Genomic DNA, 128,440 nt, shown 5'->3' with positions numbered 1-128,440 from the left:
ACATTTTGGGATGTTTTATTTGAAGTAGTTGAATATTGGAATGTGTTTGGAAATGCACTTGGAAATTATTGGTATGTAATTTTAAAATCCCCCAAAATATATATCCAACATGTGAACTTAATTTCATGAGCTGAAATTAAAGAACCCAGGAATGTTCCATACGTACAAAGCTTAGTTCAAGTGTTCACATTTGTTGACATCCATGTTTGATCATTTCTCCTTTGCCAAGCTACTCCATCACCCTGGCAGGTGTGGCAAATCAAGAAGCTGATTAAAATGCATGATCATAACACAGGTGGACTTGTGATGGGCCCAAAAGGCCACTCTTATATAAGCAGTTGTCACAAGACCACAGATGTCTAAATTGAGGGAGTGTGCAGAATTTTGCTAATTTTACTACCATAAACTGCTGCACATTTTTGAGAACTGGGCATTGTCTAACTGGCCTCACAACTGCAGACCACGAGTAACTATACCAGCCCGGGACCTTAACATCCAGCTTCTTCACCTGTAGGATCATCGGAGACCAGTGTTACAGGACTTAAATTCCTCTGTTTTAATACCCAATTAAAATCAAACACTCTGTCAATAAGGATATGTAAATATGTAGATTATGTTTTTCAATTGACTGATTTCCTTATGAACTGTAACTTAGTAAAATTTGTTCAGTGTCTATACTCCCATGCAGTTGAACCCTGGTCTGTTTGGTATTTGTAAATATTTTCAAATAGGCTATAGGAAATTATTTGAAATGTTTCCAATGTAGTTTTGGGCCACATTTGAAAAATGCTGAAGTATTTCAGGTAACTTTGAAATAAGCAGTTATTTGGGTCCGGGATGGAACTTCTGATTTTAACATGAAACCACTTAAGCAGGTTTCCTCATGATGCACTTCTCTGCATTTGAATGTCATTATAGATTTGGCATCTCTTTACCGTTAATTGTCCAGTATTAACCTTAAATTGTTCAACACTTTATACCAGTTGAGGTTTTGTCCAGACCATTGCATTCCTTTGGCTTTGGCAAATACTCGTGTATCAGCATGGAAGAGTTCCTGAGCATCTCTTGCGAGTGCTTTACAGTCTTGGTGTAGCTGCCATTTTGTACCCCAAGAGGGCGGAAGAGGTTTACAGGCTCTGCATCACTAAATACAGCAGGGAGTCCAATCTCACTTGGAACCAGAGGCTTTCCAATAAAGCTGTGAAGCAACTTCCTGCCCTGAAGGCTATTTTCTAGGAAGTGCAATGCATCACGTAACCTGCTAGCCAAGTGTTCAGGGTACCAGTCAGAAGGCTCTTTACTCAAAAGCAAGTGAATTAACACTGTTTTGAAGTGATGATCTGTAAGGATACTTCTGCCTGTGAGGCCCGTTTGCTTTTTGTGAAGGAACACTACAATTCCAAGGCAGTGAATGTGGCAGGAGTTTTCAGGCAGGTGATTGGCCAGGTACTTCAGGAAGTGGTCCTCGTAAGTGGTCAATGAGAGCCTCCAGTATGTGTCCAAGGAGTTGTTCGTGAGTTGGGGTGGAAGGAGAAATGGTGAAATAAGCTTCAGTGTCTTTGAGTTTCACTACGGGAGCCATATCAAGGTTATCACCTTCCCTGATCTGAATCGAACCATCAGAGCTCCTGGGGCGTCTATGTTGCGAAATGTCAGCTCAAATTCGTACTTGTGGGATATCTGTCTCTGGAACCATTTGGTAAACTGGGTTTTGGCCAGGTAAGGGGTGTGTTTGAGCAAAGAGCGCTATCCAATACATCAGTGACTTTTACCACTTTGACTTTCTCATTGTCACAACACAGCAGGCATAGCATATCATCATCTCCTATGGCAGCTGTGCGACACGGGCAGCCATTTTGGTTCACACCACCATCCACCATTTTGACTCTACCAGCAAAACCAGGATTTATTAAGCTCTAGTTTTATTTATGGTAATGCACCTTACCACAGGTACATTTCAGACCTGTTTCCTTCCTATCGATTTTGGTTAAAACACAAAGTAGAAACCCATTGTATTTGTTCAGAATATTCAAGCACCTATCATTGATTAAATCCAAACTCCTTTAGAACATTTAACCTGTTGCGACGAGCAATCCCGTATCCGGGATCCTATTTATAGCCTCAAGCTCATTACCATAACGCAACGTCAACTATTCATGAAAATCGCACAGCCCCTCCATTTCAGGTGGCATATCATCAATAGCCTGGTTACACCAGAGTTGAAACTGGAAACTGTATGGCTCTAATGGAGCAATGGGGACTATGATGTCACACACAAGGAACTGATCCTGCCCTCCACCACAAAGTCTTCAATTACCATGCCAACCTCCACATCACTCATGCTCCTCATGGCTTCTAATAGGTCATTAGCAAACCCTCCACAAACTCAGTCACCTCCAGCTCTCATTGGGTGAGACTTTGACACATTTGTCATAAAAAACGGTTGAGTGTATCACAGTCCGATAGCGGAACTTCAGCCGAGAGGTTTTTCAGGACAGAGATGTCTTCCATATCCTCCTGAATTATCTCTCCTGGATTGTGGTTCTTCTGTAAATGTCTTCTGAAGAATGTAATGGAGAAATGAACAAAAGAGATGAGGGAGCATGTGTTCCATAGGTACCAGGTGTAGTCGCTCTCGAGTCTATGATATTATTGACATGCTCCTACTGCTGGTCATCCTTTGATGATTCGCTGAGAATCGGTGTCTCTTCCTGGTTTGTGTTATATTGTTCTGTGAGATCTTGCTGGTCGTCTGACTTTCTGAGGTTAGGTGGTACTTTTACTTCCTGATGTGTGTTAGACGGCTGGTCTGTGAGATGCTCTTGCTGGTTCCCTGATGATGTACTGAAGATGGGTGGCACCTCCTGCTCTGCTTCCCTGGTCTGTTTTTGATTGCAGTTCGCCGACCTGAGATTCTTCCTGACGCTCTGGTGATGTCTGTTGGTCACTATGGCAACTACCACTCTGGACCTCTTGTGGCCAATGTTGATTGACATTCTCCTTGTCCAAGTGGTACAGCTTCTTGTCATTGTGAGATGCCTCTGTGTCCGAAGCAGGCTGCTCTTGGCCGTTTCCTTGTGAAAGGTTTATTGATAGCCTGAGTTCAATGGTAGACTGTTCCTTGTCCTCTGGTGAGAGGTTTTGCTCTGTCTTAGGTACATCTTGGTGTACTTGTGAAAGCTTATGGTCAATGTGAGATCCCTCCTCTTTCTTTCATCTTTCTGCTCTTTGTTCTCTTGAGAATGTTTCTGTTCGATAAGAGTCTCTTCCAAGCCCTTTTGATAATGGTTTTGGTCGATTTGAAAGACCTGCTGCACTTCAAGTTGTAAGGGTTTTGGTCGATGGGCCCTTCCTTTTGGGTTACCAGTGGTGACACTTCCTGTTCCAGCTTTGCCCTCTCCCTCAGCAGCCAATCTTCATGCTCCTGCATGCCCATTATGTGATCATCCTGCTCCTGAACCTGTCCTGTTCTGTCCTCTCTGGGGATGGGATACAGTAGACTAACTGCCAGCACAAACACCCAAGAATGGTATCTTGCATCCTTAACGTTGTCTCTGTGAAGTAGAATAAGACATATGAAAAATGTCAGTTTCTATTCTATGGTATCATGTTGATATATATCTATTTCCCATCCTTCTCATTCAAAACGCACGTGAAGTCCAAATGAGAACGTACAGTATGATAAATTATACCAAACTTTCGATGGCTGCATCAGTGTGCACAATGAAATCAAAGGTGCAGGTAGTTTCTGTGAAATTCTGATTTAGCAGAAATCCATAACGATGTATCCTATCAGTTGAAGAACGACAATGCTAAGCATAAAGAACAGTGAGTGGATGAGAGACCGAAATGGGGACTTCCTTGTTGGCTCAAAAGCATCTAACTTTTGATAAATTCACACAAAACAGCATTATTTCGCAATCAAAATAAAAGTTGCAATAATAACACTGACCTGACTGGAATAAGTAGTCTAGTTGTACATTTAGTTGTACTCGGCAATGGTCGTTATGGATGTACCGTTGTTAAGGGATTTATATTAATAATGACTAAATTATGTATACATTTAAATCAGAACTCTAACTAAACAGAATACTACTATGTTACTGTATGGATGTATGAATCTTATTATAATCATAATACTGAATGTAATGTGTGTAGTTTTCGTAAAGAATTAGAAGGACTTTCTGTTCCTTGTTGAAATGAATGGAGCTATCGTCATACTGGCTTGAATGCTGTGTTCCTTACAGGACATCCTGTCTCTACCCAGGGATGGGAGAGACTTTGGGCTAGTAGTAGATTGTTTAACAGGTGGCAGACAATGTGGGAAGGCTTGTGAACTATATTACCATTGTATCGGAGAGAAGGAGGAGCAGCATTCAAAACGCTATGATGAAATGAGATGTGTATAAACCAATGTACATTGTATAATATTCAGTACTCTCGAGAATAAACGCTATTGATTGATTTTGAGACTGGTCTCTGTCTATTTTATACAAATAAGTTTCTAGCAAATTCTTAGAAATGGGCAGAGTGTTTTAATTGAATTGGTTGATGAACATATAGGAATGAAATTCCTTTAACAATTTGGTCCTTCGAGAGCCAGATCTAAATACCTGTCCCTGTCATCTGAAGGCAATAAGTCGAGAACCGTGCACGGGCGGGCCGTGGTCCCGTATAACAAAGTCCTGTCCCCTGACATTGGGGCTCTATAACAGGCCGGTGTACACCCCAGACCGACAGGGACTGTGACTAGATCCAACGAACAGTGCTTTTCCCAGTCGGCTACAAGGTCAGTAGCCTATATTCTCGATTCTAGGGGGAATGATTTCAGTTATCTTTGATTTGATGTTCTCAAATGTTTAGAATTGATCAATAATAGGAGCTTTGCTATTCCAAACAGATCCATTGGGTTTTGTATGACCGATATACACTGGCAGGTCCGCGATGACCTGAGGTAAGTTGCGCTACCATAAATAAAACTAAACTTAATCATGAGAGGCATATTCACCCGAGATTAAGCTGGGATACTAAAATAGGTGTTGATAGATAGTATGGTCGTGTTGTACAAATAGGACAGCCATTAATTCAAAAGACATACCTAATATAAAATCCTAACCTAAGTAGTCTATCTGTATACTAGGAGCAGCGAGGATTTATTAAACATGGCTAGTAAATCCTCCAAGGAGGTCCCGGAATGGACGGGAGATCAGGGTTATATGGAGCAGAAAGACAGAAGGAACATTGATTTATGTTTAAAATGGAGGAAAAATTATGATTTTGATGGGCATCTGGATGTTGAAAAGCTAGAATTGCTTATTAAACAAATAAGGTTTGTGGGTTTGGGTTTGTGGGGTTTGTGGGGTTTGTGGAGACAAATAGGGTTTGTGGAGACAAGGCAGATAAACAACGGGCAGAGGGGCTAGACACAGCGAGGGTATGGTTAGCCGAGGCGAGGAAGAGAGCTGAGGGAGAAAAGAAAAAGGAAGATGTAAGTTGCAAACAACAGAGAGCAATAACTCCCACGGCTCCTCTGGAGGTCTCTCCTAAGCCTAAATTGTACCCAATCCTGATAGATCAGGCTTGGAGAGAGAATCCCGATGATGAAATCGTGGTGGTGAGGCAACGGCAGCCAGGGCTTCCCATCCCACCCCCACCACTCCCATATGGGGAACCTCCTGGAGCCGAGGGAGGGGTAGAGCAGGAGGAGAAAAGGATAGGGCTAGTTACCCTAGGGAAAGTCAGGAAAGATTTAACCGAACTAGGACAGGATTCAGCAATCTTATTGAGAAAGTCAAGAAAAGTGGATAGAGACAGTCAGAAGAAAGGGGGAGATAGATGCTTTAACTGTAAAAAAAATGGGTCATGTTGCTAGAGATTGTGAGGCTCAGTGTAAACACTGCAATAAAATAGGTCATACTCACCGAGACTGTAAACATAGAGAACAAGTTGAGTCAAAGCATCTGGGGTAATTCTAGACTAGCATAAAGGAGGCCTTAAGGGGAAGGGACCTAAGAGAGGAGGGAAAAATTGGACAGGATCAGACGATACAAAAGGTTTCAATTGCAATGAGACAGGACATTTCGCCCGGGAGTGTAATGCTCCCTGTAAACATTGTGACCGAGTAGGGCACTAAGGGGAAGGTCAGGCGTGACAATCGGGAGAGAAAGAGAAAGGCAGAGACAAGGAGAGAGAGAGTAAGGAGAATCATCACCGGAGAGATGCCTTGACCTTTAAGTTAGGGCTATTGTTTGGGAATTGTCTCGGTGCCGGAATTTGTGACGACAGACAATTATAATAACAGGGTTGTTGGCGGGCAGGCTCCGTCAATCCGATAGTGATGATGGTTCAGTGGTTAAATAGCTGCCTTCCAAGCTTGAGACCCAAGTTCACTTCCTGGTAAATGCTTTGACTAAAATATGAGTTTTTGATTGTAATTAAACTGTTTGTATGTTTTGCCTGGAAAGATACGGTCGCTAGTGTTTGTATGAGATATAAACTGAAAGTTTTAATAGCTTGTTCGGTTCAAATTGATAGAAGGGATAAATTGAACTCTCTTAATAGATTGTTTAGGTTCAATTGAAAGACCCATCCATTCTAAATAATAGCGGTACGATGTCGATGGAATATGTTGTCTTGCCTAAATGGTCTGCTCGAATAACGTATTGGGAATGGAGTCGTATTTAAAATGCTGAACCATAGACATGTTTACAGTTACTTAAATCTAATGAATTCTAAATAGTGACGAAGAGATAACTACTATAGAGTTGTGCGTTGAATGCACAATAACGTTACTCAAATTGATTTGACCGTTGTTCAGGTGTACTCTTCTCTGTACTTCTGGCAGTACAATTTTGATTGAGAGATGTTGATTGATGTTGTAAGTTCTATTCAAGATCCAACATTTGTGATTAATTGGGTGTGGCTTATTGCACCCATACTACTGCTTCTGCAGTCAGCCAACAATGATTTGCAATTCGTTGAAAGTTGCTGTGGCCTGGGCACGGCCTGAGCGCCTGTTGCTGACATCACTCACAATGCACTTTAGCAGCCAGGCAATGAGGTTGTGACTGAGGGTGACAGAGACAATTGTTTGTGTCATTTAGAGGGAAAATGCGTGCATTATAGCTTTGAGTCACTTTTCAAAAGTTGCTAAAAGTTCCTAATACATTTTTAAAAGTAGCTGAATATCGTCAGGGTAGTCTGAAAAGCTGCTAAAACTAGCAACAAAATTGCTAGGTGGCCATCACTGATTGGTGGCGTACACTGGGCTATATTTGGCTATAAGAGAGGGAGGTCTGAATAGTTGTATGATAAAAGTTTTTTTTTAAATTGATTTTGGTTTGATTGTTCAGATAACACCAGTGAAATTAAACAGGAGGTTAAGGTATACTAACATTAGAATCTGTTTTCATTGTGGGGAACAATGAAAGGTCCGCAAAGTGGATTGCAGGCTGAGTTCATTTATGTTAAAGTGACAGTGTACGTTTATCACAGTTGTGTGTGTCTAAGGGCAGGTATTCCTATCAAGCATTTTTGGGGAGACTATTTGGAGAAAGACTGAATGAGTTACATGAAACTTTGAGGAAATTTAAAACAAATAATTTGAGGGAGTACAATAGTATTATCATAATTATTAGGTTTTGTTTGTAGTAAACGTTTGGGTTTAAGGGGATTTCCATGTTTCCCAGAGACAAGATATCTTAAAGGGGTACACTCACATATGAAATATGACTGTAAAAGGGTGGTATAACCTTTGACCTCTATCATGGCTTTCCCTTGTCGTCTGATCAGCCTCAGGGAAGGGCCATTTGGATAATGAATTTGTGGTCATTTGTGATACTGGTTTTAAGGTAAATTAATTATAATGGAGTTTATAGCTCCTGGGCATAATTATAGTTTGAACCACAGAGGAGAAAGTGGAATTAAGGCAGGTCAAATTATGGGGAGCGGGGAATAAACTCTAGTGAGGAAGAGGAAGAGGTTCAGGATTCTGTTTTAAACATTGTCTGTGAAGGTTTCGAATTGGCTACTATTGATTTAGTATTACAACAGGAACAGAAATCATATTTATCATCGATAATAAATGGGGGAGGATATGGTCCTTTGAGGTTTGGACAGGACATGGTTTAAGCCAATAGGGCAGGAAAATACATGATAAAAAAGTGATCTTATAAGCATTAAAATTATTTATGAAAATAAATAAGTTGCAGTTCTTAGGGATGGTAAATCACTGTAGATAAGGTATCCCACACTATGCAACATATATTAAATTATTGATGTGACTGATTTGAAGGTTAACCCATGTTATTGTCAGATAAAATACAGTGGATTCCCGAAGGAGAGATTTCATTAGCACAGAAAAGAGATATGATATGTTTAGCATCCATTTTGGCTTTATTTGACCATTAGAAGATTTCTATTTAAATAGTAGAAAGTGGACAGGGATATATGACATCTGTGGTGATTCACCACCAGAAAATACTGGACTCTAATCCTGCTAAGATCTGATTTCTTGCTTTGAACTTGTCTGGCACCCCCCTAGAACAGCTTCCAGCTGGTAGAAGAGAGAGAAGGAGTGCTCCGTTAGGATCTTTTGACAATAGAGTTTACATTGATAGCATTGGTGTTCTAGGGGGGGTGCCAGACGAGTTCAAAGCAAGAAATCAGATCTTAGCAGGATTAGAGTATTTTCTGGTGGTCCACTCTCAATAAGAATGTGGACTGGATCAATTATATATATTATAATCAACAGCGCTTCATCAATTACTGTACATATATTATCCGTTGGCGGTAAAGTATTTGAATATGCACAAAAGGGGAGATACATAAATAATGAGTGTGCTTTTAAATGGAGTAATCCCTCCCAAAATTTTCAAACATTTTCTATAATTGTTCATTCACTTTGGAAATGTGGAGTAGATTGTGTACATTGGTAGGATAAAATCCTATGTAATATAATTTTAAACATTTTTCGGCAGTAAAATCTGTAGACTTTGACTTGTAAGGGAGAATGGTTCAACTTGTCACAGGTGTGACAATGAGCCTCCATTGATTATTATGCATGCTTCTACCCTGCTAATTGAATGATTGATCCTGTAATTGGTGCTGGAGAGGATGGCTGCTGTTTCATGGGCTCTTAACCAACCATGCTATTTTTTTCTCTCGCATTTTTCGTAACTTATTTTGTACATAATGTTGCTGCTACCGTCTCTTATGACCGAAAAGAGCTTCTGGAAATCAGAACAGCGATTACTCACCTTGAACTGGGTGAAGAAATTCTCTTTAATGAGTCGGACGAAAGCGATTTACTCCAGACACGCAAACAGGCCCTCATCCCCATCATTCGCACGAGGAAGAGAAGGTAAAGATATTGCGGAAAGAGATAGGGGTGCCTTGTGAGGATGGCTAATCTGCCCTTGCCATCCGTAGTACTGGAAAATAAATTGGATGAGCTAAAAGCACGTATATCCTAGCATCGGGACATTTAATAACTGGGATATCTTATGTTTCACCGAGTCGTGGCTGAACGACAGGCATGAATAGAAGAGTATCTCATGATAAGCTGTAGACCACACTATCTACCTAGAGAGTTTTTATCTGTATTTTTCATAGCTGTCTATATACCACTACAGATCGATGTTGGCACTAAGACTGCACTCAATGAGCTGTATACCACCATAAGCAAACAGGAAAACGCTCATCCAGAAGTGGCGCTCCTAGTGGCCGGAGACTTTAATGCAGGGAAACTTAAATCTGTTTTACCTCATTTCTATCAACATGTTAAATGTACAACCAGAGGGAAAAGAACTCTAGACCACCTTTACTCCACACACAGAAACACGTACAAAGCACTCCCTCACCCCCCATTTGGCAAATCACCCTATCACTCTCATGATTATTTCTCCCCCTTTTCAGGGGAGTAACATTTTTGAAGGCTCCGCTGAGATTGCTGCTCAGATGTTCAGTTTCCACATCCTGGTCGCTGAATTCCGAGCCAGCTAAATCCCCACATAACAACTCGGGCAGGCTGCAGTGAGGAAAGTGTTGCTGTTCGAGGGGAGCTGGAAGTTGGTGGTTAAGTACGTGTCAACTGAGGCCATTGATCGACCATCAGAGACCATCTAATTCAGAGACAACTCCTGCACAGTAAAAGTTCCTCCTGTTCTGTCAACATGACAACCGCCTTGGAAGAACTACAGGAAGAGGTAGTAGGAGAATTGCACACCCGACTAAAGACAAGTTACTAGAGATATGTGATTTCCTTGACATATCAGGCGAACAGAGAAGAGATATTCAAGACAAAACCCCATATCATTGATGAATCACATTATGATGTTCCTTGAAAGAGAGGAAGTTGCAGAGTTAGAAGATGGCGGAATGTCGGAATTGTTGCTACTTAAAGACAAAATGACAGAGATGATCAGTGGCATAGATCAGCCCCAACCCCATGCCAATCTTCAGGGGAGCATGCCGCTCTCACCCAATGCACAGCCCAGCTCATACTGGCACACAGAGTTTAACATTTCTGGTCAGATAGGTGAACCGGGCCAGAAAGAAAAACAGATTTTTTTTCCATCCTTGCCCATCAGATCGAGAATGGACTTAACTTGAGGTAGAAATAGTAGACGCAGTAGTCAGGGCTATTTCTCCAGGCTCACAGCTACGCAGCTACTTGGAAGGTAAACCCCAGCTAACTCTTCCCACACTTAGATGTATCCTGCGTTCCCACTTCCAAGAGAAGAGTGCAACAGAGCTTTACAAACAGCTAGCTCCAGAAGCACAGTATAGCAAGGAGACCCCTCAAAGCTTCCTTATGCGCGTCTTAGATTTGAGGCAGAAAGTACTGTTTGCATCCCAGGAGTCAGAATCAGGGGTTAAGTATGACCCTGCTCTAGTCCAGCGCATGTGTTTACACACAGTCCTTATAGGTCTCCAGAGTGACAGTATCAGGATAGACATGCAGCCTCTCCTGCTAGATAGCGAAACATCAGATGAGGTTTTGCTAGAGAAGCTTAACATTGCTTGTGCTAATGAGATAGAATGATGAAACAAAAAGCGGTTTAATGCCCCACAGCCTGCTACAACTATAAGTGTAGTCCAGTTAGAAGATACGCCATCTGCAAAGTGTCCTGTGAAGGAAGCCAAAGCTAAGATCCCCGCAGAACTGTTAACAGAGTTAGCTGAACGTAAGACAGGTGTAGCTTCTTTAAAAGGTCTCAGTGCAGAGATTGCTCAGATTAAGGAGACATTACAGCAGCCTATGTTTCAGTCACAGCCTTGTGCCTATGCCCCACCCTCAGTTAGGAGGCCAGATAGGGACCATCAAGGGAAGCCCCTTTAAACGGGAAAGGGTTACCGCTGAGGGACGAGTGTTAAACGTAGCTAACAAAAAGTCCCAGAAATGTGCAAATTCACTGTATACAGCGATAACAACCCGTTCAGCTACATTCTGTCTACTGCAAAACTGAACGCAACCACTTCCAGGTGGGTTGCAGACTTGGCTGATTTCCACTTTACAATAAAGTACAGGCCAGGCAGAAAGAACGGTGATGCAGTTGCTTTGTCAAGGATGCCACTGGATGTAGAGTCACTGATGAGAGAATGTTCTGAGGAGCTTCCACCAGACACCATTGCCGCCACGACTCAAGCAGTTGAGGTACAGAAAGAGGCTCTTGTACCTTGGTCACTTTCAGCTGCATCTATGTCAGTATCAGCTGAAGGTGAGACAACCCCTGCAACAACCAGATCGATCCCAAAAGATGGGATAAGAGAAGCACAAGAATCTGATCCTGTCATCTGTCCTGTGCTCAATTTCAAACTGTCTGGTTCCAAACCGCCAGTTAAAGAGCAAAAGGAATCCAGTCCAAAGACAAAATGCCTATTCAGAGAATGGGACAAATTGACAATAGACAGTGATTGCATTCTGTACAGAATCACTACAGCCCGCAAGCAGTTAGTTCTACCAGAGCAGTACAAAGGTAAAGTGATGGAAGAGTTGCACAATAACATGGGACACCAAGGTACTGACCGCACTGTATCACTAGTACGTGACCGCTTCTTCTGGCCATATATGCAATCTTACATTGAGCACTATGTTTACTAAAACTTGTAGCTGTGTCAAGCAGAAAAAGCCAGCCCATGAAACAAGAGCTCCTCTGACAAACATTGTGACAACACAGCCATTTGAACTGGTATGAAAAGACTTCCTTCATCTCGACAGATGCAAAGGGGGATTTGAGTACATCCTCGTAATTGTTGATCATTTTACACGTTTCACTCAAGCCTACGCCACCACATCAAAGTCAGGTAAAACTGCTGCAAATCTCATCTTCAATGACTTTGCCCTGAAGTTTGGGTTCCCGTCTCGCATCCACCATGACCAAGGGGGAGAATTTGAAAATCAGTTGTTCCATCAGTTATTAAAGAAACTCAGTGGCATGGCGGGGTCCAGAACAACACCCTATCACCCGATGGGAAACGGTCAAGTGGAACGCATGAACAGAACATTGTTGCAAATGTTAAAGACACTAATTGAGACACAAAAGTCTAATTGGAAGGAGTCTCTGAACAAACTGGTTTATGCCTATAACTGCACCCGTTGCAAAGTGACTGGCTATTCACCATTTTATCTTCTGTTTGGGAGATCACCCAGGCTTCCAGTTGATATGCTGTTTGGATTGTGCACAGAGGCAGGTTCCAGTAACCAGCGAGACTACGTGGAGAACTGGAAAAGAGGGATGGAAGAAGCATACGCCATTGCAAATGAAAATGCTCAGAAAGCCACTGAAAGAAGTAAGAAATACTATGACACTAAAGTTAGGAGTTCAGTGCTACAGCCTGGCGAGCGAGTTCTGATTAAAAACCTGACACCAAGAGGAGGACCAGGCAAACTCCTTAACTATTGGGAAGATACAATTCACACAGTAGTGAGACAAATGGGTTCAGACCTGCCGATTTATGAATTGAGACCAGAAAAGGGTAGGGGACGCTCCAGGGTCCTGCACAGAAACCTGCTCATGTCCTGTGACCACTTACCTTTGAGACACAACCAGAAAGGACCAAAGTGGACAAAAGTCAGAAAACGAGGAGACATCAGCCTGCATCACAGCCTCTAGATTCTGATGAAGACAGCGGGGATGAATATGACCTTCATTATGAGCCGCTACAGGTTCCCACATCTCCTACAGTACCTGAGGAGAGGAATGCTGAACCAGCGAGAGAGTGGGAACACATGCCCCCAACAGTGAAACAGACAGTTGCAGTGCCAGTCCCTGATACGCTACCAGCACAGCCTCTTGTTGAAAAGCAGCTGGAGGAGACAACAACAGTTAAAGACCTGCCTGCTATGAGGTTATGCACTATATCCCATTACCATATATATGATTGAACATTATCTGCTGTTGGCTTGTGTCAATGTATGTATGCAACATAGCTGACTTGAAACATTGTTAACAGTTTCAGGGCCATGGGCCTGATAACTGCCTGTTCAGGGGCAGAACAACAGAATTGTACCTTGTCAGCTCGGGGGTTTGAACTTGCAACCTTCCGGTTACTAGTCCAACGCTGTCCTACCCTGCCGCCCCATGATGGAAAAATACAGAAGACAGAACCTGTGCAATGAGTTGGGGGGGGCGCATTCAGAGCGTGGGGTTGCAGAACAAGCGGTCTTTTGTTAGATAACAGGAGCCAGGTGCGAGATAACGGTATCGAGCATGAGCGCATGGATGTTTTTCACAGCAACAGTTACATCAACAGAAGCCCCAAGAGGCGGGGACCCGCCTGAGCGCCTGCAATAGGCTGAGCAAGTTTAAACCACACCCAGCCTCTACTGTGATAGGCCAACAGACGGGTTGGAACTATGTCTATCACAGTATAAAGAATACTGTTTACATACATCCTGTCAGTTCTCTGTTTGCCCTGCGTGGTGGGACAGAGAGCCCGTATATACGAAAATTGCATTTATCACTTATTGCTTAGCTAATAAAAAATACATAGTATACAATCGGTGACTCATTGTCATATTTATCCTGATACCAGATTCGAATTGACGCAACTCTAACACTGCTGAGGAGATGAACTTGCCTGATGAAAATTTGCCTGATGATCATCCACCAAGGGCCTTTCCTTCATTAACTGATGCTGCTGAACCTGAGGAACCAGCCTACCAGCTGCCACAAAGAGAGAGACACCCTCCAAGACCTCCATCACCTATGATCAGCTTGGTATCCCTTCCTGCTACAGTATCCAGCCACAGTTGTTCCCTGTCTACTCTGCACCAGGACTGGTTCCATGGCTGCCATCACTACAGCAATGTTACTTTCAGCCACTTTACATGTATGGGCTTCAGCAAACATGAGGCTACAGAGTTGACATGTTTGACCATGGACTACTGACTGATTTCCCAGACTGTCACAAGAGACAATTTGCAGACTATTCATATAGATCATTAAAATGTATGGAATGTTGATCAATAGTATGAGAAAAGACTGCTTATGTTATACAGCTGGTCAACATATATGGACTGTGAATATAACTTGTTAGTTATATTTGAACTGTGGCCCTTGACCTCTGCTCAAGTACTACCGTACAGAAGAGGATTTTCAAGGTCCAGTGCATACAGACTGTTGAAGAAGACAATGTTGGTAATGTTGGGACATTTATTTTGTCGGGGAGAGTGTGACAGGTTAAAGGAAATACGCTCATCCATAAGTGGCGCTCCTAGTGGCCGGGGACTTTAATGTAGGGAAAATTAAATCCGTTTTACCTCATTTCTCTCAACATGTTAAACGTGCAACCAGAGGGAAAAGAACTCTAGACCACCTTTACTCCACACACAGAAACACGTACAAAGCACTCCCTCGCCCCCCATTTGGCAAATCTGACAATCATTCTAAATTAAAGCAGGAAGCACCAGTGACTCGGTCAAAAAAAAAGTGGTCAGATGAAGCAGATGCTAAGCTACAGGACTGTTTTGCTAGCACAGACTGGAATATGTTCCGGGATTCTTCCGATGACATTGAGGAGTACACCACATCAGTCACCGGCTTCATCAATAAGTGAATCGATGACGTAGTCCCCACAGTGACCGTACGTACATACACCAATCAGAAGCGATGGATTACAGGCAACAGCCACACTGAGCTAAAGGGTAGAGCTGCCGCTTTCGAGTAGCGGTACTCTAACCTGGAAGTTAAGATTTCATGGTGAAACATCTCGCTCCTTGTTCTCTCTGTGACGCAACATTGTATCTGTCCCATTATGGTGTCTGTGAGAGCACGGGCAGCAACATTGAGGCCATCTCATCTCCATTTTGAAGTAGCCCATTTTCTTATTCTACTACTTCTTTGAGTTGGTCAACAAACTGAAAGGGTGCATACTGCCACCTGAAGTGTATTATTTGAAAAGGTATAAAACCAAGGTTGGTGATTTACTGCTACCAACAGTTGGGTCGATCCACAAAATGAGTGCCTTTTGCTTCTCTTTGATATTTTAAGTAGGGTCAAAATTGTGCACCGATATTGCATTTTAAAAGCCTGTTATATTAATTGAAGTGCCCTTAAATATATACCACATGGATTATTCAATAAGCAGATTTTTAATATGAATAATGCCTTGCTAAAGTGCCAAAATGACTAATTTTGACATGTGACTGCACACCCTCTGACTTCTATGGAAGATTTTAACCCTACTTAATACCAACATTTCCCCAAGAGTCCACCATCATTGTAAAGCCCTAGTTATTTTATTGCTTTGTTATTTTTCTGCTTTGACAAAATCATTTCTGAAGATTATTAGTTTAATGTGATTAATTTGCGTCTGTCCCTAATTTTAAGGTCAACTCTGAACTGAGCTCTCGTTTTCATGTGGTGAAACAATTTATTTAAAAAAAAGTATTTCAGAAGAAATATTTAACAACTTATAGTCAAACTATAGTATTAAAGCAGGTGGGCTGGTTCTACTCTTTTGGCCCATTTTGTGGTGAAAATGTCAGTGGGTCAAATGTAACGTCAACCCTGTTACCCATAGATAGACAGGCTAGAAAGGTTTCAACAATTAAACCTTTTATTGTGAATCTTACTTTCAATTGCCCCTCCCTGTTGAACATAATAAACGTTCATTCCCCGTCAGAAGGCGATTTATATCTGCTTTAAAATGAAACTGTGATCATATAACTTTTGAAAAACTGGGCCCTGGTGACTGCTGATTGGTTGATTCTGCTACTGATTAAAGTCATCACCAGGTGTTGCAATTACTTGGGTGCTGTAGCTAGTATATAAAACACACAAGCAAATGGTGGTTCTCTCATACACCTTTTTACTGCTCTGGATTATTGAGAGAGATTTGGTGGTGAATGGCAAGATGGTGGTGAAATTGATGCTTTTGCTCATGAGTTACTACTCTGCTTATGGTTTGCCAGGTAAGGGCTTCCCTTTAGCTGTTGATGATGGGAATGACACTGAGTTTGTGTGGGACGAGATGTTGAGGTTTGATGACAACTCTGAACCCAAGGTCAGATCTCGTTCCCAAATCGTGGCCACTCCCATGTTGGAGCATTCTCATAAACCAGACTATCTGAAGCTACCAGAATACATCCCTATTCGTGCTTCTGAGGACCAAGCGAATGTCTTCAAGCCTGAAGGGAAGTTCAGGCCGCTGCCACTCTCAGTCAAGCACATCCTGCTGCCCACCGCCTCTCCACCCACCACTCCTCCAGTTCACTCTAAGAAGGTTGAGGTCCTGTGCCACCTCGACAGGATTTATGTGAGAATCAGAAAGGACGCCTTCACCAACCCCGACGCCTGCAAGTACCTCAAACTCCACAAATGCAAAGTCAACCAATCCACCGCGGAACACTACTACATGCTCTACAACATCAAAAGCTGTAGCTTCCATAGAAAGGTTGGCTACCAATGCCATCAGAAATACAATCCCCTGTCACTCAGACATCAAATGTATGCCCTGAGTGATCCAGTCAAATTGCAATGGTCTGAAGGGATTATATTTCCATGGCTGTAATGATTGAGTATGTTCAGATGTATTGGTGGTTTTTAGAGTTGTTTCTCCTATTCCAGTGTACCGCTGACTATATTTCCTACTCCAACGTGCTGAAGTACGAGCCAGAGGCCATAGGCGGTATTGTGAGGGAGTTGCCATTCTCTGTTCACATCGAATGCCGCTACAATCGGTGAACCACCACTTCATCATGATTTCACATTTGGTGGCTACGTTCCAATGTCCACATTAGCATATCCTATACATGGCTCCATACTAGGTAGTATGCTAGTCTGGATACTATTTGAGTGTCTGACTGCACTAATGGCCATTTTCTACAGGATCCACCACTCTTACAAGTTTGGCTTTCATCCTCGTTTGGCGGGAAAAGTCTTCAAGGCCCTTAGATCCAAGGTTGGCGTCACCCTCACATCTTATGATGGTGAGTTGACTTGACAGATGTCACCTAAATCTGAATGCACTTGCAGTATTGTTTTCTATTAAAGAACCTTAACTCTATCCTTTCTCTTCAGAATCATGGAACAAGCTCACTGGAAATACAACCTATATCATTGGACAACCAATGTACTTTGAGGCCAAAGTTCCCACTATTTCTTTGCATCGGCGGGTGTATATTAACAACTGTTATGTGACTGCTAGCCCCAACTCCACTCTCAAATACACTGTGGTCGACAACTATGGGTAAAACTACTTTGTTACAGAACTACAATTTATCTTGGCCTGGTTTTGTTTTGTTCATGGTAGTTAATTTATTGCTTGTTAATTGGCTAGATTCCACAGCTGGGCAGTTTTACACAGGCAGCCTAATTCTATTTTGTCCACTAATTGCTTGAAAGACCAATCACATCAAGTCTTTAAACGTATCTGATTGGTCAAATTGACATTTGATGTGGGAGTACAGAGCTTAGCATGTCTCCCAAGGCTAAAGAAATTTTGGTTTGGGAAAATGGATTATTTTCAAGAGTCCGGTAATTGGTTAAGGGAAGAGGATTGGAGGGAAAGAGGTTGGGTTTGAATTTGACTCTAGCAATAACAGGGAAAGGGGTAGGTCGAGGAAGACTGTCAAGTTGAAAGTGGGCCAGATGCCAGTTTGAGTTATGGAGGTGAAATTGAAGGGGTAAAGGTTTGTGATGCTGGACATGGTTATGATGATGATGCATTTTGGTCCAGTGGGACTGAGATTTTTGAAGAGGATGGAACCAGGTCTTTTGGCTGATCCAGGGGTGGAAAAGAGGGTGTGCTTTTGAGTCGGTGGACTGGACTTGTTTGTTTAGCTCAGAGGGAGCAGTTAACTAGTATAGTCTTGCTTTGCGCACCATTTGAAGGGAGTGATTTCTGGGGTGGCGCAATGGAAGTTGAAGATTCCTGTCAAGTTTGGTGCGACGCAGACCCAGTGGCGACAGTGTCACTGTCAGCCCTTTTGATTTGAGTCAGTCTTTACCTGACAAGATCATGTTAGGATGTATCAGTTATCCTGTTGGAGCTTTTGTGGTGAATCCACTGCTCTGTTTCAGCTGCAACATTTATGGTCATGTCACAATGTGTAGGAGGGAGATTCCAAAATGTGGATGTGTAGAAGGGCATGGGATAGAGGGTTGTGTAGTTTCGTTGGATAAAGTGGTCGACTGTAGGGTGCACATGTTGCTGGGGATCAGAAGTGTCCGGTGGCTAGTCAGAGAAGTGCTGAGGGAGGGTAGTACAGAATGGGTCAAGGGTGAGCAATTCTGAGGATTCCTGTGACTGGGATGTCTGACAGCACAGAGGGATAGGCCAATGACTGACATGTATGCTTCAGTAAGGTACAGAGGACAAGCACAGCGTGTGTAGCATGGTAGTGTCCTGTCCTCTCAGCCCATTGGCCTGGGGAAGGATCAGATGAGGTTAAAGTAGGGTAATATTCAGTGTATTTTTGGTTCCCATTTTGTATCAGTGTCATGGGCCTATAATTCAGTTGGGGGTGGTAATGCAATATATGGGATGCCAAGTGTTAAACCTCAACCAAGAGAGAAATCAGAACGGTCTGCCTGTGTAAACAGCCCTAGTGTCTTTTGTAACTCAGTCCCTAGTTTACAAGGCGAGCATAAGAACCAGCGAGTGAACCTTGTCCCAAATTGGAGTGTTAAGTACACGACCTTCTCTTCACTAGATGCATGGTGGATGGCAAGAATACTGTCCAGTCAAAGTTCCTGTCACACACAACCAACAATGCTTTGAGGTTCACTGTCGGAGCTTTCATCTTCCAGGGCCTGGACAATCAGGTCTGACTCGTGTGAATCTCCAAACAACTAATCATGATGGTTTGCTTCTTTAATACTATAGGCCTACAGTAATGCACCTTAAAGTACGTACATGTATTTTCTTCCAGAAACTCCACTTGCACTGTGAAATAACTACAGGGAATGTCACTCCAACTCCAAGTTTCAAATCCTGCAACTATGACACAAAGACTAAAAAGTAGGTTCACCTGAGTGATTGACTTGAGTTCTGAGGGACTCCTTGCTATGAGGGTTAACTAATATTTGTGATTGTCCTAGGTGGGTGGAACTGTGTGGTGAAGCTGCTGTTTGCTCATGCTGTGCCGGCTCTTGCCCTTCTCCTTCTCTACAACCCTCCGGTGAGCATATAGGCCCGGTTCATGACCAGTCTTGCCTCATTGTCACCAACCCTTTCATCTGAGCGCATTAGAGAATGGGGAATGGGAAGCCATTTTGAAGACTTAATGTGGGCTTTCATACCACCATTTTACATTATGGTTTGACTGTAATCTGTGGAAAATGCAATACTTATCTAATAACGCTCTCATAGCTCACGCACAAACTGTGACCAGTCATTTTACGACGATGGCCCATGACGACCATGCTAAGAATAAAACATGGAGCATGGAAACCTTCAATGATGGGGCGTACTGAAGGTACTCAGTCCCTCTGCTTAATTCTTAAGAATGTTTAATTCTTATGTTAATATATTATGAGCACAAATTTCTGAAAATAATAGCTTTCTCCCTCATTGTTTTAGCTGCTGTTGGGGGAGTTTGAGCAGTGGACCGTTCTTTTGATAAAATAAACTTTTTAAACTATCATGTGTATTGAGTTCCTTCAAAATGGCTGCAGAGGTACAGGCAGAACTAGGTTGAAATATTAAAGTTGATTACTTTAAGACATACATATTGGGGATGTTTTATTTGAAGTAGTAGTCACAAGACCACAGATGTCTAAATTGAGGGAGTGTGCAGAATTTTGTTAATTTTACTACCATAAACTGCTGCACATTTGAGAACTGGGCATTGTCTAACTGGCCTCACAACTGCAGACCATGAGTAACTATACCAGCCCGGGACCTTAACATCCAGCTTCTTCACCTGTAGGCTCATCGGAGACCAGTGTTATAGGAATTAAATTCCTGTTTTAATGCCCAATTAAAATCAAACACTCTGTCAATTCATAAGGATTTGTTTGACCCTTATTTGTATAAAATGGACAGAGCCCAGTCTTAAAGTCAACCAGCAGCTTTTATTCACTAGTACTCCCAGTACAAATTTTAACACAGGTTATAAACTGAAAATGTCATTAGTTTTAGTACCAGCCTGTGTCATCTCCGCTCTAGTACAATGGCTGTATGGTTCTCACATGTGTCTCCCTATTAAGATAATATATGACCGAGCCAAGGTCAGCTTGTGTAGATAAGCCTTCTAGCCAGTCTGGCTATGAGTTAATTAATTTCTACCATGGTACAGACAGTCATTGTTCTAATTCATATTTACACACATTCAGTACTAGGATTAAAAAGAAAATTCATACATATACCGTAACATAGTATTCTGATTAGTCAGTCCTGATTGAAATGTAAACATAATTAGTCATCATTGACAAAAATTCCCTCAACATATCCACCCTTTGATTAAATATTATACATCCAAACATGTAATTGTATTGTCAAATTAAAAAACCTATTTTGATTTTAATTAGAAATATTTGTCATCAAAACATCACCTAAACATAACCCACTACTTGCATTCGCACTGACTGTTTCTTAGGCCTACATCAGAATCATAACTCTTATCAGGATTTTCGTTACAATCTTCATAAAACAAGTTTAATATTGAAACAAGATACAACCTAACCTCCCTAAATATCAAACACAAGTTCCCCGCAAATGAAGGATCCAGATTCATCTACTTGTTCTGTAGACATGCATTCAGCACTCCACGGGTAAGAACCTGGAATCCCCTGGTACCTCACCATCTATTGTCATCGATTTCTCCAGAGTCCTGGAAATAAGGCCTCGTACACAGGGAATTAGACAACAGCCCCATCAAACTAAAACAGTCACACAGGTGAATGTAGCCCATAATACAGTGATCATAATATTTTTCCATTTTCCGAACGTACTATCAAACCAATTAGTCATAAGTATCCACCCCAGAGTTTTCTGCCAAACCGTGAGCCAGGGTGGTCAAACCAGCTGAGGCTTCGGTCACTGATTCGTCCGGAGCTGTGTTATTTGGGATGTAAACACAAACATGGTCCCGAAAATCACGCATACTCCTCCCTTTTCAGCCAATAACATATCTAATGCAATTCTATTCTGCCAAGCCATCAGGCTGGTTGCTTCAGTCTGTTCTGCAAAACCTTTAATAGCATCTCTGGTATAATTGATAAAGCGCTGTTGACTATAATAAATATAATTAATCCAGTCACCCTCCAGCTCTCATTGGGTGAGACTTTGACACATTTGTCATAAAAACGGTTGAGTGTATCACAGTCCGGTAGCGGAACTTCAGCCGAGAGGTTTTTGTCGACAGAGATGTCTTCCATATCCTCCTGAATTATCTCTCCTGGATGGTGGTTCTTCTGTAAACGTCTTCTGAAGAATGTAATGGAGAAATGAACAAAAGAGATGAGGGAGTATGTGTTCCATAGGTACCAGGTGTAGTCGCTCTCCGAGTCTATGATATTATTGACATGCTCCTACTGCTGGTCATCCTTTGATGATTCGCTGAGAATCGGTGTCTCTTCCTGGTTTGTGTTATATTGTTCTCTGAGATGTTGCTGGTCGTCTGACTTTCTGAGGTTAGGTGGTACTTTTACTTCCTGATGTGTGTTAGACGGCTGGTCTGTGAGATACTCTTGCTGGTTCCCCTCTGATGATGTACTGAAGATGGGTGGCACCTCCTGCTCTGCTTCCTGGTCTGTTTTAGATTGCTGCTGGTCGACCTGAGACTCTTCCTGACGCTCTGGTGATGTCTGTTGGTCACTATTGCAACTACCAGTCTGGACCTCTTGTGGCCACTGTTGATTGACATTCGTCATGTCCTTGTCCAAGTGGTACAGCTTCTTGTCATTGTGAAATGCCTCTGTGTCCGAAGCATGCTGCTCTTGGTCGTTTCCTTGTGAAAGGGTTAATGATAGCCTGAGGTCAATGGTAGACTGTTCCTTGTCCTCTGGTGAGAGGTTTTGCTCTTTCTTAGGTACATCTTGGTGTACTTGTGAAAGCTTATGGTCAATGTGAGATCCCTCCTCTTTCTCTTCATCTTTCTTCTCTTTGTTCTCTTCAGAATGTTTCTGTTCGATAAGAGTCTCTTCCAAGCCCTTTTTATAATGGTTCTGGTTGATTTGATAGACCTGTTTTACTTCAAGTTGTAAGGGTTTTGGTCGATGGGCCCTTCCTCTTGGGTTACCAGTGGTGACACTTCCTGTTCCAGCTTTGCCCTCTCCCTCAGCAGCCAATCTTCACGCTCCTGCATGCCCATTATGTGATCATCCTGCTCCTGAACCTGTCCTGTTCTGTCCTCTCTGGGGATGGGATACAGTAGACTAACTGCCAGCACAAACACCCAAAGAACGGTATCTTGCATCCTTAACATTGTCTCTGTGGAGTAGAATAAGACAAGGATTTACATTTTGCTATCTACACAACCTACTCCACATTTTCAAAGTGAATTACAGAACATTTTCCAAATAATTATACATGTATTTTTTTTAAACACCCCAAGCACATTTGGCAGCCATTACAGCTATGAATTGTTTTGAATAAGATTCTACCAACTTTAAACAACTCCTAGGGCAGCGTTTACCAAACTAGGGGTGCACGTTTTGGTTTTTGCCCTAGTGCTACCTAAACAGCTGCTTCAAATAATCAAAGCTTGATGATTAAATAGATTTTTTGAATCAGCTGTATAATGCTGAGACAAAATCCAAAATGTGCACCCCTTGGGGTCCCCAGGACCGAGTTTGGGAAAAGCTGTCTTAGGGCAACATTTATCCATTGTTTTGTCAAAATTGCTCAAGCTCAGTAAATTGAGTTGTAATTAATTGATGGACAGCAATATTCATACCGTGTCTCTGAAATGTAAGTCAGGACTGAGGCTGGAACACTCAACACCTCTTGGAAAGCTATTCTGGTGTGTCTTTTGCATAGAAAATTGTGTAATTGCCCCACTGAAAGATACAACTCTATCCCAGGGGTTTCAGAAGACTGAGATGTGTATTCCTCTAACTTTTTACCTGGGTTTTGCTCCTTTCATATTTCTTTTGATCCTGACAAACTCCCCAGCCCCTGCCGGTGGCAAGCATACACATAACATGATGCTGCCACCACAAAAATGTCAAATACAATGGCACACAGAGGCAGATCTGACTCGTTATCTCAATGTCAATGACATCAGCATGCTTTTATATCCTAGTGTCAACATTATTTTTATATACATATATTATCCGTTGACCGGTAAAGCATTTGAATATGCACAAAAGGGGAGATACATGAGTGTGCTTTTAAATGGAGTAATCCCTCCCAAAATGTGGAAAATGTTCTATAATTGTTCGTTCACTTTGGAAATGTGGAGTAGATTGTGTACATTGGTAGGATAAAATCCTATGTAATATAATTTAAAAATATATTTTGGCAGTAAACTCTGAAGACTTTGACTTGTAAGGGAGAATGGTTCAACTTGTCACAGGTGTGACAATGAGCCTCCATTGATTATTATGCATGCTTCTACCCTGCTAATTGAATGATTGATCCTGTAATTGGTGCTGGAGAGGATGGCTGCCGTTTCATGGGCTCTTAACCAAACATGCAATTTTTTTTTCTCACGCATTTTTCGTAACTTATTTTGTACATAATGTTGCTGCTACCGTCTCTTATGACCGAAAAGAGCTTCTAGAAACCAGAACAGCGATTACTCACCTTGAACTGGGTGAAGAATTTCTCTTTAATGAGTCGGACCAGAGGGATATACTCCAGACACGCAAACAGGCCCTCATCCCCATCATTCGCATGAGGAAGAGACGGCAAAGATATTGCGGAAAGAGAGAGGGGTGCCTTGTGAGGATGGCTAATCTGCCCTTGCCATCCGTAGTACTGGAAAATAAATTGGATGAGCTAAAAGCACGTATATCCTAGCATCTGGACATTTAATAACTGGGATATCTTATGTTTCACCGAGTCGTGGCTGAACGACGGCATGAATAGAAGAGTATCTCATGATAAGCTGTAGACCACACTATCTACCTAGAGAGTTTTCATCTGTATTTTTCATAGCTGTCTATATACCACTACAGATCGATGTTGGCACTAAGACCGCACTCAATGAGCTGTATACCACCATAAGCAAACAGGAAAATGCTCATCCAGAAGTGGCGCTCCTAGTGGCCGGGGACTTTAATGCAGGGAAACTTAAATCCGTTTTACCTCATTTCTATCAACATGTTAAATGTGCAACCAGAGGGAAAAGAACTCTAGACCACTTTTACTCCACACACAGAAACACGTACAAAGCACTCCCTCGCCCCCCATTTGGCAAATCTGACCATCATAATAATCTGTGGTCAGATGAAGCAGATGCTAAGCTACAGGACTGTTTTGCTAGCACAGACTGTGGAATATGTTCCGTGGTTCTTCCGATGGCATTGAGGAGTACACCACATCAGTCACCGGCTTCATCAATAAGTGCATCGATGACTTCGTTCCAACAGTGACTGTACGTACATACACCAACCAGAAGCGATGGATTACAGGCAACAGCCACACTGAGCTAAAGGGTAGAGCTGCCGCTTTCAAGTAGCGGTACTCTAACCTGGAAGTTAAGATTTTATGGTGAAACATCTCGCTCCTTGTTCTCTCTGTGACGCAACATTGTATCTGTCCCATTATGGTGTCTGTGAGAGTATGGGCAGCAACATTGAGGCCATCTCATCTCCATTTTGAAGAAGAAGAAGGGAACGCCTTCTCTGTGAAGTGTGCGATAACTCAATTCAATGTAAACAATGCCATTTTTAAAACTTTGGCAAAGGGTCACATCTACAAAACGTAGTGTACTCTGTTCGTAACTGATCATAGTTTTGGGAACAGAAGACTGTACTGAGATCAGGCTTTTCTTCAATGAGAAAATCAGCCAAATGTCGGCCCAGTTCCATCTCGCTCCATACTTTCCCACTTCCAGCCACTGGGCTTCCTCTCTGACGCAACATTGTATCTGTCCCATTATGGTGTCTGTGAGAGCATGGGCAGCAACATTGAGGCCATCTCATCTCCATTTTGAAGTAGCCCATTTTCTTATTCTACTACTTCTTTGAGTTGGTCAACAAACTGAAAGGGTGCATACTGCCACCTGGAGTGTATTGTTTGAAAAGGTATAAAACCAAGATTGGTGATTTACTGCTACCAACAGTTGGGTCGATCCACAAAATGAGTGCCTTTTGCTTCTCTTTGATATTTTAAGAAAGGTCAAAATTGTGCACCGATATTGCATTTTAAAAGCCTGTTATATTAATTGAAGTGCCCTTAAATATAGACCACATGGATTATTCAATAAACAGATTTTTAATATGAATAATGCCTTGCTAAAGTGCCAAAATGACTAATTTTGACATGTGACTGCACACCCTCTGACTTCTTTGGAAGATTTTAACCCTACTTAATACCAACATTTCTCCAAGAGTCCACCATCATTGTAAAGCCCTAGTTATTTTGTTGCTTTGTTATTTTTCTGCTTTGACAAAATCATTTCTGAAGATTATTAATTTAATGTGATTAATTTGCGTCTGTCCCTAATTTTAAGGTAAACTCTGAACTGAGCTCTTGTTTTCATGTAGTAAAACTATATTTATTTTAAAATATTTATTTCAGAAGAAACATTTAACAACTTATAGTCCAACTATAGTATAAAAGCAGGTGGGCTTAATCTTACTTTCAATTGCCCCTCCCTGTTGAACATAATAAACGTCTATTCCCCGTCAGAAGGCGATTTATATCTGCTTTAAAATGAAACTGTGATCATATAACTTTTGAAAAACTGGGCCTTGGTGACTGCTGATTGGTTGATTCTGCTACTGATTAAAGTCATCACCAGGTGTTGCAATTACTTGGGTGCTGTAGCTAGTATATAAAACACACAAGCAAATGGTGGTTCTCTCATACACCTTTTTACTGCTCTGGATTATTGAGAGAGATTTGGTGGTGAATGGCAAGATGGTGGTGAAATTGATGCTTTTGCTCATGAGTTACTACTCTGCTTATGGTTTGCCAGGTAAGGGCTTCCCTTTAGCTGTTGATGATGGGAATGACACTGAGTTTGTGTGGGACGAGATGTTGAGGTTTGATGACAACTCTGAACCCAAGGTCAGATCTCAAATTGTGGCCACTCCCATGTTGGAGCATTCTCATAAACCAGACTATCTGAAGCTACCAGAATACATCCCTATTCGTGCTTCTGAGGACCAAGCGAATGTCTTCAAGCCTGAAGGGAAGTTCAGGCCGCTGCCACTCTCAGTCAAGCACATCCTGCTGCCCACCGCCTCTCCACCCACCACTCCTCCAGTTCACTCTAAGAAGGTTGAGGTCCTGTGCCACCTCGACAGGATTTATGTGAGAATCAGAAAGGACGCCTTCACCAACCCCGACGCCTGCAAGTACCTCAAACTCCACAAATGCAAAGTCAACCAATCCACCGCGGAACACTACTACATGCTCTACAACATCAAAAGCTGTAGCTTCCATAGAAAGGTTGGCTACCAATGCCATCAGAAATACAATCCCCTGTCACTCAGACATCAAATGTATGCCCTGAGTGATCCAGTCAAATTGCAATGGTCTGAAGGGATTATATTTCCATGGCTGTAATGATTGAGTATGTTCAGATGTATTGGTGGTTTTTAGAGTTGTTTCTCCTATTCCAGTGTACCGCTGACTATATTTCCTACTCCAACGTGCTGAAGTACGAGCCAGAGGCCATAGGCGGTATTGTGAGGGAGTTGCCATTCTCTGTTCACATCGAATGCCGCTACAATCGGTGAACCACCACTTCATCATGATTTCACATTTGGTGGCTACGTTCCAATGTCCACATTAGCATATCCTATACATGGCTCCATACTAGGTAGTATGCTAGTCTGGATACTATTTGAGTGTCTGACTGCACTAATGGCCATTTTCTACAGGATCCACCACTCTTACAAGTTTGGCTTTCATCCTCGTTTGGCGGGAAAAGTCTTCAAGGCCCTTAGATCCAAGGTTGGCGTCACCCTCACATCTTATGATGGTGAGTTGACTTGACAGATGTCACCTAAATCTGAATGCACTTGCAGTATTGTTTTCTATTAAAGAACCTTAACTCTATCCTTTCTCTTCAGAATCATGGAACAAGCTCACTGGAAATACAACCTATATCATTGGACAACCAATGTACTTTGAGGCCAAAGTTCCCACTATTTCTTTGCATCGGCGGGTGTATATTAACAACTGTTATGTGACTGCTAGCCCCAACTCCACTCTCAAATACACTGTGGTCGACAACTATGGGTAAAACTACTTTGTTACAGAACTACAATTTATCTTGGCCTGGTTTTGTTTTGTTCATGGTAGTTAATTTCTTGCTTGTTAATTGGCTAGATTCCACAGCTGGGCAGTTTTACACAGGCAGCCTAATTCTATTTTGTCCACTAATTGCTTGAAAGACCAATCACATCAAGTCTAAACTTATCTGATTGGTCAAATTGACATTTGATGTGGGAGTACAGAGCTTAGCATGTCTCCCAAGGCTAAAGAAATTTTGGTTTGGGAAAATGGATTATTTTCAAGAGTCCGGTAATTGGTTAAGGGAAGAGGATTGGAGGGAAAGAGGTTGGGTTTGAATTTGACTAGCAATAACAGGGAAAGGGGTAGGTCGAGGAAGACTGTCAAGTTGAAAGTGGGCCAGATGCCAGTTTGAGTTATGGAGGTGAAATTGAAGGGGTAAAGGTTTGTGATGCTGGACATGGTTATGATGATGCATTTTGGTCCAGTGGGACTGAGATTTTTGAAGAGGATGGAACCAGGTCTTTTGGCTGATCCAGGGGTGGAAAAGAGGGTGTGCTTTTGAGTCGGTGGACTGGACTTGTTTGTTTAGCTCAGAGGGAGCAGTTAACTAGTATAGTCTTGCTTTGCGCACCATTTGAAGGGAGTGATTTCTGGGGTGGCGAAGTTTGGTGCGACGCAGACCCGCTGGCAACACGGTGTGTCACTGTCAGCCCTTTTGATTTGAGTCAGTCTTTACCTGACAAGATCATGTTAGGATGTATCAGTTATCCTGTTGGAGCTTTTGTGGTGAATCCACTGCTCTGTTTCAGCTGCAACATTTATGGTCATGTCACAATGTGTAGGAGGGAGATTCCAAAATGTGGATGTGTAGAAGGGCATGGGATAGAGGGTTGTGTAGTTTCGTTGGATAAAGTGGTCGACTGTAGGGTGCACATGTTGCTGGGGATCAGAAGTGTCCGGTGGCTAGTCAGAGTAGTGCTGAGGGAGGAAAGTAGAGAATGGGTCAAGGGTGAGCAATTCTGAGGATTCCTGTGACTGGGATGTCTGACAGCACAGAGGGATAGGCCAATGACTGACATGTATGCTTCAGTAAGGTACAGAGGACAAGCACAGCGTGTGTAGCATGGTAGTGTCCTGTCCTCTCAGCCCATTGGCCTGGGGAAGGATCAGATGAGGTTAAAGTAGGGTAATATTCAGTGTATTTTTGGTTCCCATTTTGTATCAGTGTCATGGGCCTATAATTCAGTTGGGGGTGGTAATGCAATATATGGGATGCCAAGTGTTAAACCTCAACCAAGAGAGAAATCAGAACGGTCTGCCTGTGTAAACAGCCCTAGTGTCTTTTGTAACTCAGTCCCTAGTTTACAAGGCGAGCATAAGAACCAGCGAGTGAACCTTGTCCCAAATTGGAGTGTTAAGTACACGACCTTCTCTTCACTAGATGCATGGTGGATGGCAAGAATACTGTCCAGTCAAAGTTCCTGTCACACACAACCAACAATGCTTTGAGGTTCACTGTCGGAGCTTTCATCTTCCAGGGCCTGGACAATCAGGTCTGACTCGTGTGAATCTCCAAACAACTAATCATGATGGTTTGCTTCTTTAATACTATAGGCCTACAGCAATGGACCTTAAAGAATGTACTTTTATTTTCTTCCAGAAACTCCACTTGCACTGTGAAATAACTACAGGGAATGTCACTCCAACTCCAAGTTTCAAATCCTGCAACTATGACACAAAGACTAAAAAGTAGGTTCACCTGAGTGATTGACTTGAGTTCTGAGGGACTCCTTGCTATGAGGGTTAACTAATATTTGTGATTGTCCTAGGTGGGTGGAACTGTGTGGTGAAGCTGCTGTTTGCTCATGCTGTGCCGGCTCTTGCCCTTCTCCATCTCTACAACCCTCCGGTGAGCATATAGGCCCGGTTCATGACCAGTCTTGCCTCATTGTCACCAACCCTTTCATCTGAGCGCATTAGAGAATGGGGAATGGGAAGCCATTTTGAAGACTTAATGTGGGCTTTCATACCACCATTTTACATTATGGTTTGACTGTAATCTGTGGAAAATGCAATACTTATCTAATAACGCTCTCATAGCTCACGCACAAACTGTGACCAGTCATTTTACGACGATGGCCCATGACGACCATGCTAAGAATAAAACATGGCGCATGGAAACCTTCAATGATGGGGCGTACTGAAGGTACTCAGTCCCTCTGCTTAATTCTTAAGAATGTTTAATTCTTATGTTAATATATTATGAGCACAAATTTCTGAAAATAATAGCTTTCTCCCTCATTGTTTTAGCTGCTGTTGGGGGAGTTTGAGCAGTGGACCGTTCTTTTGATAAAATAAACTTTTTAAACTATCATGTGTATTGAGTTCCTTCAAAATGGCTGCAGAGGTACAGGCAGAACTAGGTTTTTTATTTTTATTTCACCTTTATTTAACCAGGTAGGCCAGTTGAGAACAAGTTCTCATTTGCAACTGCGACCTGGCCAAGAAAGCATAGCAGTGTGAGCAGACAACACAGAGTTACACATGGAATTAACAAGTCAATAACACAGTAGAGAAAAAAAAGGGGTGTCTATATACAATGTGGGCAAAAGGCATGAGGAGGTAGGCGAATAATTACAGTTTTGCAGATTAACACTGGAGTGATAAATATCAGATGGTCATGTACAGGTAGAGATTGGTGTGCAAAAGAGCAAGTAAATAAATAAAAACAGTATGGGGATGAGGTAGGTGAAAATGGGTGGGCTATTTACCAATAGACTATGTACAGCAGCAGCGATTGGTTAGCTGCTCAGATAGCTGATGTTTGAAGTTGGTGAGGGAGATAAAAGTCTCCAACTTCAGCGATTTTTGCAATTCGTTCCAGTCACAGGCAGCAGAGTACTGGAACGAAAGGCGGCCAAATGAGGTTTTGGCTTTAGGGATGATCAGTGAGATACACCTGCTGGAGCGCGTGCTACGGATGGGTGTTGCCATCGTGACCAGTGAACTGAGATAAGGCGGAGCTTTACCTAGCATGGACTTGTAGATGACCTGGAGCCAGTGGGTCTGGCGACGAATATGTAACGAGGGCCAGCCGACTAGAGCATACAGGTCGCAGTGGTGGGTGGTATAAGGTGCTTTAGTGACAAAACGGATGGCACTGTGATAGACTGCATCCAGTTTGCTGAGTAGAGTGTTGGAAGCCATTTTGTAGATGACATGGCCGAAGTCGAGGATCGGAAGGATAGTCAGTTTTACTAGGGTAAGCTTGGCGGCGTGAGTGAAGGAGGCTTTGTTGCGGAATAGAAAGCCGACTCTTGATTTGATTTTCGATTGGAGATGTTTGATATGAGTCTGGAAGGAGAGTTTGCAGTCTAGCCAGACACCTAGGTACTTATAGATGTCCACATATTCAAGGTCGGAACCATCCAGGGTGGTGATGCTAGTCGGGCATGCGGGTGCAGGCAGCGATCGGTTGAAAAGCATGCATTTGGTTTTACTAGCGTTTAAGAGCAGTTGGAGGCCACGGAAGGAGTGTTGTATGGCATTGAAGCTTGTTTGGAGGTTAGATAGCACAGTGTCCAATGACGGGCCGAAAGTATATAGAATGGTGTCGTCTGCGTAGAGGTGGATCAGGGAATCGCCCGCAGCAAGAGCAACATCATTGATATATACAGAGAAAAGAGTCGGCCCGAGAATTGAACCCTGTGGCACCCCCATAGAGACTGCCAGAGGACAGGACAGCATGCCCTCCGATTTGACACACTGAACTCTGTCTGCAAAGTAATTGGTGAACCAGGCAAGGCAGTCATCCGAAAAACCGAGGCTACTGAGTCTGCCGATAAGAATATGGTGATTGACAGAGTCGAAAGCCTTGGCAAGGTCAATGAAGACGGCTGCACAGTACTGTCTTTTATCGATGGCGGTTATGATATCGTTTAGTACCTTGAGTGTTGCTGAGGTGCACCCGTGACCGGCTCGGAAACCAGATTGCACAGCGGAGAAGGTACGGTGGGATTCGAGATGGTCAGTGACCTGTTTGTTGACTTGGCTTTCGAAGACCTTAGATAGGCAGGGCAGGATGGATATAGGTCTGTAACAGTTTGGGTCCAGGGTGTCTCCCCTTTGAAGAGGGGGATGACTGTGGCAGCTTTCAATCCTTGGGGATCTCAGACGATATGAAAGAGAGGTTGAACAGGCTGGTAATAGGGGTTGCGACAATGGCGGCGGAAAGTTTCAGAAATAGGGGGTCCAGATTGTCAAGCCCAGCAGATTTGTACGGGTCCAGGTTTTGCAGCTCTTTCAGAACATCTGCTATCTGGATTTGGGTAAAGGAGAACCTGGAGAGGCTTGGGCGAGGAGCTGCCGGGGGCAGAGCTGTTGGCCGAGGTTGGAGTAGCCAGGCGGAAGGCATGGCCAGCCGTTGAGAAATGCTTATTGAAGTTTTCGATAATCATGGATTTATCGGTGGTGACCGTGTTACCTAGCCTCAGTGCAGTGGGCAGCTGGGAGGAGGTGCTCTTGTTCTCCATGGACTTCACAGTGTCCCAGAACTTTTTGGAGTTGGAGCTACAGGATGCAAACTTCTGCCTGAAGAAGCTGGCCTTAGCTTTCCTGACTGACTGCGTGTATTGGTTCCGGACTTCCCTGAACAGTTGCATATCCCGGGGACTATTCGATGCTATTGCAGTCCGCCACAGGATGTTTTTGTGCTGGTCGAGGGCAGTCAGGTCTGGGGTGAACCAAGGACTGTATCTGTTCTTAGTTCTGCATTTTTTGAACGGAGCATGCTTATCTAAAATGGTAAGGAAGTTACTTTTAAAGAATGACCAGGCATCCTCAACTGACGGGATGAGGTCAATGTCCTTCCAGGATACCCGAGCCAGGTCGATTAGAAAGGCCTGCTCACAGAAGTGTTTTAGGGAGCGTTTGACAGTGATGAGGGGTGGTCGTTTGACTGCGGCTCCGTAGCGGATACAGGCAATGAGGCAGTGATCGCTGAGATCCTGGTTGAAGACAGCGGAGGTGTATTTGGAGGGCCAGTTGGTCAGGATGACGTCTATGAGGGTGCCCTTGTTTACAGAGTTAGGGTTGTACCTGGTGGGTTCCTTGATGATTTGTGTGAGATTGAGGGCATCTAGCTTAGATTGTAGGACTGGCGGGGTGTTAAGCATATCCCAGTTTAGGTCACCTAACAGAACAAACTCTGAGGCTAGATGGGGGCGATCAATTCACAAATGGTGTCCAGGGCACAGCTGGGAGCTGAGGGGGTCGGTAGCAGGCGGCAACAGTGAGAGACTTATTTCTGGAGAGAGTAATTTTCAAAATTAGTAGTTCGAACTGTTTGGGTATGGACCTGGAAAGTATGACATTACTTTGCAGGCTATCTCTGCAGTAGACTGCAACTCCTCCCCCTTTAGCAGTTCTATCTTGACGGAAGATGTTATAGTTGGGTATGGAAATCTCTGAATTTTTGGTGGCCTTCCTGAGCCAGGATTCAGACACAGCAAGGACATCAGGGTTAGCAGAGTGTGCTAGAGCAGTGAGTAAAACAAACTTAGGGAGGAGGCTTCTGATGTTGACATGCATGAAACCAAGGCTTTTTCGATCACAGAAGTCAACAAATGAGGGTGCCTGGGGACATGCAGGGCCTGGGTTTACCTCCACATCACCCGCGGAACAGAGAAGGAGTAGTATGAGGGTGCGGCTAAAGGCTATCAAAACTGGTCGCCTAGAGCGTTGGGGACAGAGAATAAGAGGAGCAGGTTTCTGGGCATGGTAGAATATATTCAGGGCATAATGCGCAGACAGGGGTATGGTGGGGTGCGGGTACAGCGGGGGTAAGCCCAGGCACTGGGTGATGATGAGAGAGGTTGTGTCTCTGGACATGCTGGTTGTAATGGGTGAGGTCACCGCATGTGTGGGAGGTGGGACAAAGGAGTTATCAGGGGTATGAAGAGTAGAACTAGGGGCTCCATTGTGAACTAGAACAATGATAACTAACCTGAGCAACAGTATACAAGGCATATTGACATTTGAGAGAGACATACAGCGAGGCATACAGTAATCACAGGTGTTGAATTGGGAAAGCTAGCTTAAACAGTAGGTGAGACAACAGCTAATCAGCTAGCACAACAACAGCAGGTAAAATGGCGTTGACTAGGCAACGGGGCCGACAGATAAAACATAAACAAGCAGAATGGAGTACCGTGATTAATGGACAGTCCAGAGTGCATCAGCTATGTAGCCAAGAGATCAGTGTCCAGGGGGCAGCGGTGGATGGGGCAGGGAAGCTGGACTGGCGAGTGTTATCCAGGTTGAAAAGTTAACAATGACTAAATAGCTTGTAGCTAGTTAGCTGGTTAGCTTCTGGAGGTTCTTGAGTGTGTTCTAAAAATTAAAAATAATAGCGATTCCGTATCACATTGGGTGAGGCAGGTTTCCGGAAAGGTATAAACAGATTAAAAATCAAGAAGAGATAGAAAGTAAATATGGGTCCGGTGAGTGTTTGGGACGCGGCGATTCAGACGGTTAGCAGGCCTAGGCTAACAAGCTAACAGTTCGTAGGCCCGGGCTAGACAAGCTAGCAGTTAGCAGGCCTGTGCTAACAAGCTAACAGTTCGTAGGCCCGGGCTAGACAAGCTAGCAGTTAGCAGGCCTGTGCTAACAAGCTAACAGTTCGTAGGCCCGGGCTAAACAAGGTAGCAGTTAGCGGACCGGGGCTAGACAAGCTAGCAGTTAGCAGGCCGAGTTTAGCAAGCAGGGAGATAGCGAGGGCTAGAGAGTTGGCCTTTAGGGGACGTCGCGATGGGGTGAGTCTGTTTATTCCTCTTCATGCGGTGACATCGATAGACCGGTCGTGGGCCCGGGTAATGTAGCCCAGGAGTATGCTACGGTGGTAGTACAGGTGCGCTGGCCAGGCTAGCTTCACGCTAAGTGGGTGGAAGCGCTAGCCAGGAGTAATCATCCGGGGTTGCGGTTTAGCTAGATAGCTAGTTGTGAAGATCCAGCTGAAATGTTCCGTTTGCGGTGGGAATCCAGGGATGAATCCGGGGATGAAAAATAAATAGGTCCGTTATGCTCTGGTTAGAGTCGCGTTGTTCGAGCTGGCGAGAGCTTTCCGAGCTAAAGGTTAGCTTAGCTGAAGACCGCTAGCATAGCTGGTGGTTAGCCGGCTAGCTTCAGTTGAGGGGTTCCGGTTCCGAAGTAAATATAAATACTTTAGGAAAAATAGCTACATTGGGTGAGGTGGGTTGCAGGAGAGTATTTGGAAGTATTTGGAAGCTTAGGTTTAGCAAAATGTTTTTGAAGAAAAATATGTAAAAAACGAAAAATAGACGATATATACAAGGGACACGACGAGACAGGACGGCTTACTGCTACGCCATCTTGGCTTGAGGTTGAAATATTAAAATTGATTACTTTAAGACATACATTTTGGGGATGTTTTATTTGAAGTAGTTGAATATTGGAATGTGTTTGGAAATGCACTTGGAAATTATTGGTATGTAATTTTAAAATCCCCCAAAATATATATCCAACATGTGAACTTAATTTCATGAGCTGAAATTAAAGAACCCAGGAATGTTCCATACGTACAAAGCTTAGTTCAAGTGTTCACATTTGTTGACATCCATGTTTGATCATTTCTCCTTTGCCAAGCTACTCCATCACCCTGGCAGGTGTGGCAAATCAAGAAGCTGATTAAAATGCATGATCATAACACAGGTGGACCTTGTGATGGGCCCAAAAGGCCACTCTTATATAAGCAGTTGTCACAAGACCACAGATGTCTAAATTGAGGGAGTGTGCAGAATTTTGCTAATTTTACTACCATAAACTGCTGCACATTTTTGAGAACTGGGCATTGTCTAACTGGCCTCACAACTGCAGACCACGAGTAACTATACCAGCCCGGGACCTTAACATCCAGCTTCTTCACCTGTAGGATCATCGGAGACAAGTGTTACAGGACTTAAATTCCTCTGTTTTAATACCCAATTAAAATCAAACACTCTGTCAATAAGGATATGTAAATATGTAGATTATGTTTTTCAATTGACTGATTTCCTTATGAACTGTAACTTAGTAAAATTTGTTCAGTGTCTATACTCCCATGCAGTTGAACCCTGGTCTGTTTGGTATTTGTAAATATTTTCAAATAGGCTATAGGAAATTATTTGAAATGTTTCCAATGTAGTTTTGGGCCACATTTGAAAAATGCTGAAGTATTTCAGGTAACTTTGAAATAAGCAGTTATTTGGGTCCGGGTTGGAACTTCTGATTTTAACATGAAACCACTTAAGCAGGTTTCCTCATGATGCACTTCTCTGCATTTGAATGTCATTATAGATTTGGCATCTCTTTACCGTTAATTGTCCAGTATTAACCTTAAATTGTTCAACACTTTATACCAGTTGAGGTTTTGTCCAGACCATTGCATTCCTTTGGCTTTGGCAAATACTCGTGTATCAGCATGGAAGAGTTCCTGAGCATCTCTTGCGAGTGCTTTACAGTCTTGGTGTAGCTGCCATTTTGTACCCCAAGAGGGCGGAAGAGGTTTACAGGCTCTGCATCACTAAATACAGCAGGGAGTCCAATCTCACTTGGAACCAGAGGCTTTCCAATAAAGCTGTGAAGCAACTTCCTGCCCTGAAGGCTATTTTCTAGGAAGTGCAATGCATCACGTAACCTGCTAGCCAAGTGTTCAGGGTACCAGTCAGAAGGCTCTTTACTCAAAAGCAAGTGAATTAACACTGTTTTGAAGTGATGATCTGTAAGGATACTTCTGCCTGTGAGGCCCGTTTGCTTTTTGTGAAGGAACACTACAATTCCAAGGCAGTGAATGTGGCAGGAGTTTTCAGGCAGGTGATTGGCCAGGTACTTCAGGAAGTGGTCCTCGTAAGTGGTCAATGAGAGCCTCCAGTATGTGTCCAAGGAGTTGTTCGTAGTTGGGGTGGAAGGAGAAATGGTGAAATAAGCTTCAGTGTCTTTGAGTTTCACTACGGGAGCCATATCGAAGGTTATCACCTTCCCTGATCTGAATCGAACCATCAGAGCTCCTGGGGCGTCTATGTTGCGAAATGTCAGCTCAAATTCGTACTTGTGGGATATCTGTCTCTGGAACCATTTGGTAAACTGGGTTTTGGCCAGGTAAGGGGTGTGTTTTGAGCAAAGAGCGCTATCCAATACATCAGTGACTTTTACCACTTTGACTTTCTCATTGTCACAACACAGCAGGCATAGCATATCATCATCTCCTATGGCAGCTGTGCGACACGGGCAGCCATTTTGGTTCACACCACCATCCACCATTTTGACTCTACCAGCAAAACCAGGATTTATTAAGCTCTAGTTTATTTATGGTAATGCACCTTACCACAGGTACATTTCAGACCTGTTTCCTTCCTATCGATTTTGGTTAAAACACAAAGTAGAAACCCATTGTATTTGTTCAGAATATTCAAGCACCTATCATTGATTAAATCCAAACTCCTTTAGAACATTTAACCTGTTGCGACGAGCAATCCCGTATCCGGGATCCTATTTATAGCCTCAAGCTCATTACCATAACGCAACGTCAACTATTCATGAAAATCGCACAGCCCCTCCATTTCAGGTGGCATATCATCAATAGCCTGGTTACACCAGAGTTGAAACTGGAAACTGTATGGCTCTAATGGAGCAATGGGGACTATGATGTCACACACAAGGGAACTGATCCTGCCCTCCACCACAAAGTCTTCAATTACCATGCCAACCTCCACATCACTCATGCTCCTCATGGCTTCTAATAGGTCATTAGCAAACCCCTCCACAAACTCAGTCACCCTCCAGCTCTCATTGGGTGAGACTTTGACACATTTGTCATAAAAACGGTTGAGTGTATCACAGTCCGGTAGCGGAACTTCAGCCGAGAGGTTTTTCAGGACAGAGATGTCTTCCATATCCTCCTGAATTATCTCTCCTGGATTGTGGTTCTTCTGTAAATGTCTTCTGAAGAATGTAATGGAGAAATGAACAAAAGAGATGAGGGAGTATGTGTTCCATAGGTACCAGGTGTAGTCGCTCTCCGAGTCTATGATATTATTGACATGCTCCTACTGCTGGTCATCCTTTGATGATTCGCTGAGAATCGGTGTCTCTTCCTGGTTTGTGTTATATTGTTCTGTGAGATCTTGCTGGTCGTCTGACTTTCTGAGGTTAGGTGGTACTTTTACTTCCTGATGTGTGTTAGACGGCTGGTCTGTGAGATGCTCTTGCTGGTTCCCCTCTGATGATGTACTGAAGATGGGTGGCACCTCCTGCTCTGCTTCCTGGTCTGTTTTTGATTGCAGTTCGCCGACCTGAGATTCTTCCTGACGCTCTGGTGATGTCTGTTGGTCACTATGGCAACTACCACTCTGGACCTCTTGTGGCCAATGTTGATTGACATTCTCCTTGTCCAAGTGGTACAGCTTCTTGTCATTGTGAGATGCCTCTGTGTCCGAAGCAGGCTGCTCTTGGCCGTTTCCTTGTGAAAGGTTTATTGATAGCCTGAGTTCAATGGTAGACTGTTCCTTGTCCTCTGGTGAGAGGTTTTGCTCTGTCTTAGGTACATCTTGGTGTACTTGTGAAAGCTTATGGTCAATGTGAGATCCCTCCTCTTTCTCTTCATCTTTCTGCTCTTTGTTCTCTTGAGAATGTTTCTGTTCGATAAGAGTCTCTTCCAAGCCCTTTTGATAATGGTTTTGGTCGATTTGAAAGACCTGTTGCACTTCAAGTTGTAAGGGTTTTTGGTCGATGGGCCCTTCCTTTTGGGTTACCAGTGGTGACACTTCCTGTTCCAGCTTTGCCCTCTCCCTCAGCAGCCAATCTTCATGCTCCTGCATGCCCATTATGTGATCATCCTGCTCCTGAACCTGTCCTGTTCTGTCCTCTCTGGGGATGGGATACAGTAGACTAACTGCCAGCACAAACACCCGAAGAATGGTATCTTGCATCCTTAACGTTGTCTCTGTGAAGTAGAATAAGACATATGAAAAATGTCAGTTTCTATTCTATGGTATCATGTTGATATATATCTATTTCCCATCCTTCTCATTCAAAACGCACGTGAAGTCCAAATGAGAACGTACAGTATGATAAATTATACCAAACTTTCGATGGCTGCATCAGTGTGCACAATGAAATCAAAGGTGCAGGTAGTTTCTGTGAAATTCTGATTTAGCAGAAATCCATAACGATGTATCCTATCAGTTGAAGAACGACAATGCTAAGCATAAAGAACAGTGAGTGGATGAGAGACCGAAATGGGGACTTCCTTGTTGGCTCAAAAGCATCTAACTTTTGATAAATTCACACAAAACAGCATTATTTCGCAATCAAAATAAAAGTTGCAATAATAACACTGACCTGACTGGAATAAGTAGTCTAGTTGTACATTTAGTTGTACTCGGCAATGGTCGTTATGGATGTACCGTTGTTAAGGGATTTATATTAATAATGACTAAATTATGTATACATTTAAATCAGAACTCTAACTAAACAGAATACTACTATGTTACTGTATGGATGTATGAATCTTATTATAATCATAATACTGAATGTAATGTGTGTAGTTTTCGTAAAGAATTAGAAGGACTTTCTGTTCCTTGTTGGAAATGAATGGAGCTATCGTCATACTGGCTTGAATGCTGTGTTCCTTACAGGACATCCTGTCTCTACCCAGGGATGGGAGAGACTTTGGGCTAGTAGTAGATTGTTTAACAGGTGGCAGACAATGTGGGAAGGCTTGTGAACTATATTACCATTGTATCGGAGAGAAGGAGGAGCAGCATTCAAAACGCTATGATGAAATGAGATGTGTATAAACCAATGTACATTGTATAATATTCAGTACTCTCGAGAATAAACGCTATTGATTGATTTTGAGACTGGTCTCTGTCTATTTTATACAAATAAGTTTCTAGCAAATTCTTAGAAATGGGCAGAGTGTTTTAATTGAATTGGTTGATGAACATATAGGAATGAAATTCCTTTAACAATTTGGTCCTTCGAGAGCCAGATCTAAATATCTGTCCCTGTCATCTGAAGGCAATAAGTCGAGAACCGTGCACGGGCGGGCCGTGGTCCCGTATAACAAAGTCCTGTCCCCTGACATTGGGGCTCTATAACAGGCCGGTGTACACCCCAGACCGACAGGGACTGTGACTAGATCCAACGAACAGTGCTTTTCCCAGTCGGCTACAAGGTCAGTAGCCTATATTCTCGATTCTAGGGGGAATGATTTCAGTTATCTTTGATTTGATGTTCTCAAATGTTTAGAATTGATCAATAATAGGAGCTTTGCTATTCCAAACAGATCCATTGGGTTTTGTATGACCGATATACACTGGCAGGTCCGCGATGACCTGAGGTAAGTTGCGCTACCATAAATAAAACTAAACTTAATCATGAGAGGCATATTCACCCGAGATTAAGCTGGGATACTAAAATAGGTGTTGATAGATAGTATGGTCGTGTTGTACAAATAGGACAGCCATTAATTCAAAAGACATACCTAATATAAAATCAAAAGACATACCTAGTGGTAGATATAAAAATCGGTGAGGAATAAACCTAAAAGAAAGTAGTCTATCTGTAATACTGAAAGAAGTGTCAAAAAGGAGAGGGGAAACCTTTATTAAACATGGCTACTAAAAATCCTCCAAATAAGGAACTAGGTTTACGACCCCTGGGTATGGCTTATAGTTGTATAGGTAAGACCTCATCTTACAGGGTTATATGGAGAGACAGACAGAAGGAACATTGATTTAACTGTACTTAAAATGGAACATAGAAAGATTCACCTTTAATACAATAGATGGAACTAGGCATCTGATCATAGAAATACATACACATAGATTGAAAATACCATAGTTACTAGAATTGCTTATTAAACAAATAAGGTTTGTCAGGGTTTGGGTTTGTTTAAAATGGGGTTTATGATTTTGATGGGCATCTTGTTGAAAAGAGACAAAACAAATAAATAGGGTTTGTGGAGACAAGGCAGATAAACAACGGGCAGAGGGGCTAGACACAGCAAGGGTATGGTTAGCCGAGGCGAGGAAGAGAGCTGAGGGAGAAAAGAAAAAGGAAGATGTAAGTTGCAAACAACAGAGAGCAATAACTCCCACGGCTCCTCTGGAGGTCTCTCCTAAGCCTAAATTGTACCCAATCCTGATAGATCAGGCTTGGAGAGAGAATCCCGATGATGAAATCGTGGTGGTGAGGCAACAGCAGCCAGGGCTTCCCATCCCACCCCCACCACTCCCATATGGGGAACCTCCTGGAGCCGAGGGAGGGGTAGAGCAGGAGGAGAAAAGGATAGGGCTAGTTACCCTAGGGAAAGTCAGGAAAGATTTAACCGAACTAGGACAGGATTCAGCAATCTTATTGAGAAAGTCAAGAAAAGTGGATAGAGACAGTCAGAAGAAAGGGGGAGATAGATGCTTTAACTGTAAAAAAAACGGGTCATGTTGCTAGAGATTGTGAGGCTCAGTGTAAACACTGCAATAAAATAGGTCATACTCACCGAGACTGTAAACATAGAGAACAAGTTGAGTCAAAGCATCTGGGGTAATTCTAGACTAGCATAAAGGAGGCCTTAAGGGGAAGGGACCTAAGAGAGGAGGGAAAAATTGGACAGGATCAGACGATACAAAAGGTTTCAATTGCAATGAGACAGGACATTTCGCCCGGGAGTGTAATGCTCCCTGTAAACATTGTGACCGAGTAGGGCACTAAGGGAAGGTCAGGCGTGACAATCGGGAGAGAAAGAGAAAGGCAGAGACAAGGAGAGAGAGAGTAAGGAGAATCATCACCGGAGAGATGCCTTGACCTTTAAGTTAGGGCTATTGTTTGGGAATTGTCTCGGTGCCGGAATTTGTGACGACAGACAATTATAATAACAGGGTTGTTGGCGGGCAGGCTCCGTCAATCCGATAGTGATGATGGTTCAGTGGTTAAATAGCTGCCTTCCAAGCTTGAGACCCAAGTTCACTTCCTGGTAAATGCTTTGACTAAAATATGAGTTTTTGATTGTAATTAAACTGTTTGTATGTTTTGCCTGGAAAGATACGGTCGCTAGTGTTTGTATGAGATATAAACTGAAAGTTTTAATAGCTTGTTCGGTTCAAATTGATAGAAGGGATAAATTGAACTCTCTTAATAGATTGTTTAGGTTCAATTGAAAGACCCATCCATTCTAAATAATAGCGGTACGATGTCGATGGAATATGTTGTCTTGCCTAAATGGTCTGCTCGAATAACGTATTGGGAATGGAGTCGTATTTAAAATGCTGAACCATAGACATGTTTACAGTTACTTAAATCTAATGAATTCTAAATAGTGACGAAGAGATAACTACTATAGAGTTGTGCGTTGAATGCACAATAACGTTACTCAAATTGATTTGACCGTTGTTCAGGTGTACTCTTCTCTGTACTTCTGGCAGTACAATTTTGATTGAGAGATGTTGATTGATGTTGTAAGTTCTATTCAAGATCCAACATTTGTGATTAATTGGGTGTGGCTTATTGCACCCATACTACTGCTTCTGCAGTCAGCCAACAATGATTTGCAATTCGTTGAAAGTTGCTGTGGCCTGGGCACGGCCTGAGCGCCTGTTGCTGACATCACTCACAATGCACTTTAGCAGCCAGGCAATGAGGTTGTGACTGAGGGTGACAGAGACAATTGTTTGTGTCATTTAGAGGGAAAATGCGTGCATTATAGCTTTGAGTCACTTTTCAAAAGTTGCTAAAAGTTCCTAATACATTTTTAAAAGTAGCTGAATATCGTCAGGGTAGTCTGAAAAGCTGCTAAAACTAGCAACAAAATTGCTAGGTGGCCATCACTGATTGGTGGCGTACACTGGGCTATATTTGGCTATAAGAGAGGGAGGTCTGAATAGTTGTATGATAAAAGTTTTTTTTTTAAATTGATTTTGGTTTGATTGTTCAGATAACACCAGTGAAATTAAACAGGAGGTTAAGGTATACTAACATTAGAATCTGTTTTCATTGTGGGGAACAATGAAAGGTCCGCAAAGTGGATTGCAGGCTGAGTTCATTTATGTTAAAGTGACAGTGTACGTTTATCACAGTTGTGTGTGTCTAAGGGCAGGTATTCCTATCAAGCATTTTTGGGGAGACTATTTGGAGAAAGACTGAATGAGTTACATGAAACTTTGAGGAAATTTAAAACAAATAATTTGAGGGAGTACAATAGTATTATCATAATTATTAGGTTTTGTTTGTAGTAAACGTTTGGGTTTAAGGGGATTTCCATGTTTCCCAGAGACAAGATATCTTAAAGGGGTACACTCACATATGAAATATGACTGTAAAAGGGTGGTATAACCTTTGACCTCTATCATGGCTTTCCCTTGTCGTCTGATCAGCCTCAGGGAAGGGCCATTTGGATAATGAATTTGTGGTCATTTGTGATACTGGTTTTAAGGTAAATTAATTATAATGGAGTTTATAGCTCCTGGGCATAATTATAGTTTGAACCACAGAGGAGAAAGTGGAATTAAGGCAGGTCAAATTATGGGGAGCGGGGGAATAAACTCTAGTGAGGAAGAGGAAGAGGTTCAGGATTCTGTTTTAAACATTGTCTGTGAAGGTTTCGAATTGGCTACTATTGATTTAGTATTACAACAGGAACAGAAATCATATTTATCATCGATAATAAATGGGGGAGGATATGGTCCTTTGAGGTTTGGACAGGACATGGTTTAAGCCAATAGGGCAGGAAAATACATGATAAAAAAGTGATCTTATAAGCATTAAAATTATTTATGAAAATAAATAAGTTGCAGTTCTTAGGGATGGTAAATCACTGTAGATAAGGTATCCCACACTATGCAACATATATTAAATTATTGATGTGACTGATTTGAAGGTTAACCCATGTTATTGTCAGATAAAATACAGTGGATTCCCGAAGGAGAGATTTCATTAGCACAGAAAAGAGATATGATATGTTTAGCATCCATTTTGGCTTTATTTGACCATTAGAAGATTTCTATTTAAATAGTAGAAAGTGGACAGGGATATATGACATCTGTGGTGATTCACCACCAGAAAATACTGGACTCTAATCCTGCTAAGATCTGATTTCTTGCTTTGAACTTGTCTGGCACCCCCCTAGAACAGCTTCCAGCTGGTAGAAGAGAGAGAAGGAGTGCTCCGTTAGGATCTTTTGACAATAGAGTTTACATTGATAGCATTGGTGTTCTAGGGGGGGTGCCAGACGAGTTCAAAGCAAGAAATCAGATCTTAGCAGGATTAGAGTATTTTCTGGTGGTCCACTCTCAATAAGAATGTGGACTGGATCAATTATATATATTATAATCAACAGCGCTTCATCAATTACTGTACATATATTATCCGTTGGCGGTAAAGTATTTGAATATGCACAAAAGGGGAGATACATAAATAATGAGTGTGCTTTTAAATGGAGTAATCCCTCCCAAAATTTTCAAACATTTTCTATAATTGTTCATTCACTTTGGAAATGTGGAGTAGATTGTGTACATTGGTAGGATAAAATCCTATGTAATATAATTTTAAACATTTTTCGGCAGTAAAATCTGTAGACTTTGACTTGTAAGGGAGAATGGTTCAACTTGTCACAGGTGTGACAATGAGCCTCCATTGATTATTATGCATGCTTCTACCCTGCTAATTGAATGATTGATCCTGTAATTGGTGCTGGAGAGGATGGCTGCTGTTTCATGGGCTCTTAACCAACCATGCTATTTTTTCTCTCGCATTTTTCGTAACTTATTTTGTACATAATGTTGCTGCTACCGTCTCTTATGACCGAAAAGAGCTTCTGGAAATCAGAACAGCGATTACTCACCTTGAACTGGGTGAAGAAATTCTCTTTAATGAGTCGGACGAAAGCGATTTACTCCAGACACGCAAACAGGCCCTCATCCCCATCATTCGCACGAGGAAGAGAAGGTAAAGATATTGCGGAAAGAGATAGGGGTGCCTTGTGAGGATGGCTAATCTGCCCTTGCCATCCGTAGTACTGGAAAATAAATTGGATGAGCTAAAAGCACGTATATCCTAGCATCGGGACATTTAATAACTGGGATATCTTATGTTTCACCGAGTCGTGGCTGAACGACGGCATGAATAGAAGAGTATCTCATGATAAGCTGTAGACCACACTATCTACCTAGAGAGTTTTTATCTGTATTTTTCATAGCTGTCTATATACCACTACAGATCGATGTTGGCACTAAGACTGCACTCAATGAGCTGTATACCACCATAAGCAAACAGGAAAACGCTCATCCAGAAGTGGCGCTCCTAGTGGCCGGAGACTTTAATGCAGGGAAACTTAAATCTGTTTTACCTCATTTCTATCAACATGTTAAATGTACAACCAGAGGGAAAAGAACTCTAGACCACCTTTACTCCACACACAGAAACACGTACAAAGCACTCCCTCACCCCCCATTTGGCAAATCACCCTATCACTCTCATGATTATTTCTCCCCCTTTTCAGGGGAGTAACATTTTTGAAGGCTCCGCTGAGATTGCTGCTCAGATGTTCAGTTTCCACATCCTGGTCGCTGAATTCCGAGCCAGCTAAATCCCCACATAACAACTCGGGCAGGCTGCAGTGAGGAAAGTGTTGCTGTTCGAGGGGAGCTGGAAGTTGGTGGTTAAGTACGTGTCAACTGAGGCCATTGATCGACCATCAGAGACCATCTAATTCAGAGACAACTCCTGCACAGTAAAAGTTCCTCCTGTTCTGTCAACATGACAACCGCCTTGGAAGAACTACAGGAAGAGGTAGTAGGAGAATTGCACACCCGACTAAAGACAAGTTACTAGAGATATGTGATTTCCTTGACATATCAGGCGAACAGAGAAGAGATATTCAAGACAAAACCCCCATATCATTGATGAATCACATTATGATGTTCCTTGAAAGAGAGGAAGTTGCAGAGTTAGAAGATGGCGGAATGTCGGAATTGTTGCTACTTAAAGACAAAATGACAGAGATGATCAGTGGCATAGATCAGCCCCAACCCCATGCCAATCTTCAGGGGAGCATGCCGCTCTCACCCAATGCACAGCCCAGCTCATACTGGCACACAGAGTTTAACATTTCTGGTCAGATAGGTGAACCGGGCCAGAAAGAAAAACAGATTTTTTTTCCATCCTTGCCCATCAGATCGAGAATGGACTTAACCTGAGGTAGAAATAGTAGACGCAGTAGTCAGGGCTATTTCTCCAGGCTCACAGCTACGCAGCTACTTGGAAGGTAAACCCCAGCTAACTCTTCCCACACTTAGATGTATCCTGCGTTCCCACTTCCAAGAGAAGAGTGCAACAGAGCTTTACAAACAGCTAGCTCCAGAAGCACAGTATAGCAAGGAGACCCCTCAAAGCTTCCTTATGCGCGTCTTAGATTTGAGGCAGAAAGTACTGTTTGCATCCCAGGAGTCAGAATCAGGGGTTAAGTATGACCCTGCTCTAGTCCAGCGCATGTGTTTACACACAGTCCTTATAGGTCTCCAGAGTGACAGTATCAGGATAGACATGCAGCCTCTCCTGCTAGATAGCGAAACATCAGATGAGGTTTTGCTAGAGAAGCTTAACATTGCTTGTGCTAATGAGATAGAATGATGAAACAAAAAGCGGTTTAATGCCCCACAGCCTGCTACAACTATAAGTGTAGTCCAGTTAGAAGATACGCCATCTGCAAAGTGTCCTGTGAAGGAAGCCAAAGCTAAGATCCCCGCAGAACTGTTAACAGAGTTAGCTGAACGTAAGACAGGTGTAGCTTCTTTAAAAGGTCTCAGTGCAGAGATTGCTCAGATTAAGGAGACATTACAGCAGCCTATGTTTCAGTCACAGCCTTGTGCCTATGCCCCACCCTCAGTTAGGAGGCCAGATAGGGACCATCAAGGGAAGCCCCTTTAAACGGGAAAGGGTTACCGCTGAGGGACGAGTGTTAAACGTAGCTAACAAAAAGTCCCAGAAATGTGCAAATTCACTGTATACAGCGATAACAACCCGTTCAGCTACATTCTGTCTACTGCAAAACTGAACGCAACCACTTCCAGGTGGGTTGCAGACTTGGCTGATTTCCACTTTACAATAAAGTACAGGCCAGGCAGAAAGAACGGTGATGCAGTTGCTTTGTCAAGGATGCCACTGGATGTAGAGTCACTGATGAGAGAATGTTCTGAGGAGCTTCCACCAGACACCATTGCCGCCACGACTCAAGCAGTTGAGGTACAGAAAGAGGCTCTTGTACCTTGGTCACTTTCAGCTGCATCTATGTCAGTATCAGCTGAAGGTGAGACAACCCCTGCAACAACCAGATCGATCCCAAAAGATGGGATAAGAGAAGCACAAGAATCTGATCCTGTCATCTGTCCTGTGCTCAATTTCAAACTGTCTGGTTCCAAACCGCCAGTTAAAGAGCAAAAGGAATCCAGTCCAAAGACAAAATGCCTATTCAGAGAATGGGACAAATTGACAATAGACAGTGATTGCATTCTGTACAGAATCACTACAGCCCGCAAGCAGTTAGTTCTACCAGAGCAGTACAAAGGTAAAGTGATGGAAGAGTTGCACAATAACATGGGACACCAAGGTACTGACCGCACTGTATCACTAGTACGTGACCGCTTCTTCTGGCCATATATGCAATCTTACATTGAGCACTATGTTTACTAAAACTTGTAGCTGTGTCAAGCAGAAAAAGCCAGCCCATGAAACAAGAGCTCCTCTGACAAACATTGTGACAACACAGCCATTTGAACTGGTATGAAAAGACTTCCTTCATCTCGACAGATGCAAAGGGGGATTTGAGTACATCCTCGTAATTGTTGATCATTTTACACGTTTCACTCAAGCCTACGCCACCACATCAAAGTCAGGTAAAACTGCTGCAAATCTCATCTTCAATGACTTTGCCCTGAAGTTTGGGTTCCCGTCTCGCATCCACCATGACCAAGGGGAGAATTTGAAAATCAGTTGTTCCATCAGTTATTAAAGAAACTCAGTGGCATGGCGGGGTCCAGAACAACACCCTATCACCCGATGGGAAACGGTCAAGTGGAACGCATGAACAGAACATTGTTGCAAATGTTAAAGACACTAATTGAGACACAAAAGTCTAATTGGAAGGAGTCTCTGAACAAACTGGTTTATGCCTATAACTGCACCCGTTGCAAAGTGACTGGCTATTCACCATTTTATCTTCTGTTTGGGAGATCACCCAGGCTTCCAGTTGATATGCTGTTTGGATTGTGCACAGAGGCAGGTTCCAGTAACCAGCGAGACTACGTGGAGAACTGGAAAAGAGGGATGGAAGAAGCATACGCCATTGCAAATGAAAATGCTCAGAAAGCCACTGAAAGAAGTAAGAAATACTATGACACTAAAGTTAGGAGTTCAGTGCTACAGCCTGGCGAGCGAGTTCTGATTAAAAACCTGACACCAAGAGGAGGACCAGGCAAACTCCTTAACTATTGGGAAGATACAATTCACACAGTAGTGAGACAAATGGGTTCAGACCTGCCGATTTATGAATTGAGACCAGAAAAGGGTAGGGGACGCTCCAGGGTCCTGCACAGAAACCTGCTCATGTCCTGTGACCACTTACCTTTTGAGACACAACCAGAAAGGACCAAAGTGGACAAAAGTCAGAAAACGAGGAGACATCAGCCTGCATCACAGCCTCTAGATTCTGATGAAGACAGCGGGGATGAATATGACCTTCATTATGAGCCGCTACAGGTTCCCACATCTCCTACAGTACCTGAGGAGAGGAATGCTGAACCAGCGAGAGAGTGGGAACACATGCCCCCAACAGTGAAACAGACAGTTGCAGTGCCAGTCCCTGATACGCTACCAGCACAGCCTCTTGTTGAAAAGCAGCTGGAGGAGACAACAACAGTTAAAGACCTGCCTGCTATGAGGTTATGCACTATATCCCATTACCATATATATGATTGAACATTATCTGCTGTTGGCTTGTGTCAATGTATGTATGCAACATAGCTGACTTGAAACATTGTTAACAGTTTCAGGGCCATGGGCCTGATAACTGCCTGTTCAGGGGCAGAACAACAGAATTGTACCTTGTCAGCTCGGGGGTTTGAACTTGCAACCTTCCGGTTACTAGTCCAACGCTGTCCTACCCTGCCGCCCCATGATGGAAAAATACAGAAGACAGAACCTGTGCAATGAGTTGGGGGCGCATTCAGAGCGTGGGGTTGCAGAACAAGCGGTCTTTTGTTAGATAACAGGAGCCAGGTGCGAGATAACGGTATCGAGCATGAGCGCATGGATGTTTTTCACAGCAACAGTTACATCAACAGAAGCCCCAAGAGGCGGGGACCCGCCTGAGCGCCTGCAATAGGCTGAGCAAGTTTAAACCACACCCAGCCTCTACTGTGATAGGCCAACAGACGGGTTGGAACTATGTCTATCACAGTATAAAGAATACTGTTTACATACATCCTGTCAGTTCTCTGTTTGCCCTGCGTGGTGGGACAGAGAGCCCGTATATACGAAAATTGCATTTATCACTTATTGCTTAGCTAATAAAAAATACATAGTATACAATCGGTGACTCATTGTCATATTTATCCTGATACCAGATTCGAATTGACGCAACTCTAACACTGCTGAGGAGATGAACTTGCCTGATGAAAATTTGCCTGATGATCATCCACCAAGGGCCTTTCCTTCATTAACTGATGCTGCTGAACCTGAGGAACCAGCCTACCAGCTGCCACAAAGAGAGAGACACCCTCCAAGACCTCCATCACCTATGATCAGCTTGGTATCCCTTCCTGCTACAGTATCCAGCCACAGTTGTTCCCTGTCTACTCTGCACCAGGACTGGTTCCATGGCTGCCATCACTACAGCAATGTTACTTTCAGCCACTTTACATGTATGGGCTTCAGCAAACATGAGGCTACAGAGTTGACATGTTTGACCATGGACTACTGACTGATTTCCCAGACTGTCACAAGAGACAATTTGCAGACTATTCATATAGATCATTAAAATGTATGGAATGTTGATCAATAGTATGAGAAAAGACTGCTTATGTTATACAGCTGGTCAACATATATGGACTGTGAATATAACTTGTTAGTTATATTTGAACTGTGGCCCTTGACCTCTGCTCAAGTACTACCGTACAGAAGAGGATTTTCAAGGTCCAGTGCATACAGACTGTTGAAGAAGACAATGTTGGTAATGTTGGGACATTTATTTTGTCGGGGAGAGTGTGACAGGTTAAAGGAAATACGCTCATCCATAAGTGGCGCTCCTAGTGGCCGGGGACTTTAATGTAGGGAAAATTAAATCCGTTTTACCTCATTTCTCTCAACATGTTAAACGTGCAACCAGAGGGAAAAGAACTCTAGACCACCTTTACTCCACACACAGAAACACGTACAAAGCACTCCCTCGCCCCCCATTTGGCAAATCTGACAATCATTCTAAATTAAAGCAGGAAGCACCAGTGACTCGGTCAAAAAAAAAGTGGTCAGATGAAGCAGATGCTAAGCTACAGGACTGTTTTGCTAGCACAGACTGGAATATGTTCCGGGATTCTTCCGATGACATTGAGGAGTACACCACATCAGTCACCGGCTTCATCAATAAGTGAATCGATGACTTCATTCCCACAGTGACTGTACGTACATACCCCAATCAGAAGCGATGGATTACAGGCAACAGCCACACTGAGCTAAAGGGTAGAGCTGCCGCTTTCGAGTAGCGGTACTCTAACCTGGAAGTTAAGATTTCATGGTGAAACATCTCGCTCCTTGTTCTCTCTGTGACGCAACATTGTATCTGTCCCATTATGGTGTCTGTGAGAGTATGGGCAGCAACATTGAGGCCATCTCATCTCCATTTTGAAGTAGCCCATTTTCTTATTCTACTACTTCTTTGAGTTGGTCAACAAACTGAAAGGGTGCATACTGCCACCTGAAGTGTATTATTTGAAAAGGTATAAAACCAAGGTTGGTGATTTACTGCTACCAACAGTTGGGTCGATCCACAAAATGAGTGCCTTTTGCTTCTCTTTGATATTTTAAGTAGGGTCAAAATTGTGCACCGATATTGCATTTTAAAAGCCTGTTATATTAATTGAAGTGCCCTTAAATATATACCACATGGATTATTCAATAAGCAGATTTCTAATATGAATAATGCCTTGCTAAAGTGCCAAAATGACTAATTTTGACATGTGACTGCACACCCTCTGACTTCTATGGAAGATTTTAACCCTACTTAATACCAACATTTCCCCAAGAGTCCACCATCATTGTAAAGCCCTAGTTATTTTATTGCTTTGTTATTTTTCTGCTTTGACAAAATCATTTCTGAAGATTATTAGTTTAATGTGATTCATTTGCGTCTGTCCCTAATTTTAAGGTCAACTCTGAACTGAGCTCTCGTTTTCATGTGGTGAAACAATTTATTTAAAAAAAAAGTATTTCAGAAGAAATATTTAACAACTTATAGTCAAACTATAGTATTAAAGCAGGTGGGCTGGTTCTACTCTTTTGGCCCATTTTGTGGTGAAAATGTCAGTGGGTCAAATGTAACGTCAACCCTGTTACCCATAGATAGACAGGCTAGAAAGGTTTCAACAATTAAACCTTTTATTGTGAATCTTACTTTCAATTGCCCCTCCCTGTTGAACATAATAAACGTTCATTCCCCGTCAGAAGGCGATTTATATCTGCTTTAAAATGAAACTGTGATCATATAACTTTTGAAAAACTGGGCCCTGGTGACTGCTGATTGGTTGATTCTGCTACTGATTAAAGTCATCACCAGGTGTTGCAATTACTTGGGTGCTGTAGCTAGTATATAAAACACACAAGCAAATGGTGGTTCTCTCATACACCTTTTTACTGCTCTGGATTATTGAGAGAGATTTGGTGGTGAATGGCAAGATGGTGGTGAAATTGATGCTTTTGCTCATGAGTTACTACTCTGCTTATGGTTTGCCAGGTAAGGGCTTCCCTTTAGCTGTTGATGATGGGAATGACACTGAGTTTGTGTGGGACGAGATGTTGAGGTTTGATGACAACTCTGAACCCAAGGTCAGATCTCGTTCTCAAATCGTGGCCACTCCCATGTTGGAGCATTCTCATAAACCAGACTATCTGAAGCTACCAGAATACATCCCTATTCGTGCTTCTGAGGACCAAGCGAATGTCTTCAAGCCTGAAGGGAAGTTCAGGCCGCTGCCACTCTCAGTCAAGCACATCCTGCTGCCCACCGCCTCTCCACCCACCACTCCTCCAGTTCACTCTAAGAAGGTTGAGGTCCTGTGCCACCTCGACAGGATTTATGTGAGAATCAGAAAGGACGCCTTCACCAACCCCGACGCCTGCAAGTACCTCAAACTCCACAAATGCAAAGTCAACCAATCCACCGCGGAACACTACTACATGCTCTACAACATCAAAAGCTGTAGCTTCCATAGAAAGGTTGGCTACCAATGCCATCAGAAATACAATCCCCTGTCACTCAGACATCAAATGTATGCCCTGAGTGATCCAGTCAAATTGCAATGGTCTGAAGGGATTATATTTCCATGGCTGTAATGATTGAGTATGTTCAGATGTATTGGTGGTTTTTAGAGTTGTTTCTCCTATTCCAGTGTACCGCTGACTATATTTCCTACTCCAACGTGCTGAAGTACGAGCCAGAGGCCATAGGCGGTATTGTGAGGGAGTTGCCATTCTCTGTTCACATCGAATGCCGCTACAATCGGTGAACCACCACTTCATCATGATTTCACATTTGGTGGCTACGTTCCAATGTCCACATTAGCATATCCTATACATGGCTCCATACTAGGTAGTATGCTAGTCTGGATACTATTTGAGTGTCTGACTGCACTAATGGCCATTTTCTACAGGATCCACCACTCTTACAAGTTTGGCTTTCATCCTCGTTTGGCGGGAAAAGTCTTCAAGGCCCTTAGATCCAAGGTTGGCGTCACCCTCACATCTTATGATGGTGAGTTGACTTGACAGATGTCACCTAAATCTGAATGCACTTGCAGTATTGTTTTCTATTAAAGAACCTTAACTCTATCCTTTCTCTTCAGAATCATGGAACAAGCTCACTGGAAATACAACCTATATCATTGGACAACCAATGTACTTTGAGGCCAAAGTTCCCACTATTTCTTTGCATCGGCGGGTGTATATTAACAACTGTTATGTGACTGCTAGCCCCAACTCCACTCTCAAATACACTGTGGTCGACAACTATGGGTAAAACTACTTTGTTACAGAACTACAATTTATCTTGGCCTGGTTTTGTTTTGTTCATGGTAGTTAATTTCTTGCTTGTTAATTGGCTAGATTCCACAGCTGGGCAGTTTTACACAGGCAGCCTAATTCTATTTTGTCCACTAATTGCTTGAAAGACCAATCACATCAAGTCTAAACTTATCTGATTGGTCAAATTGACATTTGATGTGGGAGTACAGAGCTTAGCATGTCTCCCAAGGCTAAAGAAATTTTGGTTTGGGAAAATGGATTATTTTCAAGAGTCCGGTAATTGGTTAAGGGAAGAGGATTGGAGGGAAAGAGGTTGGGTTTGAATTTGACTAGCAATAACAGGGAAAGGGGTAGGTCGAGGAAGACTGTCAAGTTGAAAGTGGGCCAGATGCCAGTTTGAGTTATGGAGGTGAAATTGAAGGGGTAAAGGTTTGTGATGCTGGACATGGTTATGATGATGCATTTTGGTCCAGTGGGACTGAGATTTTTGAAGAGGATGGAACCAGGTCTTTTGGCTGATCCAGGGGTGGAAAAGAGGGTGTGCTTTTGAGTCGGTGGACTGGACTTGTTTGTTTAGCTCAGAGGGAGCAGTTAACTAGTATAGTCTTGCTTTGCGCACCATTTGAAGGGAGTGATTTCTGGGGTGGCGCAATGGAAGTGGAAGATTCCTGTCAAGTTTGGTGCGACGCAGACCCAGTGGCGACAGTGTCACTGTCAGCCCTTTTGATTTGAGTCAGTGTTTACCTGACAAGATCATGTTAGGATGTATCAGTTATCCTGTTGGAGCTTTTGTGGTGAATCCACTGCTCTGTTTCAGCTGCAACATTTATGGTCATGTCACAATGTGTAGGAGGGAGATTCCAAAATGTGGATGTGTAGAAGGGCATGGGATAGAGGGTTGTGTAGTTTCGTTGGATAAAGTGGTCGACTGTAGGGTGCACATGTTGCTGGGGATCAGAAGTGTCCGGTGGCTAGTCAGAGAAGTGCTGAGGGAGGGTAGTACAGAATGGGTCAAGGGTGAGCAATTCTGAGGATTCCTGTGACTGGGATGTCTGACAGCACAGAGGGATAGGCCAATGACTGACATGTATGCTTCAGTAAGGTACAGAGGACAAGCACAGCGTGTAGCATGGTAGTGTCCTGTCCTCTCAGCCCATTGGCCTGGGGAAGGATCAGATGAGGTTAAAGTAGGGTAATATTCAGTGTATTTTTGGTTCCCATTTTGTATCAGTGTCATGGGCCTATAATTCAGTTGGGGGTGGTAATGCAATATATGGGATGCCAAGTGTTAAACCTCAACCAAGAGAGAAATCAGAACGGTCTGCCTGTGTAAACAGCCCTAGTGTCTTTTGTAACTCAGTCCCTAGTTTACAAGGCGAGCATAAGAACCAGCGAGTGAACCTTGTCCCAAATTGGAGTGTTAAGTACACAACCTTCTCTTCACTAGATGCATGGTGGATGGCAAGAATACTGTCCAGTCAAAGTTCCTGTCACACACAACCAACAATGCTTTGAGGTTCACTGTCGGAGCTTTCATCTTCCAGGGCCTGGACAATCAGGTCTGACTCGTGTGAATCTCCAAACAACTAATCATGATGGTTTGCTTCTTTAATACTATAGGCCTACAGTAATGCACCTTAAAGAACGTACATTTATTTTCTTCCAGAAACTCCACTTGCACTGTGAAATAACTACAGGGAATGTCACTCCAACTCCAAGTTTCAAATCCTGCAACTATGACACAAAGACTGAAAAGTAGGTTCACCTGAGTGATTGACTTGCATTCTGAGGGACTCCTTGCTATGAGGGTTAACTAATATTTCTTGTGATTGTCCTAGGTGGGTGGCACTGTATGGTGAAGCTGCGGTTTGCTCATGCTGTGCCGGCTCTTGCCCTTCTCCTTCTCTACAACCCTCCGGTGAGCATATAGGCCCGGTTCATGACCAGTCTTGCCTCATTGTCACCAACCCTTTCATCTGAGCGCATTATAGAATGGGGAATGGGAAGCCATTTTGAAGACTTAATGTGGGCTTTCATACCACCATTTTACATTATGGTTTGACTGTAATCTGTGGAAAATGCAATACTTATCTAATAACGCTCTCATAGCTCACGCACAAACTGTGACCAGTCATTTTACGACGATGGCCCATGACGACCATGCTAAGAATAAAACATGGAGCATGGAAACCTTCAATGATGGGGCTTACTGAAGGTACTTAGCCCCTCTGCTTAATTCTTAAGAATGTTTAATTCTTATGTTAATATATTATGAGCACAAATTTCTGACAATAATAGCTTTCTCCCTCATTGTTTTAGGTGCTGCTGGGAGAGTTTGAGCAGTGGACAGTTCTTTTGATAAAATAAACTTTTTAAACTGTGTATTGAGTTCCTTCAAAATGGCTGCAGAGATACAGGCAGAACTAGGTTGAAATAAAAAGTTGATTACTTTAAGACATACATATTGGGGATGTTTTGTTTGCAGTAGTAGTCACAAGACCACAGATGTCTAAATTGAGGGAGTGTGCAGAATTTTGTTAATTTTACTACCATAAACTGCTGCACATTTGAGAACTGGGCATTGTCTAACTGGCCTCACAACTGCAGACCACGAGTAACTATACCAGCCCGGGACCTTAACATCCAGCTTCTTCACCTGTAGGCTCATCGGAGACCAGTGTTACAGGAATTAAATTCCTGTTTTAATACCCAATTAAAATCAAACACTCTGTCAATTCATAAGGATTTGTTTAACCCTTATTTGTATAAAATGGACAGAGCCCAGTCTTAAAGTCAACCAGCAGCTTTTATTCACTAGTACTCCCAGTACAGATTTTACCACAGGTTATAAACTGAAAATGTCATTAGTTTTAGTACCAGCCTGTGTCATCTCCGCTCTAGTACAATGGCTGTATGGTTCTCACATGTGTCTCCCTATTAAGATAATATATGACCGAGCCAAGGTCAGCTTGTGTAGATAAGCCTTCTAGCCAGTCTGGCTATGAGTTAATTAATTTCTACCATGGTACAGACAGTCATTGTTCTAATTCATATTTACACACATATTCAGTACTAGGATTAAAAATAAAATTCATACATATACAGTAACATAGTATTCTGATTAGTACATATACAGTAACAGTGTTCTGATTAGTCAGTCCTGATTGAAATGTAAACAATTAGTCATCGACAAAAATTCCCTCAACATATCCACCCTTTGATTAAATATTATACATCCAAACATGTAATTGTATTGTCAAATTAAAAAACCTATTTTGATTTTAATTAGAAATATTTCTTGTCATCAAAACATCACCTAAACATAACCCACTACTTGCATTCGCACTGACTGTTTCTTAGGCCTACATCAGAATCATAACTCTTATCAGGATTTTCGTTACAATCTTCATAAAACAAGTTTAATATTGAAACAAGATACAACCTAACCTCCCTAAATATCAAACACAAGTTCCCCGCAAATGAAGGATCCAGATTCATCTACTTGTTCTGTAGACATGCATTCAGCACTCCACGGGTAAGAACCTGGAATCCCCTGGTACCTCACCATCTATTGTCATCGATTTCTCCAGAGTCCTGGAAATAAGGCCTCGTACACAGGGAATTAGACAACAGCCCCATCAAACTAAAACAGTCACACAGGTGAATGTAGCCCATAATACAGTGATCATAATATTTTTCCATTTTCCAAATGTACTATCAAACCAATTAGTCATAAGTATCCACCCCAGAGTTTTCTGCCAAACCGTGAGCCAGGGTGGTCAAACCAGCTGAGGCTTCGGTCACTGATTCGTCCGGAGCTGTGTTATTTGGGATGTAAACACAAACATGGTCCCGAAAATCACGCATATATCACATCTATTCTGCCAAGCCATCAGGCTGGTTGCTTCAGTCTGTTCTGCAAAACCTTTAATAGCATCTCTGGTATAATTGATAAAGCGCTGTTGACTATAATAAATATAATTAATCCAGTCACCCTCCAGCTCTCATTGGGTGAGACTTTGACACATTTGTCATAAAAACGGTTGAGTGTATCACAGTCCGGTAGCGGAACTTCAGCCGAGAGGTTTTTGTCGACAGAGATGTCTTCCATATCCTCCTGAATTATCTCTCCTGGATGGTGGTTCTTCTGTAAACGTCTTCTGAAGAATGTAATGGAGAAATGAACAAAAGAGATGAGGGAGTATGTGTTCCATAGGTACCAGGTGTAGTCGCTCTCCGAGTCTATGATATTATTGACATGCTCCTACTGCTGGTCATCCTTTGATGATTCGCTGAGAATCGGTGTCTCTTCCTGGTTTGTGTTATATTGTTCTCTGAGATGTTGCTGGTCGTCTGACTTTCTGAGGTTAGGTGGTACTTTTACTTCCTGATGTGTGTTAGACGGCTGGTCTGTGAGATACTCTTGCTGGTTCCCCTCTGATGATGTACTGAAGATGGGTGGCACCTCCTGCTCTGCTTCCTGGTCTGTTTTCGATTGCAGTTGGTCGACCTGAGATTCTTCCTGACGCTCTGGTGACGTCTGTTGGTCACTATGGCAACTACCACTCTGGACCTCTTGTGGCCACTGTCGATTGACATTCGCCATATCCTTGTCCAAGTTGTACAGCTTCTTGTCATTGTGAAATGCCTCTGTGTCCGAAGCATGCTGCTGTTGGTCGTTTCCTTGTGAAAGGGTTATTGATAGCCTGAGGTCAATGGTAGACTGTTCCTTGTCCTCTGGTGAGAGGTTTTGCTCTTTCTTAGGTACATCTTGGTGTACTTGTGAAAGCTTATGGTCAATGTGAGATCCCTCCTCTTTCTCTTCATCTTTCTTCTCTTTGTTCTCTTCAGAATGTTTCTGTTCGATAAGAGTCTCTTCCAAGCCCTTTTGATAATGGTTCTGGTTGATTTGATAGACCTGTTTTACTTCAAGTTGTAAGGGTTTTTGGTCGATGGGCCCTTCCTCTTGGGTTACCAGTGGTGACACTTCCTGTTCCAGCTTTGCCCTCTCCCTCAGCAGCCAATCTTCACGCTCCTGCATGCCCATTATGTGATCATCCTGCTCCTGAACCTGTCCTGTTCTGTCCTCTCTGGGGATGGGATACAGTAGACTAACTGCCAGCACAAACACCCAAAGAACGGTATCTTGCATCCTTAACATTGTCTCTGTGGAGTAGAATAAGACAAGGATTTACATTTTGCTATCTACACAACCTACTCCACATTTTCAAAGTGAATTACAGAACATTTTCCAAATAATTATACATGTATTTTTTTTAAACACCCCAAGCACATTTGGCAGCCATTACAGCTATGAATTGTTTTGAATAAGATTCTACCAACTTTAAACAACTCCTAGGGCAGCGTTTACCAAACTAGGGGTGCACGTTTTGGTTTTTGCCCTAGTGCTACCTAAACAGCTGCTTCAAATAATCAAAGCTTGATGATTAAATAGATTTTTTGAATCAGCTGTATAATGCTGAGACAAAATCCAAAATGTGCACCCCTTGGGGTCCCCAGGACCGAGTTTGGGAAAAGCTGTCTTAGGGCAACATTTATCCATTGTTTTGTCAAAATTGCTCAAGCTCAGTAAATTGAGTTGTAATTAATTGATGGACAATGGCAATATTCATACCGTGTCTCTGAAATGTATGTCAGGACTGAGGCTGGAACACTCAACACCTCTTGGAAAGCTATTCTGGTGTGTCTTTTGCATAGAAAATTGTGTAATTGCCCCACTGAAAGATACAACTCTATCCCAGGGGTTTCAGAAGACTGAGATGTGTATTCCTCTAACTTTTTACCTGGGTTTTGCTCCTTTCATATTTCTTTTGATCCTGACAAACTCCCCAGCCCCTGCCGGTGGCAAGCATACACATAACATGATGCTGCCACCACAAAAATGTCAAATACAATGGCACACAGAGGCAGATCTGACTCGTTATCTCAATGTCAATGACATCAGCATGCTTTTATATCCTAGTGTCAACATTATTTTTATATACATATATTATCCGTTGACCGGTAAAGCATTTGAATATGCACAAAAGGGGAGATACATGAATAATGAGTGCGCTTTTAAATGGAATAATCCCTCCCAAAATGTGGAAAATGTTCTATAATTGTTCGTTCACTTTGGAAATGTGGAGTAGATTGTGTACATTGGTAGGATAAAATCCTATGTAATATAATTAAAAAATCAGACCCACTCCAATTTGCATACTGCCCTGACAGATCCACAGATGATGCAATCTCTATTGCACGCCACACTGCCCTTTCACACATGGACCAAAGGAACACCTATGTGAGAATCCTATTCATTGACTACAGCTCAGTGTTCAAAACCATAGTACCCTCAAAGCTCATCACTAAGCTAAGGACACTGGGACTAAACACTTCCCTTTGCAACTGGATCCTGGACTTCCAGATGGGCCGCCCCCAGGTGGTGAGGGTAGGTAACAATACATCCGACACGCTGATCCTTAACAATGGGGCCCCTCAGGGGTGACGCTCAGTCCCCTCCTGCACCCCCTGTTCACTCATGACTGCACGGCCAGGCACGACTCCAACACCATCATTAAGTTTGCGGATGACACAACAGCAGTAGGTCTGATCAACAGCAACGACGAGACAGCATATAGGGAGGAGGTCAGAGACCTGGTCGTGTGGTGCCAGGACAACAACCTCTCCCTCAACGTGATCAAGACTAAGGAGATGATTGTGGACTACAGGAAAAAGAGGACCGAGCACGTCCCCATTCTCATCGACGGGGCTGTAGTGGAGCAGGTTGAGAGCTTCAAGTTCCTTGGTGTCCACATCACCAACAAACTAACATGGTCCAAGCATACCAAGACAGTCGTGAAGAGGGCACGACAACCTATTCCCCCTCAGGAGACTGAAAAGATTTGGCGTTGATTAGAGAATTATGTTCTCCAGTTACATAACCCAATTTAATTATATTACTCTGTCTGCAGACCAGAATTTGTAAGATCCTGGTTTAAAGAAACAGACGGAGGCCCAGCTAAATAGTCAAAAAGGTTTATTCACAGGAACGTTCTCCCGTCAAAACAATTCATTTTATACTGACTTCTCACGCCCACACATACACACAAACATACGCACACACAAACATACGCACACACAAACATATGCACACACATGTCCTGCTACGCACACACTGTCTGTCTCACTACCCAGCCTTGTCCTTGAGACATACTCTCCGTTTGTCACCTCCTGACCTTACTTCCTTTTTAATGTCTTTATTTTGGTTTGGTCAGGGCGTGAGTTGGGGTGGGCATTCTACGTGTTTTGTTTTCTACGTGTTTTGTTCTATGTTTTCTATTTCTATGTGTTTGGCTTGGTATGGTTCCCAATCGGAGGCAGCTGTCAATTGTTGTCTCTGATTGAGAACCATACTTAGGGAGCCTTTTCCCACCTGTGTTTTGTGGGTAATTATTTTTCCGTGTGTGTTTGTGTGCACCTGGGTTGCGTCACGCTCTTTGCTGTTTACCTGTTTGTTTTTTGGTTTCACTTTCATTAAAAGATGTGGAACTACATGCACGCTGCGCCTTGGTCGATTTATGACAGGGAGTTTGAGGATAGCGAGCGTGACACCGTTCTCTCCCAAATCTCTAGTCAGGTCGGCACCAAGCTCAGACAGTCTGTGTTTAAAATACCATAAAGACATTGTTTTACCCTAATTCTGACTAGGACTACACATTTATTGATTATGATTTTATACATTCTAATCAACTCCATACAATTTTATGTTTCAGGGCAGAATATTCTAATCATTCAATTAACAGACAATTCTCAACTATCAGGCATGGGTCCTCAAATCCTCAAAAGGTTCTACAGCTGCACCATCGAGAGCATCCTGCCTGGTTGCATCACTGCCTGTTATGGCAATTGCTAGGCCTCCGACCGCAAGGCACAACAGAGGGTAGTGCGTACGTCCCAGTACATCACTGGGGCCAAGCTTCCTGCCATCCAGGACCTCTATAACAGGCGGTGTCAGAGGAAGGCCCTAAAAATTGTCAGACACCAGCCACCCTAGACTGTTCTCTCTGCTACCGCACGACAGGCGGTACCAGAGTGCCAAATCTAGGTCCAAGAGGCTTCTAAACAGCTTCTACCCCCAAGCCATAAGACTCCTGAACATCTAATCAAATGGCTACCCAGACTACTTGCATTGCCCCCCCCCCACCCTCTTTTACACTGCTGCTGCTTTCTGTTATTATCTATGCATAAGTCACTTTAACCCACGTGTGTGTATATATTACCTCAATTACATCGACACCGGTGCCCCCGCACATTGACTGTACCAGCACCCCCCTCACTATTGTTATTTGAACTGCTGCTCTTTAATTATTTGTTACTTTATTTCTTATTTCTTTAGGTATTTTCCTTAACTGCACTGTTGGTTAAGGGCTTGTAAGTATGCATTTCACTGTAAGGTCTGTTGTATTCGGCGCATAAGACAAATACAATTTGATTTAATTTCAGTGGTTGACTGTTTCTTTAAATTAGGGTCTCTTTTTTTAAGGTATGGCTTTATGGGGGAAAGGTGCAGGTAAGGGGAAATTGCCTTGTGGCCTTTTAGTGTTTGACTGACTCAGTTTTTAGAGAATATATTTACAGTATCATGATTTGAAATTGAATTCAAGTTTAGGTAGTTATTCCCTTGAACCAAAACCTGTTTTTGTTTGTGTATTTCACTGTGTCACCCTGTGTACTCTTTGACCAGGCTTTCAAGATAGTCTGAGGTTTTGACTAATGGTGAAGGAGAAAATAATACAACACTTTGACTTTATTTATCCACTCAACCCAAACTTTAAGAACCTGACATGTGTGTTTGGCATAGCTCCCCATGCGTTTGTTTAACCCTGGAGTGGTGTAGGTTCTGCTAAACGTATTTCTCTACTGCCTCACAGACCTTCCACTTTATGTGAACTTTTGACCTCGAGCTTCATGTACATGAGGAAGCAGAGTCAACTATAGACGTATCTCAGGTAGGATACGATAGGAACAGGAGGTCAAGCAGTAGAACATGTGAGGTGCCGGTACTCAGCTCCAGTGAGCTCCTGCCCAAGTCAGGCACTGCAGATGATACAGGTATGATGACGGGAATTCGCATGACGATACTGGCATTCAGTAGATTTGTTCTTCGCATGTGTTACCACCAGTATCTGTCTCGGCACTCTTGCTCGGGCACAGATCGACGTCCGTGCGATGAGCATGCGAGCAAACCTATCTGTGGGAACACCAGACAACTGGCTATCATGCATACTGAATGTGCACAGTAGAACACGGGGCTATACCACCTGCACCACAGTATTCTAAAAACCGAATGTTCTTCCTGCCTTATCGTCACAGTAGCTATTCTGTGTGAGACCTAATGGTAGTAGCATGTTATTGTTACCATGTTTAGCCTATTGTCCTTTTCATTGTTATTCACTGTTATCATTGTATATTTTATTCATTACAATGTATACCATTCAATGCAGTTGTAGTGATGCTTTGGCAACATTAGCTCAATGTTTGTCATGCCAATAAAGCCATTTTGAATCTGAAAATAAATGTCTAATTGGAAATCTTGTAAATTAATTAACTATTCCCCCCAAAAACTAAAACACACAGTTGGTGGAGAAACATACTTTTCCAAATAAAACCAAGACTACATTTATCTCTTTCGTTAGTCAATGGATGACTAAAATCGATTTGGACTTCAGATTTTATTCATTCAAAAGCACACATTCTTGCTTAATTTCTGAAAATGCTTCAATATGTTCCTTTCTTCCATGTTTTTGATTTTATTTTCTCTGAAATTGTTGACCAACTATCATTTAAAAAGCAGGGACCGTTTTCTTCCAAAGTTCTCACGTCTGCTACATCCTTCTGTGGCTATCAGAGTAAATCCAGAGTAAACTGTACTTCGTTTGAGTAAATTCCTTTGCTGTCTGTAGAAAGATTCTACTACTGACATACATCTAAAGCTACTGGCAGTGGTGGAAAAAGTACTCAGTTGTCATACTTGAGTAGATGTAAAGATACTTTAATAGAAAATGACTCCGGTAAAAGGGAGTCACACAGTAAAATACTACTTGAGCAAAAGTTAAAATATTTGGTGTAAAATATACATAAGTATCAAAAGTAAATGTACTTTTTCAAAAGAAAATGTAAAAGCTATTTCAAATGTTATATTAAGCAAACCAGACAGCACCATTTTTATTGGCGGATATCCAGAGGGACGCTCAGACATAATTTACAAATGAAGCATTTGTGTTTAGAGTCAGATCAAAGGCAGTATAGATGACCAGGGGATGTTCTCTTGATAAGTGTGTGAATTGGACCGTTTTCCTGTCAAAATGTAATGATAACTTTTGGGTGTCAGGGAAAATGGATGATGTAAAAAAGTACATTATTTTCTTTAGGAATGTAGTAAAGTAAAAATTGGCAAAAATATAAATCGTATAGTACAGATACCCAAAACAACTACTTAAGTGGTACTTTCAAGTATTTTTACTTAAGTACTTTACACTACCGGATAGCAGGACAACACCAGATAATAGTAATATATCATTATGTGATGCCATGAGTAGAATAATAGAATATTCCATGTTTTTGATCATACCCTCACATTAACAATGCTGTTCAAACAAAAGCTAACAATGTATGGAAAATGACTTGTGTCCCACAATAGGGGACTAAACACAAGCTTTTATATGGTCCTGTGGGGTATGAACTGGTATTAGCTAGCTTTAACTGTTTTTGTACGGCTGTGCCTCCTTCTCCTAGGTGCAGTTGGATGCCACGTAAAACCCATTGCTATTGTATAGGCAAGACTCAACACAGGAAGGCAGGCCAGAGGATGCCTAAACCTTATGTACTATAGTAAAAGTCACGTGTGACTAAGGGTATATAAGATGACAGCAGTATACTGTATGTGTACTGGTATAATTCATTATAAAGTAATGGATTTGGTCTATAAATAATATTGTTAAATACAGAGATGCCAGTCACATCACTGTGATTCCCAAGTGGAAACAGTGACTCATTAATCTGTGAACAAATATTTCAGAGAATAACCCAGATCATTTGAATGGGCTGAAACTATTTTTGCATCTCAGCTGTGGGAATTTCAGCTTTGTCATTCTGGTTAGAGACCGAAAACCACCTCATCCTGTCCAGACAACTGCAAATAAACATATCAAACCTCTTCTTGCTCTTGGGACAATGGCGAGGGGGAGATGGGAAACCTGTTACATCAGTACAACAGAGAAAGGAGTGCAGGTGCCTTCACAGGGCGGGGCCTAGCTGATGGCAGATGACGTGACCTTGCCTTTGCTTTCTACCATTCCACATCCCCATAGACTGTTCTTGAAGGGTTGAGTGAGCATCAGAATCAACAATATTCCATTTGCCTACTAGAAAGAGGAGAGTTAGTCTACCAAGAGGTTTGGCAACGCTGGAGTGTAATCAAGAGAAGTTGAAGAAATATTTGTGATCGTCCATTTGTTGCCTTGTCATCATTTGAGATTATTTCACCACCTGCATACTTGGAAGAGGAGAAAAGCCTATTGTGACGTATGTAGGCCTTTTTTCTCAGTTACTTAAATGATTGATTTCTCACTGTCTATTTTGTTAAGTCTTTTTCAGACACTTAAACCATTGATGTTTCATTATAAAGCAGTGGGAGATTGATTCAATTGTTTAGTCAGTACTACTTGTAAACAACATCTTCAATTACTTCCTTGTCTACATTTTATGAGTTGCAAATTTACACAGACACAGGGCTACAAGATTTCTCCAACATCAAATGACTGAGTGCCTTTCACATTTTGGGCCCGGTCACATTTTTGTTGTTGTTGACTTCAAACATCTGCCTCCGTGTTTTCCCACAGATTTGAATACTTCAGAGGCAGCACTATCAAATTGCTTTCAAACAACTGGATCCATCTTTTTTTCTATAGATCTCAGTACATTTAAAAAAGGCGCCACCAGCAGACCATTCAAGATGGATAAGTTCCGTATGATGTTCCAGTTCCTCCAATCCAATCAGGAGTCCTTTATGAATGGCATCTGTGGTATCATGGCCCTAGCTAGTGCCCAGCTCTACTCAGCCTTCGAGTTTAGCTGCCCTTGTATCCCGGAGTACAACTATGCCTATGGAATTGGACTACTGGTTCTTCCTACTAGGGTTCGTGTTGAATAACAATGTTTCGATGTTAGCTGAGGAGTGGAAAAGACCGACAGGGAAGAGGGTGAAGGATCCGACGATCCTTCGTTACATGTTCGTTTCGATCACGCAGCGGTCCTTGGTCGCGCCCATGGTGTGGATATCTGTGACTCTTATCGACGGGAAGAGCTTCCTGTGTGCGTTCAGCGTCAACTTGGACATTCGTCAGTTTGGGAATTCTACCCTCATTGAGGGAATGACGGAAGTGGAAATTGTTAAATTGTTAGTGAAGATTCCATGCAAGAATATCTTTGATCAGCCCGAGGTGATATCGAGAGAAGCGGCATCGAGATATATCAAGTGTATATCCCAGGTAAGTTGTCGTTGGTAGTTTCCATATTCACCTAGTTCACATTTAGGTGCAGACAATCTCTTTCAAAATAACTGTTTTTGTACATAATGTGTCAGATATGTCATGATGATGTACTGTCTGTTTGTTGTTATTACTGCTCTGTGTAGACTTTTGAAAAATTCTTTATCAATTAAACCAAACATCAAATGGCTCCTTGTAGAATCAACATACATTCATCACTTTTTTATTCATTCTAGCTTACATAAAAAACATAATTCTGAGACCCCCCCCCCCAAAAAAAAAAAAAAAAATGTGTTTCTAAGATTTGTCGTTTTCCTACCAGGAAATACAGTAGAAGTTGGAAGTTTACATACACCTCAGCCAAATACATTTAAACTCAGTTTTTCACAATTCCTGACATTTCATCTGAGTAAAGATTCCCTGTCTTATGACAGTTATGATCACCACCTTATTTTAAGAATGTGACATGTCAGAATAATAGTAGAGAGAATGATTTATTTCAGCTTTTATTTCTTTCATCACATTCCTAGTGGGTCAGAAGTTTACATACACTCAATTAGTGTTTGGTAGCATTGCCTTTAAATTGTTTAACTTGGGTCAAACGTTTTGGGTAGCCTTCCACAAGCTTCCCACAATAAGTTGGGTGAATTTTGTCCCATTCCTCCTGACAAAGCTGGTGTAACTGATTCAGGTTTGTAGGTCTCCTTGCTCGAACACACTTTTTCAGTTCTGCCCACAAATTTTCTATAGGATTGAGGTCAGGGCTTTGTGATGGCCACTCCAAAACCTTGACTTTGTTGTCCTTAAGCCATTTTGCCAAAACTTTGGAAGTATGCTTCGGGTCAATGTCCATTTGGAAGACCCATTTGCGACCAAGCTTTAACTTCCTGACTGATGTCTTGAGATGTTGCCTCAATATATCCACATAATTTTCCTCCTCATGATGCCATCCATTTTGTGAAGTACACCAGTCCCTCCTGCAGCAAAGCACCGCCACAACATGATGCTGCCACCCGAGTGCTTCACTGTTGGGATGGTGTTCTTCGGCTTGCAAGCCTCCCACTTTTCCAAACATAACGATGGTCATTATGGCCAAACAGCTCCATTTTTGTTTCATCAGACCAGAGGACATTTCTCCAAAAAGTACGATCTTTGTCCCCATGTGCAGTTGCAAACCGTAGTCTGGCTTTTTGATGGTGGTTTTGGAGCAGTGGCTTCTTCCTTGCAGACCGGCCTTTCAGGTTATGTCGGTATAGGACTCGTTTTACTGTGGATATAGATACTTTTGTACCTGTTTCCTCCAGCATCGTCACAAGGTCCTTTGCTGTTGTTCTGGGATTGATTTGCACTTTTCGCACCAAAGTACGTTCATCTCTAGGAGACAGAATGCGTCTTCTTCCTGAGCGGTATGACGGCTGTGTGGTCCCATGGAGTTTATACTTTGCGTACTATTGTTTGTACAGATGAACGAGATGAACGTACCTTCAGGTGTTTGGAAATTGCTCCCAAGGATGAACCAGATTTGTGGTGGTCCACAATTTTTTTCCTGAGGTCTTGGCTGAATTCTTTTGATTTTCCCATGATGTCAAGCAAATATGCATTGAGTTTGAAGGTAGGCCTTGAAATACATCCACAGGTACACCTCCAATTGACTCAAATGATGACAATTAGCCTATCAGAAGCTTCTAAAGCTATGACATCATTTTCTGGAATTTTCCAAGCTGTTTAAAGGCACAGTCAACTTAGTGTATGTAAACTTATGACCCACTGGAATTGTGATACAGTGAATTGTAAGTGAAATAGTTTGTCTGTAACAATAGTTGGAAAAATTACTTGTGTCATGCACAAAGTAGATGTCCTAACCGACTTGACAAAACTATAGTTTGCTATAGTTTTAATGACTCCAACATAAGTGTATGTAAACTTCCGACTTCAACTGTATGAATGCAGCATTGGTGTGATCAACTTGGCTATGAGAGGTTCCACGACAAAGATATTGTAATTCAAAAACCAATGAGACTTCGAGCCAGAATTATCCTGTTGGGTGCGTCTCATGCTTGTGGAATCAACTTTTGTCTTCCTTAAAAGCATTGTTGTTTCTTTGCTAAACCCTTTGTAGAATACCAAACAAATAGTGTGAAGGTGAACGGAAAGGCTCTGGAGCAACGAACCGCCCTTGCTGTCTCTGCCTGGCCGGTTCCCCTCTCTCCACTGGGATTCTCTGCCTCTAACCCTATTACAGGGGCTGAGTCACTGGCTTACTGGTGCTCTTTTATGCCGTCCCTAGGAGGGGTGCGTCACTCGAGTGGGTTGAGTCACTGACGTGATCTTCCTGTCCGGTTTGGCACCCCCCCTTGGGTTGTGCCGTGGCGGAGATCTTTGTGGGCTATACTCGGCCTTGTCTCAAGATGGCAAGTTGGTGGTTGAAGATATCCCTCTAGTGGTGTGGAGGCTGTGCTTTGGAAAAGTGGGTGGGGTTATATCCTTCCTGTTTGGCCCTGTCCGGGAGTATCATCGGATGGGGCCACAGTGTGTCCTGACCCCTCCTGTCTCAGCCTCCAGTATTTATGCTGCAGTAGTTTATGTGTCGGGGGGATAGGGTCAGTTTGTTATATCTGGAGTACTTCTCAAATCAAATCAAATTTTATTTGTCACATACACATGGTTTGCAGATGTTAATGCGAGTGTAGCGAAATGCTTGTGCTTCTAGTTCCGACAATGCAGTAATAACCAACAAGTAATCTAACTAACAATTCCAAACCTACTGTCTTATACACACAAGTGTAGGGGGATAAAGAATATGTACATAAAGATATATGAATGAGTGATGGTACAGAGCGGCATAGGCAAGATACAGTAGATGGTATCGAGTACAGTATATACATATCAGATGAGTATGTAAACAAAGTGGCATAGTTAAAGTGGCTAGTGATACATGTATTACATAAAGATGCAGTAGATGATATAGAGTACAGTATATACGTATACATATGAGATGAATAATGTAGGGTATGTAAACATTATATTAGGGAGCCTTGTTTAAAGTGGCTAGTGATATATTTTACATCATTTCCCATCAATTCCCATTATTAAAGTGGCTGGAGTTGAGTCAGTGTGTTGGCAGCAGCCACTCAATGTTAGTGGTGGCTGTTTAACAGTCTGATGGCCTTGAGATAGAAGCTGTTTTTCAGTCTCTCGGTCCCAGCTTTGATGCACCTGTACTGACCTCGCCTTCTGGATGATAGCGGGGTGAACAGGCAGTGGCTCGGGTGGTTGTTGTCCTTGATGATCTTTATGGCCTTCCTGTAACATCGGGTGGTGTAGGTGTCCTGGAGGGCAGGTAGTTTGCCCCCGGTGATGCGTTGTGCAGACCTCACTACCCTCTGGAGAGCCTTACGGTTGTGGGCGGAGCAGTTGCCATACCAGGCAGTGATACAGCCTGCCAGGATGCTCTCGATTGTGCATCTGTAGAAGTTTGTGAGTGCTTTTGGTGACAAGCCGAATTTCTTCAGCCTCCTGAGGTTGAAGAGGCGCTGCTGCGCCTTCTTCACGATGCTGTCCATGTGGGTGAACCAATTCAGTTTGTCTGTGATGTGTATGCCGAGGAACTTAAAACTTGCTACCCTCTCCACTACTGTTCCATCGATGTGGATAGGGGGGTGTTCCCTCTGCTGTTTCCTGAAGTCCACAATCATCTCCTTAGTTTTGTTGACGTTGAGTGTGAGGTTATTTTCCTGACACCACACTCCGAGGGCCCTCACCTCCTCCCTGTAGGCCGTCTCGTCGTTGTTGGTAATCAAGCCTACCACTGTTGTGTCGTTCGCAAACTTGATGATTGAGTTGGAGGCATGCGTGGCCACGCAGTCGTGGGTGAACAGGGAGTACAGGAGAGGGCTCAGAACGCACCCTTGTGGGGCCCCAGTGTTGAGGATCAGCGGGGTGGAGATGTTGTTGCCTACCCTCACCACCTGGGGGCGGCCCGTCAGGAAGTCCAGTACCCAGTTGCACAGGGCCCTGGTTGCGCAATCGATATGCTGATACAATTTAGGGAGTCTTATTTTCAGATTAGCCTTGTTAAAATCCCCAGCTACAATGAATGCAGCCTCAGGATGTATGGATTCCAGTTTGCAAAGAGTCAAATAAAGTTCATTCAGAGCCATCGATGTGTCTGCTTGGGGGGGAATATATACGGCTGTGATTATAATCGAAGAGAATTCCCTTGGTAGATAATGCGGTCGACATTTGATTGTGAGGAATTCTAAATCAGGTGAACAGAAGGACTTGAGTTCCTGTATGCTTTTGTGACCACACCACGTCTCGTTAGCCATAAGGCATATGCCCCCGCCCCTCTTCTTACCAGAAAGATGTTTGTTTCTGTCGGCGCGATGCGTGGAGAAACCAGCTGGCTGCACCGACTCCGATAGCGTCTCTCCAGTGAGCTATGTTTCCGTGAAGCAAAGAACGTTACAGTCTCTGATGTCCCTCTGGAATGCTACCCTTGCTCGGATTTCATCAACCTTGTTGTCAAGAGACTGGACATTGGCGAGAAGTATACTGGGGAGTGGTGCACGATGAGCCCGTCTCCGGAGTCTGACCAGAAGACCGCTACGTTTCCCTCTTCTACGAAGTCGTTTTTTTGGGTCGCCGGCTGGGATCCATTCCGTTGTCCTGGGTGAAAGGCAGAACACAGGATCCGCTTCGGGAAAGTCATATTCTAGGTCGTACTGATGGTGAGTTGACGCTGCTCTTATATTCAGTAGTTCTTATTGACTATATGTAATGAAACCTACGATGACCTGGGGTACTAATGTAAATAATAACACGTAAAAAAACAAAAAACTGCATAGTTTCCTAGGAACGCGAAGCGAGGCGGCCATCTCTGTCGGCGCCGGAAGTACATATGTCTTATGTACTTATGTGTCCTTTGTGAATTTAAGTATGCTCTCTCTAATTCTCTCTTTCTCTCTTTCTTTCTCTCTCTCGGAGGACCTGAGCCCTAGGACCATGCCTCAGGACTACCTGGCATAATGACTCCTTGCTGTCCCCAGTCCATCTGGCCTGCAGCTATGGAACCCTGACCTGTTCACCGGATGTGTTACCTGTCACAGACCTGCTGTGTTCAACTCTCTAGAGACAGCAGGAGCGGTAGAGATACTCTTAATGATCAGCTATGAAAAGCCAACTGATATTTACTCCTGAGGTGCTGACTTGCTGCACCCTCGACAACTATTGTGATTATTATTATTTGACCATGCTGGTCATTTATGAACATTTGAACATCTTGGCCATGTTCTGTTATAATCTCCACCCGACACAGCCAGAAGAGGACTGGCCACCCCTCATAGCCTGGTTCCTCTCTAGGTTTCTTCCTAAGTTTTAGCCTTTCTAGGGAGTTTTTCCTAGCCACCCTGCTTCTGCACCTGCATTGCTTGCTGTTTGGGGTTTTAGGCTGGGTTTCTGTACAGCACTTTGAGATATCAGCTGATGTAAGAAGGGCTATATAAACACATTTGATTTGATTTGATTTTGATCAGAATGCCCTGAATGCTGGCTTAAAAGCTACCATGAGTAGTACGGTTTGTATTAGTGGCATTTTGCAAACAATCAATGATTTAAACTTCTTTTCATACTCTAATGCTGACCGATAGTGTTAGATTGTTGTTCTGGAATGTTCTTTGACACACTCAAAATGAACTTTTATTGATTGTCACAATTCTGTAAAAAACAGAATTTACAAATTGAAGAACATCTGTCAACTGTAACCCAGATACTAAAACATCAGCATACTGCATGTAATTCCATATGGTATTTACAGTTGTGACTCAATTAAGAATTCCAAGCCTTCTCTCAACCATGACAAGTGTCCTCATGACCTGATAATCCATCTCACTCAGTCATTGCATGTAAACTGGACACACACACACACACACACACTCAGCCATAACAATTTACATGATGGGATAGAAAATAGAAACAGGGTCAGGATTTGTATCTCTCTTTCGTTTCATCCTATCCCCAAGCTTTCAGGTAAAGAAAGTGCTTTTTAATCAGTCAGGTAGCCTTTTGGCAATCAATGTTTACTTCACTTTAACTGTCACAAAGCTTTTAAAATAACATTTCTTAAAATGCCATTTATTTAATTACATATGCATGGCGATAGATGACATTTATCCTAATATATCAGTGAGTTGTTGACGGTTTGACATAACACTGCTCTCCTATAGCATACCACTAGAGGGTAGAAAAACTACAAATACCAAATCTAACCCCCCAAAGCTGCTTGTCAACACCATTGAGGTATAAAAGAATGGTCAACACCCTGCTCATTTTTAAATCACAGGACACCAGATACAAGCATTTTGCTGCACCTACAATAACATCTGCTAAACACGTGTAGTTGACCAATGAAATTTGATTTGAGGATGTTAATGGAGCCTAGGGCATCCTTATAAATCAAAAATGTCCATATCGACTGAACATCTTCATCTTGTTTTGTACTACACTCTCGTGGAAGCGTTGAACAGAGTAGCTGATTTGGTTCTGGGAGCAGAGATTCATCTTGGACCGACAGACAATACAGCTGTGCTGGATAATGATGATGTCATAATTATAGGATGATGAGAATGTAATGAATCCCCCGGATCCCGTGGAAGCCTCTACTTCCTCCTCATAGCAGCTCGTCCCAGATCAGTTTGGGCTGTATAGGCAACTGTTATGACCATAGGGCTTAGCTAAAGAGCAGATCTGGGAACAGGGTATCCTCCCACACACTGGTCATTTTCATTAGTAAGAAAACAACAGTTTCTCATTAGATAGGTTCAGGGAGTCACTCCCTCCCTGGTATGCTATGGGAGAGCAGGGTATCGTCAGACAGGGCCACAGTGTTCCCCGATGTGCGGGGGAGTTAGGGTCAGTCTGTCCTATCTGGTGTATTTCTCATGTCTTATCTGGTGTCCTGTGTGATCTTAAGTATGCTTCCTCGAATTCTCCCATCTTTCTCTCTCTCTCTCTCTCTCTCTCTCTCTCTCTCTCTCTCTCTCTCTCTTCCTCGCCCTTCCCAGAGGACCTGAGCCCTAGGGCCAGACCATGCCTCAGCACTACTTGGCCTGAGGACTCCTGGCTGTCCACCCCCTAGTCCACCTGGTCATGTTGCTGATCCATTTTCTGCTGTTCTGCCTGAGGCTATGGAACTCTGACCTGTTCAGCGGACATGATACCTTATCTTGGATCTTCTGTTTTGACCCTCTCTCTCTCTCTCTATACTGCACCTGCTATCTCGACCTCTGAATGCTCAGCTATGAAAAGCCAACTGACATTTAGTCTTGAGATGTTGACCTGCTGCACCCTCTATAACCATTGTGAATATAATTTGACGTTGCTGGTCATCTATTAAACTTTTACAACATCTTGAAGAACAATCTGGCTATAATGGCCATGTACTCTTGTAATCTCCACCTGGCACAGCCAGAAGAAGAGTGGTCACCACTCAGAACCTGGTTTACCTTGAGGTTCCTGCCTTTCTAGGGAGTTTTTCCTAGCCACCGGGCTTCTACATCTGCATTGCTTGCTCTTTGGGGTTTTAAGCTGAGTTTCTGTATAATCACTTTGTGACATCTGCTGATGTAAAAATGGTTTTCTAGAAAAAAAAATATGACAGAAAAACACATGTTTTTGGAACACTGCACGTGATCACGTTGTCACGTGTAGTTTCATGTTGTCATATGTTAACATATTAACTTCACATAAGATAACATGAAAACGTGTTTTTGGAATACCTCACATGTGAAATGAATCTGTTTTTTCACCCATAAGGGCTGTTTTGGTCTGTTTTCTTCCGTTTGGTGCCAAATGAACATGGCCCAGGGAACCTTCACATGTGAAATTCATTTGTTTTTTTTCCCCAAAGGGCTGTTTTAGTCTGTTTTCTTCTGTTTGGTGCCTAATGAACTTGGCCCAGGGAACCAGGGTGCCAGGAAAGCATATATCCTCCTTCCTAGCTCCCTACCCTACAGCCCAAATCCTGCAGCTGTTGTCTCTGAGGCCTGTTGGCCTGGCAGGACTGACTGTGTGGGTGGAAGGATGGATGTCTCTGGCCATCTTTCACTCTCTAGTATTTGTCTTTCTTTCTGCTTTCTCTTGATCTCCCTTTCTCTGTATTTCCCTCTCTCCAACACTGCTCCTGTCTCTCTACCAACATGATAGGCACACGTTTATATATGGACTATAGATCAAGAGAAACAAAACTGGAAAATAATCAGGGCTTTGACTGATAGAGCTAGCTTCCCAATCCCCCTATATGCGTTGGCTGTGGTAGCCATGTTGGTTTTGTTGCCCAGTGATAGTTTTGTTGTTTTGACTAAAAGGGCTGGCTGCTGGCCTTTCCCTCACCCTGCCTGGCTTTGTATTGCTGGGTTGCAACGTACATATAGCACATAATTAATGAGCAACTGGGATGTTGTTTGGTTGTCTGGACAGCAGCAGTGCACATGTCACTGACTGGGCCCTCCCTGTCTTTCCTGCAAGACTCCAACACACACAGAGGGAGAAACTCACAACCCTCACACCGTCTCCAGTCGTCTCATTCGTCTATGTCTAAGCCCCTCTGCCTACCCTCCTGCCTATGCCTGTTTTCATCTCTCCCAGGGAGAGAGGGAGAGAGACAGGGATTGGAGGACGGAGGGAGAGGGGGAGGGTCCAAAGGAGAGGGAGGGGGGAGGGAACCGAGAGTTGCGAGGCAAAGGACTGGTCACATGACCAACAGCCAGAGCTCTGTTTACAAACCAAAGAGAGAGAGAGAGAGAGAGAGAGAGACCCTTGTATTGAATTGAGAGAGGCAGAGGCAGAAATATAGGAACAGCAGGAGCAATAGCAGAAGCAGCAGAGGAGGATCGAGGCAGATTTCTAGACCACCATTATGGATTGAGACGAAGAGGGAACCCTGCCACCATGACCAGGCCAGCTGGAGGTGGGAGACTGTCTTTATCTCAACATTTTTCTCAATCGAAGCAGCAGATGGTTAGAGGGAGAGTAGGAACTTCCCCCTCCTAAATACACACACAGACATGTACACGTACACCCACACAGACACGTACACACTAGCAAAATATCCCAGCTAGAAGACTGTCCTTTGTGTTTTGGGGGAATCATGTTTTTCCTGCTGTGAAGAGTACGCTCTATCCCCCTAGTAGATCAGAGCCCTGAAGGAGTAGAGGAAGAGGAGGAGAAGAGAGGGCAGACAGAGGGGATAAGGCTTGTGAAAATCCCTCTGTTCAGAAGGATTTGGAGGGGGACAAAGCAGGGACTAATACCTCCCACACTGGAATAAGAGCAGGGACTCTGTCGTTTGGAATGGTTTTCTGTCACTGTGATGAACTGGATAGTTGTTTACCGGATTGCAATTTATGGGGCTGTTTTTCTCCTGAATGCAAGTTGTTTTGATTGGGAGGAAAGGAAATGTGTGTTGTTTTGATTGAGAGGAAAGGAAATGTGTGCTGTTTTGATTGGGAGGAAAGGAAATGTGTGTTGTTTTGATTGGGAGGAAAGGAAATGTGTGTTGTTTTGATTGAGAGGAAAGGAAATGTGTGCTGTTTTGATTGAGAGGAAAGGAAATGTGTGCTGTTTTGATTGAGAGGAAAGGAAATGTGTGTTGTTTTGATTGGGAGGAAAGGAAATGTGTGTAGTTTTGCTCAGTGTCAAGAGCAGATTTCACCACTTCAACAGTGGACATTGACAGCCATGTGACTAAACTGATTTCTTCGTCTCTCTCTGACAGTCATCACTTGGACGTCAATGTCGAGAGAGGAGAAGGAGCACACACGAGGACTGCAGCACTCCCAATCCCACACCTCCCAATCCTAACCCTCGGGAGCTAATCCAGATTTGGGAATGTTGCGCATGGATTGCTGAGTGGACAAAACCGCACAGCCAGAATCTGCACAATCTTCTTCTCGGAATTCTGATCATCTTCATGGTTTTTCATGGTCACGATCCACCACGACCTCAAACCACCCCAGCGACTCGTTTGTCTTCTTTTAGCCCCAGTTTAGAGACTGATTTTGGGCTTCCGGGCGTCGGGGTAACCTGGTAGTTTGGCCCTCACACAGGTCCAGCCTTCTCCTGACAGGGCCTGGATTTACTGCTGCAGTCCTGGGAGTCAGATTTCATACAACCATTCCAATGGTGTAACGGTGAGTGTTTTCCCCCAACCTTCTGCCAAGTCAATGTAACGCAGTCTGTAGCTTACACAGCCTGTGTGTTCCACTATAACTCTCCCCCCTCCCTTCAGATCTTTACTTACTGCTAACAGGGCTTCTGTAATTGATATGCTTGAGAAATGACGAAATTGAATGTGGGTTCAGTTGGGTTTTGTCGAAAGGGTGAAACGGCACTCAAAATAATTCAATTTTCCAGGATGATGTTTAGTTAGTTATAAAAAAAAGTATTTAGTCAGCCACCAACTGTGCAAGTTCTCCCACTTAAAAAGATGAGAGGCCTGTAATTTTCATCATAGGTACACTTCAACTATGACAGACAAAATGAGGAAAAAAAATCCAGAAAATCACATTGTAGGATTTTTAATGAATTTATTTGCAAATTATGGTGGAAAATAGGTATTTGGTCACCTACAAACAAGCAAGATTTCTGGCTCTCACAGACCTGTAACTTCTGACTAAATACTTTTTTGCCCCACTGTATATAGGCTACATAGCAACCATCATGTAACTGTAACTAACGGTACGACTAGAGGTTGTTTAGCTATTCAATACCTAGCCGGTCTCTGCATATGGTCCATTCTACATCTGAGAAAATAAACTGTCTATGTAACCATGTTTCAATTCTAAGACCCCCTACTTTCATTCACCTCTCCCTTAACCCCAATGTCAAAGGAATGACCCCATCCCCCCCACTGTGCTCAAGCTGTACCCGTTCTATCACTCCAAATGAAGTGACACGGCCGTTAAAACAGACTGGCAAAGAGAGGGGGGTGAGGGGGCATCTCGTCCGTGGTGAGGCAAATTCACAAGAACAGAACACATGGGGCATATGGGTGGAAGTGGTGCTTCCTGGTTACCATTGTCTTGCCAAATGGTGCCTCAGTCCCTAGAGTGTTGTGTGTCTGTTCATGAAAAGGCTAGCTAAAGCCCCCAACCAACCCCCACCCATGACACACACACACACACACAACCCACAGGCCAGCCACCTAGTCTGTGAAGGGGAGTCTGTGGAACAGATGGCCCACCGACCGAAGTGGAGCCACCGTACTCCATGTTGGTTTAGTTCACTGCCAATTACGTGCCTCGGCTCCAGTCAGAGCAGAGCAATACAGAGCAGTACGGGTGGGATGGGAGCCAAATACCAGGCAGTCACTTCCCCCTCCCTCCCCACCAAATATTGACCTTGTCGTTTGGATTGTCAATACAAGGCTTACTAGGCTTTCTAACATGAAGCCCTAGATAGTAAAACACATGTCGGTGGCTCTTGTGTCCTACATGGAGGGTATAATGGAGATGTCTAAGTGAGGAATACCATACAATAAGCAACGCAGTTATAATGAGAGCCCTATATTTAGACTGAAATATATTAGTCCATGTATAAATATGTCTCTAGTTATAACACCTACGTGAGAAGTGAACCAGCGAGAGATTCTGCATTCCATTTTAGTGTCTCTCCTGTTTTAAAAGGTGTGTAAACAAGAAGCTGTGAGCCGTTTGCATGTGGGGGATATGTCCCCGGCTCCTCTGTTTTGAGAGGGGAAAACATATTAGTATTTATAACACTTTCATTATATGGTAAGTGAGGTCAGCTGTGACATGTTTTCGTTCATGCCCCTCTGTTGTTTTGACAACCTCTTTCATGACAACAAGCTGTGTGCAAATATATATTTTTCTTCTCAGGATGCCTGTGGTTTAGGTCTCCAGCACTTTGAGAAGTACTGTGGACATAGCAAGATGGATACCACTTACCACCTGCCACTCAATGTCTACGTGATAGTGCTGGGCATCGGCCTGTTCGTCTTCATGCTCAGCCTCATCTTCTGCTGCTACCTCTTCAGGTATGTAGGGTCATCACTAGCTGGAACAGCCACAAAGTGATAAACCCTGCCTATTTCTACAATTTAACATCTGAATTTTGACTTTGTGGCTTGGAAACCGTAGGGGGCAGGACCCAAACAAAGATGGCTGCTGGCTGGTTGCCATTGCAATCAGGATATTAACATGTAGACTTATCCACATGGAGGCTTCACTTACTATGCTTCAAGAGCATAATTATGATTAATTATGTATTATATCATATTATAGGCCTATGATATTATTTCTATACAGTATCAGTCAAAAGTTTGGACACACCTACTCATTCCAGGGTTTTTCTTTATTTTTACTATTTTCTACATTGTAGAATAATAGTGAAGACATCAAAACTATGAAATAACACATTACATGATTCCATGTAACCAAGAAAGTGTTAAACAAATCAAAATATATTTTATATGTGAGATTCGTCAAAGTAGCCACCCTTTGCATTGATGACAGACATTTTAAAGTGATGCCAAATTGTTTACTACGTCATCCATTTCGTGTACGTTATCCCCCACCCCAAATAAGAAATGTTATGAATTTCAATTCACACAATATGTTTCAAATTTGTAAATCAAATCAAAGTTTATTTGTCAACTTAAGTGCTTCCCAGACTCCATCTTTAAACACGGCCATTTTGTATTGGTCTCTTTGTAGGTTGAAACAGCAAGGGACGAGGGAGCAGTTCAGCTACAACGAGGTAGGCCTTTCTCTACACGAGCACATATAGCACTGGGGTCTGACCAGGGTTCAACTACTACTACAGTATTTCACACTGTTGTCGTCAGCGTGCGTTGAAACAACGCCCACTACTCTTTATAGTTAACCTTCCATTACATCAACCTTGGATTTGTACCAATACCTGTGTGTGTGTGTCAAGTAGCTTATAGCTCCCTCTAACATATGTACAAACTGCTCTTTTGTTCTCAATAGGTGGTTCTTAAAGGGGCAGGAAAGAAGCTGAGCCTTCTAGGAGTAAGTCGTGTTATTCTGTGTGACATTTTTTTATTTCAATATGCAGATCGTTTGGAAAATAATGTAACATTTTCTGACCCATTTCCGTGTGGGTGATGCAATGCCTTTCATTTAACCTGGTGTTGAGTGTTTGAACTCAGATGATGTATTTAACTTCGTGCTAAGGGCAGTTTGACTCGATCATTGTTCTTGTAAATGTGACCACACACACACACACACACACACACTAACACCATTTTTTCTTCTTGCCCTTAAAGCAAACATGTGCAGTATGTTTGGAAGAGTTTCGGACCAGAGATGAGCTAGCCGTGTGTCCGTGTTCGCATGCATTTCACAAGAAGTGAGTGAACCGTCAGGCTCACCTTACAGTCAGAGCTTACAAAATGTCAACACGTCTGTGGTCATAATGACGTTCAAGAGGCAGCTGAAACTAACATGATTACATCATAAATCCTTCTGGTTCCACCCCCCTTTCCTTGAAGTTAACATCCTTGTCAGATCAATGATTAGCTCTTGGAAAAAAGGAAAAGGAATGAAGGACAGACAGAATAAATGAAGGATGCATCTCTATAATATTTGAACAGGTTATGTACTTTTTGAGGAAAATTGGTCTATTTTGTGTGTCCCATCCAGGTGCCTGCTGAAGTGGCTGGAGATCCGTAGCGTGTGCCCCATGTGTAATAAGCCCATCCTCAGGCTCCACCCAGACCCCACACAGGGAACTGAGGGGCCCCAGGACCCAGAGGAGGTGTGAAGGACCCTCAGGGGCCACCACGACCGCCATACGCACCTGTACGCATTTACATGGAATTGATGGTCATTTTATGGACAACACACAGAGTCGATTGTATTCTTAAAGTGGCTTCCATGGTGTTAGTCTTTGACTGAGCATTAATCCATATGGCTGGGGTTTGGGTACTGTATATGGATGTTGATTACACCCGTCCAGGCCTTTCAGATCGTCAAGAAAGTCAACGATGACCGAGGGGGCAGGGCGCAAGAGTGTGTTTCAGGATCGGGCCCTACTAGTTTAGCAATGGAACCTAAAAACAACATGATAACTCTAACCTTGAGGGATGTGGTGTTTGAAATTTGGCCATACTAGCATGCCAATGGGGCTTCCCACAAGAAATGAAGGATAGGGTATCGGGTGCAGCAGGTCAGTTTGGGATTGGGCCCTCCTAGCTTAGCAGTGGAGCTTCATAAAGCTGCTGTCTAGCCTCCCCCTTTAGATCAGTGAGAATGAGTAAAGGCTATATGGACACTCCTGACCCAAATATTCATTTTTCAGCAGCGTACTAATGGTATCTCCAGTGAGAATGAGAGGAAAGTGACATAGGAATGGGAGCCACTTTAGAATACCGAGTTCTCCCCGTCATTGGACGATGCCTGGTACAACACTGCCAGAAACAGCCAATCACAAACAACACGTCTGGCATTCTGAGAAGGTCATTGGTCGAGTTTCAGGATTGATGTAAATGGATACCTCTCATACCTCAGGGGTGTTACAATACAAGCCAGCACAAACATGCCATTCAATACCATGTGCCACACACAGAACATGTCCAATACTGCCAACTCCAACCAAGGCAACACTATACTGAGGTAGTCAAAACATTGGTCACGTTCCAGGCCGACTACATTGCCACACGTAGCAACAAATGGTTCTATGCCACATCATAGACTGCGCAGTCGTATGCTTTTAGCTGATATGTGAAACACTTATCCAGGCGTGGAGAACTGGCAAACGACTGCAATGTTGTCAGTCTGGAACGCAGCCATTGAGATCTGGCAAGCGACTGCAATGTCGTCGGTCTGGAACGCGGCCAAAGGCTGGAATCACAAAACCAGTCCAATACCAACATCACAGCAGCTCTCTGATGTACAGAACTATATATCCAGGATTGTGTCTGAAATGGCACCCTATTCCTTACACAGTGCACTACCTTTGACCAAAACCCTATGCAGGCCCTGGTCAAAAGTAGTGTACTATATAGGGAATAGGGTGCCATTTCTGACACAAACCAGGTCCATAACCTCGAAGACTGATAGACAGCTAGTCTTGCCTGTATGTATGTACGTAACGATGTGACCCCCCATCTTGTAATTTTGTATCGTTTGTCGCTTTTAAATAAAATATGTATCCTCTCTGTGGTGCATCTTCTGTGGATGATTAGTAGATGGTATATAAGACACAGGTTATTTAGTATCATTTATTTGATTACAAAATTGTCATTTCATCCATACATACACACAAAAAGTATATTTATTTTAAATTATGCTATTTATACAAAATGGGTTAAAACGACCAGGTAGAATGACCTCCCACATTTCAAAGTCCATATCATGTGTGACATGTCACCATTTGAAAGCTTTCACGCAATTAACAAAATGTCTTCTCTGAATATCCAACAGCAGGGTGTGTGGCTACATCTGTGTGTGTGTCGAGGCTGTTACGACATTCAGGTCAGGCTTCCCCCTTCAGCCCTTTGCTTCTTTTCCTACAGATGTTGGAAAATACCCAAAACATGACGTGTGTGTCTCTATCTGGCGGCCTCTGTCCCTTTAGACTCCACGTACTCCAGAGCCTTGTCCTTGACAGCCTGGATGCTCTCTGGCGTGCCACTCTTCTTCTCATACTCCAGGTAACGCTTGAAGAAGAACTTGATCCTCTTCACCGCCACACTCAGGTGGATCACACGGTCAAACACAGCCCTGAACACAGCAAACAGGATGTTAGACCAGGTCACATGACAGGAAATACCATGCTACCAATGACGGTGCATTCGGAAATTATTCAGACCCCTCGACTATTTTCACATTTTGTTACGTTACAGCCTCATTCTAAAGTGAAATAAACATCCCTCAATCTACACACAATAATACCCCATAATGACAATGTTTGCAAATTTATCACATAAAAAATGAAATCTCACATTTACATAAGTATTCAGACTCTTTACTCAGTACTTTGTTGAAACATATTTGGCAGCGATTACAGCCTCATGTCCTCTTGGGTATGACGCTACAAGCTTGGCACACCTTTATTTGGAGAGTTTCTCCCATTCTTCTCTGAAGATCCTCTCAAGCTCTATCAGGTTGGATGGGGAGCGTCAAGGCAAAGCTATTTTCAGGTCTCTCCAGAGATGTTCGATCAGGCCCAAGTCCGGACTCTGGCTGGGCCACTCAAGGACATTCGGAGACTTGTCCCAAAGCCAATCCTGCGTTGTCTTGGCCCTGAGCTTAGGATCGCTGTCCTGTTGGAAGGTGAACCTTCACCCCAGTCTAAGGTCCTGAGTGCTCTGGAGCAGGTTTTCATCAAGGATCTCTCTGTACTTTGCTATTGAATTGACCACAGGTGGACTCCAATCAAGTTGTAGAAACATATCAAGGATGATCAATGGAAACAGGATGCACCTGAGCTCAATTTCAAGTTACATAGCAAAGGGTCTGAATACTTATGTAAATAAGGCATCTGTTTTTTAGTTTGAATAAATGTGCAAAATAAATTCCAAAACCCTGTTTTCGCTTTGTCATTATGGGGTATTGTGTGCAGATTGAGGATTTACATTTTTTAAATCCATTTTAGAATAAGGCTGTAACAAAATGTGGAAAAAGTCAAGTGGTCTGAATACCTTCCAAATGCACTGTATATGGTAGTTAGCATATGCCCTTAAAAACACCTAAATTCATGACTAGTGTTAAAGTCCAATTTATTTTACCTTTTTTTAACTAGGTAAGTCAGTTAAGAACAAATTCTTATTTTCAATGACGGCCTAGGGGCAGAACGACAGATTTGTACCGTGTCAGCTCAGGGATTCGATCTTGCAACCTTTCGGTTACTAGCCCAACACTCTAACCACTAGGCTACCCTGCCACCCCCAAATGAATGAATACAAGTTTGTCAGTTGAGGTGGTGAAGAACTTACATCTACATACTTTCCTAGACTAAAGTTGATCATATTCAAATATGACATGTTTTCATAAATGAAATATTACCAGGTCAGCCTGGTCCCAGAAGTGTTGGTGCTTTATTGCCAACTCCTATGGTCATTGTTATGCCAAACAGACCTGGGATCAGGCTATTCCAATAGTGAGGTGCCGTCGGGCTCACTCACCGGACTTCCTTCTGGGAGCCGTGTTTGACCATGAGGTCTATGAAGACGGACCACAGGTCGGTGCGTTTGGGGTAGCTGGTCAGGATCCTGTCCAACATGGCCTTTCCTCGCTCTACGTCTCCGTAGCGGAACTCCAGCTGGGCAAACTTCGCTATCAGATCCACATCTGAAGAGGTACGACGGAGAAGGTGGTTGGTTAACATGGAGATACTGTATGTAAGGTGTTAGTACCTTTTTGTCATAGAGTCAAAAACGTACTAACTAAGAGCTGTCAACTTGGACAAATGACTTGGTGAGTAGATCTGTTGAAAGATAAACGGACTGAGTAGAAACAGGACAGGAAAGATTGGCGTAAGCAATACAGCCCAAATTCCACAAGATAGCGCTATTTGCCATCTTGTTTATATCAATCCAACCCTGTGTCCAATAGGAGCTAGAGGTCGAATAGGGAATGTGTTGAGGTAAGGGGCTCCCAAAAGGTGAGTATGAGTCCTAAAGGCGATAACAGGGGCCTTACTGTCTTTGTTCGGCAGGCTCTTGATGGCCCTCTGTAGCAGGGCGCTGGCCACGTCACTCTGACCCTGCTGAAGCAGGAAGGTCCCGTAGCTCAGCCACACAGCCTTCTCCTGACGGAACCGCTTCACCATGGTCTTGTACAGACCTTCCGCCTCCTACACACACAGACACACACACACACAATTGATGAGAACCTACTCCAAACCGTACCAGTAAAAACAGCGAGCTAGCAGGACCATTCAACAGAAGAAAACGTACAAGAAGCTCAGAAAAAAAAACGTCCCAATACAACATCTAACGTGCTTTAATACGACAGAGTAAATACGCGAAGTAAATCACTTTTTGTTAATTGAGGAATCTTAGCCGTTGTAATGAATGTTTGTGAGCCCTGGCAGTAAGCTACCTTAGTCTTCTGACACTTGGCGTAGATGTCAGCCAGCTGCTGGTAGACGGGCATGGGTTCACAATACTGCACGGCTCGCTCAAACACCTTCTGAAGACTCTCCTCTGTCCCATACAGGTTCTCCAGGTTCAACAGAGCCACCCACACATTCAGCTTCTCCTGCTCTTCTCTGAGGGAGAATACATACGTTATATACACCCTTTCCTTCTTTCTCTCTTTTTTTGTGATACAATTTTTTAAAGAATTATTTGATGACAGACAGGATACAGACATGACACACAATCAACACTATTTTTTAGATATTTTTTTAAAGGCAGTATGATGTTATTTTATCTATTTGAATAATAAAAGTTGTAAATGTGCTTTATGAGTAGTGCGTGACCCTGGGGTGGCACCACATACATCATCCTAAGTGATTTCAACTGGGTCTTTCTGCATTCTGATTGTATAATACTGTTCAATTCAACCAAAAATATTTTTCTACATTTTTTATAAATCTCTGTATTTCCTGCTCTAATTTGAGATCATTTCCATACTGCCACGTAGGGCTGCACGACACGGGCAAACAATCTAGGCCTTATTTTTAACCAAATGTTGCAACTGCGATTTGACTTGCAATTCAGAGCAAAACACTTGGGTGAACTGTTGGAACCATGGAAATAGAATGATTATTCTAATTCTATAGTTGGAATGTAATAGTGGGCACTTTGAATAGTGTTGTTTGACATGACAATGAATGAAAATGCCAGGGAGGAGTTATTGTGACAGGGTAGCAACCAAAGTGTTGACAAGTGTTTCCTTGGGGACCCTATAATCTTTGGCTACATTGAATGTTTTCTTTAAGCTACTTAATTTAGCTAACATATTCATGCTTTGCGTATTCCTCTCTGATTTAGAAGATACACATATTATCAGGCTGTATAGCTGATTACGTTTGCTCTGACTCAGTACATTTATTAGCTAGCTAGCCAGCTAACTAGGGATTAGCATTAGCGGCAAATAAGATTAAGGCCCAATTTTTCTAAGAAAAGACAAATTAGCTGTTTGCAAATGTAAGAAACAAAAATGAAGTGTAATTGTAGAACACTAGTGGATTTATATTAAGAAGCAAAGTGAAAACAGCATCATTGTCATCAACATTGTTGCATTCGACCATGCAGACTGAACTCAAGTGTCTCGTGGTCGAGGAACAACAAATGCGCTCCTTGAGTGACGGGGGGCGGGGCTCGGTGTGTGTGGAAACGGGCATGAAGCGAGAGAGAGAGAGAGAGAGAGAGCAGAGAGATGATCCAAGTAGCAAAGTAAACTATAAAAATGGACGTTACACACAGGGTATCACATTTAACAAACCAAACATTCAAATACCGTTTTAGAAGGTCAAGTTAAAAATAAATACAAATAAAAAACGGTCCGTGCATCAATACATCATAAAATACAGTACACTGCCCAGCCCTAATCAACACATTCATATCCCCCCACGCCAACCCACCCACAGGACCCGCTTTCTTCTTCGTGTTGTCCACCCCCCAGCCTAGCTGCGCTGGTAGAATCCCCCCCAGTAGGACTGAGGGTTGCCAGAGCAACAGTGCGGCTGGGCGGGGCAGGTAGACTGCTCTCACACACCAATGACTCAAGCACCTCCAACTGTACAGCCAGAAAGCTGCTGAGGGCCTCCAGGCTGGAGTTGCAGCACTCGGAGAGCGACGACAGCACCAGCACAGGAGAACCCTCCAGAAGTGGATCTAAGGAGCGTGTTATGAACACACACACCTGTCCCCACCACACCACTAACCTGAAGGAGATAGTCTTCAGAGCCCTCTCAGCCACCGCTCTAGCCTGTTCGATCTGTGTGGCCTGCAGGTGGAAGGCCATGAATTGCAGCCAGAGCAGAGAGCTGTCAGGGGAGCCGAGTAGCAGGCGCTCAAAGCTAGCCGCCGTCTGGGGTCGCAGGCCTGGGTCCATCAGCTCCGTCTCCAGCTTGGTCAGGGCCTTCTCAGCCTCCCGCTTCTCCACCTCCTGCACATGGTGAGACTTCTTCTGGGGCTGGGTGGACGAGGGGGATGAAAGCAAGGAAAGAAGAAAAGAAAAAAAGGAAAGAACGAAAGGATTTAGAGGAGAGTGGCAGCTGAAGATAGATAGAGAAAGGTCATACAAGGTCATGAAAACAATACCAGTACTATAAATAATCCAAGGGAGAGGTCAAACGAACACCCCCATGAACATTTGAGGCTGTACAGCCATTCTAACCCTCATAGCAAATGCAAAGCAAACATTCCTTTACTAAGTGATTTCCTTTAGTAGGTGCCACTCGCCGTACAACCCCAGCATTACTCGTTACCTTAGTGTTCCCCTCGCCGTACAACCCCAGCATTACTCCTTACCTTAGTGTTCACCTCGCCGTCCTCCCCGTCGCTGGAGTCCTCTCCCCCCAGGGCAGCGGACGCTGGTTTCAGGGCGCTCAGCGCTGCATCCCAGGAGAAACCTCCGGTCACCTGCAGTCTGACCGGCTGCACTGGGACGGGCTTCTCTACCTCCGCAGGCTCACACTTATTTTCCTCCTCTTCTTCTCTGAAGTACACCTCCACTCCGCTGTCGCTGTCCTCCCCTTTCCCCTTCGTCTTCTTCTTCGAAACATGTTCTGCAGTTCCCTGCGTTAAGACAGAAGATAAGTGATTATATGGATTAGACATTCCAGTCCCCGGTCAAACTGCTAGGGCAATCCAAGTTATACAGTGATCAGTGCTTCCTCTATTCTGTTTGGTAGTATTAGTATCAGTGACATCACGGAAGAGGACAGGTTTCCTTTTAAAATATTTCAATTGTATTACATGTATACATTTTTAAAAATGAAAAAGCACTCACACATCTCAGTTATATTGTTGCAGGTGTCCTATCACTTTGTTTATTCAAACTAAAAAGGATTAGCTTGTATTTCACCCTCAGTGGGGTCACTAGAAACCAGAAACATCTGGTTTTCAGGGGTACAGCAGCTCCAACGTAGCTTCCTTTACCTCTGAAAACTGGATGTGATGACCCAGCTTAGACGCCTGCTACGTTAGATGACGTTGTATTAACAGAAGGGGGACAAATAGACACCTGCTTGCTCTCCGACGCCGTGCGTTTCCTCTTCTTGGTGGCGTCACGCTTCTCCTTGGCCTCTCCTGTCAGGCGCAGGTGCAGCCCCAGGGATTCTGGGAGCATGTCTGGTCTCCCAGTGTCCTCTTGGAGCAGAGACAGATCCACCAGCCCGCTTTCTTTGTCGATGCTGCGAGGAACAACACATTCGTGTTAAAAAAAACAAAATGTAGAAACCTAAAAACTCCTACACATTGGTGCTCGTGTTTGCTCCATAATAACCCTGTGGGTCACAGACGTGTTCAATATAACAAAAATATGACTAACAACTTCCTTGTTTTATGGAACACCCCTATTCTAGAATGAGATGGTCAGGAAGGGCCGACCTATTCCCCTAGCAGTGATGGTGGGGTTGTACCAAATTATTGTAGGGGGGGGGGGGTGTCTTACCCGAGGATCTTGGTGGTGAGCAGTGTGGCCTGCGGTACTTTCTTGGCATAGTCTTGGTGGCTAGCCACAAAGTACTTAGTGGCCTTCTGGAACTGGGCTCTGCCCTTTATGGATCTAGACAAACTGTCAAAAACAAAAAGGCAACATTTTCAATTAGCTATATTACCATAGCAACAGCTTTTCTACATTGGGTTTTCATAATCACAATTGTTCTTCAGGAGAAAGCTGCATGATAATGTCATATCTTCCCAGACCATTGTACATGTATACTAAAGGGACTGTGAATCTGAGATATATTGTCTAAATATAATACAGAAGTAATGAATACCTTACATGTATTTTCCATTCATAGTTTCATATCTTTCCAGGACATTGTAAAGGTATGTCTTTTTTTTTTAAATAAAAGGGTTGGTTTCTATAAATAGATAATGTACTGAATTACCTAACAAAGACTCCCTGTGCATTGACAGTCCTCACATAGCCTCTGACGATCTGCCCCTCTGACAGGTCTTCTAGAGACACAATCTCTGGGTCCTTTACTACCGAGGCCTTCTCTGGGTTCGTCCTGAAAGATCATTCAAATGATTCATTTAGAAAATGCCCTTTTCCAGTGCTCAAAGCACCTAACATAGATATATGATAGTTAGAATGGACCAGTAGAATAGAGGAGAAGAACAAAGAGAGAGACATGTATAGGGTTGAATAGGGTGTCGGTATTGCTTTGGGAGTCATTTCCTAATACGCTTGAACTCTAATTAATTTTGGGGAATCGTACCTCGAAGAGCGGAGGGACAACTGCCAATTGCTCGTCGCCTCTCCTACAATGCAGCACCTAGAAAGAGAGCACAAAAACATTAACACATTACTTAGTATGACCTTGAAATAACTTGAATTACATAAATAAAAAGACCAGCTTTAGAGAGTTAACACTCCAAAACCATTTTAACTTGACTAACTTTTAGACTGGTCCAGTTAGCCTTTAACCCAGGTTTAAAGTGTGCCACTGACCTGACCAGCTGGTCCTTGCTGTACCGCTCCAGAGGTTTTGGCTTATATTTGTCGGCTAGATCCTCCATGGCAACCGTTCCCATGGCGCTGAATGGCAGCTTCACCAGCAGACCCAGGACTGGATCTAGCTTCTGCACCAACCCCATGATTACATGGCCCTTCTCCAACTTGTGTACACCTGACAGCGATTGACAACCAACACTACGAGTGAGTAAATGCAACCACAACGTAGCGAGAGAGCTGTATATGGTGAGTCGACATGTCTGTATTGATGGTTCAAAGGTTAAAAGTTGGTTATGCGTTGATATTTCTGTATTGGTGGTTAGAAGGGCCTATTTTCAATGTACTGATGTTTAGAAGGTTCTATGTAATATTCAATGTACTATTGGTGGTTGGAAGGGTCTTATATTCACTGTATTGACGGTCAGAAGAGGGTCACGTTTGTGTTTATTTTGTGTTCTCACCATTGAGAGACAATGAGAAGCGTGAGGGCTTGGAGGAGCTGACTGTCACCACCTTAGCACTGACCGCCTGGCCCAGCTTGAACAGCTTCTCTGGGTGTTTGGCACCCTGAATAAGTACAATTAAAAATGATTTTCATGAACCTATTAGGGTGAACACAGATCCATACAGTATAAGGGACATCACCATCTTCATTTTACCATCTTACAAAAATGTCTTGAGGTCTTTGAGGGAATTCCCCATAGAATTAATGAGAAAAACATTGAGTTAAGTGTATATAAAACATACTTCAGGGTCAGAGGTCATGGCCAGTTGTTCAACAGTTCCAGTTACTGAGGGACCAGTAGTCACTTCTAGACACTTCCTCTTTGGAAAGTACTGAGGAAGAAATACACATTTAACACAACTAGTACTACTACTAAACATGTCCCCCCCCCCCATCTGTATAACAAGTCACTTAACGTTTGTTCAAACTCACCTTTGACACAAAGCAAATGACGTCGTCTCCGACCTGATAACGCTTCAGCTTCTCTTTGGTCTTGACAGGCTTAACATCCGCGTCTTCTTTCAGGTTCCTGTGACCAGAGAGGGAAAGATTATCGAACAAGAAACCAAAAAGGCAGTATAATAACAGAATACGTTCTTCTAAATGTTCAGAACATTTACCTGGGAAGAAGTGAGAGTTCAGGCATGGAGTACGTGAAGTTGGGATGGGAGAACGGCAAGAACCTAAAAAAAAGAAGACAATATATATTTGCAACTCTAAAATAACGCAGATATTTCAAACAGAATACCTGTAATTCAGAAATATCCTTCAAATTATCAAACTATATAGCAAAATGTGGCTACTTAAATCTGTTGCTATATTGTTATCCTTACCTGTGACTGTTGCCCGCCCGTCCTCCGATGACCCGGGCTGTGACCTCACTTCCTATCTTGAGGAGGGACGTGGGGAACGTTCCCACGCACACCACTTCCTGTATCTCGGACACGTGCACGCACCCAGTGCTCCCGTCCTCTAGCGTCACCAGCACACACGTAGGCTTCACTGTCTTCACCTTCCCCTTTACCACGTCGCCGTAGCGATACGTGCCGTTTGACCCCTTGGAGACGGAGATTAATCTTTTGCTTATGGGCGGGGCGAGTTCCCAGGACACTAGGGGGAGCCCTTCTAGTTCCTCGCAGCTGGATTTGGTGACAGTGATCGTCAGGGTTTTACCGGCGGTCAGTTTCTCAGAGTCAAAGCGGAACGTTTCGTTGAGGTGATTGGTGGTTTGGATGACCGTCAGTTGGGCCGTGTCGCCCAATGAGATGACGGCAAAGTCGCGGTCGGCGTGATGCACAGTGGCAGTGTGTGTGGACCCTGCCTCCACCTATAAGGACACAGGTAATGAACTATCAAGATTTGAAGGCTTTTCAAAGTGGAAAAGATTGCACCCTTATGGACGAAACAGGGAGTTTCAACTTGAGGGATAATACAGATCTATTGCATTGAATAGTTGCTCATTTAATTAAAATTTTTAAACCAAATTACCCACTATTGACTTCTCAGCCACCCAACCACTCAAAGAAGCTTCACGTAGTCACAAACGATACTAGCTATAGTAGGGCAGTGTTCCAAACGCACTATATAGGAACTAGGGTGTCACTTGAGATGCAGCCTTGTACTCACCGCTTTCCTCTTTCCGGTCAGTTTAGCCAAGAGGGACACGTAGACTTCAGAGGTCACGAGGTCAACGTGGAGGATTACCGGCATGCACTCCTGTCCCGTCACCAACTTACCTGAAACATTACACACATTTAGTTTACATTATAACTATGATGTAACAGTCAAAACATTCCCCAAGTGTCACACTCAAAAGATTCCTCATGTTGTGTCTGGTAGAAGTTCCACTGGGTACACGGTCAATTCCATGTAAATTCAGTCAATGCAGGAGCTACAATTGTAATTTCAATTCACTTCCTGAATTGAAAGAGGATTGAGCCCAACCCTGATTGGACATATAGTGAATATTCACCCGGCGCATGGTCCTTGGTGGCCAGTACGGTGGCTGCGCTGAGTTCGTCTGACTTGAAGGTGACACTCCCATCCTCCCTCACCTCGTCTACGCTCATCTTCATCCTCTGGCCTGTGGTCACCGCAGACAGCTGCTTGAGTAGGTCAGAGTCACCTGTCAGAGACAGAGGGAGGAGAGAGGAGGAACAAGAGAAAAGAGGGAGTTAAAGGTAACTCTTAGCATAATCATTTTGATCAATTTAAATGTATTGGAATAGCACTTTTGAACCTACTAGGAAAAGGGAACTTAGCAAACGGAAGAAAACTCATATTTCCTAGAACAGTTGACAAGAACGTTACAACTCCACCTACGTACCTCTGCTGGCCATCATCTCAATCACCTCCTTCCTCTCCTGCAGGCCTCGGATCAGCCTGGCCTGGCCGTCTCTCTTAGTGGAGGGGACCTCTGACACCTTGAGACTGACCAGGAACCTGCGCTTCTCCTCATCCAAGTTGGTCACCTTGGCAAACACCGTATGGCCCAGCTGGAAGTGAGATGACGTGTCACTGACAAACTTGTCACTCATGGCCTAGAGGAGAAAGAGTATGTCAATATAAATTATTCTATAGTAATGGCTTTTAGACAATGTTATTGATGATTTGAAGGAGAAAGGAGAGGTGAGCTGCACCTTTTCAACAAACTGCATAATATATTCTTAGCTAACTCCCATTGACCCCTACTAACTCCCATTGACACCTACTAACTCCCATTGACACCTAGTAACTCTTAGTAAATTCCAATTTACTCCCACTAACTCAATTGGAGTTAGTGGGAGTAAATTGGAATTTACTAAGAGTTAGTAGGGGTCACTAGTAACTCCTTCCCTACCAACTCACCGCTTTAGGGGCCAGGCCAACCAGACCATAGGGGAACTCCACAAACACTCCGTAGGGCATAATGTTCTTGACCCAGCCAATCAGCTGCATCCCAACTGTGATGTCAAAGAACTCCTTAGCCACCACGCCCCCCTCCTCCAGGAATGACTTCAGAGTGGGCTTTTTAGTCAGGGTCTTGAGACAGGCAGGGTTAAGGGAAAGAGGTACTGTGTAGTCGTACTACAGTAAAAAGTGGTTACGATGTCCTTTAGTAAGAGGTAGTCGTTTCCTTGGTATAGCCACTACATTCTAAACACAACCACAATGGTGAGACGAACACAGCATTCAGCCACACCGATGAGCGTTCTGTTATGTTTTGGGCTATGTGTCTGAAATCAATGTGTGGAGGGAAGTGAGCGATCTGAAGTTCAAAAGTATGAAAAGGATACAATATTCGGTTTCTTCTCGCTGAGGCAGACAATGTTGGAGATGATGTCACCCTCTTGCAGCCCCTCCCACAGCAGTAGACAGTTGGACACGTGGTCGGAGAGGTGCATCATGGGTAGCAAGGCGGTGGTCTCCTCTGGGAGAATGGACACCTCCAGACCGGTCAGGACTTTACTCACCACCTTAACCTCCACTTTCTAAAACAATAAAAAAGACAAAAAACAGAAAGCAAAGAACAGTCTAGACTCCAAGCCAACAACAGAGATTAACCCAACACATTTAACAACTGCACAGAACATGCAACTATATAAAAGAGAGACCATCTTTTTTTTTTTTTTTTTTTACAAATTCAGAAATTATTATGTGTTAACAATATGAAAGGATGTGCTGCCATTTTCTTACCTTCCCAACCTCAAAGTCAAACTTGGGTTTAGGCGGTCCCTCAGCGTCTCCTCCTGCCACTGCCTTGAAGGAAAGAAGGAGCTTCTCCTTCTCCACGTCACAGTTCAGCACTTTAGCCTTCACCACCTGAACAGAACAGAGAACCAAGGTAGCCGTTAAGACTGCGTTTAGAAAGGCAGCCCAATTCTGATATTTTTTTTTTAACAATTGGTATTTTGACAATTAACATCAGACCTTTTCACATCAGATCTTTTTCAGATGTGATTAGTCAAAAGACCAATTAATGAAAAAGAAATCCAAACTAAACTAAGACTTCCCTGTTTTGATACAGAAGTTTGAAAAATAACCTTTTCTGACACCGCGGCAAGACAAACTGGTGGAAGAACTTCAGTTAAAGTGACTGTTTTAGGTGTCAAAGTTCAATAACTATCAGTAGGCTACTTCAAAGTTATTCAAGAGGACAATTAGCCTATATCGCAAGAAGAACACAGAAAAACAACAGCAAATCTACAACGCATAAGAATGATCAAGATACAGAAAAGTTCCAGGCAGCCATTTTGTTTCCCCTCACCTGTCCGACGTAGAACATGTTCTCAGGAACTACCACTGGCTCCGTGCTGAGCTCGTTGGGGGGCACCAGCCCCTTGACTTCGCCGTAGAAACGGACGATGCAGCCAAAGTCCTTGACACAGACGATGAACCCGTGGGAGACGCGACCGCGGCGGGCATCTTCGTAGGTCAGGAATGGGGGTAGGGAGGAATCTATCAGGGCCCTTTTCCTGGTTAGGGTCAGCTTCTTCTCCTGTGGGTCCACTGACAACACCTGAGACAGAGGGATGGAGGGAAACAGTTTTAAACTAAGAGATTAAAACAGCAAACCAGACAAGCAAGCACAGAGTACGTTAAAACCTCTTAACTTCTTTGGGACTGTGGGGCAGTATTGAGTAGCTTGGATAAAAAGGTGCCCAGAGTAAACTGCCTGCTACTCAGGCCCAAAAGCTAGAATATGCATATAATTAGTAGATTTGGAAAGAAAACACCGAAGTTTCTAAAACTGTTCGAATGATGTCTGAGTATAACAGAACTCATATGGCAGGCAAAAGCCTGAGAAAAAAATCCAACCGGGGAAGTGGGAAATCTGACGTTTGTAGTTTTTCAAGTCATAGCCAATCGAATATACAGTGTCTATGGGGTCATATTGCACTTCCTAAGGCTTCCACTAGATGTCAACAGTCTTTAGAACCTTGTTTGAGGATTCTACTGTGAGGGGGAGAGAAAGACAGCGGTTTCAACCAGGTGTCTGGCAGAGTGCCACGAGCTGATCACGCATGCTCCTGTGAGAGGTAGCTGCGTTCCATTGCATTTCTAAAGACAAAGGAATTCTCTGGTTGGAACATTATTGAAGATTTATGTTAAAAACATCCTAAATATTGATTCTATACATTCTTTGACATGTTTCTACGAACTGTAATATAACTTTTTAAATATTTCGTCGGAACAAGTGATTGTGCATTATGCATTTGGATTACTGGGCTAAACACGCAAACAAAAAGGAGGTATTTGGACATAAATTATGGACTTGATCGAACAAAAAAACATTTATTGTGGAACTGGGATTCCTGGGAGTGCATTCCGATCAAGATCATCAAAGGTAAGTGAATGTTTATAACGCTATTTCTGACTTTTCTGACACCTCGCCTTCTTTGGAAAATGGCTGGATGTTTTTCTGCGACTGGCGCTGACCTAACATAATCGCAAGGTGTGCTTTCACCGTAAAGCCATTTTGAAATCTGACACAGCGGTTGCATTAAGGAGAAGTTTATCTATATTTCCATGTTTTAACACGTGTATCTTTTATCAATGTTTATTATGAGTATTTCTGTCATTTGATGCGGCTCTCTGCACTTTCACCAGATGTTTGTTTGAGGCAATGAATTTCTGAACACACCAATTTCAAATTAGGTTTTTGGATAAAGATTAACTTTATCGAACAAAACACACATGTATTGTGTAACATGAAGTCCTGGGAGTGCCATCTGATGAAGATCAAAGGTTAGTGATTAATTTAATCGTATTTCTGATTTTTGTGAGCCCTCTCCTTGGCTGGAAAATGGATGTATGGTTTTCTGTGACTAGGTGCTGACCTAACATAATCGTTTGGTGTGCTTTCGCCGTAAAGCCTATTTGAAATCGGACACTGTGGCTGGATTTACAAGACGTTTATCTTTAAAATGGTGTAAAATACTTGTATGTTTGAGGAATTTTAATTATGGGATTTCTTTTGTTTTGAATTTGGCGTCCTGCAATTTCACTGGCTGTTGGCGAGGTGGAACGCTACAGTCCCACATATCCCAGAGAAGTTAAGGATCTCTACAGATCGGTGTTCCACCCGCAGGACGGTTGAGCTAATGTGCGCTAATGCGATTAGCATGATGTTGTAAGTAACAAGACCATTTCCCAGAACATAGACATATCTGATATTGGCAGAGAGCTTAAATTCTTGTTACTCTAACTGCACTGTCCAATTTACAGTAGCTGTTAGAGTGAAAGATACCATACTATCGTTTGAGGAGCGTGCACAACTACGAACTTGAAAAGTTATTAATCAACCAATTAGGCACATTTGGGCAGTATTGACAATTTTGAACAGAAATACAATGTTTCATTGGATCAATTTAAAACTTTGCACATTCTGCTACCTAGTGGGCAAAATCTTAATTGCGCCTGGGCTGGAATAATACTTTATGACCTCTCTCTCGCAATTCAAAGACGAAGGTACAAAACGCATGTTTTTTTCTTTGTATTATCTTTTACCAGATCTAATGTGTTATACTCTCCGACATTAATTTAACATTTTCACAAACTTCAACACGTTCCCTTTCAAATGGTATGAATAATATGTATATTCTTGCTTCAGGTCTTGAGCTACAGGCAGTTAGATTTGGGTATGTCATTTTAGGCAAAAATTGAAAAAAAGGGTCAGATCCTTACAAGACACTTATTAGGTAGATTAACCTACACCTAATATTTGCTAAAGAGAATTATGAGTAGGTGTTAATTTCCTCAATGATTGGTTCCCCAAGGTTAAAGGTCACCACAGTTGACCCTTTCTAAAGGTGAGCGGTTACATAGTACTACTGACCCGGCACTTGATGGGCATGCCCACTGTGTACTTCTTCTCTGGGTTCTTGAGGATGATGTCAGAGAGGTGTGTCCATGGAACCAGGCCTCTGATGTAGTCGGTCACCTTCACCATCATGCCATGGCTCTGGAGGGACGTCACCATGCCCTGGGAGAGAGGGAGGACTAACTGGGTTAAACACATGCCACTAGCAAAGCACAATTTCCTGTTGGAAGGTTCCTGGAATCAGGAGCAAATCATCCAGAATCGCCCAACCTGGATTTCTAGAAAACCCAGGAAAGTTACCAGATTTTTGCCACCCTATGCACACAATACCAAAGACGCTTCAATGGGCTAATGTGGTATCTTTTTTTTAAGACCTTTCAGGTGTTGTGCAAGAGAGAGACAAACTAAAAATATAAAATATCTTACCTGAACAATCTGTCCAGGTTGGATGTCATGGTATCTTCTGAAGAACGGGGCATCAATGATGCTCCTATAGGAGAGACAGCAAGGTTACAAGCTGGAACAAACACACGTCCTTTCCAAGCTGGAACAAACACACGTCCTTTCCAAGCTGGAACAAACACACGCCCTTTACAAGCTGGAACAAACACACGTCCTTTCCAAGCTGGAACAAACACACGTCCTTTCCAAGCTGGAACAAACACACGTCCTTTCCAAGCTGGAACAAACACACGTTTCCTTTTTCCAAGCTGGAACAAACACACGCCCTTTCCAAGCTGGAACAAACACACGCTTTCCAAGCTGGAACAAACACACGTTTCCAAACACACGTTTCCAAGCTGGAACAAACACGTCCTTTCAAGCTGGAACAAACACACGTCCTTTCCAGCTGGAACAAACACACGCCCTTTCCAAGCTGGAACAAACACACGCCCTTTACAAGCTGGAACAAACACACGTCCTTTCCAAGCTGGAACAAACAGACGCCCTTTCCAAGCTGGAACAAACAGACGCCCTTTCCAAGCTGGAACAAACATACAGATTATTATATGGGACAATATACAAAAAGTTTTCGAGAAAGATCATTTGAAAATACTATTTTATTTAATTAATGTATTTATTGGTTCTCCTAATTCTGATAGAAAATATTGAAATATAATGAATTGATGGTTAAGTGTCAATGTAAATCATTTGATTTTGGGTGGGTGGGGGGGGTCGCGAGAAATCTGGCCAAGAAAATGAAAACATTTGAATACCACTGCACTACAGGATCCCCATCCACACACACACACACACACACACACACACACACACCACACTTACTGACGCAGGCTGACCAGGTGCACCTGCTCCATGGGGCTGAAGTCCATGATCCTACAGGTGTGTTCAGGCTTGGCCATGACACGGTTCAGGTTGAACGCCTCCATGGGCTCCTTCATGTGGTTCCTCTGGAGACGGGAGAAACGGACGGATCAAATCAAACCACTGCCACTAGGCCAGTCACAGACCACATTAGTCCACTTTCACTGGGCCAGGTCAAAACAACCATGGGTTTGAGGTTTTGTATTGTTTTTAATGTTGGCTTGTCACATGATCCAAGGGGCACGGGCTCACCATTATGTTCTCACCATAGCCGAAGAACTTCCTCATTCAAAACCCATCACAATATTCTCTACAACACTGTCTTTGTCCTATAGTGGATGATCCTTAGCATTTTGGCAGTAGTAAGGTGCTCTACCAGGTCCACAAAGAGGGCCTTGGCTATAGTTAGTATGGTACACCAACAATATGGTCTACCAACAATAGGAACTAACATGTACGAAGACCCGAGTTGGTACTTAAACTCACAAGACGCAACGAAAGTATGGTCTAACACGGACTCACATGTACAAACACCACAGTCTGGTCAGGCAGCTCCAGCATGGCTCCAGACAGGTGATGGAGAGCGGTCATCTTGCAGCCATGCGCCACCTCCCCTATCCTCTCAGTGGCCACCAGGTCCACGTCGCCCCCTGGCTGCAGCAGGTGGCTGCGCAGGGACAGGCCCACTAGCCGGGTGGACGGCTCCACATAAAGGACGCAGGCCTTCACCTGGGAGAGAAAGGGGTAAGAGGTCAAAGGTCAATAAAGGTCAACTGAATGTAATGTCTAAATGAGATTACAGTCATAATCGGCCAATTTGAAATTCGTGAATATCTTGGTTTTTGTTTTGTTATTTGAGGTAGAAATAAGTACAACTCTTGCATCTAGCCTAATAGACTGTAAATTCTTACGCTGTCTCCCTCGTTGAATGTGGAGGCCTGTTCTGGTTCCAGGTGCATAAAGTCCACCAGGCCAGTGAAGGAGGAGAGGAACTCCAGAATCAGACCACGTGGGGTCACCTAGAACCACAGGGTCAACCACAATGAAACAGGACATCAACATATTATTGACTTTATGAAAAAAGAGACCTCTCAGGATATACAAAATTGCAAGTTCTCTAGTTGCTATCAATATTACAACAAGTTTATACGTCAAGCAACAAGAGGCATTTGCCAACAATACTAAACCACGAAACGGTGTAATTGTTCATTTATAATCATAGGTGTAAGCCAACACTTCTCTGTGCTTAGACTTAGAATACTAATATGTAGAAGATTGTTATTAGAATACAAGAGTACTCAGTCAATGTACCTTTTTGATCTGGGCCTTGACCAGTAGGCCAGGCAGCAGGTTGGTAAGGGTCCAGCCGTGCGCTGTGTCTGCAACGGCCTGGGCCACCGCCATGGGGCTGATGGACAGACGGACCACACGCTCATCGTTCTTCACCTCCTCCAACAGAGAAGTCACATACTGGCCCACCTTCAGCTCTGCAACACCAGGGTTGTTGTTCGTTAGGCATCAAACGGAAGAAAACAGACTGAAACAGGAAGAGGCTACCGGGACTTGTCCCACAAGAAATACTCATTTATATTTTCCGTTGCAAAACATTTTAAACTTTTTCAATTGCGAGCCACAATGAACATGACCCAGAAAAGTCACATTCAACACAGTTAATAACACATGAGTCATTTTGATGTCTACAGAGTACATTGAAGAAATGTATCAGACTTCTGGAGAACCTAACAGCGTGACATTGAATGGAAAGCATACTATATTTGATGTGAAAGGGGACTCTTTAGATACCTTTCGGACTATTAGTTTTGTCTTTGGCTGCCTGCTTGGGCAGGAAGGCCTTGGTTCCCTTGATGCCGAGGTCAACCAGGTAGCCGTGATCCTCAATGCTCTCCACACATCCACTCAGGATCTGAAACAAAAACGTGACACGTCCGTCTTAGCCTAAAACATGACCTCAAATCATAAACAGGATATCACAACTTTTCTTTATTTTTCTAGCTCTTCTTAGACAAATGCCTCTATGTCTTCAACTGAAGAGACACTGCTCTGGGGAACTGAACCCAGAGACACAAAACACGACCCTGACTCAGTGACCCCCCGAGACAGACTGTGCCCCGTTCCGACTCGTCATCGTATCATCACTGAAGAGGAGATCCCGGGCCCGGAGCCTGTTTTTAATTTGTACTATATCACGTATACTGTAGGTGTTGACTCACCAAGCCAGCCTTCAGAGAGCCAGTACCCAAGCCCTTGTTGACCTCTTTGGGGTTGATTGACAGCTGAATGCTGACCGATCCTCCTTTGGCAGTGTCCAACCTGGCTACCACACACCTGACCAACATGCCCAGGGAGAAGAGACTGTGGAGAGAGAAGATCTCCTGGAGAGAAAGAGCAAAGTGGATCCATTAGGATGTGTTGTTCACACCTCATTCGTACAGTATCAGGAATTGTCTTCTGAACTCTGTGAGGTCGGGAGCCCCACGGTGCACCAGGCAAAAAAATAAATAATTAAAGCTGTATACGATTTTTTTAACTCAGAGCACAGTTCTTCTAAATATTGTATAATACGAGGATAAGACCTCACAGGCCGTGTGTAGACTACAGTTAATTAAGTTTTTGTATTCTGATCGAGGAGTTTTGATCATGCAACTACGCCACATTTAAACATGGTCTACCATGTCCGGATTCCCTTCCCCGCACTATATTCAAATGTCAGTAAGCATTCTGCAAAACGGTGGCATAGGCAAAAGATGATAATAGCACAAGAACTTGATGGCAGTAGCAAAACACTAACTAGTCAACTAGCCCCTGTAGCTAGCCAGCAAGCTCGGAAAGCTAAAGGGGTTAGCATAACCATCTCTAGAACTCTGGCCAAACACAATTGTGTTTTTCAAAATATTAGCCAGCTGGGTTGCATTTATGAAGCCAGCAAACACGATCCTCACAATGCGTCCCTAAGGTGATCAGCCTTATATGAACCCAGTGCGACTTTTGTGCGCCTAGAACTATCTATTCAGATAGCAGAAGTAGCATCTATGTGTCAAGTGTAGACATGCCCTTAGAACTGCCTTATTAGACATCTCAGAAACTAGTGCATAGCCTTTTACCTATATAAAGACAGAACAATCCCCTAGGTAGGAGTTACATTAAATGTGTTACCTCTGAAGAAGCAGAGTCCAGGTGGTCACTCAGTATCTTGGTGTACGAGTCCGAGATATTGGAAATGTTCAGGTATCCCAAAAGGCCGCTGGGCAGGTTAATTGTCACCTCAAAATCGGCCACCTCCTTCACACAGCCCAGCAGTAGGGTACCCACCTTCAGGCTCTGGGGGTAAAAAAAACCAAACAGGTTTGTGGTCATTAGTAATCAAACAGAAGTAAATGTACTGAAACAGAGGGACTCCCTGGACTTGTCCAATAAGAAACGCTTTTTTTATCCCTTTCCCTGTTACACAACCTTAAAAAAAATTGCAACGTTGTGCCCTTATGAGCATGACCCAGGTTCAGCTCACATTCAATGGGTGTGCAAAGGAAATGAGATGGCAGAGAAATATAAAATGTTAAAAAGTATGTTGCTGATTGAACTTACTTTTAACTGTAGGATATCTACAGAAGTTGTTGTATTGAGCTTCAGAGCCTCCTCTTTGCTCGTCCTTTGCCTCTTAGCTTTCTTCAAGGCACCCTCTTTCTGTCCCTTCCTTTTCTTGGATTCCTCTGCTGTATGTGTCTGAAAGAGTCAACCACAATAGTATCTTTACTGACAGACAGAATACTGTTTGAGATGCACATTTGAGCTTAGCTCTGGTCCAGAGTGTCAGTCGGCTGAACCGTCACAAACTAATCTCTGGACCAGAGCTAATTTGAGTTAAAACAACAATAAGGTTCGTATATCACCTTGATGATTGACAAGACTCGTGTTTTTACCTCGAACAGATTGTCCACTTCTGTATGCCTTCTCACAGGTTCTGCTTTACTTTCAGTGGTCTGCTTGGTTTTACCTCCGCGAGGGAAGTCCTCCTCCGTTGATGCCATGGTTGTTTACGGATTTAAAGGTCTACAGAGACAAAATACACAGTGAATGTTATCAATCAGAGAGGAAGGGGGTGATAAGGGCTCTTTTAGAACACATGCCAGTGGTGGAAAAAGCACCCCATTTACATACTTGAGTAAAAGTAAAAATAGCTTTAAAGAAATTGACTCAAGTAAAAGTTAGTCACCCTGTAAAATACGACTTGAGTAAAAGTCTAAAAGTATTGGGTGTTAAATGTACTTAAGTATCAAAATTAGAAGTATAAATCATTTAAAATAGCTTATATTAAGCAAATCAGACGACACAGTGTTCTTGTTTTTATTAGGATAGCCATGGGCACAGTTCAACACTGGCATAATTTACAAACGAAGCATTTGTGTTTAGTGAGTCTGCCAGATCTGAGGCAGTAGGGGTGACCAGGGATGTTCTCTTGATAAGTGCGCGAATTGGACAATTGTCCTGTCTTGCTATGCATTCAAAATGTAATTTGTACTTTTGGGTGTCAGGGAAATGTATGGAGTAAAACGTACATTGTTTTCTTTAGAAAAGTAGTCAAAAATATGAATACTAACGTAAAGTACAGATAACCAAAAAACGACTTAAAGTACTACTTAAAAGTATTTTTACACCACTTACATGTCAAGCAATGTATGATTGTACAGTTTCATATATCTACTATTTCTAATACAACTATGATAAAGCTTTTAATTGTGTACACTTTGGCATTGCTACATGCGCATTGAGTGTATTATTTACCTTCTGCTTCACAAAATATTTAACTAGAATCTCGATGGCTTGTTAGCTAGCTACATCCCCACTAGCACATCCCATACACATCAGCAACATTGCTAACGTTAGCTAGTAAGCTACAGTCCATTAGCATGCAAGCTATACGTACCAGACAATCGGTTAAAACACAAAAATACAACAATCAATACGTGCCACCATTTTCCTCGATTGTACATGTTTATAAAAATGTAACATCCACCAGCAAACTCTACCTTTTTCTTTTAAATATCCAGTTCAGAAGTTGGTATGCAAGCTCACATGTGTGGATCAGAAGCACGCAATGTTTTCAAACCGGAAACGGTCTTGAGTAGGTGTTTCCCTAACTGTCCATTCACGGCCATCTTTCGAGTGATTGACGTTTCAACAAACCTGTCACTGTTCAATTTTACTTGAAAAAGGCGGGGTTATTAATTGATTGACGTTAGCTTCGTCCACAAACATTGGTTCACTTAATACTAACCACTGAACATGCGCTGTAGAGAGTAGGCGGGATTTCCTGATACTTTTAGCATTTCGGCCTCTCTCGTTGAAGGGCACTTGTACAATTCCGTGCACAAGGTAAGAATAGTGACAATCAATATAACATCTAGATGTATTAATTTTCCTACGTTTTATAACAGCCTTGTCCAGGACGCTGTTGCTTGTGGTGTCTCTAAAATGCCCGTTTAGTTTGTCAGTACCAACTAATCTTGCTAGCCAATATTGCTAACGTTAGCGAGGTAGCTCAAGACAAGCCCGATTGTTTGCTAACGTTAACCTCTAGCGGTAGCTAGCTAGCTACTGCCTGGCCAGCTACTGTTTTTGAATGAAAGTGAACCAGCTAACAAACAATACCCACACGAATATAGCATTCCGCTTTGGGTTGAATGGTACCACACAATTACATTATACAATTACTGTAACTAGCTAACGTTGTTAGCCCATTTGTTTCCACTGTTGTGGGATGAAGCTGTCTGGCTTGCAGGCCGTCAGGCTTGTCAACTAGGGCTACTGAGCTTCAATGTTTGACAGGCAAGTTGTCTTCCCCCAGTACAATAAGTACACAATGAGTACTGATAACTACTTGCTCGTGGGTGTTTAGAAATAGGCCTATCCATCATTTGTGGTTGGCATTACTTTTTACTTGCCCTCTGTCATCCTCAATGCATTGTAATTGACTGAGTAATCTATTTCTCTCTGGACCAGCTACTATCCAACATGGGCGGACACGACGCAGGAACCAGTCACCAGTTTACTGGTTTTGCCAAGTACTTCAATGCATACACAATCACAGGCAGGAGGAACGTAAGTTCATGCATGAATTTTTTATTTTTTATTTTTATTTCACCTTTATTTAACCAGGTAGGCCAGTTGAGAACAAGTTCTCATTTGCAACTGCGACCTGGCCAAGATAAAGCATAGCAGTGTGAGCAGACAACACAGAGTTACACATGGAATAAACAATTAACAAGTCAATAACACAGTAGAAAACAAATGGGGGAGTCTATATACAATGTGTGCAAAAGGCATGAGGAGGTAGGCGAATAATTACAATTTTGCAGATTAACACTGGAGTGATAAATGATCAGATGGTCATGTACAGGTAGAGATATTGGTGTGCAAAAGAGCAAGTAAATAAATAAAAACAGTATGGGGATGAGGTAGGTGAAAATGGGTGGGCTATTTACCAATAGACTATGTACAGCAGCAGCGATCGGTTAGCTGCTCAGATAGCTGATGTTTGAAGTTGGTGAGGGAGATAAAAGTCTCCAACTTCAGCGATTTTTTTTTTTTTTTTTGCAATTCGTTCCAGTCACAGGCAGCAGAGTACTGGAACGAAAGGTGGCCAAATGAGGTGTTGGCTTTAGGGATGATCAGTGAGATACACCTGCTGGAGCGCGTGCTACGGATGGGTGTTGCCATCGTGACCAGTGAGCTGAGATAAGGCGGAGCTTTACCTAGCATGGACTTGTAGATGACCTGGAGCCAGTGGGTCTGGCAACGAATATGTAACGAGGGCCAGCCGACCAGAGCATACAGGTCGCAGTGGTGGGTGGTATAAGGTGCTTTAGTGACAAAACGGATGGCACTGTGATAGACTGCATCCAGTTTGCTGAGTAGAGTGTTGGAAGCCATTTTGTAGATGACATCGCCGAAGTCGAGGATCGGAAGGATAGTCAGTTTTACTAGGGTAAGCTTGGCGGCGTGAGTGAAGGAGGCTTTGTTGCGGAATAGAAAGCCGACTCTTGATTTGATTTTCGATTGGAGATGTTTGATATGAGTCTGGAAGGAGAGTTTGCAGTCTAGCCAGACACCTAGGTACTTATAGATGTCCACATATTCAAGGTCGGAACCATCCAGGGTGGTGATGCTAGTCGGGCATGCGGGTGCAGGCAGCGATCGGTTGAAAAGCATGCATTTGGTTTTACTAGCGTTTAAGAGCAGTTGGAGGCCACGGAAGGAGTGTTGTATGGCATTGAAGCTTGTTTGGAGGTTAGATAGCACAGTGTCCAATGACGGGCCAAAAGTATATAGAATGGTGTCGTCTGCGTAGAGGTGGATCAGGGAATCGCCCGCAGCAAGAGCAACGTCATTGATATATACAGAGAAAAGGGTCGGCCCGAGAATTGAACCCTGTGGCACCCCCATAGAGACTGCCAGAGGACCGGACAGCATGCCCTCCGATTTGACACACTGAACTCTGTCTGCAAAGTAATTGGTGAACCAGGCAAGGCAGTCATCCGAAAAACCGAGGCTACTGAGTCTGCCGATAAGAATATGTACAATAATTACTGTGCAAGATGGTGTACAACCAGTTCACATTCTCAGAAAGGTCACACGTGTGTTATTCTGTCCACAGTGTGTCTTGCTCACATATGCAAGCATAGCCACCATTGCCCTCTTCTTCAAGTTGAAGCCCAAGAAACAGGCGGCTGTCACGGCAAAGTGATGTGAGTGTATTGCATAGGATACCGTCAGTTTCTTGTACCCATTTTGTCTAGCAAACTTACCATTTTATAATTGTGTTAAGACTGCACTGTTTTATTCAGAAATGTGTATTTGACTATAATCAGAAGTCTTTGTATGGACAATACATGTTTCTGGTGGAAAGCTAACTGTATATATCCCATGTGTTCTCGTTTCCCCACAGGTGTCCTGACTGTTCTGTAGTATAGTGGTTGGAAGCTTGACGGCAGCTGGATGTGCTTGCAAGAATTAAGGCCATATTACTTGGCATCGCAGTGTTATTAACAATAAAAACAATGTACATTTTAACCCACCAAGTCAATAAAAAAGTGTTTTATTTACACAATATGCACCGTTATAAAAGACTATAGCATGACAGCCACATAAAACTGTGTTTGTGGCAGTGAAAAAAAACATTGTCTCTTAATAGGCTAGTAATGGCACTCTTTAGGTGAGTAAGGTGACACTGGTCCTGGGTCAGTTTTGCAAGGACAAGCTTATCCTGGATCTGTATCGAGGGGCAATTTCACCCCAGAGTAATTTTAGGCTGGGTGGGCTCAATCAGATCCTAGATCAGCTTTTGGAACAAGCAAGGTCCTTAGGTCTGCATCACAGTTGATAAACTTCAGTTAGCCAATTCAACTGGTTGGGCATTTTGCTTTGATCCACTGTCTAACTGTGGTTGGATAAGACTTTTGTAATTTCTCATCTCACACAACCCTAGTCTTTTTTTTAGCAGGGGGTTCTCTGAATGTCCTCATGGGTTGTAGGCCCCTGCAGCCAGCAGTAGGTTCCTGCGGGTGAAGTGCAGGTGAATGACAGGGGTGGACTTGGTCATGTAGGTGCCTAGCAACAGCTCCTGGGAGTTCTCTGGTAGATGGATGTGACCTGTTGCTGCGGTGAAGTCATCCAGCTCCACATCATCAAAGGCCTTCAGTGTATCCCACAGTTTAACAGTGTTATCCATTGAGCCTGGAAAATATTATTATATAAGTGGAGTGGTGGAAAACTACAAGCATACATTTCTTGTAGACCCAATATCCTCCTAAACCATACTGTGCTTGCTCAGATATTTTCTTTTCGCATTGTCCTTTCAAGTATGGTGTTTGCATGACCAGGCCAGCACAAAGGGCTCAGTAGTGTGAAAAGGCTATTACATACCAGTTAGACTAAAGGGGCACCAACCTGAGGCTAGTATCTCTCCGTCCCTGCTGAACTTGAGGGCGTAGATGGTGTCAGTATGTCCCTTCAGCTCTCCGACCATCAGGCCGTGACCAACATCCCACAGTAGAACCCTGCCGTCAGTTGCTCCCGAGGCCATGAACTTCCCATTGGGGGAGAAGGCCAGGGAATGAATGGGACCCTGGGAACCAAACCGGTTTATTGAGATGGAGGTTCAGTAATATCACACACTACTCGTTGTGTACAGTATGCAACAAGCTATTTTAAATCATACAGACTATATACACTGCTCAAAAAAATAAAAGGGAACACTAAAATAACATCCTAGATCTGAATGAATGAAATATTCTTCTTGAATACTTTTTTCTTTACATAGTTGAATGTGCTGACAACAAAATCACACAAAAATTATCAATGGAAATCAAATTTATCAACCCATGGAGGTCTGGATTTGGAGTCACACTCAAAATGAAAGTGGAAAACCACACTACAGGCTGATCCAACTTTGATGTAATGTCCTTAAAACAAGTCAAAATGAGGCTCAGTTGTGTGTGTGGCCTCCACGTGCCTGTATGACCTCCCTACAACGCCTGGGCATGCTCCTGATGAGGTGGCGGATGGTCTCCTGAGGGATCTCCTCCCAGACCTGGACTAAAGCATCCGCCAACTCCTGGACAGTCTGTGGTGCAATGTGGCGTTGGTGGATGGAGCGAGACATGATGTCCCAGATGTGCTCAATTGGATTCAGGTCTGGGGAACGGGCAGGCCAGTCCATAGCATCAATGCCTTCCTCTTGCAGGAACTGCTGACACACTCCAGCCACATGAGGTCTAGCATTGTCTTGCATTAGGAGGAACCCAGGGCCAACCACACCAGCATATGGTCTCACAAGGGGTCTGAGGATCTCATCTCGGTACCTAATGGATGTCAGGCTACCTCTGGCGAGCACATGGAGGGCTGTGCGGCTCCCCAAAGAAATGCCACCCCACACCTTGACTGACCCACCGCCAAACCGGTCATGCTGGAGGATGTTGCAGGCAGCAGAACGTTCTCCACGGCGTTTCCAGACTGTCACGTGCTCAGTGTGAACCTGCTTTCATCTGTGAAGAGCACAGGGCACCAGTGGCGAATTTGCCAATCTTGGTGTTCTCTGGCAAATGCCAAACGTCCTGCACGATGTTGGGCTGTAAGCACAACCCCCACCTGTGGACGTCGGGCCCTCATACCACCCTCATGGAGTCTGAGGGGTTGTTGCCCTCCTACGGCCTCCTCCACGTCTCCTGATGTACTGGCCTGTCTCCTGGTAGCGCCTCCATGCTCTGGACACTACGCTGACAGACACAGCAAACCTTCTTGCCACAGCTCGCATTGATGTGCCATCATGGATGAGCTGCACTACCTTAGCCACTTGTGTGGGTTGTAGACTCCGTCTCATGCTACCACTAGAGTGAAAGCACCGCCAGCATTCAAAAGTGACCAAAACATCAGCCAGGAAGCATAGGAACTGAGAAGTGGTCTGTGGTTATCACCTGCATAACCACTCCTTTATTGGGGGTGTCTTGCTAATTGCCTATAATTTCCAACTGTTGTCTATTCCATTTGCACAACAGCATGTGAAATTTATTGTCAATCAGAGTTGCTTCCTAAGTGGACAGTTTGATTTCACAGAAGTGTGATTGACTTGGAGTTACATTGTGTTGTTTAAGTGTTCCCTTTATTTTTTTGAGCAGTGTACATTTGTCCAAAAGGACATGTTACTCAGGGCTGTGAAAAAAATGAATTCAGGTTGTTCCTTTCGTGCCTACTAAACATGACCTTGAACACCAAACCATCCTATACACATTCTATTGGGAGAGAACAGACCACCAGGTGCCCTACGACCTTGAACTCTTCGTACCTTGTGACCCGTGAGGATGCGGACACAGTTTCCAGTCAGGACGTCCCAGAGGCGGATGGTACGGTCAGCTGAACCCGTGGCCACGTAGTTGGAGTTAGGGTGGAAGAGGGTGCACGTGATGTCAGCCAGGTGACCAGCGAACATACGCAGGGGCTGGTAGTGGTCAGTCGCCCACAGACTGCGGAAGAAGACAACACAAAACCTCAAAAAGACCAGTGGCTGTTTTCTTGCGACCCATCAGGTAAACAAAACCAAATTACAGTCAGGCTTTTTCTCTAGACATAAATTAAGCCTTGAAAGTCCTGTCCAGGAAACAGGCCCAAAGAATGCCATTCATCAATTGGATTGAAACAAATGGAACATTAAGTGTTAATGAGGGTTCTTACCGAGCGACTCGGTCATGTCCCCCAGAGATAAAGTAGTAACCATAGGGTGAGAACTGAGTGTCCCAGACAGGGTAGTTGTGTCCTTTATACCCCACCAGACAGGTGAATGTCTGCAGACTCCACAGTCTGACCGTACCGTCCTCAGAACTGGACAACAGGTAGTTCCTAAAAATACATCATTCGAGGAGAATTTAAGTTAACCGTAGAAATAAGAACACTAGAAAAGACAGTAACTCTAGTGTTTCAAATCTCTATGAGGTTCATTAATTCAAACTATGCATCCTTGCCTCCTCTTTAACATTAGTCCAATATGCCACACTACATGATACACCCAGGTCCAGTTTTCCACACACAGATTAAGCATCGTCCTGGACTAGCCCTTAGACCAGGGGTGTCAAATAAAAAATAAAAACTGTTTCTTGACTGTCCAGCTCGCTAATTAATCACTAGACAGTCAGGGAGCATAAAAAAATTCCATTAACGATGTATAGTGGACTCCTTTTTAGAAAAATTTGACGGCAAGGAAATAAGACAGTTTCAGTGCAGCCTTCCAGACCTCATTGAAGATCGAATGCGGCCCCTGGGGCAAAATCAGTTCGACACCCCTACCTTAGGCATTCTTCATAGTCCAGGACCAGGTTTAATCTGAGTTTGGAAAAGTGCCCCCCCCCAATGATCCCTTTATAGCATCTTACCTGTCAGGGCTGAAGCTGATGCCGTATACTGGTCCACTGTGTCCGTACAGGATCTTAGACTCACTGGCCGTCTTCTCATCCATGATCCTCTCCAACACGTCATCAGACTCTTTATCAATATTACTCAGGTCTACAGGGAGACGAGAGAGAGAGAGAGAGAGAGAGAGAGAGGGAGCAGATTTAAAGTCATGGTTACTATCAATTTATGTGCAAGCTTATGATCTCAAGTTCAACAATGGTTATAGATGGCTTGTGGAATGCTACGTTCAGCCTTGGTCATAACATGTGTTTGGATGTGTGCATGATGTATTGTATGTTATCTCTGTGGTCACCATTGTCATTTACCTGCTGCAGATTTGACCCGGCGTAGTTTCTTGGGTGTGACGCTCCACACCCTAACGGTGGAGTCAGCGAAGCCCCCCGCGATCAGACTGGAGTCATCTGTGAAGTCCACCGCTGTCAGACCCTACAGGTCAAAGGTCAAGACAAGACAGAATACTGTATGTTACCCCATTGTTTTGTGGTAATACTGTGAGTAAAAGTTTTATTCACAATATTAAAAAATGATGCTTTAGAAGCTTCATGTTGAGAACACTGAGCTCATCACAAAAATATGAATACGTTTTTGTCAACATTGAAATCAAGTTATACTTGAATACTAATAAAGTTGTCATTCAAACATTGAAAATCCATATCCAAGCATGGCTGACCTGGTAAGCGTTGAGGAAGGAGTAGAAACAGATGGAGGGTAGGTTGTCTGGGCCCAGACGAATCTTCTTCGTGGCCTCCTTCATGTTCATGATCTTGTCCAGCTTGTCAGAGTCCTTCAGCTCGGGGAGGGGGATTCTTGGATATTAAAAATTAACACGGTCAATTTATACATCATTCATAAGTCATAATCAGGCAGTAACAGTTGTTTCAATGGGGAGGGACTGCAAATGCTAACAAGCTTCGTGGCTAAGTCTAGTGCAGAATAGAGTACAGATGTTGTTCGTGGTCTCTGAAACACAAGGAAATCTGGGCTGTGTTCATTAGGCACCAAATGAAAACAGACTGAAACAGGGACTACCTGTACTAGTCCAATAAAAAATGTACATTTCCCCTAGCAAAACGGTTCGCTAGGGCATGTGCACTAAGGAAAACAACGCGTAACTAAAGAAATGTGTGTCCGTGGTGACGTACCTAGTTTGTTGGGGTGCGTTGGGGTCCTGTTTCTTGCTCTTGGAGCCCATGCTGTCCTTCTTCGGTTTCTTCTTCTTGGGTTTGCCCTCCTCGTTCTCTGCCTCCTCATCCTCATCGTCCAGAGGTACCTCGATCTCTGGCTCCTTCAGAAGACCATAGAACACCTGCACAACAGCCAGGAGTGGTACAGTAAGTCTAGTCAGTACAGATAGTTTTCATCTCTCAAATCAGAAAATACAGTAGTGAAAAAGTATTGCTCACTGGCTTGCTCACACATACATTGACAACACTATCACTTTAAAACAAACCAGCTATAACAGATTTTTGCTTCTGCATCACTCACACCGACAACTCCCCCCCCCACACCCACCTTGGCTTTGTTGGCATCTCTCTTGCCCTCCCCTGCCAGACTGCCCGACATGGCATCAATCTGACTTTTACTCCGAGGCATCCCGTCAAAGATATCAATATAGAGATGTTCCTGTATAATATTCCAGATCTGGTTGTTCTGACGTTCCTGCAGGTGCCTCTTCAACAGCTGGTAAGATAACATACGATACGTTATTGTCAACTGCCACAGAGACCTTGACATTTACACCCCCCCCCTGCTGGGATTTGAAGTTGCTGGCCCAAGGCTACTTACCTGGTAGGAGTCTCGGGAGATGCGGAGGACAAACTTGCTGGTCCTGAAGTCCAGCATGGTCTCGTTTCCCTTCATGTGTTCCTTCTTGGACATGCTGGAGAGGATGCGGAGGTCCTCCTCGTAGTAACACTCCTGGTCACCGCTGAACCTGAGGTAGGGAGAGACAGCAGGGAGCAGAGTCAGTGGATCTAACATCTAAATAACGCATGCATAGTGTCACATTACACTGAGTTAGGCAGTTACAAATAGAACAGGTTGTTTCCCATTTGATTGTGGAACTCATAAACGTCCCTGACAAATCAATACACCAGTTGGACCTAAAATCCATAAAAGACATGTACTTGACATGCAGGAACTTTGGAGACGCTACAAGGCAGCAACAACACTACCAGTCCACAACACTTACTTTTCAAAAAACTGTTTAGCCTCATTCTCGTGGTTGTTGTAGACCAGCTCCAGGTACATGTGGACAAACAGTGGGTAGAAGACCTGGGAGAGTTCAGCTCTGTGGCAGTCCAGGACAGACTCTATAAACTTCTTCAGGCCGTTATAGTAGAGTGGGTAGAGGACAGGGTCCCCCTGCTGGCTATAGGCCGACAAGACAACGTTGACGTCTGGTTGGTCTTCCCCACCTGATGCTGCCACCACTGTACAAGCACAGTAGTAGTTGTTAGAAGAATGAATATATTAGAGTAGCTAACTAAGAGTAATATAACTATTGGTCTTATCCATAGTAGTTTTGGGGTTCTGCGACTAGTAAAGGCCCAGTGCACTACTTTTGTGAAAACAGAAGCTAAATCTATTTTGAGTGTTTACCTGCGTTTGTAACCCGAGTCTGATAATTATCTGTACAAAACTGTTAACTTGTTGAACATAAAAACATTCATTTTCATACTGGCCCCCTGTGGGAATCCAACCCACAATCCTAGCACTGCAAGCGACATGCTCTACCACCTGAGCCACATCAGAAACCACTTGATGTCTCAATGCTCTCAATTACTGTATTTTACATTGTTGTTCTACATGGTGATGGAAAGTCTACAGGTACAAACCTAGATGACCAGCCTATGTACAATACAGTAATGTACATTAAGTGGTTTGTAAGGATGGTCAATTGTGGTTTTTCAATTTTATATAATGTCAATAAAAATATTTAATTTGAACTGGATGTTTTGTGTCTTTGCCCATAACTTTCTACCTTTTGATGTAAATGATTGAGGACAGGGTTTTGTCCTTTCTGGATTCCATTAGAATGACAATCTCAGAGAAAGGGACAGGGCAGCAACTCTTACAATTCCAACTATTGAATCCTGCAATGATACAACTACCTTTTTTTGCCAAAGCAGAGAAGCTGGAGGGAAAAAAGTGCTTCGCGGTAACATACCTCTATATCAGTCCGCTTATACTAATAAAGGCCGAGCGCACTACTTTTGTGAAAATATTTATTCAAAAAATATTACTATTTTTTAAATGTTTTATTAGGGTTTTTTTTTCAGGGGGTGCTGCACAAACTCAGCACCCATACTTCCCGCGGCTATGGTCTTATCGCAAGAACTGTTTTCATACATCTACCAGCAACAGTATGAGGAACAAAAACAGCAGTTTCAGGACTGGCTTGTCAAGCTCCCTCGTGTCTCATTCATTCAACAGTAAGCCAACTGGCAATAACAAATCAATTGCATTGCATGCTCTTGTGAATATGCATAATATCATGTATTTTGGTATCTTAGCTGGGTAGCTAGCTAACAAGGCAAATCAAAACAATACTACGCATGACTTTTGAATGTGATCGCACGAGACCTTTTGGGGGTGCGGTGGCCGGGGGTGCGAAGGGGGTGGCGATTGACACTCGGCTGAGGAGAGAGTTGGCATCCCCCCCATCAGCACTGACATTTGGGACGCCACCCGAGCCAGCTCCCGCCGAATCGGATACAGGGGAATCATCTGCATCTGCAGATAAGCCCGCTTCTCGCCGCAAAATGTCGACCGACTCGGTCAATTTATTCCTCTTGAGAAATTGCAACACCGCGAGCAGTGTCTGTTGATCTTCACCCGATCCCGCTGGAGATTTCGATTTACCGCCTGAAGACGTAGAACCGGGTGACGAAGAGTTTGCATTGATGTTTCCAGACCCATCGTTTGTTATTTCTGTTTTTATGTCTTTTTCGACCTCCATATTGAGCTGACCATCTTGCACAGCCGCCATTTTCGAAATGAAGTGCGCATGTACGGGCAAAAAAAAAAAACGTGGACCGCACAATATCTAAAATCCTGATTGGTCCTCCCAAAGAAGAAATTGTAGTTTCGTTGGTTCTCAGTGGTGTAGGCGAATTCTTAGAGGACCGTCATTCCTGTACAGCAGCAAATCAAAATTCGAGTTTATATTTTAGAAACGATTTATTATGGCCAAATCATATTTCTTGCTTGTAGAAATATTGTGCTATTATGTTTACATTTTTGTATTATATGAAAATCTTGTATTTGTAACTTAACATTATTGAAGAGGACAGCCAATAGCTTAGAGGTAAATATTTTTAGCATTACTTGTATTCCTTTTAGTTTTAGTTAGTATACATTTTTCACCTGCTGACAAAAATATACAAAAAATGATTATCCTTGACTGGGGATCTGTGATCTATATGTGCCAGTCATGTGTCAGTTGTACCAGTAGGTGGCGCTTTGTGCCCACTGTCACTTTCACGTTTGAGAGATCAAATCTCCTTAAAGGGATTCGGCAATACCAGTATATTTTTTATTGCTGATGTTTTCAATTAAATGGTGTAAAAAAAAAGACAGAAAAAGCAGCAATACATTTTTATATTCTAGTCATTTAGCAGACGCTCTTATCCAGAGTGACTTACAGGAGCAATTAGGGCTAAGTGCCTTGCTCAAGGGCACATCGACCAATTTTTCACCTAGTTGGCTCGGGGATTCGACCAAGCGACCTTTCGGTTACTGGCCCAACGCTCTTAATCGCTAAGCTACCTGCTGCTCCTTCAGCAATGCTGTGCTGTCAATCTATTCTACGAGAAAGACATATTGAGTACGGTTACATGCACACAATAATACAATAATGCAATTTGGATTTTATTATTGTGCATAGTCAGATTAATATAATAGTTTGTTTAAACTGTTTACATGCTTTGCAAGAAGAACCATTTTCCTAATAATCCAGTTTACATGGACACATCTGAAATCCAGCTACCTGATCAGACAATAAGGAGAAATTTAGGTGAATAAGTAAACATTTCCTGACTCAAACCGATAGTACTTTTGACCAAAATAGCTAATTCTGCCAGAGGCTTTCAATAAAACAACATTTCACAGATTTCTGGATCATGAATTCACTATATATGGAAAATATTTTTTCTTTTACAACGTTAACAGTGAAGTGGCCACTCTGGGATGCGGCCCTTCTTTTACAACGTTAACAGTGAAGTGGCCACTCTGGGATGCAGCCCTTCTTTTACAACGTTAACAGTGAAGCGGCCACTCTGGGATGCGGCCCTTCTTTTTACAACGTCAACAGTGAAGTGGCCACTCTGGGATGCAGCCCTTCTTTTACAACGTTAACAGTGAAGTGGCCACTCTGGGATGCAGCCCTTCTTTTTTACAACGTTAACAGTTAACAGTGAAGTGGCCACTCTGGGATGCAGCCCTTCTTTTACAACGTTAACAGTGAAGTGGCCACTCTGGGATGCGGCCCTTCTTTTACAACGTTAACAGTGAAGTGGCCACTCTGGGATGCAGCCCTTCTTTTACAACGTTAACAGTGAAGTGGCCACTCTGGGATGCGGCCCTTCTTTACAACGTTAACAGTGAAGTGGCCACTCTGGGATGCGGCCCTTCTTTTACAACGTTAACAGTGAAGCGGCCACTCTGGGATGCGGCCCTTCTTTTACAACGTTAACAGTGAAGTGGCCACTCTGGGATGCGGCCCTTCTTTTACAACGTTAACAGTGAAGTGGCCACTCTGGGATGCGGCCCTTCTTTTACAACGTCAACAGTGAAGTGGCCACTCTGGGATGCGGCCCTTCTTTTACAACGTTAACAGTGAAGTGGCCACTCTGGGATGCGGCCCTTCTTTTACAACGTTAACAGTGAAGTGGCCACTCTGGGATGGGATGCGGCCCTTCTTTTACAACGTTAACAGTGAAGTGGCCACTCTGGGATGCGGCCCTTCTTTTACAACGTCAACAGTGAAGTGGCCACTCTGGGATGCCACTCTGGGATGCCCTTCTTTTACAACGTTAACAGTGAAGTGGCCACTCTGGGATGCGGCCCTTCTTTTACAACGTTAACAGTGAAGTGGCCACTCTGGGATGCGGCCCTTCTTTTACAACGTTAACAGTGAAGCGGCCACTCTGGGATGCGGCCCTTCTTTTACAATGTTAACAGTGAAGTGGCCACTCTGGGATGGGATGCGGCCCTTCTTTTACAACGTTAACAGTGAAGTGGCCACTCTGGGATGCGGCCCTTCTTTTACAACGTTAACAGTGAAGCCTTGGGATGCTTTTTTACAACGTTAACAGTGAAGTGGCCACTCTGGGATGCGGCCCTTCTTTTACAACGTTAACAGTGAAGTGGCCACTCTGGGATGCAGCCCTTCTTTTACAACGTTAACAGTGAAGTGGCCACTCTGGGATGCGGCCCTTCTTTTACAACGTTAACAGTGAAGTGGCCACTCTGGGATGCAGCCCTTCTTTTACAACGTTAACAGTGAAGTGGCCACTCTGGGATGCGGCCCTTCTTTTACAACGTTAACAGTGAAGTGGCCACTCTGGGATGCGGCCCTTCTTTTACAACGTTAACAGTGAAGTGGCCACTCTGGGATGCGGCCCTTCTTTTACAATGTCAACAGTGAAGTGGCCACTCTGGGATGCTGCCCTTCTTTTTTACAACGTTAACAGTGAAGTGGCCACTCTGGGATGCGGCCCTTCTTTTACAACGTTAACAGTGAAGTGGCCACTCTGGGATGCGGCCCTTCTTTTACAACGTCAACAGTGAAGCGGCCACTCTGGGATGCGGCCCTTCTTTTACAACGTTAACAGTGAAGTGGCCACTCTGGGATGCAGCCCTTCTTTTACAACGTTAACAGTGAAGTGGCCACTCTGGGATGCGGCCCTTCTTTTACAACGTCAACAGTGAAGCAGCCACTCTGGGATGCGGCCCTTCTTTTACAATGTTAACAGTGAAGTGGCCACTCTGGGATGCGGCCCTTCTTTTACAATGTCAACAGTGAAGTGGCCACTCTGGGATGCGGCCCTTCTTTTACAACGTTAACAGTGAAGTGGCCACTCTGGGATGCGGCCCTTCTTTTACAATGTCAACAGTGAAGTGGCCACTCTGGGATGCGGCCCTTCTTTTACAACGTTAACAGTGAAGCGGACACTCTGGGATGCGGCCCTTCTTTTACAAACAGTCAACAGTGAAGTGGCCACTCTGGGATGCGGCCCTTCTTTTACAACGTTAACAGTGAAGTGGCCACTCTGTGATGCGGCCCTTCTTTTTACAACCACTCTGTCAACAGTGAAGCAGCCACTCTGGGATGCGGCCCTTCTTTTACAACGTTAACAGTGAAGTGGCCACTCTGGGATGCAGCCCTTCTTTTACAACGTTAACAGTGAAGTGGCCACTCTGGGATGCGGCCCTTCTTTTACAACGTCAACAGTGAAGTGAGCCACTCTGGGATGCGGCCCTTCTTTTACAATGTTAACAGTGAAGTGGCCACTCTGGGATGCGGCCCTTCTTTTACAATGTCAACAGTGAAGTGGCCACTCTGGGATGCGGCCCTTCTTTTTTACAACGTTAACAGTGAAGTGGCCACTCTGGGATGCGGCCCTTCTTTTACAATGTCAACAGTGAAGTGGCCACTCTGGGATGCGGCCCTTCTTTTACAACGTTAACAGTGAAGTGGCCACTCTGGGATGCGGCCCTTCTTTTACAACGTTAACAGTGAAGCGGACACTCTGGGATGCGGCCCTTCTTTTACAACGTTAACAGTGAAGCGGACACTCTGGGATGCGGCCCTTCTTTTACAACGTCTACACTGTATTTCTGATCAATTTGATGTTATTTTAATGGACACAAAATGTGCTTTTCTTTCAAAAATAAGGACATTTCTAAGTGACCCAAAACTTTTGAACGGTAGTGTACATTTCATCTTGATGTTCTGATGCCAGTCGGTCAATTTAAAACATTGATTGGGGACTTAGTTGAGGAATGTTTTTTTTCTGAGTGATTTGTGATGTTATATTTACGCTTCCCATGACTATTTTTGTATTTTAATGTAGATACAGTACCAGTCAAAAGTTTGGACACACCTACTTATTCCACTGTTTTTCTTTATTTTGACTATTTTCTATTGTAGAATAATAGTGAAGACATAAAACCTATGAAATAACACATTTGGAATCATGTAGTAACCAAAAGAAAGTGTTCAAAATATATTTTAGATTCTTCAAAGTAGACCACCCTTTGCCTTGATGATAGCTTTGCACTCTTGGCATGTTTTTCCAACAGTCTTGAAGGAGTTCCCACATATGCTGAGCACTTGTTGGCTGCTTTTCCTTCACTCTGAAGTCTAACTAATCCCAAACCATCTCAATTGGGTTGAGGTCGGGTGATTGTGGAGGCCAGGTCATCTGATGCAGCATTTCATCACTCTCCTTCTTGGTCAAATAGCCCTTACACAGCCTGGAGGTGTGTTCAGTCATTGTCCTATTCGAAAACAAATGATAGTCCCACTATGCGCAAACCAGATGGGATGGCGTATCACTGCAGAATGCTGTGGTAGCCATGCTGGTTAAGTGTGCCTTGAATTCTAAATAAATCACCCATAGTGTCACCAGCAAAGCACCCCCACACCATCACACCTCGTCCGCAATGCTTCACGATGGGACAAGACGAACTGGCAACAGACAAACAGAAAACGCAGGTATAAATACACAGATAATGGGGACAAATGGGAGACACCTGGTGGGGGGGTGAGATAAGCACTAGACAGGTGAAACAGATCAGGGTGTGACAATATACGATACCATTTTGGATGCACCTTGTGAGTTGGGGGACCTCTGTTGTTCAATGTGATTGGTGTTACAGGGAGGAGAGAAGAGAAGAGGGGGTTATCAGATCCCCTTCTGCAGCACACCTGCTGAGCTTGCACTGCAGTCCTTCATACAGAATCCCCCAGACTCCTCAGTATGGGCTGTACACCAGACCTCATTATCAATTACATAGACAAAGTACAGGAAGCCTATGCACAATTTCAGTTGAAAGGCAAACTAGTATGTTTCGTACACAATATCATAGCAGGAAGTCTTGTCAGCATAAAGTTGGAAATTCAATAGGTTTCTGTTGAAAGTTATACTCTGTGGGGACCGGTCCATCCATTTGACATTTTAGTAATTTAGCAGACACTCTTATCCAGAGCAACTTACTGGAGAAAGTAGGGTGGATTGCCTTGCTCAAGGACACAACAGCAGATTATTCACCTAGTCAGCTTGGGGATTTGAACCAGCAACCTTTCGGGTACTGGACCAACCTCTTAACCGCTAGGCTACCATTCTGGTCACAAATGAATTAATTAACCCCTGCATCTATTATTATTAGAATAAGCAGTTAGTGAAACACAAGCGTTTAACATTTAGAATGTCTTTTTCTGGATCACACAACAGAGAGATTGTCTGGGGGATGAAGATGAGAGTACTAGAACGGACTTTCAGTCCCACATCTGCTCCTGCATGAGTGTATTTGATAGGTGAGAAACCACATAAAAAGATCACAAGTTATGTGGAGGAGGAACAGCATGTGTGTATGTGTCTACAGTGCTAAAGCCCTGTGAGTCCACACGCATAGCCACCAATGTTTGAAATGGACTGAAATAGGTGCCGGTACTTTTGAGCTAATATTCTATATGAGGAACAGGAGCTCAAGCAGTAGATCATTTGAGGTGCCGGTACTCAGCTCCTGGCCAAGTCAAGCACTGATGGCCAACACCCTGGGCTGGGTAATGCTAACGTCTGTGCGTTCCCCCCTCCTCGCCCCCACACCGCACTAGACTGCTGCAGCTGTTATGCAACAAACGCAGTGCTCCAGCTACACCTCCTCCTCCCCTGTAAAAGGACCCTGGTCCATGTAAAACCTGGTGCTGGAATGTCAGAGTTATGACACCCTGTAGGTAGGAGGAAGCAGTGGTCTACAGAGAATCTGGACATCAGTAGTTTGCTGGAGATGAGGAGGAACCTGTCACGCAGACAACTCCCTAGAAATAAGCAAAACTTTCCTAGATGGGTTACTGTTTCTGTTAATAGCGATATTAATGCTTTCTTCATCACCTAAAAACAAAATCTTAATGTTTGTTGTTAATAACCCCCCCCAGATAGATCTATAATGTATAGAACTGTAGATCTGACCCCTACTAATGCTTGCTCAGGGCTGAAGCACACGTAAAAGGGCCTAAGGTTATTGATTTTAGATCAATGGCTGTTTGGCTCCTCCCCTCCAAAAGCAATTACCAGAGACTGGACCTGCAGCGTGTCGTCTTAATTAATGCGTACTCTGCCGCCTGCCTCCTGAAATGCCACATAGACATGCTGCAGACCTCCTGTAGCATCAACGTACAGATAGCAGCTTCTCTCTTCCCGAGTGTCCATGTGGTGCATCATTGAATCTTTGTGTCGCCATGATGTTGTGTGCGGTGTGTGTGTGCGTGCGTGCTTGCGTGTGTGTGCGCAAGGTGATTTGTCGATCAGGGATCATGTGCAGCACAAGGTCGTCTGTCTCAAACGTGCCCATCCTTTAGATATCAATATGTAGATCAATGCTTCTATTCTGTCTGTTCTGTTTCTCCTTAGTTGTTTAATTTGCTCCTGCCGTTACAAAATTCAACAGACTGTTGGGGAATGGATGTAGTAGTAGTTTGTTTGTAGTAGGAAATGAAACAGAAATGTTGCTTGGTAGAAACAAATGAATGATGTTCTGGATGGCAATGACCCAGATGCTTGTCTAAGAGCTTGAAAGTATCTTGGCAGTTGGCACTGCGTCTGCCAGTGATTTGAAATAAAACGGAGTAATTTGATTTTTAGTCGAGACATTTAGTGCCAGATTGATTTGTGAAATGAACACACCCTGGACGCCAGTAAATCTTGTGAAAGCATCCAACTGATTAAAGAGGTAACCATGCCAATGTGTTTTTTCCCTGTATTTTTCCTATTGTTTTTCCACTACTATTGTTTTACAGTTTGCTACTCTTTCTCTGTGGGATACTTTGAGAGGAAGTGGATGTATTGTATGTTGATGTGTAATGTTATACGGTCATGTGTTCTGTGCCCAAACTTGCAGTGCTGTTGGATTTAGTGTCCTATGAATATTCATGGGGTACGCTGTGAGCGTGTGTGTGTGTATTCTGGTGTGCTTTAATACCATCGGGTGCGTGCTGTTCCATATTATACGTGTGCAGTGCACTCTCTCATATTCTCACGAGCGTCTGTGTGTGTGTGAGGGGGGAGGGTTCACATGTTCAGTAGCTTCACAGGAGGAGAGTGACAACTCCCCTAGTCACACGCTGGGTGTCAGAACAAACCCATTCTCTCTCCTCTTTTCTTTTCTCTCCCCATCCCTGCCTCCCTGCCTCCCTCCCTCCCTGCCTCCCGCCCTCCCTCCCTCCCTGCCTCCCTCCCTCCCTCCCTCCCTGCCTGCCTCCCCTCCCTCCCTCCCTCCCTCCCTCCCCTGCCTGCCTCCCTCCCTCCCTCCCTCCCTCCCTCCCTCCCTCCCTCCCCCTCCCTCCCTCCCTCCCCCTCCTCCCTGCCCTCCCTCCCTCCCTGCCTCCCTCCCCCTCCCTCCCTGCCTCCCTCCCCCTCCTCCCTCCCTCCCTCCCTCCCTCCCTCCCTCCCTCCCTCCCCCTCCCTCCCTCCCTCCTGCCTGCCTGCCTGCCTCCCTCCCTCCCTGCCTCCCTCCCTCCCTCCCTCCCACCCTCCTCCCTCCCTCCCTCCTGCATTTACAACACCTCCCTCACGTTGACTGTGTGGAAACACAACAGGGTGTGGCACTACCACCGTCGCACCGCTTGACAAAAACACTACCAACGATGCACAACAAACAAACGCAACCACGCACACACTCACGCCAGCACTCCAAGAAACCAGAAGGACTATTTTATCTACAGTTCAGTAAATCTAAACCACATGCCAAACAGAACATTATTAAAAGATCTGATGAATGACCCTTTAAAGCTGTCTTCTTTAACCTGTTTGGAAAATGCTGCCCTGATGATGAGATCCTTTGGGAGTTTTACAGCCATTGACTGTCTGTTAAGTGCACTGCAGTCTGCAGCATTGGTGACTGTAGCCATAGAGATCTTTTGTCACACTCAGGTGCTCGCTAGGTACTCTGATGGCAGAACTCTCTAGAGCCCTCTTCCCTGCTGGGCTTTTCCAATTAGTCTGATATCAATCTGCAGTCATTGAGTTGAAAAAATCATGTAATTCCCTTCAATGCCCAGTCTGGTGAATAGTCTTCTTTCTTATTAGATTGAAGTGTGTGTGTGTGTGTATGTGTGTGTGTATGTGTGTGTGTGTGTGTGTGTGTGTGTGTGTGTGTGTATGTGTATGTGTGTGTGTGTGTGTGTGTGTGTGTATGTGTGTGTGTGTGTGTGTGTGTGTGTGTGTGTGTGTGTGTGTGTGTGTGTGTGTGTGTGTGTGTGTGTGTGTGTGTGTGTGTATGTGTGTGTGTGTGTATGTGTGTGTGTGTTTTCCACTTGGCAGAGGAGAGCAATGTAACACCATTCTATGACAGAGGAGGACTGAGATAGGGCGTGGTACATCCACACTTCCCTTCCCCCTTTTCACTACCCCTCTTGTTAGGTGTGTGTGTCTGTGTTTCAGGGAAAGCACATGGCACAGAGAACAAGGGACTGACAAAGACTTGCAAAAAGATATAGTGAATCCTGATAACAAGTTGTATGTTATACTTTTTAACAAAACATTTATCGTTTATTAGGTCTTCTGTGAGAGGATGATACACGCTGCCAAAATGATTTTTGTTGTGTGTGTGTGTGTGTGTGTGTGTGTGTGTAAAATAATAGCCATGCAGTATTGTCAGTCTTTGGTCCCTCTCTATCTGTTCAGTCTGTGAGAGAAGGCCTTTGCTTTGCTGTCTTTAACTGCCTTCAGACTCTGTAAAAGCTGTGTTCTGTCATTGCTCAAGCCCCTGGTCAGTGAACTAGTTCCTCAAGCTGTTTCTCGAAAGAGAAGATGCTGGTTGCCTTGTGTTCGCTGCCCTTCCTCAGTGCTGGGTTGTAGTTTATAATTTATCATTACTTTGTCCTTACTGAACATAGATTTTCATCTTTTAGCCAAAGTCGTGAGTATTCGAGGCATTGCTTACACTTAGCAAGCGAGCGTCTATGCATCTGCTGTTTGAAAGGTCCCTGCTGAGGTGTCTGTATTTGAGCTGTGCGTGTGTATGTGCAAATGGTGAGGGTGCGGCTCCTCACCTCCCACTGTGTTGCACATTGAATAATTCATGAGGTGTGGCTCACAGATGAAGCAGAAAACACCCAGAGAGAGAGAGAGAGAGAGAGAGATATAGAGGATGTAGAGAGGTGGAGGACTTAGAGAGGTGGAGGACGTAAAGAAGTGGAGGATGTAGAGAGGTGGAGGACTTAGAGAGGTGGAAGACGTAGAGAGTTGGAGAATGTAGAGAGGTGGAGGACGTAGAGAGGTGGAGGACGTAGAGAGGTGGAGGACGTAGAGAGGTGGAGGACGTAGAGAGGTGGAGGACGTAGAGAGGTGGAGGATGTAGAGAGGTGGAGGATGTAGATGAGAGGTGGAGGACGTAGAGAGGTGGAGGACGTAGAGAGGTGGAGGATGTAGAGGTGGAGGATGTAGAGAGGTGGAGGACGTAGAGAGATGGAGGATGTAGAGAGGTGGAGGATGTAGAGAGGTGGAGGACGTAGAGAGATGGAGGACGTAGAGAGTTGGAGGATGTAGAGATTTGGAGGACGTAGAGAGGTGGAGGACGTAGAGAGGTGGAGGATGTAGAGAGGTGGAGGACGTAGAGAGGTGGAGGACGTAGAGAGGTGGAGGACGTAGAGAGGTGGAGGACGTAGAGAGATGGAGGACGTAGAGAGGTGGAGGACGTAGATAGATGGAGGACGTAGAGAGATGGAGAATGTAGAGGTGGAGGATGTAGAGAGATGGAGGACGTAGAGAGATTGAGGATGTAGAGAGGTGTAGGATGTAGAGGTGTAGGATGTAGAGGTGGAGGACGTAGAGAGGTGGAGGATGTAGAGAGGTGGAGGATGTAGAGGTGGAGGACGTAGAGAGGTGGAGGACGTAGAGAGGTGGAGGATGTAGAGTGGTGGAGGATGTAGAGAGGTGGATGATGTGGAGGATGTAGAGAGGTGGAGAACGTAGAGAGGTGGAGGATGTAGAGAGGTGGAGGATATAGAGAGTTGGAGGAAGTAGAGAGGTCAAGGACGTAGAGAGTTGGAGGTGGTAGAGAGGTGGAGGACGTAGAGAGTTGGAGGACGTAGAGAGTTGGAGAATGTAGAGGTGGAGGATGTAGAGAGGTGGAGGACGTAGAGAGATGGAGGATGTAGAGAGGTGGAGGATGTAGAGGTGGAGGATGTAGAGGTGGAGGACGTAGAGAGGTGGAGGATGTAGAGGTGGAGAACTTAGAGGTGGAGGACGTAGAGAGGTGGAGGATGTAGAGAGGTGGAGGACGTAGAGAGGTGGAGGACGTAGAGAGGTGGAGGATGTAGAGAGGTGGAGGACGTAGAGAGATGGAGGACGTAGAGAGTTGGAGGACGTAGAGATTTGGAGGATGTAGAGAGGTGGAGGACTTAGAGAGGTGGAGGACTTAGAGAGGTGGAGGACTTAGAGAGGTGGAGGACGTAGAGAGGTGGAGGACGTAGAGAGGTGGAGGACGTAGAGAGGTGGAGGACTTAGAGAGGTGGAGGATGTAGAGAGGTGGAGGACGTAGAGAGGTGGAGGACGTAGAGAGGTGGAGGATGTAGAGGTGGAGGACGTAGAGAGGTGGAGGACGTAGAGAGGTGGAGGATGTAGAGTGGTGGAGGATGTAGAGAGGTGGATGATGTGGAGGATGTAGAGAGGTGGAGAACGTAGAGAGGTGGAGGATGTAGAGAGGTGGAGGATATAGAGAGTTGGAGGAAGTAGAGAGGTCAAGGACGTAGAGAGTTGGAGGTGGTAGAGAGGTGGAGGACGTAGAGAGTTGGAGGACGTAGAGAGTTGGAGAATGTAGAGGTGGAGGATGTAGAGAGGTGGAGGACGTAGAGAGATGGAGGATGTAGAGAGGTGGAGGATGTAGAGGTGGAGGATGTAGAGGTGGAGGACGTAGAGAGGTGGAGGATGTAGAGGTGGAGAACTTAGAGGTGGAGGACGTAGAGAGGTGGAGGATGTAGAGAGGTGGAGGACGTAGAGAGATGGAGGACGTAGAGAGTTGGAGGACGTAGAGATTTGGAGGATGTAGAGAGGTGGAGGACTTAGAGAGGTGGAGGACTTAGAGAGGTGGAGGACTTAGAGAGGTGGAGGACGTAGAGAGGTGGAGGACGTAGAGAGGTGGAGGACGTAGAGAGGTGGAGGACGTAGAGAGGTGGAGGACTTAGAGAGGTGGAGGATGTAGAGAGGTGGAGGACGTAGAGAGGTGGAGGACGTAGAGAGGTGGAGGACGTAGAGAGGTGGAGGACGTAGAGAGGTGGAGGACGTAGAGAGATGGAGGATGTAGAGAGATGGAGGATGTAGAGAGGTGGAGGATGTAGAGAGATGGAGGACGTAGAGATGGAGGATGTAGAGAGGTGGAGGACGTAGAGAGATGGAGGATGTGGAGAGGTGGAGGATGTAGAGGTGGAGGATGTAGAGGTGGAGGACGTAGAGAGGTGGAGGATGTAGAGAGGTGGATGATGTGGAGGATGTAGAGAGGTGGAGGACGTAGAGAGGTGGAGGATGTAGAGAGGTGGAGGATATAGAGAGTTTGAAGAAGTAGAGAGGTCAAGGACGTAGAGAGTTGGAGGATGTAGAGAGGTGGAGGACGTAGAGAGTTGGAGGACGTAGAGAGTTGGAGGATGTAGAGAGTTGGAGGACGTAGAGAGTTGGAGAATGTAGGTGGTGGAGAGGTGGTGGAGAGGTGGAGGATGTAGCAGAGAGGAGAGTGCAGGAGAGAGAGAGAAATTGAGTGAGAGGTAGAAAGAGTGATGGGGATGAAACGTGGAAATGGGCTATGTGTCAAAGAGAGGGAGGTAGAGAGAGAGAGGTGAGAGGAGAGAGTGAGAGGTAGAATGGGAGGAGGTGGAGATGAATATGGCACGTGGAGATGTAGTAGAAAAGAGAGAGAGGGAGAGATGTAGAAAAGAGGGAAGGAGGTAGAGAGAGCGAATCCAGGAGACCTTCCCTCTTTCACCTTGAGGCACACCTCTTTCATCAGCCCCCATCCTCCCTAATCAAAACCTAATGGAGAGAAAATTATCCCCTCACCTATGGCTACCAGGGCAACCCCTGAATGCCTAACGGGCATGCACCAACAGATGCTTTCACCTAGCTGCCTCACATCACAGCAGATACCAGCCTCTTGTCTTTCATTTGCACAGGTGACCTAGTGGGATAGTTTTATTTTCCCTTCATCTGTAAATCTGGCAACCCACTCCATATCCCCCACCTGGCAAGCTGAGGCACATATGAACCTTTTCATCTGTCAATCTGGCAACCCACTCCATAACCCCACACATCCAATTACTGTTCCATCCAACCCCCGCATTGTTTCATGGCCAACCTCAAAGACAGATCTGATGGTGAAGAGGGTAAGTTCAAGGACACTCCCTCATCTCCATTGTAAAGCCTTGGGCTAGCCCTCTCACCAGACCTAGGTTCAAATAGTATCTGTTTTCTTGCAAATATTCTATCTGAACTTGATTGGGCTTGATTGGGCTTGCCTGGCGCAATGGAATTAATGGATTAGTCCCAAAAGTGCAAAACACTCCCACCTGGCACACCAGGCAGTCTCAATCAAACACTCAAAGAATGCTGAAAGAAAACAAATGCTGTTGAATTCAGGTCTGATAAAAACACTCCCTCATCTCTCTGTGTGGCTCCGGTCTGACCTCCCCCACTCTTCTCTCCTCTCTTCTTCTCTCTCTTCTCCTCTGCTTCTCCTCTCTCCCCTCTCCTATTCTAGTTATGTTATGTTAACAAGAAATTTGTGGACTGGTTGAAAAACGAGTTTTAAAACTTCGCTAGGGTAGGGGGCAGCATTCGGAAATTTGGATGAAAAGCATGCCCAAATTAAACTGCATATAATTAGTAGATTTTGATAGAAAACACTCTATGAGACAATGCATTTCTGATCATAACGCGCCAATTTCAAATTAGGTTTTTAGACATAAAGATGAACTTTATCGAACAAAACACACATTTATTGTCTAACATGGAGTCCTGGGAGTGCCATCTGATGAAGATCATCAAAGGTTAGTGATTAATTGAATTGCTATTTCTGACTTTTGTGAGCCCTCTCCTTGGCTGGAAAATGGCTGTATGGTTTTCTGTGACTAGGCGCTGACCTAACATAATCACATGGTGTGCTTTCGCAGTAAAGCCTTTTTGAAATCGGATACTGTGGTTGGATTTACAAGAAGTTAATCTTTAAAATGGTATATAATACTTGTATGTTTGAGGAATTTTAATTATGGGATTTCTGTTGTTTTAAATTTGGCGCCCTGCAATTTCACTGGCTGTTGTCGAGGCGTCCCACTTCTACCAGAGAGGTTAATGACTCCAACCTAAGTGTATGTAAACTTCTGACTTCAACTGTATGTGTGCCCGTGCATCTATCAATCCAATGTTATCATGATTTGTTATCAGGGATATTATACTTTAGTAATCCACAATGACCTGGTGATGTAACAGTCTAATATTTACATTGTCTTCCATATTCCTACAGATACCTTGTAACTGGAGATTCCTTCAAAACGATTGCCTACAGTTAACTTGTAGGGCACTGCAAGGTTAGGTGACCATGGCCATCTGGGACTGCCTCCTGGAGTAATTCAGGTGTGTGGAGGCTACCTGTGTCCTGCACAACTTCATGAGGATGGACACGAGGACCAGGAGGGGATCTGCATCTCGCCACCATGTGCCAGAGGAGAAGTCTGCTACTCTGCAGGACATTTCAAGGATGGGGTCCAACAACGCAGCAGGAGAGGTAGTCAGTGTGCAGGAGATCTTCACCTCCTACTTCTTGGAAGAGGGTGCTGTTCCCTGGCAACACCATAGACTACACTATGCACCACCAGAGGCTCTTTTTAGAGCCATTCACATTGCAATATGAGTATTCTTCCATTTACTTAGCTATGTCAACTGCAGTTATTCAATTCCCAGTTTCTCTTCCTTTTGATTTCTACTTCTCAGGTGAGGGTGCTGTTTAGGTAAGGGTGTGATGTCCGTACAAAAACCAAACAGGCTATTTCAAATCACTCATATTGAAAAATGTCGCACAATTAGACACCCTATAACCCACACCTACACATTCATGTATCAATCTGATTGATGGATTGTGTTGTGCAGTAAGCAGGCTCAGGTGTATAAATGTGGCTCCTTCCACCTTCAAAGAATAGGCAAGAGGGCCAACCATGGAGAATAGTAAGACACTTCATTATTTCTATAACTACGCTATATTGTTTGTCCTCGTGTGTCCATTCATGTTTTTCAGCATAAAGTACTCTGCAGCCACTCAGTCTGGACACCAGGTGAGGCCACACACACAGATTCCTGTTGAACACGGTCTCTTTAACTACCTTCTTTTCTCAATAAGTCTCTCTCCTTCACTTCATCCTTCACTTCATCTCTCATCTACTCCATAAATCCTCTATGTTATATCAGCTGTGTCGGTGAACCCCTCCCGCATCTGAACTGTCTACATAGAGGGCACAGCATGATCAGAGGTGAGAGGTCACTTGGTCAGGTCAACAGGAAGTATTATTAAGGAGATGCCTCACAATTGAAATGCAGATAGAGATGCAGTCGTCCCAGAGATAATGATCCAAGGTCAGTTTTGCATTTCACCTCCTGATGATTATGATGACTGACAGTGTTAGAATAAAAAATAGAAACACAAGAATAAAAAATAGAAACACAAGGCTTAAACAATGCTCTCTCTCTCTCTCCCTCTGCATCTCGTCCGCAGATATGTTTTGATGTGAGAGAAGATGCCAACCCCTAGTCCCGTCATCCCCACCTCGCCCGCTTTTACACCTCCCTCGCCACCTTCTCTTTCTTCCTCTGTTTTTATGATACACAACAGATGTGCATTGAAGTACAGTTTGAACTTGTATTTATAATGTTACAATTATAATATTTAGAATGCATGTATTTATAACACTTGGATGATGAACTTCTTTCAATAAAGTGTTTCACATTCTCTACTGGTCTCTCATTTGATGAAATACTCCACCTATCCTGTGTTTATCAAATCAATGCAGATGAAGGGCATTAGATATTGAGAAGAACCGGTTTTAGAGTATTTACATGATGCATAGGAAGTGCAGTGTACTGTTTTTTAAATTATATTTCTGTATATATGAATGACAAATCAGCCTTTAACTAGCTAAATCCTGTTTCTAGTCTACTAGTTACAATATGTAACCATTGATGTCCCAGGACCAAAATTGGTACGCACTGTTGAAGTGTATAATTGTAATGCATACATGCAGACACAGCATCAT

At 43.6% G+C, this 128,440-nt stretch overlaps 8 protein-coding genes, 2 non-coding genes and 2 pseudogenes across 11 annotated transcripts; 6 read left to right on the top strand and 6 right to left on the bottom strand.

Moving 5' to 3' along the window:
• Positions 1-966: 966 nt before the first annotated feature.
• Positions 967-2,996, bottom strand: LOC121840680 (annotated as a pseudogene).
• A 13,293-nt stretch (positions 2,997-16,289) lies between these two features.
• On the top strand, positions 16,290-20,090 carry LOC121840444 (zona pellucida sperm-binding protein 3-like). Its single transcript, XM_042303862.1, has 9 exons — positions 16,290-16,899; positions 17,073-17,185; positions 17,334-17,434; positions 17,526-17,694; positions 19,160-19,271; positions 19,379-19,467; positions 19,548-19,627; positions 19,819-19,924; positions 20,029-20,090. Exons 1-8 carry the CDS (start codon positions 16,291-16,293, stop codon positions 19,920-19,922), a joined length of 1,377 nt encoding a protein of 458 aa, XP_042159796.1. The 5' UTR covers position 16,290; the 3' UTR covers positions 19,923-19,924; positions 20,029-20,090.
• A 6,327-nt stretch (positions 20,091-26,417) lies between these two features.
• LOC112222212 (zona pellucida sperm-binding protein 3-like) lies at positions 26,418-30,179 on the top strand. The gene is made up of 9 exons (XM_042303867.1): positions 26,418-27,015; positions 27,189-27,301; positions 27,450-27,550; positions 27,642-27,810; positions 29,249-29,360; positions 29,468-29,556; positions 29,637-29,716; positions 29,908-30,013; positions 30,118-30,179. Exons 1-8 carry the CDS (start codon positions 26,482-26,484, stop codon positions 30,009-30,011), a joined length of 1,302 nt encoding a protein of 433 aa, XP_042159801.1. The 5' UTR covers positions 26,418-26,481; the 3' UTR covers positions 30,012-30,013; positions 30,118-30,179.
• A 6,028-nt stretch (positions 30,180-36,207) lies between these two features.
• LOC112230249 (inositol 1,4,5-trisphosphate receptor-interacting protein) lies at positions 36,208-37,754 on the bottom strand. The gene is made up of 2 exons (XM_042305448.1): positions 37,516-37,754; positions 36,208-37,129 (listed from the first exon to the last, which is right to left on the bottom strand). The coding sequence occupies exons 1-2, from the start codon at positions 37,752-37,754 to the stop codon at positions 36,208-36,210; spliced, it is 1,161 nt and encodes a 386-aa protein (XP_042161382.1).
• A 13,972-nt stretch (positions 37,755-51,726) lies between these two features.
• On the top strand, positions 51,727-55,524 carry LOC121840443 (zona pellucida sperm-binding protein 3-like). The gene is made up of 9 exons (XM_042303858.1): positions 51,727-52,338; positions 52,512-52,624; positions 52,773-52,873; positions 52,965-53,133; positions 54,590-54,701; positions 54,809-54,897; positions 54,981-55,060; positions 55,252-55,357; positions 55,462-55,524. Exons 1-8 carry the CDS (start codon positions 51,730-51,732, stop codon positions 55,353-55,355), a joined length of 1,377 nt encoding a protein of 458 aa, XP_042159792.1. The 5' UTR covers positions 51,727-51,729; the 3' UTR covers positions 55,356-55,357; positions 55,462-55,524.
• A 9,619-nt stretch (positions 55,525-65,143) lies between these two features.
• LOC112263602 lies at positions 65,144-75,780 on the top strand (annotated as a pseudogene).
• Positions 75,781-77,614: 1,834 nt separating this feature from the next.
• On the top strand, positions 77,615-80,892 carry LOC112263608 (RING finger protein 122). The gene is made up of 5 exons (XM_024440064.2): positions 77,615-77,745; positions 78,425-78,467; positions 78,701-78,742; positions 79,000-79,082; positions 79,376-80,892. The coding sequence occupies exons 1-5, from the start codon at positions 77,642-77,644 to the stop codon at positions 79,494-79,496; spliced, it is 393 nt and encodes a 130-aa protein (XP_024295832.1). The 5' UTR covers positions 77,615-77,641; the 3' UTR covers positions 79,497-80,892.
• A 49-nt stretch (positions 80,893-80,941) lies between these two features.
• On the bottom strand, positions 80,942-102,125 carry LOC112263624 (protein RRP5 homolog). Of its 2 annotated transcripts, none has more exons than XM_042303835.1 (35): positions 101,991-102,125; positions 100,884-101,013; positions 100,549-100,686; positions 100,120-100,284; positions 99,177-99,338; positions 98,749-98,869; positions 98,257-98,432; positions 97,857-97,964; positions 97,468-97,674; positions 96,907-97,031; positions 96,049-96,112; positions 95,638-95,784; positions 93,067-93,318; positions 92,496-92,621; positions 92,096-92,290; positions 91,668-91,841; positions 91,147-91,360; positions 90,793-90,945; positions 90,447-90,556; positions 89,654-90,147; positions 89,441-89,503; positions 89,253-89,349; positions 89,063-89,152; positions 88,777-88,882; positions 88,313-88,490; positions 88,080-88,136; positions 87,747-87,869; positions 87,305-87,427; positions 86,876-87,044; positions 86,161-86,427; positions 85,572-85,822; positions 83,780-83,948; positions 83,378-83,531; positions 82,861-83,026; positions 80,942-81,457 (listed from the first exon to the last, which is right to left on the bottom strand). In XM_042303835.1, the coding sequence occupies exons 2-35, from the start codon at positions 100,989-100,991 to the stop codon at positions 81,286-81,288; spliced, it is 5,424 nt and encodes a 1,807-aa protein (XP_042159769.1). In that variant the 5' UTR covers positions 100,992-101,013; positions 101,991-102,125; the 3' UTR covers positions 80,942-81,285. The 2 variants fall into 2 exon arrangements, with proteins under 2 accessions (XP_042159769.1, XP_042159776.1); XM_042303842.1 differs by lacking the exon at positions 101,991-102,125 and adding an exon at positions 101,888-101,944.
• LOC112223492 lies at positions 85,294-85,535 on the bottom strand. The gene has a single exon (XR_002949333.1). It is a non-coding gene; the product is annotated as a small nucleolar RNA SNORA53 (small nucleolar RNA).
• Positions 98,960-99,107, bottom strand: LOC112223396. The gene has a single exon (XR_002949308.1). It is a non-coding gene; the product is annotated as a small nucleolar RNA SNORD15 (small nucleolar RNA).
• A 111-nt stretch (positions 102,126-102,236) lies between the features above and the next one.
• LOC112263616 (ATP synthase membrane subunit K, mitochondrial) lies at positions 102,237-105,037 on the top strand. The gene is made up of 4 exons (XM_024440077.2): positions 102,237-102,336; positions 102,964-103,062; positions 104,618-104,708; positions 104,909-105,037. Exons 2-3 carry the CDS (start codon positions 102,976-102,978, stop codon positions 104,705-104,707), a joined length of 177 nt encoding a protein of 58 aa, XP_024295845.1. The 5' UTR covers positions 102,237-102,336; positions 102,964-102,975; the 3' UTR covers position 104,708; positions 104,909-105,037.
• A 5-nt stretch (positions 105,038-105,042) lies between these two features.
• LOC112222207 (transcription initiation factor TFIID subunit 5-like) lies at positions 105,043-112,928 on the bottom strand. The gene is made up of 12 exons (XM_042303845.1): positions 112,510-112,928; positions 111,116-111,356; positions 110,710-110,857; positions 110,437-110,604; positions 110,067-110,230; positions 109,595-109,730; positions 109,230-109,350; positions 108,885-109,014; positions 108,190-108,354; positions 107,804-107,981; positions 105,910-106,087; positions 105,043-105,696 (listed from the first exon to the last, which is right to left on the bottom strand). Exons 1-12 carry the CDS (start codon positions 112,913-112,915, stop codon positions 105,482-105,484), a joined length of 2,250 nt encoding a protein of 749 aa, XP_042159779.1. The 5' UTR covers positions 112,916-112,928; the 3' UTR covers positions 105,043-105,481.
• Positions 112,929-128,440: the final 15,512 nt, after the last annotated feature.

This window comes from Oncorhynchus tshawytscha, linkage group LG02, assembly GCF_018296145.1.
Source record: "Oncorhynchus tshawytscha isolate Ot180627B linkage group LG02, Otsh_v2.0, whole genome shotgun sequence".
Taxonomy (NCBI): Eukaryota; Metazoa; Chordata; class Actinopteri; order Salmoniformes; family Salmonidae; genus Oncorhynchus; species Oncorhynchus tshawytscha.
Note: the sequence above shows the minus strand (reverse complement) of the source record. Positions and strands in the feature narration are given on the sequence as shown.

Bases quoted from the DNA above. Each gene is read 5' to 3' on its own strand.
- LOC121840444 (XM_042303862.1), top strand. From the start codon at position 16,291: ATGGTGGTTCTCTCATACACCTTTTTACTGCTCTGGATTATTGAGAGA. The intron at 16,900-17,072 runs GTTGGCTACCAA...CTCCTATTCCAG, and splicing joins GCTGTAGCTTCCATAGAAAG to TGTACCGCTGACTATATTTC. The intron at 17,186-17,333 runs GTGAACCACCAC...CATTTTCTACAG, and splicing joins ATCGAATGCCGCTACAATCG to GATCCACCACTCTTACAAGT.
- LOC112222212 (XM_042303867.1), top strand. From the start codon at position 26,482: ATGGTGGTGAAATTGATGCTTTTGCTCATGAGTTACTACTCTGCTTAT. The intron at 27,016-27,188 runs GTTGGCTACCAA...CTCCTATTCCAG, and splicing joins GCTGTAGCTTCCATAGAAAG to TGTACCGCTGACTATATTTC. The intron at 29,717-29,907 runs GTGAGCATATAG...ACGCTCTCATAG, and splicing joins TCCATCTCTACAACCCTCCG to CTCACGCACAAACTGTGACC.
- LOC112230249 (XM_042305448.1), bottom strand. From the start codon at position 37,754: ATGGAAGACATCTCTGTCCTGAAAAACCTCTCGGCTGAAGTTCCGCTA. The intron at 37,130-37,515 runs GTGTGACATCAT...TTTTGCTGGTAG, and splicing joins GGCAGGATCAGTTCCCTTGT to AGTCAAAATGGTGGATGGTG.
- LOC121840443 (XM_042303858.1), top strand. From the start codon at position 51,730: ATGGTGGTTCTCTCATACACCTTTTTACTGCTCTGGATTATTGAGAGA. The intron at 52,625-52,772 runs GTGAACCACCAC...CATTTTCTACAG, and splicing joins ATCGAATGCCGCTACAATCG to GATCCACCACTCTTACAAGT. The intron at 53,134-54,589 runs GTAAAACTACTT...TCTCTTCACTAG, and splicing joins ACTGTGGTCGACAACTATGG to ATGCATGGTGGATGGCAAGA.
- LOC112263608 (XM_024440064.2), top strand. From the start codon at position 77,642: ATGGATACCACTTACCACCTGCCACTCAATGTCTACGTGATAGTGCTG. The intron at 77,746-78,424 runs GTATGTAGGGTC...GTCTCTTTGTAG, and splicing joins TTCTGCTGCTACCTCTTCAG to GTTGAAACAGCAAGGGACGA. The intron at 78,468-78,700 runs GTAGGCCTTTCT...TGTTCTCAATAG, and splicing joins AGCAGTTCAGCTACAACGAG to GTGGTTCTTAAAGGGGCAGG.
- LOC112263624 (XM_042303835.1), bottom strand. From the start codon at position 100,991: ATGGCATCAACGGAGGAGGACTTCCCTCGCGGAGGTAAAACCAAGCAG. The intron at 98,433-98,748 runs GTATCTAAAGAG...CTGGTGTTGCAG, and splicing joins CAAAACTAATAGTCCGAAAG to AGCTGAAGGTGGGCCAGTAT. The intron at 81,458-82,860 runs GTGAGTGAGCCC...TGCTGTGTTCAG, and splicing joins GGCTCCCAGAAGGAAGTCCG to GGCTGTGTTTGACCGTGTGA.
- LOC112263616 (XM_024440077.2), top strand. From the start codon at position 102,976: ATGGGCGGACACGACGCAGGAACCAGTCACCAGTTTACTGGTTTTGCC. The intron at 103,063-104,617 runs GTAAGTTCATGC...TTCTGTCCACAG, and splicing joins CAATCACAGGCAGGAGGAAC to TGTGTCTTGCTCACATATGC.
- LOC112222207 (XM_042303845.1), bottom strand. From the start codon at position 112,915: ATGGCGGCTGTGCAAGATGGTCAGCTCAATATGGAGGTCGAAAAAGAC. The intron at 108,355-108,884 runs GTAAGATGCTAT...ATGTATTTTTAG, and splicing joins ATCAGCTTCAGCCCTGACAG to GAACTACCTGTTGTCCAGTT. The intron at 105,697-105,909 runs GTTGGTGCCCCT...AATATTTTCCAG, and splicing joins CGGAGAGATACTAGCCTCAG to GCTCAATGGATAACACTGTT.